The sequence below is a fragment of the Anabrus simplex genome, chromosome 3, assembly GCF_040414725.1.
Source record: "Anabrus simplex isolate iqAnaSimp1 chromosome 3, ASM4041472v1, whole genome shotgun sequence".
Lineage (NCBI taxonomy): Eukaryota > Metazoa > Arthropoda > Insecta > Orthoptera > Tettigoniidae > Anabrus > Anabrus simplex.
Window position 1 is genome coordinate 394,246,921 of NC_090267.1, and position 144,179 is coordinate 394,391,099.

Here is a 144,179-nt window from a genome sequence, read left to right on the forward strand (position 1 = left end):
GAACAAGCCACCATAGGTCTCAACAAACGAAGAGACACAGGAACGGTTTTCCTTGATATCCAGAAAGCATTTGACAAAGTCTGGCACGAAGGCCTACTAGCGAAACTAATAGACCACGAATTCCACCCAGGCTATATAAGACTTATTAAATCTTATCTGGAGGGCCGAGAGTTCAAAGTAGACGTACACAACTCGCTGTCAAGTACACGCAGGATTAGAGTGGGTGTAGCCCAAGGGTCCCTTATCGGCCCAATCCTCTTCGTCCTGTATACAAACGACATGCCTACTACAGAAATCACTACCACACACCTCTACGCTGATGACACCGCTATCACAGTTCAACATCCACAGCTAGCGTGCGCTCGAAAGAGGCTACAAGTGGCACTAAGAACTCTCGAGCCACGGCTAAGGAAATGGCGCATCAAGGTCAATGTTGACAAGTGCCAAGCAGTGCTGTTCACTAAGAAGAACAGACTCACACGCAGACCAGTCAACATAAAAGCGCTAAAGCTTTTCAACGAAGATATAGTGTGGTATGGCAAAGTCAAATACCTAGGAGTAGTCCTAGACCGAAAGCTCACCATGCTACACCACATCAATGATATCCAAAGAAAAGCACACATACGACTTAGCCAGCTATATCCTATACTGAACAAAAAGTCCAGTATTAACACGGAAGTAGCCATAAACATGTATAAGGCCCTAATCCGACCAATAATCATGTACGCAGCCCCAGCGTGGGGGTTCACTGCAATGACGAACCTGGATAAACTGGAATTAATACAAAATAAATGCCTACGAGCAGCGTTCAGACTCCCTTTCGACACGCCAATACGCCAACTACGCAGTATTGCGAAAGTCAGCTCAATAAGGCACCAAATACGTAAACAGACACTAAACATGTACAGAAAGTCAAGGAGTAATAAGATCAACCCGTTAATAAGCGGGATCGGACGCTACGACGTCGATCTGTACAAAAAGTATCCTACACCGAAGAACATTCTGTTCAGCCACAGGGTTGGGTGGGCGAGGGGGCGATAGCCAACCCCTTCCCGCCAAGCTGACACCTATATACCACATTAACCCACACACTGCAGACACCTATGTAAATATGTTTCAGCTGTCCTAGACCCAGGGACCAGGCGAGGAAGATTGACAAAAAGTACAACCTAAGAAAACGACGGCAACGCAGCCAGACGGCCAAGGACGTATCAATCCACCCCCGCCCCCCTACAGAGACATGGGAGCGGAACACCAGCCCGCGCCCTATAAACAGCACTAATATCTATCTGTCTAATAAGTTATCTCACTCCTATCTAGGTTGAACGCTGGACACGAGAGCAGGCAAACAGCCGGCACTCCAATGTGAACTTGTATATACATATGTTATTAATAACCTTAGTTTTAGATCTGCAGTGACAAGTGTGTTCAAACACCGCATAGAGGGACATCGACAGGAGGAAGAAGATAGCCCCCTTGCATGCAAGGCTTGGCTCTAATTCCCCCCTCTCCAAAACGAGACTTGGCACCAGGGACTGCTGGCTGCTGGACAATGGGACGAACCTGTGGCCCAAAGCCCAGACGCTAGCAGACCCGAGCCGACCCGGCAGTGACAAGAAGGACTGATCCCCATAATAACAGAAAACTGTAAGGAAATGGTTATGATTGCATGACACCCATTCCTAACTAACACAACCTCTGGACTTTATCCAGCCCACATCCTTGCATGTGCTATCACAAGATGTCAGGTTTTACATGTAGGCTCTTTCTTCTTTCTGCCTATGTGGTTTTTCCCTGACCCTTCAATACCATACTTCAACACCATATACCTAACACAAACTCTAGCCGTGGTAGCGAGTCTGACTCGGAAACCGGCAGATACTCTTTGTATCACTTCCCACTCCTCCCTGCTCTCTCTTTATTCTTCTTAGAAATAATAGCATGTCGGAGGGCATGTACATTGAGTCGATGGTCACGCGGGGGGAGCGGGCTTCGGCCCCCCCCCCCGAAAAAAAACTGATGCGAAAGAAGATATCTTGGATACTCCCTCATTTTTAAAATCAAGTGTCATATCTGAACATACCGTGTCTCTCAGCCTACATACGTGAATGTACAGACACAATTCAATCACACGAAATAATCAGGAAACCCTCCTCACCAAATATATCATTACCATGGTAAGGACCGTTCTAGACGGGCCCAGTGGCGCAATGGATAACGCGTCTGACTACGGATCAGAAGATTCCAGGTTCGAACCCTGGCAGGGTCGTTACGCTTTTATATCTACAATCCCTTGAGACTTACATCCTGGCTTATACATTTCTCGACCTCAAATTATAGACATGAGTTCAGTTCAGTTCCCCTCGACTCGTTGGCTGAACGGTCAGTGTACTGGCCTCCAGTGCAGAGGGTCCCGGGTTCGATTCCCGGCCGGGTCGGGGATTTTAAACTTAACTGGTTAATTCCAATGGCATGGGTGCTGGGTTTATGTGTTGTCTTCATCATCATTTCATACTCATCACGACGCGCAGGTCGCCTATGGGCGTCAAATAGGAAGACCTGCACCAGGCTAGCCGAACCCATAATGGGATATCCCGGCACTAAAAGCCAGACTACATTTAATTTTCAGTTCACCTCTTCCGGAAGTGGAAATATTTTGTAACGAGACCTTAACTTCTGAATTTCCGGCGTAGTGTTGGCCGGATTTGAAGCTAATCATGTTTTCTTACTATCGAGGCTACAGATAATCTTTATACTCAATTTCTCCTAGTGCATTTCTGATCAGTACGGAGATGGCAAAAGGGTAAAACAGACTGATTAATGATTTGCCACACACTGCAGGAATCGAAGAGAGAAAATGAAATGTTCTAAACCATCGAATAATCAGGGTATGGACTGAAGGGGGAAAATAACATGAGATTTGGTAAAATTAAATACTGTTAAGAGATCGCTTAGTACAATTCTGGTCAGAAGAAAAAAAAAGTTAACGAAGGGAGGTTGAGTACACAGGATAACATATCGATTCTATTACAAATTCGTGAAGAGAACGTCTGAAGTTCCTAGGACTCAGCTATCAAGACATTGGACTCACAGGTTTTGAACAGGTTGGGAAGTTCTTCAGATAGGTGCAGGGTTAGGTGGCTCAGAGAATAGAGGCCTAGTCTTCTAACAATGGACACAGAAGAATGTCTACGCGCGCCCGCGCTCTCACACACTGGTTTTGGTAAAAAATTGTGTCATTAAAAATACTTTGAAAATATCTCGTAATAGTCAACGCTCAGCTGAGAACAAATATTAATTATATAATTTTACCGATCAGTATCACTGAATACAGTGTACACTAATAGATTATTATCCTACAGTCTGTCGGGTATCTTACTTTTTCATTCTTTCTTAGTCCGCTAAGCGCCCAGGGTTAGATTTTTTTCCCGCAGACTCAGAGGTATCCCAACACTAGCACATCAAGGGCAGTGTCCTATAGAGTGAGACTTTTCGGTCGGGAGTACAACTGAGAAGGAGAACCACTACTCCGCCCAGGTGACTTCATCTGCTTTGCTGAACAGGTCTCTTTTGGTGATGGGAAGATGGGAGTGGACAAGTGGTCATCAGGTCAAATCATATTCGCGTCGACGGGCTTAAAAATTCCCGCCCACGTAGGACTCGAACCCACGACCCTGCGGTTAAGAGTCTCATGCTCTACCGACTGAGCTTGCCGGGCGATATTGTCTAAGCTAAATGACGGCGGCATACTTATCTACAACTAAGTTGTCGGGATTATGGGAAAGTACTCTAGGCTGATTAGTCTGAGCAGACCCGGTGCCAACTCATTTCGTCTCTTCCTCTGATAAACAGCAGGTGTGGGTAATCCATCCAAGTGGTGGAGATACAGAGGAATACAAGTGGATGGATAAACAGAAAGTCCGCCCCTGTGGTGTAGTGGTTAGTGTGATTAGCTGCCACCCCCCGGAGGTCCGGATTCGATTCCCGGCTCTGCCACGAAATTTGAAAAGTGGTACGAGGGTTGGAACGGGGCCACTCAGCCTCGGGAGGTCAACTGAGTAGAGCTGGGCTCGATTTCCAATTCAGCCACACTGGAGGTGGTTTACCGTTGTTTCCCACTTCTCCGTCAGGTAAATTCTTGGCGGGTACCAAACTTGGCTACGGCTGTTTTCTACCCTCTTCCTTAACTATCAATTCCAGCCCACCCGTCCCTCACAAGGTCCCTTGTTCAGCATAGCAGGTGAGGCCTCGAGGCGAGATACTGGTCCTCTACGCTAGTTGTATCCCAGAAAAAAACAACTCACGCTCTAGAACACTTCCCTTGAGGCGGTAGAGGTGGAATCAATTGCTGAGTCCGAAAAAAATAGAGTGTATCAGGTAGCGTTTCTGTAATAACAATTATTGCAGGCTTGAACATATGCTGCTCACAATTTGAGAAGGAAATCAATATTTTTCTCCGCCATTGTTACAGCTTTGCAAGAAACCATCCTCATTTTCTCCGTATTGAAATTCTGTTATAAAGAGAACAATAAAATTTTGATTCCACCTATTCAATATGTACCGGGCGGTACACCTCTAGGACGCAAGTTCAAATCTTGCGCCAATTGAAACTCCTCTACAGGAGAAGCTCTGAACTTTACTACTGAACTAATTCTACGGTTTATCAGAAGATGTCACTGAGTGTTTTTGATTTGCGTTTGTTTTTCATTGATCAAGAAGTGTGGACATTCTCTAACAGATGTCTCTACCCAAAAGTATGGTAATACACTCTGGTGTAATGGAATGAACTCTCGTGATGAAATGTTGTATTCATAAGTTTCGTCTTTACTAAATTTTATTCTGTGGTTTGTAGGTTGGCAATATTAATCCTTCCCTCCACCAGGTTTGAACTTAGCCAATCCCGAATTTCTTTAATTAATTCTCAGCCAAGCCGCCTCTGTGGTGTAGTGATTAGCGTGATTAGCTGCCACCCCCGGAGGTCCAGGTTCGATTCCCGGCTCCGCCACGAAATTTGAAAAGTTTTACGAGGGCTGGAACGGGGTCCATTCAGCCTTGGGAGGTCAACTGAGTAGAGGTGGGTTCGAATCCCACCTCAGCCATCCTGGAAGTGGTTTTCCGTGGTTTCCCACTTCTCCTCCAGGCATATGACGGGATGGTACCTAACTTAAGGCCACGGCCGCTTCCTTCCCTCTTCCTTGTCTATCCCTTCCAATCTTCCCTCCAAACTTCCGCATCCCTCACAAGGCCCCTGTTCAGCATAACAGGTGAGGCCGCCTGGGCGAGGTACTGGTCATTCTCCCCAGTTGTATCCCCCGACCAAGAGTCTGAAGCTCCAGGCCACTGCCCTTGAGGCGGTAGAGGCGGTATCCCTCGCTTAGTCCGAGGGAAAAACCGAACCTGGACAAGAGAGACCACGCGTCTCAATGGATATGCAGGCTGGAGCCCGGATCCTTTGAGCCATTTTAGCCCTTCGACCTTCCGGTCTTGAGTGCTGCTTTCGACAGATATTAACTAGACTGCATTGATGTGGATGGTGATGGTACCTTGAACGGAATCGGACTGGTCAGAATATGACCTGCACCCCGAGGGGTGGTTTACATTAGGATGGCCTTGGGTCTCTTATGACGGAGACCCTCGGTTTCGTAGTTTCCAAGAGTGGAGATAAGGGGGTTTGTGTTTGAGCTGAGACCAGAATAAAATTTCTTTGCGGATTTTTGGATCCTGGGATAAATTTCTTGAATATTGAGGTCGGTGTGGATGTCACGATTCCGTGAACCTGGAGGGTAAACAGATGATGATGATGATGATGAATTCTCAGCCAATCATGTATGTCTTCTTCGATATGGATATGTCGCTCTAAGCTATCCAATAAAGTTGAGGGGGTGTGTCTACTCACTCTTGAAAAGTCTCGAATTTTCCACGAGGGTATAAAAACTGCTGATTTTCTTGCCTCGGGGCCACTAGTATAACATCTAGTATATGTAGCAGGGGGCGGGAAGCGCCCCTTTCTTCGAGCAGCACTTCTTCTACAAGGTAATGGCTTTTTAACACCTTTATTTCTTGCTAGCTCAGCAGTCTAACTCTCGGGGAGGGTTCGAAGCCTTTAATATGTAACCCATCCTTTTAAAATGTAAATTCCTTTTCTGTCTATGTGAAAACTACAAATATCTTTTACTGTAAAGCGGGGATAGAGAGTGCTTTACCCTCTCGAGCTCCCCTTCATTTTGAAATTAAGGTGACCACGTTTTCGTAACCGTTTCTTCTCTTCCTTAATGTATTAAAGTTTTCTCATACGGGTCACCTCCTTAGCTTGGGATTAGCCCCTGTATTATCGGCGTAGCGCCACATAGGTTTTAAAACAAAAACTGTAATGTAGGAGTGCAAGTAATCGCCTCCATTCAATTTTGTATTTTGGGCCATTTATTTAACTCGGTTTGTTTTCCTTCCTGAGAAGGCCCTGTAGATTGGATACGAGATACCCCTGTACCATTATATGTGTGCCTTGAGGGCAGTTAGGAGTGAAGTTTGTTGTGGCCGTTGATAGGCTTGTAAAATTGAGAGCGGGTCGGCTCTTTCCTAAATTTGATCCCCGTGTGCCTTGAGGAGGCTTAACATTGTAAATAGGAGCAAGTGCTCCTTGGAGTGATGGGGTTTTCTGCCGCTTTATTCACTTTTGTACCCTGGGTAAAGTTGGGCTAATAGCTCAAGGATTGTGATTGTGGGGCCAGAGGCCCAGATCTTGTAATAATCCCCTAACACTTGTGATTTCTTTGTACCTGATTTTGGCTTGTTGTTGACTTGTTAAGTTTTCAAATTCTGTGTAAACTTTTGTTAACTCTTGTTGTCTGTTGAAAATATAACCTTTGTTGAAATTTTAATTCATCTTTCGAACTTGTAGTTAGACCCATTCCAGCCCGCACTTCTTTCACATCTGCTGATCCACCAAAACTCCGTAAGACAATACATTAAAAGCAATTACAAATTTCGGATCTCATCCTTATTTTATTGCTTAGTTGTTAAAACATATGACAGCCAGGCGCGTAGAGGCGCGCGGCTGTGAGCTTGCATCAGGGAGATAGTAGGTTCGAATGCCACTATCGCCAGCCCTGAATTTTTTTTTGCTAGTTGTTTTACGTTGCACAGACACGGATTGGTCTTACGGCGACGATGGGACAGGAAAGGGCTAGGAGTGGGATGGAAGCGGCCGTGACCTTAATTAAGGTACAGCCCCAACATTTGCCTGGTGGGAAAATGGGAAACCACGGAAAACCATTTTCAGGGCTGGTTCGTACCCCACTGTCGGCAGCCCTGAAAATGGTTTTCCATGGTTTCCCATTTTTCCACCAGGCAAATGCTGGGTCTGTACCTTATTTAAGGCTACTGCCGCTTCCATCCAACTCCTAGGCCTTTCCTATCCCATCGTCGCCATAATACCCATCTGTTTTGGAGCGACATAAAGACCCTACCAAAAAAAAAAGAGATAACATACGACAAGTTTCTATCATATTTTGAACATCTTCAGCTAAAAATATTCTTACAATTTTAAATTGATAATATTGTTCTAGAACTTGGACTTAATGGTTTCCAATTAACAAACTTACCCATAATAAAATTTAAATATAAACTTTAAATATAAAGCGCACCGTATATATATTACGTCGTCTTAATGAAAATACTATTACTATTTATTGAGTTTGAGACTTTCAAAAAAATACCTTATTCTAACATTCTAATAGTTATTGTTACAGCTGTCTCATATTTTGGAAAATGATCCTTCGTTTAAGGACTGTTGGGGGGTTGAAATAAAGGCTGCGAATTTTCTGCCGAATCGGATACATCATCTGCATCGGGATTCACCTGTTCTTGTTTTTCACAATAGTCAGGCTACACACGAGACTAGCACTTAATTCTTTTTACCTCCCTTTCTTTGGCATTCTCTGACTTCTTGCACTGTTATTAAAAATAATATTCCTTACGTTTGGCACATGGCAATGTCATACGTGGAGCAGGGTTAGATTTCAGCTCTCTTCTGCGGACTAACTGATGTAAATCTGACTTCAGTCTTCCGGCTATATCAGTCGGCAGAGCATGAGACTCTTAATGTCAGAGTTGTGGATTCGAGCCGCACGTTGGGCGGGAATTTGTCTGCCTCTGTGGTGTATTGGTTAGTGTGATTAGCTGCCACCCCCGGAGGCCCTGGTTCGATTCCCTGCTCTGTCACGAAATTGAAAAGTGGTGCGAGCGTAGGAACGGGGTCTAGTTAGCCTCGGGAGGTCACGTGTGTAGAGGTGGGTCCGATTCCAACCTCAGCCATCTTTGATTTGTTATACCGTGATTACTCACTCTTTTTTCAGGCAAAAGCCGGGATGGTGCCTAACATGAGGCCACGACTGCTTCCTTCCCTCTTCCTTGTACATCCCTTCCAATCTTCCCATTCCCTCACAAGGCCCCTATTCAGTATAGCAGGTGAGGCTGCCTGGGTGAGGTGCTAGTCATTCTCCGAAGTTGTATCCCCCGACCAAATTCTCACGCTCCAGGACACTGCCCTTGTGGCTGTAGACGTGGGATCCCGCGCTGAGTCCGAGGGAAAAACAAACCCTGGAGGGTAACGGGAATAAGAAAGGAAATAAATAAATGATAGTTGACCTGATGCGAAAGATGATATCCTGGATACTCCCTCACGTTTAAAATCAAGTGTCATATCTGAACATACCGTGTCTCTCAGCCTACATATGTAAATGTACAGACCCAATTCAATCACACGAAATAATCAGGAAACCCTCCTCACCAAATATATCATTACCATGGTAAAAACCGTTGCGACAGGCCCTGTGGCGCAATGGATAACGCGTCTGACTACGGATCAGAAGATTCCAGGTTCGGATCCTGGCAGGGTCGTTACACTTTTATTTCTACAACCCCTTGAGACTTACATCCTGGCTTATACATTTCTGGCACTCAGATTATAGACATGACTTCAGTTCACCTCTTCCGCAAGTGGAAATATTTTGTAACGAGACCTTAACTTCTAAATTTCCGGCGTAGTGTTGGCAGGATTTGAAGCTAATCATGTTCTCTTACTACCGAGGCTACAGATAATCTTTATACTCCATTTCTCCTAGTGCATTTCTGATCAGTACGAAGATGGCAGAAGGGTGAAATCGACTCATTAATGATTTGCCACTCACTGCAGAAATCGAAGAGAGAAAAGGAAATGTTCTAAACCATCGAATATTTAGGGTATGGACGGAGGAGGGGATAATAACATGAGGTACGGTAAAATTAAATACTGCTAAGAAATCGCTTAGTAGCATTCTGGTCAGAAGATAACAAAAGTTAACGAAGGGACGTCGAGTGCTCAAGATAACATGGCGATTCTATTACAAATTCTTGAAGAGAACGTCAGAAGTTCTTAGGACTCAGCTATCAAGACATTGGACTCACAGGTTTTGAACAGGTTGGGAAGTTCTTCAGATAGGGGCAGGGTTAGGTGGCTCAGAGAATAGAGGCCTAGGCTTCTAACAATGGACACAGAAGTCTGTCAGTGCGCCCACGCTCACACACACTGCTTTTGGTAAAAAAATATGTCATTAAAAACACTTTGAAAATATCTCGTAATCGTCAACGCTCAGCTGAGAACAAATATTTTACCGATCAGTATCACTGAACACAGTGTACTCTAATTGATTATTATCATATAGTTTGACGGGTATCTTACTTTTTCATTCTTTCCTAGTCCGCTAACCGCCCAGGCTTAGTTTTTTTTCCGCATGCTCAGAGGTATTCCGACACTAGTACCTCAAAGGCAGTGTCCTGGAGAGTGACAATTTGCTGAACAGGTCTCTTTTGGGGATGGGAAGATGGTAGTGGACAAGTGGTTATCAGGTCAAATCATATTCGCATCGACGGGCTTAAAAATTGCCGCCCAACGTGGGGCTCGAACCCACGACCCTGAGATTAAGAGTCTCATGCTCTACCGACTGAGCTAGCCGGGCGATGTTGTCTGTATTAAATGACGGCGGCATACTTATCTACAACTAAGTTGCGGGGATAAAGGGAAAGTTCTCTCGGCTGGTTGGTCTGAGCTGACCCGGTGCTAACTCATTTCGTCTCTTCCTCTGATAAACAGCAGGTTTGGGTTACCCATCCAAGTGGTGGAGATACAGAGGAATACAAGTGAATGGATAAACAGAATGGCCACCCCTGTGGTGTAGTGGTTAGTGTGATTAGCTGTGGTCCGGATTCGATTCCCGGCTCTGCCACGAGGGTTGGAACGGGGCCACACAGCCTCTGGAGGTCAACTGAGTAGAGGTGGGTTCGATTCCCACTTCAGCTACCCAGGAAGTGGTTTTCCGTTGTTTCCAACTTCTCCTTCATTTAAATTCTGGGAGGGTACCAAACTTGGCTATGGCTGTTTCCTACCCTCTTCCTTAACTATCAATTCCAGCCCACCCGTCCCTCACCAGGTCCCTTGTTCAGCATTGCAGGTGAGGCCTCAGAGGCGAGATACTGATCCTCTATGCTAGTTGTATACCAGAAAAAACAACTCACGATCCAGAACACTTCCCTTGAGGCGGCAGAGGTGGAATCAATTGCTGAGTCCGAAAAAAGAGAGTGTATCAGGTAGCGTTTCTGAAATAAAAATTATTACAGACTCGGAACATATGCTGCTCTCAATTTGAGAAGGAAATCAATATTTTTCTCCGCCAGTGTTGCAGCTATGCAAGAGACTATCCTCATTTTCTCCCTATTGAAATTCTGTTAAAAAGAGAACAATAAAACTTTGATTCCACATATCAATACATTAAAAGCAATTATAAATTTAGGATCTCATCCTTATTTTATTGCATTGTTGTTCAAACATATGACAGCCAGGGGCGTAGAGGCGCGCGGCTGTGAGCTTGCATCAGGGGGATAGTAGGTTCGAATGCCACTATCGCCAGCCCTGATTTTTCTTCTTTGTTGTTTTACGTTGCACAGACACGGATAGGTCTTACGGCGACGATGGGACAGGAAAGGGCTAAGAGTGGGAAGGAATCGGCCGTGGCCTTAGTTAAGGTACAGACTAAGCATTTGCCTGGTGGGAAAATGGGAAACCACGGAAAACCATTTTCAGGGCTGCCGACAGTGGGGTACGAACCAGCCAGGAAATTGGTTTTCCGTTGGTTCCCATTTTTACACCAGGCAAATGCTGGGTCTGTACCTTATTCAAGGCCACTGCCGCTTCCATGCCACTCCTAGGCCTTTCCTATCCCATCGTCGCCATAATACCCATCTGTTTTGGAGCGACATAAAGCCCCTACCAAAAAAAGAGATAATATATGACAAATTTCTATCATATTTTGAACATCTTCAGCTAAAAATATTCTTACAATTTTAAATTGATAAGATTGTTCTAGAACTTGGACTTAATGGTTTCCAATTAACAAACTTATCCATAATAAACTTTAAACATAAACTTTAAATATAAAGCGCACCGTATATGTATTACGTCTTCTTAATGAAAATACTATTACTATTTATTGAGTTTGAGACTTTCAAAAAATACCTTATTCTAACATTCTAATAGTTATTGTTACAGCTGTCTCATATTTTGGAAAATGATCCTTCGTTTAAGGTCTGTTGTGGGGTTGAAATAAGGGTTGCGAATTTTCTGCCGAATCGGATACATCTTCTGCATCGGAACTCACTTGATCTTGTTTTTCACAATAGTCAGGCTACACACGAGACTAGCACTTAATTCTTTTTACCTCCCTTTCTTTGGCATTCTCTGACTTCTTGCACTGTTATTAAAAATAATATTCCTTACGTTTGGCACATGGCATTTCATATGTGGAGCAGGGTTAGATTTCAGCTCTCTTCTGCGGACTAACTGATGTAAATCTGACTTCAGTCTTCCGGCTATATCAGTCGGCAGAGCATGAGACTCTTAATGTCAGAGTTGTGGATTCGAGCCGCACGTTGGGCGGGAATTTGTCTGCCTCTGTGGTGTATTGGATAGTGTGATTAGCTGCCACCCCCGGAGGCCCTGGTTCGATTCCCTGCTCTGTCACGAAATTTGAAAAGTGGTGCGAGCGTAGGAACGGGGTCTAGTTAGCCTCGGGAGGTCACGTGTGTAGAGGTGGGTCCGATTCCAACCTCAGCCATCTTTCATTTGGTATACCGTGATTACTCACTCTTTTTTCAGGCAAAAGCCGGGATGGTGCCTAACTTGAGGCCACGACTGCTTCCTTCCCTCTTCCTTGTACATCCCTTCCAATCTTCCCATTCCCTCACAAGGCCCCTATTCAGTATAGCAGGTGAGGCTGCCTGGGTGAGGTGCTAGTCATTCTCCGAAGTTGTATCCCCCGACCAAATATCTCACGCTCCAGGACACTGCCCTTGTGGCTGTAGACGTGGGATCCCGCGCTGAGTCCGAGGGAAAAACAAACCCTGGAGGGTAACGGGAATAAGAAAGGAAATAAATAAATGATAGTTGACCTGATGCGAAAGATGATATCCTGGACACCCCCTCACGTTTAAAATCAAGTGTCATATCTGAACATACCGTGTCTCTCAGCCTACATATGTAAATGTACAGACCCAATTCAATCACACGAAATAATCAGGAAACCCTCCTCACAAATATATCATTACCATGGTAAAAACCGTTGCGACAGGCCCTGTGGCGCAATGGATAACGCGTCTGACTACGGGTCAGAAGATTCCAGGTTCGAATCCTGGCAGGGTCGTTACAGTTTTATTTCTACAACCCCTTGAGACTTACATCCTGGCTTATACATTTCAGGCACTCAGATTATAGACATGACTTCAGTTCACCTCTTCCGGAAGTGGAAATATTTTGTAACGAGACCTTAACTTCTAAATTTCCGGCGTAGTGGTGGCAGGATTTGAAGCTAATCATGTTCTCTTACTACCGAGGCTACAGATAATCTTTATACTCCATTTCTCCTAGTGCATTTCTGATCAGTACGAAGATGGCAGAAGGGTGAAATCGACTCATTAATGATTTGCCACTCACTGCAGGAATCGAAGAGAGAAAGGGAAATGTTCTAAACGATCGAATATTTAGGGTATGGACGGAGGAGGGGATAATAACATGAGGTACGGTAAAATTAAATACTTAGTAGCATTCTGGTCAGAGGATAACAAAAGTTTACGAAGGGACGTCGAGTGCTCAGGATAACATGGCGATTCTATTACAAATTCTTGAAGAGAACGTCAGAAGTTCCTAGAACTCAGCTATCAACACATTGGACTCACAGGTTTTGAACAGGTTGGAAACTTCTTCAGATAGTTGCAGGGTTAGGTGGCTCAGAGAATAGAGGCCTAGGCTTCTAACAATGGACACAGAAGTCTGTCAGTGCGCCCACGCTCACACACACTGCTTTTGGTAAAAAATTATGTCATTAAAAACACTTTGAAAATATCTCGTAATCGTCAACGCTCAGCTGAGAACAAATATTTTACCGATCACTATCACTGAACACATGGTACTCTAATTGATTATTATCATATAGTTTGACGGGTATCTTAATTTTTCATTCTTTCTTAGTCCGCTAACCGCCCAGGCTTAGTTTTTTTTCCGCATGCTCAGAGGTATTCCGACACTAGTACCTCAAGGGCAGTGTCGTGGAGAGTGACACTTTGCTGAACAGGTCCCTTTTGGGGATGGGAAGATGGTAGTGGACAAGTGGTTATCAGGTCAAATCATATTCGCATCGACGGGCTTAAGAATTCCCGCCCAACGTGGGGCTCGAACCCACGACCCTGAGATTAAGAGTTTCATGCTCTACCGACTGAGCTAGCCGTGCGATGTTGTCGAAATTAAATGACGGCGGCATACTTATCTACAACTACGTTGCGGGGATAAAGGGAAAGTTTTCTCGGCTGGTTGGTCTGAGCTGACCCGGTGCCAACTCATTTCGTCTCTTCCTCTGATAAACAGCAGGTTTGGGTTACCCATCCAAGTGGTGGAGATACAGAGGAATACAAGTGAATGGATAAACAGAATGGCCACCCCTGTGGTGTAGTGGTTAGTGTGATTAGCTGTGGTCCGGATTCGATTCCCGGCTTTGCCACGAGGGTTGGAACGGGGCCACACAGCCTCTGGAGGTCAACTGAGTAGAGGTGGGTTCGATTCCCACTTCAGCTACCCAGGAAGTGGTTTTCCGTTGTTTCCAACTTCTCCTTCATTTAAATTCTGGGAGGGTACCAAACTTGGCTACGGCCGTTTCCTACCCTCTTCCTTAACTATCAATCCAGCCCACCCGTCCCTCACAAGGTCCCTTGTTCAGCATTGCAGGTGAGGCCTCAGAGGCGAGATACTGATCCTCTACGCTAGTTGTATCCCAGAAAAAACAACTCACGATCCAGAACACTTCCCTTGAGGCGGCAGAGGTGGAATCAATTGCTGAGTCCGAAAAAAGAGAGTGTATCAGGTAGCGTTTCTGAAATAAAAATTATTACAGACTCGGAACATATGCTGCTCTCAATTTGAGAAGGAAATCAATATTTTTCTCCGCCATTGTTGCAGCTATGCAAGAGACTATCCTCATTTTCTCCCTATTGAAATTCTGTTAAAAAGAGAACAATGAAACTTTGATTCCACATATCAATACATTAAAAGCAATTATAAATTTAGGATCTCATCCTTATTTTATTGCATAGTTGTTAAAACATATGACAGCCAGGGGCGTACAGGCGCTCGGCTGTGAGCTTGCATCAGGGAGATAGTAGTTTTGAATGCCACTATCGCCAGCCCTGTTTTTCTTTTTTTTTTTTGGTTGTTTTACGTTGCACAGACACGGATAGGTCTTACGGCGACGATGGGACAAGAAAGGGCTAAGAGTGGGAAGGAATCGGCCGTGGCCTTAATTAAGGTACAGACCCAGCATTTTCCTGGTGGGAAAATGGGAAACTACGGAAAACCATTTTCAGGGCTGCCGACAGTGGGGTACGAACCAGCCAGGAAATTGATTTTCCGTTGGTTCCCATTTTCACACCAGGCAAATGCTGGGTCTGTACCTTATTCAAGGCCACTGCCGCTTCCATCCCACTCCTAGGCCTTTCCTATCCCATCGTCGCCATAATACCCATCTGTTTTGGAGCGACATAAAGCCCCTACCAAAAAAAAAGAGATAACATATGACAAATTTCTATCATATTTTGAACATCTTCAGCTAAAAATATTCTTACAATTTTAAATTGATAAGATTGTTCTAGAAATTGGACTTAATGGTTTCCAATTAACAAACTTATCCATAATAAACTTTAAACATAAACTTTAAATATAAAGCGCACCGTATATATATTACGTCTTCATAATGAAAATACTATTACTATTTATTGAGTTTCAGACTTTCAAAAAATACCTTATTCTAACATTCTAATAGTTATTGTTACAGCTGTCTCATATTTTGGAAAATGATCCTTCGTTTAAGGTCTGTTGGGGGGTTGAAATAAGGGTTGCGAATTTTCTGCCGAATCGGATACATCTTCTGCATCGGAACTCACTTGTTCTTGTTTTTCACAATAGTCAGGCTACACACGAGACTAGCACTTAATTCTTTTTACCTCCCTTTCTTTGGCATTCTCTGACTTCTTGCACTGTTATTAAAAATAATATTCCTTACGTTTGGCACATGGCAATTTCATATGTGGAGCAGGGTTAGATTTCAGCTCTCTTCTGCGGACTAACTGATGTAAATCTGACTTCAGTCTTCCGGCTATATCAGTCGGCAGAGCATGAGACTCTTAATGTCAGAGTTGTGGATTCGAGCCGCACGTTGGGCGGGAATTTGTCTGCCTCTGTGGTGTATTGGATAGTGTGATTAGCTGCCCCCCCCCCCGAGGCCCTGGTTCGATTCCCTGCTCTGTCACGAAATTTGAAAAGTGGTGCGAGCGTAGGAACGGGGTCTAGTTAGCCTCGGGAGGTCACGTGTGTAGAGGTGGGTCCGATTCCAACCTCAGCCATCTTTCATTTGGTACACCGTGATTACTCACTCTTTTTTCAGGCAAAAGCCGGGATGGTGCTTAACTTGAGGCCACGACTGCTTCCTTCCCTCTTCCTTGTACATCCCTTCCAATCTTCCCACTCCCTCACAAGGCCCCTATTCAGTATAGCAGGTGAGGCTGCCTGGGTGAGGTACTAGTCATTCTCCGAAGTTGTATCCCCCGACCAAATATCTCACGCTCCAGGACACTGCCCTTGTGGCTGTAGACGTGGGATCCCGCGCTGAGTCCGAGGGAAAAACAAACCCTGGAGGGTAACGGGAATAAGAAAGGAAATAAATAAATGATAGTTGACCTGATTCGAAAGATGATATCCTGGATACCCCCTCACGTTTAAAATCAAGTGTCATATCTGAACATACCGTGTCTCTCAGCCTACATATGTGAATGTACAGACCCAATTCAATCACACGAAATAATCAGGAAACCCTCCTCACCAAATATGTCATTACCATGGTAAAGACCGTTGCGACAGGCCCTGTGGCGCAATGGATAACGCGTCTGACTACGGATCAGAAGATTCCAGGTTCGAATCCTGGCAGGGTCGTTACACTTTTATTTCTACAACCCCTTGGGACTTACATCCTGGCTTATACATTTCTGGCACTCAGATTCTAGACATGACTTCAGTTCACCTCTTTTGGAAGTGGAAATATTTTGTAACGAGACCTTAACTTCTAAATTTCCGGCGTAGTGGTGGCAGGATTTGAAGCTAATCATGTTCTCTTACTACCGAGGCTACAGATAATCTTTATACTCCATTTCTCCTAGTGCATTTCTGATCAGTACGAAGATGGCAGAAGGGTGAAATCGACTCATTAATGATTTGCCACTCACTGCAGGAATCGAAGAGAGAAAAGGAAATGTTCTAAACGATCGAATATTTAGGGTATGGACGGAGGAGGGGATAATAACATGAGGTACGGTAAAATTAAATACTGCTAAGAGATCGCTTAGTAGCATTCTGGTCAGAAGATAACAAAAGTTAACGAAGGGACGTCGAGTGCTCAGGATAACATGGCGATTCTATTACAAATTCTTGAAGAGAACGTCAGAAGTTCCTAGAACTCAGCTATCAACACATTGGACTCACAGGTTTTGAACAGGTTGGGAAGTTCTTCAGATAGGTGCAGGGTTAGGTGGCTCAGAGAATAGAGGCCTAGGCTTCTAACAATGGACACAGAAGTCTGTCAGTGCGCCCACGCTCACACACACTGCTTTTGGTAAAAAATTATGTCATTAAAAACACTTTGAAAATATCTCGTAATCGTCAACGCTCAGCTGAGAACAAATATTTTACCGATCAGTATCACTGAACACAGTGTACTCTAATTGATTATTATCATATAGTTTGACGGGTATCTTACTTTTTCATTCTTTCTTAGTCCGCTAACCGCCCAGGCTTAGTTTTTTTTTTTTCCGCATGCTCAGAGGTATTCCGACACTAGTACCTCAAGGGCAGTGTCCTGGAGAGTGACACTTTGCTGAACAGGTCTCTTTTGGGGATGGGAAGATTTTAGTGGACAAGTGGTTATCAGGTCAAATCATATTCGCATCGACGGGCTTAAAAATTGCCGCCCAACGTGGGGCTCGAACCCACGACCCTGAGATTAAGAGTCTCATGCTCTACCGACTGAGCTAGCCGGGCGATGTTGTCTAAACTAAATGACGGCGGCATACTTATCTACAACTAAGTTGCGGGGATAAAGGGAAAGTTCTCTCGGCTGGTTGGTCTGAGCTGACCCGGTGCCAACTCATTTCGTCTCTTCCTTTGATAAACAGCAGGTTTGGGTTACCCATCCAAGTGGTGGAGATACAGAGGAATACAAGTGAATGGATAAACAGAATGGCCACCCCTGTGGTGTAGTGGTTAGTGTGATTAGCTGTGGTCCGGATTCGATTCCCGGCTCTGCCACGAGGGTTGGAACGGGGCCACACAGCCTCTGGAGGTCAACTGAGTAGAGGTGGGTTCGATTCCCACTTCAGCTACCCAGGAAGTGGTTTTCCGTTGTTTCCAACTTCTCCTTCATTTAAATTCTGGGAGGGTACCAAACTTGGCTATGGCTGTTTTCTACCCTCTTCCTTAACTATCAATTCCAGCCCACCCGTCCCTCACAAGGTCCCTTGTTCAGCATTGCAGGTGAGGCCTCAGAGGCGAGATACTGATCCTCTACGCTAGTTGTATCCCAGAAAAAACAACTCACGATCAAGAACACTTCCCTTGAGGCGGCAGAGGTGGAATCAATTGCTGAGTCCGAAAAAAGAGAGTGTATCAGGTAGCGTTTCTGAAATAAAAATTATTACAGACTCGGAACATATGCTGCTCTCAATTTGAGAAGGAAATCAATATTTTTCTCCGCCATTGTTGCAGCTATGCAAGAGACTACCCTCATTTTCTCCCTATTGAAATTCTGTTAAAAAGAGAACAATAAAACTTTGATTCCACATATCAATACATTAAAAGCAATTATAAATTTAGGATCTCATCCTTATTTTATTGCATAGTTGTTAAAACATATGACAGCCAGGGGCGTACGCGCGCTCGGCTGTGAGCTTGCATCAGGGAGATAGTAGTTTTGAATGCCACTATCGCCAGCCCTGTTTTTCTTTTTTTTTTTTGGTTGTTTTACGTTGCACAGACACGGATAGGTCTTACGGCGACGATGGGACAAGAAAGGGCTAAGAGTGGGAAGGAATCGGCCGTGGCCTTAATTAAGGTACAGACCCAGCATTTGCCTGGTGGGAAAATGGGAAACCACGGAAAACCATTTTCAGGGCTGCCGACAGTGGGGTACGAACCAGCCAGGAAATTGGTTTTCCGTTGGTTCCCATTTTCACACCAGGCAAATGCTGGGTCTGTACCTTATTCAAGGCCACTACCGCTTCCATCCCACTCCTAGGCCTTTCCTATCCCATCGTCGCCATAATACCCATCTGTTTTGGAGCGACATAAAGCCCCTACCAAAAAAAAAAAGAGATAACATATGACAAGTTTCTATCATATTTTGAACATCTTCAGCTAAAAATATTCTTACAATTTTAAATTGATAAGATTGTTCTAGAACTTGGACTTAATGGTTTCCAATTAACAAACTTATCCATAATAAACTTTAAACATAAACTTTAAATATAAAGCGCACCGTATATATATTACGTCTTCTTAATGAAAATACTATTACTATTTATTGAGTTTGAGACATTCAAAAAAATACCTTATTCTAACATTCTAATAGTTATTGTTACAGCTGTCTCATATTTTGGAAAATGAGCCTTCGTTTAAGGACTGTTGGGGGTGAAATAAGGGTTTCGAATTTTCTGCCGAATCGGATACATCTTCTGCATCGGAACTCACTTGTTCTTGTTTTTCACAATAGTCAGGCTACACACGAGACTAGCACTTAATTCTTTTTACCTCCCTTTCTTTGGCATTCTCTGACTTCTTGCACTGTTATTAAAAATAATATTCCTTACGTTTGGCACATGGCAATTTCATATGTGGAGCAGGGTTAGATTTCAGCTCTCTTCTGCGGACTAACTGATGTAAATCTGATTTCAGTCTTCCGGCTATATCAGTCGGCAGAGCATGAGACTCTTAATGTCAGAGTTGTGGATTCGAGCCGCACGTTGGGCGGGAATTTGTCTGCTTCTGTGGTGTATTGGTTAGTGTGATTAGCTGCCACCCCCGGAGGCCCTGGTTCGATTCCCTGCTCTGTCACGAAATTTGAAAAGTGGTGCGAGCGTAGGAACGGGGTCTAGTTAGCCTCGGGAGGTCACGTGTGTAGAGGTGGGTCCGATTCCAACCTCAGCCATCTTTCATTTGGTACACCGTGATTACTCACTCTTTTTTCAGGCAAAAGCCGGGATGGTGCTTAACTTGAGGCCACGACTGCTTCCTTCCCTCTTCCTTGTACATCCCTTCCAATCTTCCCACTCCCTCACAAGGCCCCTATTCAGTATAGCAGGTGAGGCTGCCTGGGTGAGGTACTAGTCATTCTCCGAAGTTGTATCCCCCGACCAATTATCTCACGCTCCAGGACACTGCCCTTGTGGCTGTAGACGTGGGATCCCGCGCTGAGTCCGAGGGAAAAACAAACCCTGGAGGGTAAAGGGAATAAGAAAGGAAATAAATAAATGATAGTTGACCTGATTCGAAAGATGATATCCTGGATACCCCCTCACGTTTAAAATCTAGTGTCATATCTGAACATACCGTGTCTCTCAGCCTACATATGTGAATGTACAGACCCAATTCAATCACACGAAATAATCAGGAAACCCTCCTCACCAAATATGTCATTACCATGGTAAAGACCGTTGCGACAGGCCCTGTGGCGCAATGGATAACGCGTCTGACTACGGATCAGAAGATTCCAGGTTCGAATCCTGGCAGGGTCGTTACACTTTTATTTCTACAACCCCTTGGGACTTACATCCTGGCTTATACATTTCTGGCACTCAGATTCTAGACATGACTTCAGTTCACCTCTTTTGGAAGTGGAAATATTTTGTAACGAGACCTTAACTTCTAAATTTCCGGCGTAGTGGTGGCAGGATTTGAAGCTAATCATGTTCTCTTACTACCGAGGCTACAGATAATCTTTATACTCCATTTCTCCTAGTGCATTTCTGATCAGTACGAAGATGGCAGAAGGGTGAAATCGACTCATTAATGATTTGCCACTCACTGCAGGAATCGAAGAGAGAAAAGGAAATGTTCTAAACGATCGAATATTTAGGGTATGGACGGAGGAGGGGATAATAACATGAGGTACGGTAAAATTAAATACTGCTAAGAGATCGCTTAGTAGCATTCTGGTCAGAAGATAACAAAAGTTAACGAAGGGACGTCGAGTGCTCAGGATAACATGGCGATTCTATTACAAATTCTTGAAGAGAACGTCAGAAGTTCCTAGGACTCAGCTATCAACACATTGGACTCACAGGTTTTGAACAGGTTGGGAAGTTCTTCAGATAGGTGCAGGGTTAGGTGGCTCAGAGAATAGAGGCCTAGGCTTCTAACAATGGACACAGAAGTCTGTCAGTGCGCCCACGCTCACACACACTGCTTTTGGTAAAAAATTATGTCATTAAAAACACTTTGAAAATATCTCGTAATCGTCAACGCTCAGCTGAGAACAAATATTTTACCGATCAGTATCACTGAACACATGGTACTCTAATTGATTATTATCATATAGTTTGACGGGTATCTTACTTTTTCATTCTTTCTTAGTCCGCTAACCGCCCAGGCTTAGCTTTTTTTTCCGCATGCTCAGAGGTATTCCGACACTAGTACCTCAAGGGCAGTGTCCTGGAGAGTGACACTTTGCTGAACAGGTCTCTTTTGGGGATGGGAAGATTTTAGTGGACAAGTGGTTATCAGGTCAAATCATATTCGCATCGACGGGCTTAAAAATTGCCGCCCAACCTGGGGCTCGAAACCACGACCCTGAGATTAAGAGTCTCATGCTATACCGACTGAGCTAGCCGGGCGATGTTGTCTAAATTAAATGACGGCGGCATACTTATCTACAACTAAGTTGCGGGGATAAAGGGAAAGTTCTCTCGGCTGGTTGGTCTGAGCTGACCCGGTGCCAACTCATTTCGTCTCTTCCTTTGATAAACAGCAGGTTTGGGTTACCCATCCAAGTGGTGGAGATACAGAGGAATACAAGTGAATGGATAAACAGAATGGCCACCCCTGTGGTGTAGTGGTTAGTGTGATTAGCTGTGGTCCGGATTCGATTCCCGGCTCTGCCACGAGGGTTGGAACGGGGCCACACAGCCTCTGGAGGTCAACTGAGTAGAGGTGGGTTCGATTCCCACTTCAGCTACCCAGGAAGTGGTTTTCCGTTGTTTCCAACTTCTCCTTCATTTAAATTCTGGGAGGGTACCAAACTTGGCTATGGCTGTTTCCTACCCTCTTCCTTAACTGTCAATTCCAGCCCACCCGTCCCTCACAAGGTCCCTTGTTCAGCATTGCAGGTGAGGCCTCAGAGGCGAGATACTGATCCTCTACGCTAGTTGTATCCCAGAAAAAACAACTCACGATCCAGAACACTTCCCTTGAGGCGGCAGAGGTGGAATCAATTGCTGAGTCCGAAAAAAGAGAGTGTATCAGGTAGCGTTTCTGAAATAAAAATTATTACAGACTCGGAACATATGCTGCTCTCAATTTGAGAAGGAAATCAATATTTTTCTCCGCCATTGTTGCAGCTATGCAAGAGACTACCCTCATTTTCTCCCTATTGAAATTCTGTTAAAAAGAGAACAATAAAACTTTGATTCCACATATCAATACATTAAAAGCAATTATAAATTTAGGATCTCATCCTTATTTTATTGCATAGTTGTTAAAACATATGACAGCCAGGGGCGTACGCGCGCTCGGCTGTGAGCTTGCATCAGGGAGATAGTAGTTTTGAATGCCACTATTGCCAGCCCTGTTTTTTTAGTTGTTTTACGTTGCACAGACACGGATAGTTCTTACGGCGACGATGGGACAAGAAAGGGCTAAGAGTGGGAAGGAATCGGCCGTGGCCTTAATTAAGGTACAGACCCAGCATTTGCCTGGTGGGAAAATGGGAAACCACGGAAAACCATTTTCAGGGCTGCCGACAGTGGGGTACGAACCAGCCAGGAAATTGGTTTTCCGTTGGTTCCCATTTTCACACCAGGCAAATGCTGGGTCTGTACCTTATTCAAGGCCACTACCGCTTCCATCCCACTCCTAGGCCTTTCCTATCCCATCGTCGCCATAATACCCATCTGTTTTGGAGCGACATAAAGCCCCTACCAAAAAAAAAAAGAGATAACATATGACAAGTTTCTATCATATTTTGAACATCTTCAGCTAAAAATATTCTTACAATTTTAAATTGATAAGATTGTTCTAGAACTTGGACTTAATGGTTTCCAATTAACAAACTTATCCATAATAAACTTTAAACATAAACTTTAAATATAAAGCGCACCGTATATATATTACGTCTTCTTAATGAAAATACTATTACTATTTATTGAGTTTGAGACATTCAAAAAAATACCTTATTCTAACATTCTAATAGTTATTGTTACAGCTGTCTCAAATTTTGGAAAATTATCCTTCGTTTAAGGACTGTTGGGGGTGAAATAAGGGTTGCGAATTTTCTGCCGAATCGGATACATCTTCTGCATCGGAACTCACTTGTTCTTGTTTTTCACAATAGTCAGGCTACACACGAGACTAGCACTTAATTCTTTTTACCTCCCTTTCTTTGGCATTCTCTGACTTCTTGCACTGTTATTAAAAATAATATTCCTTACGTTTGGCACATGGCAATTTCATATGTGGAGCAGGGTTAGATTTCAGCTCTTTTCTGCGGACTAACTGATGTAAATCTGACTTCAGTCTTCCGGCTATATCAGTCGGCAGGGCATGAGACTCTTAATGCTGTGGCGCAATGGATAACGCGTCTGACTACGGATCAGAAGATTCCAGGTTCGAATCCTGGCAGGGTCGTTACACTTTTATTTCTACAACCCCTTGGGACTTACATCCTGGCTTATACATTTCTGGCACTCAGATTCTAGACATGACTTCAGTTCACCTCTTTTGGAAGTGGAAATATTTTGTAACGAGACCTTAACTTCTAAATTTCCGGCGTAGTGGTGGCAGGATTTGAAGCTAATCATGTTCTCTTACTACCGAGGCTACAGATAATCTTTATACTCCATTTCTCCTAGTGCATTTCTGATCAGTACGAAGATGGCAGAAGGGTGAAATCGACTCATTAATGATTTGCCACTCACTGCAGGAATCGAAGAGAGAAAAGGAAATGTTCTAAACGATCGAATATTTAGGGTATGGACGGAGGAGGGGATAATAACATGAGGTACGGTAAAATTAAATACTGCTAAGAGATCGCTTAGTAGCATTCTGGTCAGAAGATAACAAAAGTTAATGAAGGGACGTCGAGTGCTCAGGATAACATGGCGATTCTATTACAAATTCTTGAAGAGAACGTCAGAAGTTCCTAGGACTCAGCTATCAAGACATTGGACTCACAGGTTTTGAACAGGTTGGGAAGTTCTTCAGATAGGTGCAGGGTTAGGTGGCTCAGAGAATAGAGGCCTAGGCTTCTAACAATGGACACAGAAGTCTGTCAGTGCGCCCACGCTCACACACACTGCTTTTGGTAAAAAATTATGTCATTAAAAACACTTTGAAAATATCTCGTAATCGTCAACGCTCAGCTGAGAACAAATATTTTACCGATCACTATCACTGAACACAGTGTACTCTAATTGATTATTATCATATAGTTTGACGGGTATCTTACTTTTTCATTCTTTCTTAGTCCGCTAACCGCCCAGGCTTAGTTTTTTTTTCCGCATGCTCAGAGGTATTCCGACACTAGTACCTCAAGGGCAGTGTCCTGGAGAGTGACACTTTGCTGAACAGGTCTCTTTTGGGGATGGGAAGATTTTAGTGGACAAGTGGTTATCAGGTCAAATCATATTCGCATCGACGGGCTTAAAAATTGCCGCCCAACGTGGGGCTCGAACCCACGACCCTGAGATTAAGAGTCTCATGCTCTACCGACTGAGCTAGCCGGGCGATGTTGTCTAAATTAAATGACGGCGGCGTACTTATCTACAACTAAGTTGCGGGGATAAAGGGAAAGTTCTCTCGGCTGGTTGGTCTGAGCTGACCCGGTGCCAACTCATTTCGTCTCTTCCTTTGATAAACAGCAGGTTTGGGTTACCCATCCAAGTGGTGGAGATACAGAGGAATACAAGTGAATGGATAAACAGAATGGCCACCCCTGTGGTGTAGTGGTTAGTGTGATTAGCTGTGGTCCGGATTCGATTCCCGGCTCTGCCACGAGGGTTGGAACGGGGCCACACAGCCTCTGGAGGTCAACTGAGTAGAGGTGGGTTCGATTCCCACTTCAGCTACCCAGGAAGTGGTTTTCCGTTGTTTCCAACTTCTCCTTCATTTAAATTCTGGGAGGGTACCAAACTTGGCTATGGCTGTTTCCTACCCTCTTCCTTAACTATCAATTCCAGCCCACCCGTCGCTCACAAGGTCCCTTGTTCAGCATTGCAGGTGAGGCCTCAGAGGCGAGATACTGATCCTCTACGCTAGTTGTATCCCAGTAAAAACAACTCACGATCCAGAACACTTCCCTTGAGGCGGCAGAGGTGGAATCAATTGCTGAGTCCGAAAAAAGAGTGTATCAGGTAGCGTTTCTGAAATAAAAATTATTACAGACTCGGAACATATGCTGCTCTCAATTAATTTGAGAAGGAAATCAATATTTTTCTCCGCCATTGTTGCAGCTATGCAAGAGACTATCCTCATTTTCTCCCTATTGAAATTCTGTTAAAAAGAGAACAATAAAACTTTGATTCCACCTATCAATACATTAAAAGCAATTATAAATTTAGGATCTCATCCTTATTTTATTGCATAGTTGTTAAAACATATGACAGCCAGGGGCGTAGAGGCGCGCGGCTGTGAGCTTGCATCAGGGAGATAGTAGGTTCGAATGCCACTATCGCCAGCCCTGTTTTATTTTTTAGTTGTTTTACGTTGCACAGACACGGATAGGTCTTACGGCGACGATGGGACAGGAAAGGGCTAAGAGTGGGAAGGAATCGGACGTGGCCTTAATTAAGGTACAGACCCAGCATTTGCCTGGTGGGAAAATGGGAAACCACGGAAAACCATTTTCAGGGCTGCCGACAGTGGGGTACGAACCAGCCAGGAATTTGGTTTTCCGTTGGTTCCCATTTTCACACCAGGCAAATGCTGGGTCTGTACCTTATTCAAGGCCACTGCCGCTTCCATCCCACTCCTAGGCCTTTCCTATCCCATCGTCGCCATAATACCCATCTGTTTTGGAGCGACATAAAGCCCCTACCAAAAAAAAAAAAAGAGATAACATATGCAAGTTTCTATCATATTTTGAACATCTTCAGCTAAAAATATTCTTACAATTTTAAATTGATAAGATTGTTCTAGAAATTGGACTTAATGGTTTCCAATTAACAAACTTATCCATAATAAACTTTAAACATAGGGTAAACTTGGCAAATATGGGCACTAAGGTAATATGGGCAGATTTAAGAAATTCTTCATTTTTCACGCAATGGTAGCGAGTAGAAGCATGCGCTCTGCTAGGTTGGTGATCGTGAAGTGTCATGCCTGCTCAGTATGTTAAAGGTTGTCTTCTACTGTGCTAACGGAAGCTGAATAGAACATGGTTTGAGGTAAGTAGACCAGTCTACTCTTCCAAAATCGAGGCGTTATAATAACTCAGTTAATTTACCTAAGGCACTACACGCAAAATAAGTTTATTTTTCAAGAAATATTACTAGGGGTAGCTTGCAAGGTTAGTGTAGGGTATGTTGTAGCGAGAGGATACGCGCTTGGGAGTTAGTTCTTTCCCATTAATGCCAACTTCTGAAATGTGGCACTAAGGCAAAAATGGGCAGTGACATTGTAGGTAATATGGGCATCATCAAATTACATTGTATTTACGTGACGGGCTCTGAGATAGACTTATTCTTTTTTATTTCTACGGCAATCTGTACGTTTTCATGTTAATCGATTAATATAGCACGTAGCTATTTCGCAAAAAAGAAATATTTTTCCTTTTTTTCCAGATTATGATGCAAAATGGGAATGAACGAGCGGGTATCCGCCAGAAAAGGGATAAAGAGGATATGTCACGTGTTGTAATAACAGTAAGAAATTGCGATTGTAATCAGTTATAAGCATCTAGAACTTATGTGCCTAGACAAACTTAAAATTCTCGAAAAAAGAGATGAAGGATTTGAATCTGCTAAACAAGCCGGCCAGAATATTTAATGCCGACGAGTCAGGACTCCAAATGAACACGAGGGGTGGCCATGTTGTATGTGAAAAAGGAAAAAATTAGTCCAGTCCAAAACTGAAGATGACGACTAGTAACCGGGGAAGACGTAAGTGTTCTGCAAGAGAACTTGCAAGTGAAGAAAATCTGGCTTCAGCGCAGAAAAGGGCTAGGCCTATCGCAGGAGTCAGTAGAGGAGGTTTAGCCGCAAAGCGTAAAGCCATACGGAGCAACAAAGTTTCCTGTATTTGTCCTGTGTGTAAGGGGAATTATTATGATGAGAATGAAGGGCAGAAGTGGGCTAAGTGTTGTGGTTCATGTGCTAAGTGGTTCCATGAGTAGTGCGTAGAGATGGAAGGCGATTCTTTCTATTGTGATGAGGGCAGTTAAAAAAAAAAAATTGTCAGTATTTATGACTCAGGGTGCTCTCATGTGACTGTTTCTGTTAGATTAATCCTCTTACTTTTCATATTACACACAGTTTTGACCAGTTTTATCTTACTTACATTTTCTAATTCAATTCAAGTGATTCCGAGTTAATAACTTAATAATGGTATTAGTTCTACTTCCTTGGTAGCATTTGTTCATGATCAGTGTTTAATTATAATATATATTTACCCTTATTTCATATATGTATGTTCAATACAACCACCTTGTTACAATACAAAATGAATATAACCATATCAGTGGCTCTAATTGTGATTTAATAACTTGTGCCCATATTACCAGAATATGTGCCCATATTACCTTAAGAGTTTGGCAAATATGGGCAGTTGCAGGGTTTGCTGCGAAGCTGCACAGTATGTCAACCACTATGGGATAGAGGCTAGTTCAAGCTTTATTCGAATGGAAATAGTTGTAAGTTTTCAAGGATTTTTTACCAGGAAAATTGAAGTTGTTTTAGTGCTCCTTTTCTTCAGATATACCTTATGGTGCCCATATTTGCCAAGTTTACCCTAAACTTTAAATATAAAGCGCACCGTATATATATTACGTCTTCATAATGAAAATACTATTACTATTTATTGAGTTTCAGACTTTCAAAAAATACCTTATTCTAACATTCTAATAGTTATTGTTACAGCTGTCTCATATTTTGGAAAATGATCCTTCGTTTAAGGTCTGTTGGGGGGTTGAAATAAGGGTTGCGAATTTTCTGCCGAATCGGATACATCTTCTGCATCGGAACTCACTTGTTCTTGTTTTTCACAATAGTCAGGCTACACACGAGACTAGCACTTAATTCTTTTTACCTCCCTTTCTTTGGCATTCTCTGACTTCTTGCACTGTTATTAAAAATAATATTCCTTACGTTTGGCACATGGCAATGTCATATGTGGAGCAGGGTTAGATTTCAGCTCTCTTCTGCGGACTAACTGATGTAAATCTGACTTCAGTCTTCCGGCTATATCAGTCGGCAGAGCATGAGACTCTTAATGTCAGACTTGTGGATTCGAGCCGCTCGTTGGGCGGGAATTTGTCTGCCTCTGTGGTGTATTGGATAGTGTGATTAGCTGCCACCCCCGGAGGCCCTGGTTCGATTCCCTGCTCTGTCACGAAATTTGAAAAGTGGTGCGAGCGTAGGAACGGGGTCTAGTTAGCCTCGGGAGATCACGTGTGTAGAGGTGGGTCCGATTCCAACCTCAGCCATCTTTCATTTGGTATACCGTGATTACTCACTCTTTTTTCAGGCAAAAGCCGGGATGGTGCCTAACATGAGGCCACGACTTCTTCCTTCCCTCTTCCTTGTACATCCCTTCCAATCTTCCCATTCCCTCACAAGGCCCCTATTCAGTATAGCAGGTGAGGCTGCCTGGGTGAGGTACTAGTCATTCTCCGAAGTTGTATCCCCCGGCCAAATATCTCACGCTCCAGGACACTGCCCTTGTGGCTGTAGACGTGGGATCCCGCGCTGAGTCCGAGGGAAAAACAAACCCTGGAGGGTAACGGGAATAAGAAAGGAAATAAATAAATGATAGTTGACCTGATGCGAAAGATGATATCCTGGATACTCCCTCACGTTTAAAATCAAGTGTCATATCTGAACATACCGTGTCTCTCAGCCTACATATGTGAATGTACAGACCCAATTCAATCACACGAAATAATCAGGAAACCCTCCTCACAAATATATCATTACCATGGTAAAAACCGTTGCGACAGGCCCTGTGGCGCAATGGATAACGCGTCTGACTACGGATCAGAAGATTCCAGGTTCGAATCCTGGCAGGGTCGTTACAGTTTTATTTCTACAACCCCTTGAGACTTACATCCTGGCTTATACATTTCAGGCACTCAGATTATAGACATGACTTCAGTTCACCTCTTCCGGAAGTGGAAATATTTTGTAACGAGACCTTAACTTCTAAATTTCCGGCGTAGTGGTGGCAGGATTTGAAGCTAATCATGTTCTCTTACTACCGAGGCTACAGATAATCTTTATACTCCATTTCTCCTAGTGCATTTCTGATCAGTACGAAGATGGCAGAAGGGTGAAATCGACTCATTAATGATTTGCCACTCACTGCAGGAATCGAAGAGAGAAAGGGAAATGTTCTAAACGATCGAATATTTAGGGTATGGACGGAGGAGGGGATAATAACATGAGGTACGGTAAAATTAAATACTGCTAAGAGATCGCTTAGTAGCATTCTGGTCAGAGGATAACAAAAGTTTACGAAGGGACGTCGAGTGCTCAGGATAACATGGCGATTCTATTACAAATTCTTGAAGAGAACGTCAGAAGTTCCTAGAACTCAGCTATCAACACATTGGACTCACAGGTTTTGAACAGGTTGGAAACTTCTTCAGATAGGTGCAGGGTTAGGTGGCTCAGAGAATAGAGGCCTAGGCTTCTAACAATGGACACAGAAGTCTGTCAGTGCGCCCACGCTCACACACACTGCTTTTGGTAAAAAATTATGTCATTAAAAACACTTTGACAATATCTCGTAATCGTCAACGCTCAGCTGAGAACAAATATTTTACCGATCAGTATCACTGAACACATGGTACTCTAATTGATTATTATCATATAGTTTGACGGGTATCTTAATTTTTCATTCTTTCTTAGTCCGCTAACCGCCCAGGCTTAGTTTTTTTTCCGCATGCTCAGAGGTATTCCGACACTAGTACCTCAAGGGCAGTGTCCTGGAGAGTGACACTTTGCTGAACAGGTCCCTTTTGGGGATGGGAAGATGGTAGTGGACAAGTGGTTATCAGGTCAAATCATATTCGCATCGACGGGCTTAAGAATTCCCGCCCAACGTGGGGCTCGAACCCACGACCCTGAGATTAAGAGTTTCATGCTCTACCGACTGAGCTAGCCGTGCGATGTTGTCGAAATTAAATGACGGCGGCATACTTATCTACAACTAAGTTGCGGGGATAAAGTGAAAGTTTTCTCGGCTGGTTGGTCTGAGCTGACCCGGTGCCAACTCATTTCGTCTCTTCCTCTGATAAACAGCAGGTTTGGGTTACCCATCCAAGTGGTGGAGATACAGAGGAATACAAGTGAATGGATAAACAGAATGGCCACCCCTGTGGTGTAGTGGTTAGTGTGATTAGCTGTGGTCCGGATTCGATTCCCGGCTTTGCCACGAGGGTTGGAACGGGGCCACACAGCCTCTGGAGGTCAACTGAGTAGAGGTGGGTTCGATTCCCACTTCAGCTACCCAGGAAGTGGTTTTCCGTTATTTCCAACTTCTCCTTCATTTAAATTCTGGGAGGGTACCAAACTTGGCTACGGCCGTTTCCTACCCTCTTCCTTAACTATCAATCCAGCCCACCCGTCCCTCACAAGGTATCTTGTTCAGCATTGCAGGTGAGGCCTCAGAGGCGAGATACTGATCCTCTACGCTAGTTGTATCCCAGAAAAAACAACTCACGATCCAGAACACTTCCCTTGAGGCGGCAGAGGTGGAATCAATTGCTGAGTCCGAAAAAAGAGAGTGTATCAGGTAGCGTTTCTGAAATAAAAATTATTACAGACTCGGAACATATCCTGCTTTCAATTTGAGAAGGAAATCAATATTTTTCTCCGCCATTGTTGCAGCTATGCAAGAGACTATCCTCATTTTCTCCCTATTGAAATTCTGTTAAAAAGAGAACAATAAAACTTTGATTCCACCTATCAATACATTAAAAGCAATTATAAATTTAGGATCTCATCCTTATTTTATTGCATAGTTGTTAAAACATGACAGCCAGGGGCGTACAGGCGCTCGGCTGTGAGCTTGCATCAGGGAGATAGCAGTTTTGAATGCCACTATCGCCAGCCCTGTTTTTTTTTTTTTAGTTGATTTACGTTGCACAGACACGGATAGGTCTTACGGCGACGATGGGAGAGGAAAGGGCTAAGAGTGGGAAGGAATCGGCCGTGGCCTTAATTAAGGTACAGACCCAGCATTTGCCTGGTGGGAAAATGAGAAACCACGGAAAACCATTTTCAGGGCTGCCGACAGTGGGGTACGAACCAGCCAGGAAATTGATTTTCCGTTGGTTCCCATTTTCACACCAGGCAAATGCTGGGTCTGTACCTTATTCAAGGCCACTGCCGCTTCCATCCCACTCCTAGGCCTTTCCTATCCCATCGTCGCCATAATACCCATCTGTTTTGGAGCGACATAAAGCCCCTACCAAAAAAAAAGAGATAACATATGACAAGTTTCTATCATATTTTGAACATCTTCAGCTAAAAATATTCTTACAATTTTAAATTGATAAGATTGTTCTAGAACTTGGACTTAATGGTTTCCAATTAACAAACTTATCCATAATAAACTTTAAACATAAACTTTAAATATAAAGCGTACCGTATATATATTACGTCTTCATAATGAAAATACTATTACTATTTATTGAGTTTGAGACTTTCAAAAATATACCTTATTCTAACATTCTAATAGTTATTGTTACAGCTGTCTCATATTTTGGAAAATGATCCTTCGTTTAAGGTCTGTTGAGGGGTTGAAATAAGGGTTGCGAATTTTCTGCCGAATCGGATACATCTTCTGCATCGGAACTCACTTGTTCTTGTTTTTCACAATAGTCAGGCTACACACGAGACTAGCACTTAATTCTTTTTACCTCCCTTTCTTTGGCATTCTCTGACTTCTTGCACTGTTATTAAAAATAATATTCCTTACGTTTGGCACATGGCAATTTCATATGTGGAGCAGGGTTAGATTTCAGCTCTCTTCTGCGGACTAACTGATGTAAATCTGACTTCAGTCTTCCGGCTATATCAGTCGGCAGAGCATGAGACTCTTAATGTCAGAGTTGTGGATTCGAGCCGCACGTTGGGCGGGAATTTGTCTGCCTCTGTGGTGAATTGGTTAGTGTGATTAGCTGCCACCCCCGGAGGCCCTGGTTCGATTCCCTGCTCTGTCACGGAATTTGAAAAGTGGTGCGAGCGTAGGAACGGGGTCTAGTTAGCCTCGGGAGGTCACGTGTGTAGAGGTGGGTCCGATTCCAACCTCAGCCATCTTTGATTTGGTACACCGTGATTACTCACTCTTTTTTCAGGCAAAAGCCGGGATGGTGCCTAACTTGAGGCCACGACTGCTTCCTTCCCTCTTCCTTGTACATCCCTTCCAATCTTCCCACTCCCTCACAAGGCCCCTATTCAGTATAGCAGGTGAGGCTGCCTGGGTGAGGTACTAGTCATTCTCAGAAGTTGTATCCCCCGACCAATTATCTCACGCTCCAGGACACTGCCCTTGTGGCTGTAGACGTGGGATCCCGCGCTGAGTCCGAGGGAATAAAAAACCCTGGAGGGTAACGGGAATAAGAAAGGAAATAAATAAATGATTGTTGACCAGATGCGAAAGATGATATACTGGATACCCCCTCACGTTTAAAATCAAGTGTCATATCTGAACATACCGTGTCTCTCAGCCTACATATGTGAATGTACAGACCCAATTCAATGACACGAAATAATCAGGAAACCCTCCTCACCAAATATATCATTACCATGGTAAAGACCGTTGCGACAGGCCCTGTGGCGCAATGGATAACGTGTCTGACTACGGATCAGAAGATTCCAGGTTCGAATCCTGGCAGGGTCGTTACACTTTTGTTTCTACAACCCCTTGAGACTTACATCCTGGCTTATACATTTCTGGCACTCAGATTATAGACATGACTTCAGTTCACCTCTTCCGGAAGTGGAAATATTTTGTAACGAGACCTTAACTTCTAAATTTCCGGCGTAGTGGTGGCAGGATTTGAAGCTAATCATGTTCTCTTACTACCGAGGCTACAGATAATCTTTATACTCCATTTCTCCTAGTGCATTTCTGATCAGTACGTAGATGGCACAAGGGTGAAATCGACTCATTATTGATTTGCCACTCACTGCAGGAATCGAAGAGAGAAAGGAAAATGTTCTAAACGATCGAATATTTAGGGTATGGACGGAGGAGGGGATAATAACATGAGGTACGGTAAAATTAAATACTGCTAAGAGATCGCTTAGTAGCATTCTGGTCAGAAGATAACAAAAGTTAACGAAGGGACGTCGAGTGCTCAGGATAACATGGCGAATCTATTACAAAATCTTGAAGAGAACGTCAGAAGTTCCTAGGACTCAGCTATCAAGACATTGGACTCACAGGTTTTGAACAGGTTGGGAAGTTCTTCAGATAGGTGCAGGGTTAAGTGGCTCAGAGAATAGAGGCCTAGGCTTCTAACAATGGACACAGAAGTCTGTCAGTGCGCCCACGCTCACACACACTGCTTTTGGTAAAAAATTATGTCATTAAAAACACTTTGAAAATATCTCGTAATCGTCAACGCTCAGCTGAGAACAAATATTTTACCGATCAGTATCACTGAACACAGTGTACTCTAATTGATTATTATCATACAGTTTGACGGGTATATTACTTTTTCATTCTTTCTAAGTCCGCTAACCGCCCAGGCTTAGTTTTTTTTTCCGCATGCTCAGAGGTATTCCGGCACTAGTACCTCAAGGGCAGTGTCCTGGAGAGTGATACTTTGCTGAACAGGTCTCTTTTGGGGATGGGAAGATGGTAGTGGACAAGTGTTTATCAGGTCAAATTATATTCGCATCGACGGGCTTAAAAATTCCCGCCCAACGTGGGGCTCGAACCCACGACCCTGAGATTAAGAGTCTCATGCTCTACCGACTGAGCCAGCCGGGCGATGTTGTCTAAATTAAATGACGGTGGCATACTTATCTACAACTAAGTTGCGGGGATAAAGGGAAAGTTCTCTCGGCTGGTTGGTCTGAGCTGACCCGGTGCTAACTCATTTCGTCTCTTCCTCTGATAAACAGCAGGCTTGGGTTACCCATCCAAGTGGTGGAGATACAGAGGAATACAAGTGAATGGATAAACAGAATGGCCACCCCTGTGGTGTAGTAGTTAGTGTGATTAGCTGTGGTCCGGATTCGATTCCCGGCTCTGCCACGAGGGTTGGAACGGGGCCACACAGCCTCGGGAGGTCAACTGAGTAGAGGTGGGTTCGATTCCCACTTCAGCTACCCAGGAAGTGGTTTTCCGTTGTTTCCAACTTCTCCTTCATTTAAATTCTGGGAGGGTACCAAACTTGGCTACGGCTGTTTCCTACCCTCTTCCTAAACTATCAATTCCAGCCCACCCGTCCCTCACAAGGTCCCTTGTTCAGCATTGCAGGTGAGGCCTCAGAGGCGAGATACTGATCCTCTACGCTAGTTGTATCCCAGAAAAAACAACTCACGATCCAGAACACTTCCCTTGAGGCGGCAGAGGTGGAATCAATTGCTGAGTCCGAAAAGAGAGAGTGTATCAGGTAGCGTTTCTGAAATAAAAATTATTACAAACTCGGAACATATGCTGCTCTCAATTTGAGAAGGAAATCAATATTTTTCTCCGCCATTGTTGCAGCTACGCAAGAGACTATCCTCATTTTCTCCCTATTGAAATTCTGTTAAAAAGAGAACAATAAAACTTTGATTCCACCTATCAATACATTAAAAGCAATTATAAATTTAGGATCTCATCCTTATTTTATTGCTTAGTTGTTCAAATATATGACAGGCAGGCGCGTAGAGGCGCGCGGCTGTGATCTTGCATCAGGGAGATAGTAGGTTCGAATGCCACTATCGCCAGCCCTGATTTTTTTAAAAGTTGTTTTACGTTGCACAGACACGGATAGGTCTTACGGCGACGATGGGACAGGAAAGGGCTAAGAGTGGGAAGGAATCGGCCGTGGCCTTAATTAAGGTACAGCCCCAGCATTTGCCTGGTGGGAAAATGGGAAACCACGGAAAACCTTTTTCAGGGCTGCCGACAGTGGGGTACGAACCAGGCAGGAAATTGGTTTTCCGTTGGTTCCCATTTTCACACCAGGCAAATGCTGGGTCTGTACCTTATTCAAGGCCACTGCCGCTTCCATCCCACTCCTAGGCCTTTCCTATCCCATCGTCGCCATAATACCCATCTGTTTTGGAGCGACATAAAGCCCCTACCAAAAAAAAAAAAAAAAGAGGTAACATATGACAAGTTTCTATCATATTTTGAACATCTTCAGCTAAAAATATTCTTACAATTTTAAATTGATAAGATTGTTCTAGAACTTGGACTTAATGGTTTCCAATTAACAAACTTATCCATAATAAACTTTAAACATAAACTTTAAATATAAAGCGCACCGTATATATATTACGTCGTCTTAATGAAAATACTATTACTATTTATTGAGTTTGAGACTTTCAAAAAAATACCTTATTCTAACATTCTAATAGTTATTGTTACATCATCATCATCATCATCATCATCTGTTTACCCTCCAGGTTCGGTTTTTCCCTCGGACTTAGCGAGGGATCCCACCTCTACCGCCTCAAGGGCAGTGTCCTGGAGCTTCAGACTCTTGGTCGGGGGATACAACTGGGGAGTATGACCAGTACCTCGCCCAGGCGGCCTCACCTGCTATGCTGAACAGGGGCCTTGTGGAGGGATGGGAAGATTGGAAGGGATAGGCAAGGAAGAGGGAAGGAAGCGGCCGTGGCCTTAAGTTAGGTACCATCCCGGCATTCGCCTGGAGGAGAAGTGGGAAACCACGGAAAACCACTTCCAGGATGGGTGAGATGGGAATCGAACCCACCTCTACTCAGTTGACCTCCCGAGGCTGAGTGGACCCCGTTCCAGCCCTCGTACCACTTTTCATATTTCGTGGCAGAGCCAGGAATCGAACCCGGGCCTCCGGGGGTGGCAGCTAATCACGCTAACCACTACACCACAGAGGCGGAGTTATTGTTACAGCTGTCTCATATTTTGGAAAATGATCCTTCGTTTAAGGTTTGTTGGGGGGTTGAAATAAGGGTTGCGAATTTTCTGCCGAATCGGATACATCTTCTGCATCGGAACTCACTTGTTCTTGTTTTTCACAATAGTCAGGCTACACACGATACTAGCACTTAATTCTTTTTACCTCCCTTTCTTTGGCATTCTCTGACTTCTTGCACTGTTATTAAAAATAATATTACTTACGTTTGGCACATGGCAATTTCATATGTGGAGCAGGGTTAGATTTCAGCTCTCTTCTGCGGACTAGCTGATGTAAATCTGACTTCAGACTTCCAGCTATATCAGTCGGCAGAGCATGAGACTCTTAATGTCAGAGTTGTGGATTCGAGCCGCACGTTGGGCGGGAATTTGTCTGCCTCTGTGGTGTATTGGTTAGTGTGATTAGCTGCCACCCCCGGAGGCCCTGGTTCGATTCCCTGCTCTGTCACGAAATTTGAAAAGTGGTGCGAGCGTAGGAACGGGGCCTAGTTAGCCTCGGGAGATCACGTGTGTAGAGGTGGGTCCGATTCCAACCTCAGCCATCTTTGATTTGGTACACCGTGATTACTCACTCTTTTTTCAGGCAAAAGCCGGGATGGTGCCTAACTTGAGGCCACGACTGCTTCCTTCCCTCTTCCTTGTACATCCCTTCCAATCTTCCCATTCCCTCACAAGGCCCCTATTCAGTATAGCAGGTGAGGCTGCCTGGGTGAGGTGCTAGTCATTCTCCGAAGTTGTATCCCCCGACCAATTATCTCACGCTCCAGGACACTGCCCTTGTGGCTGTAGACGTGGGATCCCGCGCTGAGTCCGAGGGAAAAACAAACCCTGGAGGGTAACGGGAATAAGAAAGGAAATAAATAAATGATGTGGTGTAGGGGAGAAGGGGGCACATTTGAACATGGGGCACATTTGAACAATTTGAATAATCCGCCAGACAATTGAAAGTTCTAATATCTAATTTCATTATTTGAGAGTGGCACCCCTGCTCTTCAGGTGATATTTGTTTTCCCGCCATTCATTTGTTGTGTTTGGTGTGGGCTAATGAACAAGTATTACGCTGCATTGAAAGTAAATTTGCCAAGTGAACTTTGTAAGGTATTTGTGACTGTGTTGTTCCATAAAAGGTAAGTTTGTTTCTGCAGTACTACATATTAATGGTTTGTGAAGCGTGCCAGTAGAACAAAGCTGTTGCAAGGTCTTGCTGTTCAGCAGAATTTAAGGTTACGGTTAATGGCTGCATGCGGGGTAGATTTGAACACTGCCTTTGGGGGCACATTTGAACACTGTTCAAATGAGCCCCACTGTAAGTACACATGTTTATGAAGCAAAATATAACAAAAAACTCCTACTGATTAGTTTGAATTGATTTTAGAACTGAGGAAAACTATGGTTCGTACGTGCACTAAGAAGAGAAACAAACCGGATGTCCCGGAGGAAGTTATAAGGGAGGCTGTAAGAGCTGTCATGGAGAGAAGTCATTCGTTGAGGGAGGCTGCTTCAAAATATGGAATGACTCACACTGCATTGTACTACAGAGTTAAAAAGGAGAAGAATGGCCTAAACAAATCTCGTGTGTTTTCTTTGCGGTATGCAAGTCGGCAAGTGTTCAGTAAAAATCAAGAGCTAATGCTACAAGATTACATTGTTAAGTGCTCTAAAATTAGTTACGGAATGACTTACATGCAAATTCGTCAGTTGGCGTAAGATTATGCTAAGAAATCAGGCTGTAAATATCCAACTACCTGGGATGAAAACAACATTGCAGGAATTGACTAGGTACAGGGATTTATGAAGCGACATAAGAAACTTGCTCTTCGTAAGCCTGAAAATACAAGTCTCGCCAGAGCCAGTGCGTTCAACAAACCAAATGTAATGGAATTTTATGACAATTATGAGCAAGCACTTAAATTGGTGCCGATCAGTGCGGACAGAATCTTGAATCTCGATGAAACGGGGGTATCTACAGTTGTACAGTCTCCAGATGTTGTTACACAGGTGGGGGTGAATCAGGTTGGGCAAGTAGTTTCTGGAGAGCGTGGAAAAATGATAACAGTTTGTATGATAATCAATGCTGTTGGTAATAGTTTACCACCTGTTTTCGTCTTTCCAAGGGCGAGACTTGCTGACTCACTGATGTTTGGTGCACTACTTGGAAGCCTGGGCCTAGTCAATAGTCCTAGAATTAGCTGGATGACAGGACCTTTGTTTTTAATGGTACTGGAGCATGTCAAGAAAATGACTAAGTGTTCGAAGGAAGACCCTATCATTTTGTTATTGGATAATCATGAGTCCCATTGCACTCTAGATTCTATTCTGTATGCCCGAGAGCATGGTATCGTTTTGGTCACTTTCCCCCCGCACTGCACACACCGGCTGTAGCCACTAGATGTAGGAGTCATGGGGTCATTCAAAGGAAAGCTACGAATCGCACAGCACGACTGGATGACTGCTAATCCTGGTAAAACAATAACAATTCATGACTTAGCAGCATTAACGAATGTTGCTTTTCAAGCTTCCTTCACTGTGAAGAACATAACTGCTGCTTTTTCTAAGACAAGCAAGACCTTGCAACAGCTTTGTTCTACTGGCACGCTTCACAACCCATTAATATGTAGTACTGCAGAACCTTTTTCTAGGTTTGCTTTCTGTGATGACGATTTCGAGCCATCATGCGTTACCAGTGAGGAAGTCACTGTTTCAGAGAACTCTGTCCCTTCTGCTACCAGGCCTGGAACACCTAGGCCTACTGGAAAACCTTGCGAGGAAACTCCAAGATCACAAATGGAGAACCTTTCACCAGAAGATGTTCGATCCTTTCCGAAAGCTGGACCTAGTTGCGAAAAAAGGCAAATAAAGAAAGCCAAATCCCGCATTTTAACAGCTACCCCAGTTAAAGACTGCATTGAGGAGAAAACTGTAGCGAGGGCTGCTCTAAAGAGAAATATGGCAGGGAGGCTAACAATCAAAGCAAATTTCGAGGAAGTCAGAAGAAACCTAAGAAACAACTGACGTTTTCATCGTCCAGTGAAAGTGATGAGGATATTTCAGTTCACGATGAATCAGATTTTGAGACATTTGAAGAAATCGTGGGGTCTCCTGAGATGGCAGGCAATGAAAAAATATTAACAGGTGACTTTCTGTTAATTCGATACGCTACAAAGAAAAACAAGGTGTTGTTTGTAGGTCAAGTAATCGAAATATCCGACAGTCTTACATATAAGATAAAATTCATGCGCAGGTACGGGGAGACATGGAAATTTCTATTTCCGGAAATAGATATCAGTGAAGTTGAAAGAGATGATATTGTTGTCAAACTTCCAACGCCATATACGTCAAGTGGAACTGCACGCAGTGCAGCATTGAAAACTTTCGGTGTGAACTTCAACTTTTGCAAGGACAAAGTTATGTAATCAAGTGAAAAGTGTCCTTCAAACAACATAAATCTTAAATAATTGATGTATTTTGTACCGATTTGTGTATGTTCATAAGTGCCCCATGTGTAGTTCAGAGGTACCCCAGGACTGGGGTAGTTATGAACATGTTGCATCCTTATCGTTTTCTATTAATAGGGTGCATCAGAGCCTTAATTTTGTGGTTCATTCAATTTGAAACTGTGTATAATATGTTACTCTTTCAAGAATGTTGTGATTTCGATGAATAAAATATTTTGGGTAGTAAGAAAAAAAATTTCTCAAAATTTGTTCAAATGTGCCCCCTTCTCCCCTAGTGGTTAGCGTGTTTAGCTGCCACCCCCGGAGGTCCGGGTTCGATTCCCGGCTCTGCCACGAAAATTTGAAAAGTGGTACGAGGGCTGGAACGGGGTCCACTCAGCCTCGGGAGGTCAACTGAGTAGAGGTGGGTTCGATTCCCACCTCAGCCATCCTGGAAGTGGTTTTCCGTGGTTTCATACTTCTCCTCCAGGCGAATGCCGGGATGGTACCTAACTTAAGGCCACGGCCGCTTCCTTCCCTGTTCCTTGCCTATCCCTTCCAATCTTCCCATCCCTCCACAAGGCCCCTGTTCAGCATAGCAGGTGAGGCCGCCTGGACGAGGTACTGGTCATACTCCCCAGTTGTATTCAGACCAAGAGTCTGAAGCTCCAGGACACTGCCCTTGAGGCGGTAGAGGTGGGATCCCTCGCTCAGTCCGAGGGAAAAACCGAACCTGGAGGGTAAACAGATGATGATGATGATAAATAAATGATAGTTGACCTGATGCGAAAGATGATATCCTGGATACTCCCTCACGTTTAAAATCAAGTGTCATATCTGAACATACCGTGTCTCTCAGCCTACATATGTGAATGTACAGACCCAATTCAATCACACGAAATAATCAGGAAACCCTCCTCACCAAATATATCATTACCATGGTAAAGACCGTTGCGACAGGCCCTGTGGCGCAATGGATAACGCGTCTGACTACGGATCAGAAGATTCCAGGTTCGAATCCTGGCAGGGTCGTTACACTTTCATTTCTACAACCCCTTGAGACTTACATCCTGGCTTTTACATTTCTGGCACTCAGATTATAGACATGACTTCGGTTCACCTCTTCCGGAAGTGGAAATATTTTGTAACGAGACCTTAACTTCTAAATTTCCGGCGTAGTGGTGGCAGGATTTGAAGCTAATCATGTTCTCTTACTACCGAGGCTACAGATAATCTTTATACTCCATTTCTCCTAGTGCATTTCTGATCAGTACGAAGATGGCAGAAGGGTGAAATCGACTCATTAATGATTTGCCACTCACTGCAGGAATCGAAGAGAGAAAAGGAAATGTTCTAAACCATCGAATATTTAGGGTATGGACGGAGGAGGGGATAATAACATGAGGTACGGTAAAATTAAATACTGCTAAGAGATCTCTTAGTAGCATTCTGGTCAGAAGATAACAAAAGTTAACGAAGGGACGTCGAGTGCTCAGGATAACATGGCGATTCTATTACAAATTCTTGAAGAGAACGTCAGAAGTTCCTAGGACTCAGCTATCAAGACATTGGACTCACAGGTTTTGAACAGGTTGGGAAGTTCTTCAGATAGGTGCAGGGTTAGGTGGCTCAGAGAATAGAGGCCTAGGCTTCTAACAATGGACACAGAAGTCTGTCAGTGCGCCATCGCTCACACACACTGCTTTTAGTAAAAAATTATGTCATTAAAAACACTTTGGAAATATCTCGTAATCGTCAACGCTCAGCTGAGAACAAATATTAATTATATAATTTTACCGATCAGTATCACTGAACACAGTGTACTCTAATTGATTATTATCATATAGTTTGACGGGTATCTTACTTTTTCATTCTTTCTTAGTCCGCTAACCGCCCAGGCTTAGTTTTTTTTTCCGCATGCTCAGAGGTATTCCGACACTAGTACCTCAAGGGCAGTGTCCTGGAGAGTGACACTTTGCTGAACAGGTCTCTTTTGGGGATGGGAAGATGGTAGTGGACAAGTGGTTATCAGGTCAAATCATATTCGCATCGACGGGCTTAAAAATTCCCGCCCAACGTGGGGCTCGAACCCACGACCCTGAGATTAAGAGTCTCATGCTCTACCGACTGAGCTAGCCGGGCGATGTTGTCTAAATTAAATGACGGCGGCATACTTATCTACAACTAAGTTGCGGGGATAAAGGGAAAGTTCTCTCGGCTGGTTGGTCTGAGCTGACCCGGTGCCAACTCATTTCGTCTCCTCCTCTGATAAACAGCAGGTTTGGGTTACCCATCCAAGTGGTGGAGATACAGAGGAATACAAGTGAATGGATAAACAGAATGGCCACCCCTGTGGTGTAGTGTTTAGTGTGATTAGCTGTGGTCCGGATTCGATTCCCGGCTCTGCCACGAGGGTTGGAACGGGGCCACACAGCTTCTGGAGGTCAACTGAGTAGAGGTGGGTTCGATTCCCACTTCAGCTACCCAGGAAGTGGTTTTCCGTTGTTTCCAACTTCTCCTTCATTTAAATTCTGGGAGGGTACCAAACTTGGCTACGGCTGTTTCCTACCCTCTTCCTTAACTATCAATTCCAGCCCACCCGTCCCTCACAAGGTCCCTTGTTCAGCATTGCAGGTGAGGCCTCAGAGGAGAGATACTGATCCTCTACGCTAGTTGTATCCCAGAAAAAACAACTTACGATCCAGAACACTTCCTTTGAGGCGGCATATGTGGAATCAATTGCTGAGTCCGAAAAAAGAGAGTGTATCAGTAGCGTTTCTGAAATAAAAATTATTACATACTCGGAACATATGCTGCTCTCAATTTGAGAAGGAAATCAATATTTTTCTCCGCCATTGTTGCAGCTATGCAAGAGACTATCCTCATTTTCTCCCTATTGAAATTCTGTTAAAAAGAGAACAATAAAACTTTGATTCCACCTATCAATACATTAAAAGCAATTATAAATTTAGGATCTCATCCTTATTTTATTGCATAGTTGTTAAAACATATGACAGCCAGGGGCGTAGAGGCGCGCGGCTGTGAGCTTGCATCAGGGAGATAGTAGGTTCGAATGCCACTATCGCCAGCCCTGATTTTTTAAAAGTTGTTTTACGTTGCACATATACGGATAGGTCTTACGGCGACGATGGGACAGGAAAGGGCTAAGAGTGGGAAGGAATCGGCCGTGGCCTTAATTAAGGTACAGCCCCAGCATTTGCCTGGTGGGAAAATGGGAAACCACGGAAAACCTTTTTCAGGGCTGCCGACAGTGGGGTACGAACCAGCCAGGAAATTGGTTTTCCGTTGGTTCCCATTTTCACACCAGGCAAATGCTGGGTCTGTACCTTATTCAAGGCCACTGCCGCTTCCGTCCCACTCCTAGGCCTTTCCTATCCCATCGTCGCCATAATACCCATCTGTTTTGGAGCGATATAAAGCCCCTACCAAAAAAAAAAAAGAGGTAACATATGACAGGTTTCTATCATATTTTGAACATCTTCAGCTAAAAATATTCTTACAATTTTAAATTGATAAGATTGTTCTAGAACTTGGACTTAATGGTTTCCAATTAACAAACTTATCCATAATAAACTTTAAACATAAACTTTAAATATAAAGCGCACCGTATATATATTACGTCGTCTTAATGAAAATACTATTACTATTTATTGAGTTTGAGACTTTCAAAAAAATACTTTATTCTAACATTCTAATAGTTATTGTTACAGCTGTCTCATATTTTGGAAAATGATCCTTCGTGTAAGGTTTGTTGGGGGGTTGAAATAAGGGTTGCGAATTTTCTGCCGAATCGGATACATCTTCTGCATCGGAACTCACTTGTTCTTGTTTTTCACAATAGTCAGGCTACACACGATACTAGCACTTAATTCTTTTTACCTCCCTTTCTTTGGCATTCTCTGACTTCTTGCACTGTTATTAAAAATAATATTCCTTACGTTTGGCACATGGCAATTTCATATGTGGAGCAGGGTTAGATTTCAGCTCTCTTCTGCGGACTAGCTGATGTAAATCTGACTTCAGTCTTCCGGCTATATCAGTCGCCAGAGCATGAGACTCTTAATGTCAGAGTTGTGGATTCGAGCCGCACGTTGGGCGGGAATTTGTCTGCCTCTGTGGTGTATTGGTTAGTGTGATTAGCTGCCACCCCCGGAGGCCCTGGTTCGATTCCCTGCTCTGTCACGAAATTTGAAAAGTGGTGCGAGCGTAGGAACGGGGTCTAGTTAGCCTCGGGAGGTCACGTGTGTAGAGGTGGGTCCGATTCCAACCTCAGCCATCTTTGATTTGGTACACCGTGATTACTCACTCTTTTTTCAGGCAAAAGCCGGGATGGTGCTTAACTTGAGGCCACGACTGCTTCCTTCCCTCTTCGTTGTACATCCCTTCCAATCTTCCCATTCCCTCACAAGGCCCCTATTCAGTATAGCAGGTGAGGCTGCCTGGGTGAGGTACTAGTCATTCTCCGAAGTTGTATCCCCCGACCAATTATCTCACGCTCCAGGACACTGCCCTTGTGGCTGTAGACGTGGGATCCCGCGCTAAGTCCGAGGGAAAAACAAACCCTGGAGGGTAACGGGAATAAGAAAGGAAATAAATAAATGATAGTTGACCTGATGCGAAAGATGATATCCTGGATACCCCCTCACGTTTAAAATCAAGTGTCATATCTGAACATACCGTGTCTCTCAGCCTACATATGTGAATGTACAGACCCAATTCAATCACACGAAATAATCAGGAAACCCTCCTCACCAAATATATCATTACCATGGTAAAGACCGTTGCGACAGGCCCTGTGGCGCAATGGATAACGCGTCTGACTACGGATCAGAAGATTCCAGGTTCGAATCCTGGCAGGGTCGTTACACTTTTATTTCTACAACCCCTTGAGACTTACATCCTGGCTTATACATTTCTGGCACTCAGATTATAGACATGACTTCAGTTCACCTCTTCCGGAAGTGGAAATATTTTGTAACGAGACCTTAACTTCTAAATTTCCGGCGTAGTGGTGGCAGGATTTGAAGCTAATCATGTTCTCTTACTACCGAGGCTACAGATAATCTTTATACTCCATTTCTCCTAGTGCATTTCTGATCAGTACGAAGATGGCACAAGGGTGAAATCGACTCATTAATGATTTGCCACTCACTGCAGGAATCGAAGAGAGAAAGGGAAATGTTCTAAACGATCGAATATTTAGGGTATGGACGGAGGAGGGGATAGTAACATGAGGTACGGTAAAATTAAATACTGCTAAGAGATCGCTTAGTAGCATTCCGGTCAGAAGATAACAAAAGTTTACGAAGGGACGTCGAGTGCTCAGGATAACTTAGCGATTCTATTACAAATTCTTGAAGAGAACGTCAGAAGTTCCTAGGACTCAGCTATCAAGACATTGGACTCACAGGTTTTGAACAGGTTGGGAAGTTCTGCAGATAGGTGCAGGGTTAGGTGGCTCAGAGAATAGAGGCCTAGGCTTCTAAGAATGGACACAGAAGTCTGTCAGTGCGCCCACGCTCACACACACTGCTTTTGGTAAAAAATTATGTCATTAAAAACACTTTGAAAATATCTCGTAATCGTCAACGCTCAGCTGAGAACAAATATTTTACCGATCAGTATCACTGAACACAGAGTACTCTAATTGATTATTATCATATAGTTTGACGGGTATATTACTTTTTCATTCTTTCTAAGTCCGCTAACCGCCCAGGCTTAGTTTTTTTTTCCGCATGCTCAGAGGTATTCCGGCACTAGTACCTCAAGGGCAGTGTCCTGGAGAGTGATACTTTGCTGAACAGGTCTCTTTTGGGGATGGGAAGATGGTAGTGGACAAGTGGTTATCAGGTCAAATTATATTCGCATCGACGGGCTTAAAAATTCCCGCCCAACGTGGGGCTCGAACCCACGACCCTGAGATTAAGAGTCTCATGCTCTACCGACTGAGCTAGCCGGGCGATGTTGTCTAAATTAAATGACGATGGCATACTTATCTACAACTAAGTTGCGGGGATAAAGGGAAAGTTCTCTCGGCTGGTTGGTCTGAGCTGACCCGGTGCTAACTCATTTCGTCTCTTCCTCTGATAAACAGCAGGCTTGGGTTACCCATCCAAGTGGTGGAGATACAGAGGAATACAAGTGAATGGATAAACAGAATGGCCACCCCTGTGGTGTAGTAGTTAGTGTGATTTGCTGTGGTCCGGATTCGATTCCCGGCTCTGCCACGAGGGTTGGAACGGGGCCACACAGCCTCGGGAGGTCAACTGAGTAGAGGTGGGTTCGATTCCCACTTCAGCTACCCAGGAAGTGGTTTTCCGTTGTTTCCAACTTCTCCTTCATTTAAATTCTGGGAGGGTACCAAACTTGGCTACGGCTGTTTCCTACCCTCTTCCTAAACTATCAATTCCAGCCCACCCGTCCCTCACAAGGTCCCTTGTTCAGCATTGCAGGTGAGGCCTCAGAGGCGAGATACTGATCCTCTACGCTAGTTGTATCCCAGAAAAAACAACTCACGATCCAGAACACTTCCCTTGAGGCGGCAGAGGTGGAATCAATTGCTGAGTCCGAAAAGAGAGAGTGTATCAGGTAGCGTTTCTGAAATAAAAATTATTACAAACTCGGAACATATGCTGCTCTCAATTTGAGAAGGAAATCAATATTTTTCTCCGCCATTGTTGCAGCTACGCAAGAGACTATCCTCATTTTCTCCCTATTGAAATTCTGTTAAAAAGAGAACAATAAAACTTTGATTCCACCTATCAATACATTAAAAGCAATTATAAATTTAGGATCTCATCCTTATTTTATTGCTTAGTTGTTCAAACATATGACAGCCAGGCGCGTAGAGGCGCGCGGCTGTGAGCTTGCATCAGGGAGATAGTAGGTTCGAATGCCACTATCGCCAGCCCTGATTTTTTTTAAAGTTGTTTTACGTTGCACAGACACGGATAGGTCTTACGGCGACGACGGGAGAGGAAAGGGCTAAGAGTGGGAAGGAATCGGCCGTGGCCTTAATTAAGGTACAGCCCCAGCATTTGCCTGGTGGGAAAATGGGAAACCACGGAAAACCATTTTCAGGGCTGCCGACAGTGGGGTACGAACCAGGCAGGAAATTGGTTTTCCGTTGGTTCCCATTTTCACACCAGGCAAATGCTGGGTCTGTACCTTATTCAAGGCCACTGCCGCTTCCATCCCACTCCTAGGCCTTTCCTATCCCATCGTCGCCATAATACCCATCTGTTTTGGAGCGACATAAAGCCCCTACCAAAAAAAAAAAAAAGAGGTAACATATGACAAGTTTCTATCATATTTTGAACATCTTCAGCTAAAAATATTCTTGCAATTTTAAATTGATAAGATTGTTCTAGAACTTGGACTTAATGGTTTCCAATTAACAAACTTATCCATAATAAACTTTAAACATAAACTTTAAATATAAAACGCACCGTATATATATTACGTCGTCTTAATGAAAATACTATTACTATTTATTGAGTTTGAGACTTTCAAAAAAATACCTTATTCTAACATTCTAATAGTTATTGTTACATCATCATCATCATCATCATCATCTGTTTACCCTCCAGGTTCGGTTTTTCCCTCGGACTTAGCGAGGGATCCCACCTCTACCGCCTCAAGGGCAGTGTCCTGGAGCTTCAGACTCTTGGTCGGGGGATACAACTGGGGAGTATGACCAGTACCTCGCCCAGGCGGCCTCACCTGCTATGCTGAACAGGGGCCTTGTGGAGGGATGGGAAGATTGGAAGGGATAGGCAAGGAAGAGGGAAGGAAGCGGCCGTGGCCTTAAGTTAGGTACCATCCCGGCATTCGCCTGGAGGAGAAGTGGGAAACCACGGAATACCACTTCCAGGATGGGTGAGATGGGAATCGAACCCACCTCTACTCAGTTGACCTCCCGAGGCTGAGTGGACCCCGTTCCAGCCCTCGTACCACTTTTCATATTTCGTGGCAGAGCCAGGAATCGAACCCGGGCCTCCGGGGGTGGCAGCTAATCACGCTAACCACTACACCACAGAGGCGGAGTTATTGTTACAGCTGTCTCATATTTTGGAAAATGATCCTTCGTGTAAGGTTTGTTGGGGGGGTTGAAATAAGGGTTGCGAATTTTCTGCCGAATCGGATACATCTTCTGCATCGGAACTCACTTGTTCTTGTTTTTCACAATAGTCAGGCTACACACGAGACTAGCACTTAATTCTTTTTACCTCCCTTTCTTTGGCATTCTCTGACTTCTTGCACTGTTATTAAAAATAATATTCCTTACGTTTGGCACATGGCAATTTCATATGTGGAGCAGGGTTAGATTTCAGCTCTCTTCTGCGGACTAGCTGATGTAAATCTGACTTCAGACTTCCAGCTATATCAGTCGGCAGAGCATGAGACTCTTAATGTCAGAGTTGTGGATTCGAGCCGCACGTTGGGCGGGAATTTGTCTGCCTCTGTGGTGTGTTGGTTAGTGTGATTAGCTGCCACCCCCGGAGGCCCTGGTTCGATTCCCTGCTCTGTCACGAAATTTGAAAAGTGGTGCGAGCGTAGGAACGGGGCCTAGTTAGCCTCGGGAGATCACGTGTGTAGAGGTGGGTCCGATTCCAACCTCAGCCATCTTTGATTTGGTACACCGTGATTACTCACTCTTTTTTCAGGCAAAAGCCGGGATGGTGCCTAACTTGAGGCCACGACTGCTTCCTTCCCTCTTCGTTGTACATCCCTTCCAATCTTCCCATTCCCTCACAAGGTCCCTATTCAGTATAGCAGGTGAGGCTGCCTGGGTGAGGTACTAGTCATTCTCCGAAGTTGTATCCCCCGACCAATTATCTCACGCTCCAGGACACTGCCCTTGAGCTGTAGACGTGGGATCCCGCGCTGAGTCCGAGGGAAAAACAAACCCTGGAGGGTAACGGGAATAAGAAAGGAAATAAATAAATGATGTGGTGTAGTGGTTAGCGTGATTAGCTGCCACCCCCGGAGGTCCGGGTTCGATTCCCGGCTCTGCCACGAAAATTTGAAAAGTGGTACGAGGGCTGGAACGGGGTCCACTCAGCCTCGGGAGGTCAACTGAGTAGAGGTGGGTTCGATTCCCACCTCAGCCATCCTGGAAGTGGTTTTCCGTGGTTTCTCACTTCTCCTCCAGGCGAATGCCGGGATGGTACCTAACTTAAGGCCACGGCCGCTTCCTTCCCTGTTCCTTGCCTATCCCTTCCAATCTTCCCATCCCTCCACAAGGCCCCTGTTCAGCATAGCAGGTGAGGCCGCCTGGACGAGGTACTGGTCATACTCTCCAGTTGTATCCCCGACCAATAGTCTGAAGCTCCAGGACACTGCCCTTGAGGCGGTAGAGGTGGGATCCCTCGCTCAGTCCGAGGGAAAAACCGAACCTGGAGGGTAAACAGATGATGATGATGATGATAAATAAATGATAGTTGACCTGATGCGAAAGATGATATCCTGGATACTCCCTCACGTTTAAAATCAAGTGTCATATCTGAACATACCGTGTCTCTCAGCCTACATATGTGAATGTACAGACCCAATTCAATCACACGAAATAATCAGGAAACCCTCCTCACCAAATATATCATTACCATGGTAAAGACCGTTGCGACAGGCCCTGTGGCGCAATGGATAACGCGTCTGACTACGGATCAGAAGATTCCAGGTTCGAATCCTGGTAGGGTCGTTACACTTTTATTTCTACAACCCCTTGAGACTTACATCCTGGCTTATACATTTCTGGCACTCAGATTATAGACATGACTTCAGTTCACCTCTTCCGGAAGTGGAAATATTTTGTAACGAGACCTTAACTTCTAAATTTCCGGCGTAGTGGTGGCAGGATTTGAAGCTAATCATGTTCTCTTACTACCGAGGCTACAGATAATCTTTATACTCCATTTCTCCTAGTGCATTTCTGATCAGTACGAAGATGGCAGAAGGGTGAAATCGACTCATTAATGATTTGCCACTCACTGCAGGAATCGAAGAGAGAAAAGGAAATGTTCTAAACCATCGAATATTTAGGGTATGGACGGAGGAGGGGATAATAACATGAGGTACGGTAAAATTAAATACTGCTAAGAGATCGCTTAGTAGCATTCTGGTCAGAAGATAACAAAAGTTAACGAAGGGACGTCGAGTGCTCAGGATAACATGGCGATTCTATTACAAATTCTTGAAGAGAACGTCAGAAGTTCCTAGGACTCAGCTATCAAGACATTGGACTCACAGGTTTTGAACAGGTTGGGAAGTTCTTCAGATAGGTGCAGGGTTATTTCGCTCAGAGAATAGAGGCCTAGGCTTCTAACAATGGACACAGAAGTCTGTCAGTGCGCCCACGCTCACACACACTGCTTTTAGTAAAAAATTATGTCATTAAAAACACTTTGGAAATATCTCGTAATCGTCAACGCTCAGCTGAGAACAAATATTAATTATATAATTTTACCGATCAGTATCACTGAACACAGTGTACTCTAATTGATTATTATCATATAGTTTGACGGGTATCTTACTTTTTCATTCTTTCTTAGTCCGCTAACCGCCCAGGCTAATTTTTTTTTTTCCGCATGCTCAGAGGTATTCCGACACTAGTACCTCAAGGGCAGTGTCCTGGAGAGTGACACTTTGCTGAACAGGTCTCTTTTGGGGATGGGAAGATGGTAGTGGACAAGTGGTTATCAGGTCAAATCATATTCGCATCGACGGGCTTAAAAATTCCCGCCCAACGTAGGGCTCGAACCCACGACCCTGAGATTAAGAGTCTCATGCTCTACCGACTGAGCTAGCCGGGCGATGTTGTCTAAATTAAATGACGGCGGCATACTTATCTACAACTAAGTTGCGGGGATAAAGGGAAAGTTCTCTCGGCTGGTTGGTCTGAGCTGACCCGGTGCCAACTCATTTCGTCTCCTCCTCTGATAAACAGCAGGTTTGGGTTACCCATCCAAGTGGTGGAGATACAGAGGAATACAAGTGAATGGATAAACAGAATGGCCACCCCTGTGGTGTAGTGTTTAGTGTGATTAGCTGTGGTCCGGATTCGATTCCCGGCTCTGCCACGAGGGTTGGAACGGGGCCACACAGCTTCTGGAGGTCAACTGAGTAGAGGTGGGTTCGATTCCCACTTCAGCTACCCAGGAAGTGGTTTTCCGTTGTTTCCAACTTCTCCTTCATTTAAATTCTGGGAGGGTACCAAACTTGGCTACGGCTGTTTCCTACCCTCTTCCTTAACTATCAATTCCAGCCCACCCGTCCCTCACAAGGTCCCTTGTTCAGCATTGCAGGTGAGGCCTCAGAGGCGAGATAAAGATCCTCTACGCTAGTTGTATCCCAGAAAAAACAACTTACGATCCAGAACACTTCCTTTGAGGCGGCATATGTGGAATCAATTGCTGAGTCCGAAAAAAGAGAGTGTATCAGTAGCGTTTCTGAAATAAAAATTATTACAGACTCGGAACATATGCTGCTCTCAATTTGAGAAGGAAATCAATATTTTCTCCGCCATTGTTGCAGCTATGCAAGAGACTATCCTCATTTTCTCCCTATTGAAATTCTGTTAAAAAGAGAACAATAAAACTTTGATTCCACCTATCAATACATTAAAAGCAATTATAAATTTAGGATCTCATCCTTATTTTATTGCATAGTTGTTAAAACATATGACAGCCAGGGGCGTAGAGGCGCGCGGCTGTGAGCTTGCATCAGGGAGATAGTAGGTTCGAATGCCACAATCGCCAGCCCTGATTTTTTTAAAAGTTGTTTTACGTTGCACAGATACGGATAGGTCTTACGGCGACGATGGGACAGGAAAGGGCTAAGAGTGGGAAGGAATCGGCCGTTTCCTTAATTAAGGTACAGCCCCAGCATTTGCCTGGTGGGAAAATGGGAAACCAGGGAAAACCTTTTTCGGGGCTGCCGACAGTGGGGTACGAACCAGCCCTGAAATTTGTTTTCCGTTGGTTCCCATTTTCACACCAGGCAAATGCTGGGTCTGTACCTTATTCAAGGCCACTGCCGCTTCCATCCCACTCCTAGGCCTTTCCTACCCCATCGTCGCCATAATACCCATCTGTTTTGGAGCGACATAAAGCCCCTACCAAAAAAAAAAAGAGGTAACGTATGACAAGTTTCTATCATATTTTGAACATCTTCAGCTAAAAATATTCTTACAATTTTAAATTGATAAGATTGTTCTAGAACTTGGACTTAATGGTTTCCAATTAACAAACTTATCCATAATAAACTTTATACATAAACTTTAAATATAAAGCGCACCGTATATATATTACGTCGTCTTAATGAAAATACTATTACTATTTATTGAGTTTGCGACTTTCAAAAAAATACCTTATTCTAACATTCTAATAGTTATTGTTACAGCTGTCTCATATTTTGGAAAATGATCCTTCGTTTAAGGTCTGTTGGGGGGTTGAAATAAGGGTTGCGAATTTTCTGCCGAATCGGATACATCTTCTGCATCGGAACTCACTTGTTCTTGTTTTTCACAATAGTCAGGCTACACACGAGACTAGCACTTAATTCTTTTTACCTCTCTTTCTTTGGCATTCTCTGACTTCTTGCACTGTTATTAAAAATAATATTCCTTACGTTTGGCACATGGCAATTTCATATGTGGAGCAGGGTTAGATTTCAGCTCTCTTCTGCGGACTAGCTGATGTAAATCTGACTTCAGACTTCCAGCTATATCAGTCGGCAGAGCATGAGACTCTTAATGTCAGAGTTGTGGATTCGAGCCGCACGTTGGGCGGGAATTTGTCTGCCTCTGTGGTGTATTGGTTAGTGTGATTAGCTGCCACCCCCGGAGGCCCTGGTTCGATTCCCTGCTCTGTCACGAAATTTGAAAAGTGGTGCGAGCGTAGGAACGGGGTCTAGTTAGCCTCGGGAGGTCACGTGTGTAGAGGTGGGTCCGATTCCAACCTCAGCCATCTTTGATTTGGTACACCGTGATTACTCACTCTTTTTTCAGGCAAAAGCCGGGATGGTGCCTAACTTGAGGCCACGACTGCTTCCTTCCCTCTTCGTTGTACATCCCTTCCAATCTTCCCATTCCCCCACAAGGCCCCTATTCAGTATAGCAGGTGAGGCTGCCTGGGTGAGGTACTAGTCATTCTCCGAAGTTGTATCCCCCGACCAAATATCTCACGCTCCAGGACACTGCCCTTGTGGCTGATGACGTGGGATGCCACGCTGTGTCCGAGGGAAAAACAAACCCTGGAGGGTAACGGGAATAAGAAAGGAAATAAATAAATGATAGTTGACCTGATGCGAAAGATGATATCCTGGATACTCCCTCACGTTTAAAATCAAGTGTCATATCTGAACATACCGTGTCTCTCAGCCTACATATGTGAATGTACAGACCCAATTCAATCACACGAAATAATCAGGAAACCCTCCTCAGCAAATATATCATTACCATGGTAAAGACCGTTGCGACAGGCCCTGTGGCGCAATGGATAACGCGTCTGACTACGGATCAGAAGATTCCAGGTTCGAATCCTGGCAGGGTCGTTACACTTTTATTTCTACAACCCCTTGAGTCTTACATCCTGGCTTATACATTTCTGGCACTCAGATTATAGACAAGACTTCAGTTCACCTCTTCCGGAAGTGGAAATATTTTGTAACGAGACCTTAACTTCTAATTTTCCGGCGTAGTGGTGGCAGGATTTGAAGCTAATCATGTTCTCTTACTACCGAGGCTACAGATAATCTTTATACTCCATTTCTCCTAGTGCATTTCTGATCAGTACGAAGATGGCAGAAGGGTGAAATCGACTCATTAATGATTTGCCACTCACTGCAGGAATCGAAGAGAGAAAAGGAAATGTTTTAAACCATCGAATATTTAGGGTATGGACGGAGGAGGGGATAATAACATGAGGTACGGTAAAATTAAATACTGCTAAGAGATCGCTTAGTAGCATTCTGGTCAGAAGATAACAAAAGTTAACGAAGGGACGTCGAGTGCTCAGGATAACATGGCGATTCTATTACAAATTCGTGAAGAGAACGTCAGAAGTTCCTAGGACTCAGCTATCAAGACATTGGACTCACAGGTTTTGAACAGGTTGGGAAGTTCTTCAGATAGGTGCAGGGTTAGGTGGCTCAGAGAATAGAGGCCTAGTCTTCTAACAATGATCACAGAAGTCTGTCAGTGCGCCCACGCTCACACACACTGGTTTTGGTAAACAATTATGTCATTAAGAACACTTTGGATATATCTCGTAATCGTCAACGCTCAGCTGAGAACAAATATTAATTATATAATTTTACCGATGAGTATCACTGAACACAGTGTACTCTAATTGATTATTATCATATAGTTTGACGGGTATCTTACTTTTTCATTCTTTCTTAGTGCGCTAACCGCCCAGGCTAAGATTTTTCCCGCAAGCTCAGAGTGACACTTTGCTGAACAGGTCTCTTTTGAGGGTGGGAAGATGGTAGTGGACAACTGGTTATCAGGTCAAATCGTATTCGCATCGACGGGCTTAAAAATTCCCGCCCAACGTGGGGCTCCAACCCACGGCCCTGAGATTAAGAGTCTCATGCTCTACCGACTGAGCTAGCCGGGCGGTATATTTATCTACAACTAAGTTGTGGGGATAAAGGGAAAGTTCTCTCGGCTGGTTGGTCTGAGCTGACTCGGTGCCAACTCATTTCGTCTCTTCCTCTGATAAACAGCAGGTTTGGGTTACCCATCCAAGTGGTGGAGATACAGAGGAATACAAGAGAATGGATAAACAGAATGGCCACCCCTGTGGTGTAGTGGTTAGTGTGATTAGCTGTGGTCCGGATTCCACTCCCGGCTCTGCCACGAGGGTTGGAACGGGGCCACACAGCCTCGGGAGGTCAACTGAGTAGAGGTGGGTTCGATTCCCACTTCAACTACCCAGGAAGTGGTTTTCCGTTGTTTCCAACTTCTCCTTCATTTAAATTCTGGGAGGGTACCATACTTGGCTACGGCTGTTTCCTACCCTCTTCCTTATCTATCAATTCCAGCCCACCCGTCCCTCACAAGGTCCCTTGTTCAGCATTGCAGGTGAGGCCTCAGAGGCGAGATACTGATCCTCTACGCTAGTTGTATCCCAGAAAAAACAACTCACGATCCAGAACACTTCCCTTGAGGCGGCAGAGGTGGAATCAATTGCTGAGTCCGAAAAAAGAGAGTGTATCAGGTAGCGTTTCTGAAATAAAAATTATTACAGACTCGGAACATATGCTGCTCTCAATTTGAGAAGGAAATCAATATTTTTCTCTGCCATTGTTGCAGCTATGCTAGAGACTATCCTCATTTTCTCCCTATTGAAATTCTGTTAAAAAGGGAATTATAAAACTTTGATTCCACCTATTCAATACATTAAAAGCAATTATAAATTTAGGATCTCATCCTTATTTTATTGCTTATTTGTTCAAACATATGACAGCCAGGCGCGTAGAGGCGCGCGGCTGTGAGCTTGCATCAGGGAGATAGTAGGTTCGAATTTCACTATCGCCAGCCCTGAATTTTTTTTTTTTTTTGCTAGTTGTTTTACGTTGCACAGACACGGATAGGTCTTACAGCGACGATGGGACAGGAAAGGGCTTGGAGTGGGAACGAAGCGGCCGTGGCCTTAATTAAGGTACAGCCCCAGCATTTGCCTGGTGTGAAAATGGGAACCAACGGAAAACCAATTTCAGGGCTGCCGACAGTGGGGTACGAACCAATTTCAGGGCTGCCGACAGTGGGGTACGAACCAGCCCTGAAATTGGTTTTCCGTTGTTTGCCATTTTCACACCAGGCAAATGCTGGGGCTGTACCTTAATTAAGGCCACTGCCGCTTCCTTCCAACTCCTAGGCCTTTCCTATCCCATCGTCGTCATAATACCCATCTGTTTTGGTGCGACGTAAAGCCCTACTAAAAAAAAACATGTGACGAGCTTCTATCATATTTTGAACATTTACGCTAAAAATATTCTTACAAGTTTGAACTGATAAGATTGTTCTAGAACTTGGACTTAATGGTTTCCAATTAACAAACTTATCCATAATAAAATTTAAACACCTTTTAAATATAAAGCGTACCGTATATATATTACGTCGTCTTAATGAAAATACTATTACTATTTATTGATTTTGAGACTTTCAAAAAAACACCTTATTCGTACATTCTAATAGTTATTGTTACAGCTGTCTCATATTTTGGAAAATGATCCTTCGTTTAAGGTCTGTTGGGAGGTTGAAATAAGGGGGCGAATTTTCTGCCGAATCGGATACATCTTCTGCATCGGAACTCACTTGTTCTTGTTTTTCACACTAGTCAGGCTACACACGAGACTGAGCACTTCTTTCTTTTTACCTCTCTTTCTTTGACTTTCTCTGACTTCTTGCACTGTTATTAAAAATATTATTCCTTACGTTTGGCACATGGCAATTTCATATGTGGAGCAGGGTTAAATTTCAGCTTTCTTCTGCGGACTAACTGAAGTAAATCTGACTTCAGTCGTTCGGCTATATCAGTCGGCAGAGCATGAGACTCTTAATGTCAGAGTTGTGGATTCGAGCCGCACGTTGGGCGGGAATTTGTCTGCCTCTGTGGTGTGTTGGTTAGTGTGATTAGCTGCCACCTCCGGAGGCCCTGGTTCGATTCCCTGCTCTGTCACGAAATTTGAAAAGTGGTGCGAGCGCTGGAACTGGGTCCTGTTAGCCTCAGGAGGTCACGTGAGTAGAGGTGGGTTCGATTCCAACCTCAGCCATCTTTGATTTGGTATACCGTGGTTACGCACTCTTTTTTCAGGCAAAAGCCGGGATGGTGCCTAACTTGAGGCCACGACTGCTTCCTTCCCTCTTCCTTGTACATCCCTTCCAATCTTCCCATTCCCCCACAAGGCCCCTGTTCAGCATAGCAGGTGAGGCCGCCTGGGTGGGGTACTAGTCATTCTCTCAAGTTGTATCCCCCGACCAAATATCTCACGCTCCAGGACACTGCCCTTGTGGCTGTATACGTGGGATCCCGCGCTGAGTCCGAGGGAGAAACAAACCCTGGAGGTTAACGGGATTAAGAAAGGAAATAAATAAATGATAGTTTACCTGATGCGAAAGATGATATCCTGGATACTCCCTCACATTTAAAATCAAGTGTCATATCTGAACATACCGTGTCTCTCAGCCTACATACGTGAATGTACAGACCCAATTCAATCACACGAAATAATCAGGAAACCCTCCTCACCAAATATATCATTACCATGGAAAAGGCCGTATGGGACTGGCCCTGTGGCGCAATGGATAACGCGTCTGACTACGGATCAGAAGATTCCAGGTTCGAATCCTGGCAGGGTCGTTACGCTTTTATTCCTACAACCCCTTGGGACTTGCATCCTGGCTTATACATTTCTGGACCTCAGATTATATTTGTTATGTGCTTTACGTCACACCGACACAGATAGGTCTTATGGCGACGATGGGAATGGGAAGGGCTAGGAGTGGGAAGGAAGCGGCCTTGGCCTTAATTAAGGCACAGCCCCAGCATTGGCTGGTGTGATAATGGGAAACCGCTGAAAGGACCTCAGATTATAGACATGACTTCAGTTCACCTCTTCCGGAAGTGGAAGTATTTTGTAACGAGACCTTAACTTCTGAATTTGCGGCGTAGTGGTGGCCGGATTTGAAGCTAATCATGTTCTCTTACTATCGAGGCTGCAGATAATCTTTATACTCCATTCCTCCTAGTGCATTTCTGATCAGTACGGAGATGGCAGAAGGGTAAAACTGACTCATTAATGATTTGCCACTCACTGCAGGAATCGATGAGAGAAAAGGAAATGTTCTAAACCATCGAATATTTAGGGTATAGACGGAGGAGGGGATAATAACATGAGGTACGGTAAAATTAAATACTGCTAAGAGATCGCTTAGTAACATTCCGGTCAGAAGATAAATGTTAACGAAGGGAGGTCGAGTGTTCAGGATAACATGGCGATTCTATTACAAATTCGTGAAGACAATGTCAGAAGCTCCTAGGACTCAGCTATCAAGACATTGGACTCACAGGTTTTGTCAGGTTGGGAAGTTCTTCAGATAGGTGCAGGGTTAGGTGGCTCAGAGAATAGAGGCCTAGTCTCCTCACAATGGACACAGAAGAATGTGACGCGCGCCCGCGCTCACGCACACACACCGGTTTTGGTAAAAAATTGTGTCATTAAAAATACTTTGAAAAGATCTCGTAATCGTCAACGCTCAGCTGAGAACAGATATTAATTATATAATTTTACCGATCAGTATCACTGAATACACTGTACTCTAATTGATTTCTATCATACATTTTGACGGGTATCTTACTTTTTCATTCTTTCTTAGTCCGCTAACCGCCCAGGCTTATTTTTTTTTTCCCGCAAGCTCAGAGGTATTCCGACACTAGCACCTCAAGGGCAGTGTCCTGGAGAGTGAGACTTTGCTGAACAGGTCTCTTTTGGGGATGGGAAGATGGTAGTGGACAAGTGGTTATCAGGTCAAATCATATTCGCGTCGACGGGCTTAAAAACTCCACCTCAACTTGGGGCTCGAACCCACGACCCTGAGATTAAGAGTCTCATGCTCTACCGACTGAGCTAGCCGGGCGATGTTGTCCAAAGTAAATGACGGCGCCTTATTTATCTACAACTAATTTGCGGGAATAAAGGTATAGTACTCTCGGCTGGTTAGTCTGAGCTGACCCGGTGCCAACTCATTTTGTCTCTTCCTCCGATAAACAGCAGGTTTGGGTTACCCATCCAAGTGGTGGAGATACAGAGGAATACAAGTGAATGGATAAACAGAATGTCCGCCCCTGTGGTGTAGTGGTTAGTGTGATTAGCTGCGGTTCGGATTCGATTCCCGGCTCTGCCACGAGGGTTGGAACTGGGCCACTCAGCCTCGGGAGGTCAACTGAGTAGAGGTGGGTTCGATTCCCACTTCAGCCACCCTGGAAGTGGTTTTCCGTTGTTTCCCACTTCTCCTTCAGTAAATTCTGGGAGGGTACCAAACTTGGCTACGGCTGTTTTCTACCCTCTTCCTTAACTATCAATTCCTTCCCCCCCCGTCCCTCACAAGGTCCCTTGTTCAGCATAGCCTCCGAGGTGAGATACTGGTCCTCTAGGCTAGTTGTATCCCAGAAAAAACAACTCCCGCTCCAGATCACTTCCCTTGAGGCGGTAGATGTGGAATTAATTGCTGAGTCCGAAAAAAGACAATGTATTAGGTAGCGTTTTTGAAATAACAATTATTACACACTCGGAACATATGCTGCTCTGAATTTGAAAAGGAAATCAATATTTTTCTCCGCCATTGTTACAGCTTTCCAAGAGACTATCCTCATTTTCTCCCTATTGAAATTCTGTTAAAAAGAGAACAGTAAAACTTTGATTCCACCTATTCAATACATTAAAAGCAATTAAAAATTTAGGATCTCATCCTTATTTTATTGCTTAGTTGTTAAAACATAAGACAGCCAGGCGCCTAGAGGCGCGCGGCTGTGAGCTTGCATCCGGGAGATAGTAGGTTCGAATGCCACTATCGGCAGCCCTGAAGATGGTTTTCCGTGGTTTCCCATTTTCACACCAGGCAAATGCTGGGCTGTACCTTATTTAAGGCCACTGCCGCTTCCTTCCAATTCCTAGGCCTTTCCTATCCCATCTTCGCCATAAGACCTATCTGTTTTGGTGCGCCGTACAGTCCCTAGCAAAAAAAACATGAACATATTTTGAACATCTTCAGCTAAAAATTTTGTTACAAGTTTAAATTGATAAGATTGTTCTAGAACTTGGACTTAATGGTTTGCCATTAACAAACTTATCCATCATCATCATCATCTGTTTACCCTCCAGGTTCGGTTTTTCCCTCGGACACAGCGAGGGATCCCACCTCTACCGCCTCAAGGGCAGTGTCCTGGAGCTTCAGACTCTTGGTCGGGGGATACAACTGGGGAGCATGACCAGTACTTTGCCCAGGCGGCCTCACCTGCTATGCTGAACAGGGGCCTTGTGGAGGGATGGGAAGATTGGAATGGATAGGCAAGGAAGAGGGAAGGAAGCGGCCTTGGCCTTAAGTTAGGTACCATCCCGGCATTCGCCTGGAGGAGAAGTGGGAAACCACGGAAAACCACTTCCAGGATGGCTGAGGTGGGAATCGAACCCACCTCTACTCAGTTGACCTCCCGAGGCTGAGTGGACCCCGTTCCAGCCCTCGTACCACTTTTCAAATTTCGTGGCAGAGCCGGGAATCGAACCCGGGCCTCCGGGGGTGGCAGCTAATCACGCTAACCACTACACCACAGAGGCGGACTAAACTTATCCATAATAAACTTTAAAAACCTCTTAAATATTGTGTCATTAAGAATACTTTTAAAATATTTCGTAATCGTCAACGCTCAGCTGAGTACAAATATTAATTATATAATTTTACCGAGCATTATCACTGAATATAGTGTACTCTAATTGATTATTATCATACAGTTTGACGGGTATCTTACTTTTTCATTCTTTCTTAGTCCGCTAGCCGCCCAGGGTTAGTTTTTGTTTTTCCGCAAGCTCAGAGGTATTCCGACGCTAGCACCTCAAGGGCAGTGTCCTGGAGAGTGAGACTTTTCGGTCAGGAGTGCAACTGGGAAGGAGAAAAATTACTCCACCCAGATGACTTCATCTGTTTTGCTGAACAGGTCTCTTTTTGGGAGGAGAAGGTGGTAGTGGACAAGTGGTTATCAGGTCAAATCATATTCGCGTCGACGGGCTTAAAAATTCCCGCCCAACGTGGGGCTCTAACCCACGACCCTGAGATTAATAGTCTCATGCTCTACCGACTGAGCTAGCCGGGCGATGTCGTCTAAACGAAATGACGGCGGCATACTTACCTACAACTAAGTCGCGGGGATAATGGGATAGTACTTTCCGCTGGTTAGTCTGGGCTGATCCGGTGCCAACTCATTTCGTCTCTTCCTCCGATAAACAGCAGGTGTGGGTTACACATCCAAGTGGTGGCGATGTAGAGGAACATAAATGAATGGATAAACAGAATACTCTCCTCTCCCAATCACGGATGGAGTACGTAAACGAAGCGTATCGATCAAAGTATGACTTTTGTCCTAAATGGAAGACAATAATTGCTTTTACTTAAATTAAGAGTAAAATTAGCGCTAAATGAATAATTACCACTATTACTAGATAAATATATACGCACATACCTTGCTACATTACGACTCTGAATTCCACTACGTCACACACTTCAATATGTCTTTTGTTCATGTAACGCTTTTGTGATTGAGGGGACTCTATAGTGAAATTTCATGAATTTCGAGGAAAACATCAAAATTGGGTTTAAAACTCTAAAAAATAGACTGATGTGTGTTCTTTCGAAAAATGCTTTTATTTTCTAAATGCCGCCATTTTTAAGCCCACAGCGCCTTCTTTAAAAGGCGCTGCGCTAGCATGTAACTGTCCCATGCTCTACTGGACACGCCGCAGCAGTTGCTGCTTTCTCTTTCTTACGTCTCTCTCATTTTGATATCAAATGTAATCTAAGAATTGAGTAGCAGATGTTTTATTCTGTATGATGTAGTTTTAGAAATAATGCCAACATATCAGAGACTTGCATCAGATGCACTTATACAAAGGTGCACAAAAGGGAAGATACAAAATCCACAATGTTCTTTGGAATAAATGTCCAAAAGAACTATTTGTTACTAGGAATATACTTCAGCTTGGTATTGTGAGTGCTGTAAGTGAGTTCAATATGCGGTGTGTTAGAACACTTGAAGTCCTTCAGTCCATCAGAGGGAAGCCAGTACCAACTTCTGCTGTGGATATCAGTCACCAGCGAGACCAAAGGCAGTTACAGCAAAGCAGGAAACAGAGCTCAGGTGAAAGCAAAAAGGTAAGGAAAAAAGAATAATGTGATGAAAATATCACTGGAGGAGAGAAGAAAGAAGTCTGAAGGGCTTACTTATTGTGCAGGACAGCTCTAAAGTGAGTGAAGTTGCATAGATTTTTATTTTGTAATTTGTACCTTAGCAAAATCTTCATGATTTCTTTTAGATAAATAATCCCTTATCATGAAATTTTTATCTGATGTAGGTAAAATTTTGCACAGTAGTAGTTAGATAGTTGGTGCATAAATGGCAGTGTGCATTTTGATGTTTAACGTGATTCAATTGTTTTTTTTGACCAACCAAATATGTGTATACACACATTAAAAAAGTTTAAACATTATATTTAAAAACATTCTACAGGCCAATATATTTACAGTATTGAAAGTTGGTTGCATTACTATATCTGAGGAGTTACACCTCAGAAAAGAATTGGGTAACAATTCATTGAACAATGTAGAAGTTAGAAATTTCACTATAGTGTCCCTTAAAGTCTTTGCTGACTAACTTTTTTGAACTTCTTTCCTTGCCTTTGCTTTGCTTTGGTTGATGTTACTTGGTGGTGCGAGTTGTTGTCGTGTTCCCATAACTCGTTAATTAATATAATTATTGGTACAATTGTCTTTCAATAAAAATTAATTTTTGTGTTACAATATATTTTTACCTCCATTTTCCCGTTTTGACTGCCCGCGCTAGTCATGATGGACCAAGATGTTGAGGATTCACGGATATAGCACTTCCATGTGTCGGTGCTAGCCCTGGACCTCAGGAAGGAAACAAAAGAGCGGAATGGTCTACAGCGAAATAATCGGCGGAATTACCTATCTAGTCCACGTCTATGGTGTAGTGGTTAGTGTCATTAGCTGTCACCCCCGGAGGCCCGGGTTCGATTCCCGACTCGGCCACGAAATTTGAAAAGTGGTACGAAGGCTGGAACAAGGTCCACTCAGCCTCGTCAGCCATCCTCGAAGTGGTTTTCTGGGGTTTCCTACCTCTCCTCCATTCAAATGCTGGGATGGTACTAATTTTTGGCCAAGGCTCTTCCCTTCCAATATTTCCCTGTTCAGCATAGCAGGTGAGGCCGCTTTGGCGAGGTACTGATCATTATCCCCAGCTGTATCCTTCGACCCAAAGTCTCGTGTTCCAGGACACTGCCCTTCTGGCGGTAGAGGTGGGATCCCTCGCTGAGTCCGAGGGAAACGGATTAAAATAAATCAATTAATTAATAGGTGAACTCATTTGTACACTTGCATATGCAACTTGTTCAAGTAGTGTACGCCATGAAGTAAACCCCAAAAATAGATTCCCTCTTTCCTGAATAACAACTGATTTTTTTGGTTACATCCATTTTTACGGGGAGGTCTTTGATTAAAGCCACGTATCTACTCCACTCTTTCCTCTCCGATCGTCGCCATAAGACCTATCTTTGTCGGTGCGAAGTAAAGCAAAGCTGTAATAAAAAAAAAAAAAGAACAATGCTTGTGCTGGTCATTTTGAAGATGTAACATGCATTTTACTCTTTCCTAGATTTTGTGTAACTGGCCTACATGTCTGTGTGTTTTAAAATGATCTGTATCTTAATTATCGGACCGTCCTCGTTTAGTTCGATAGGACTGCCATCATCATCATCATCATCATCATCATCATCATCTGTTTACCCTCCAGGTTCGGTCTTTCCCTCGGACTTAGCGAGGGATCCCACCTCTACCGCCTCAAGGGCAGTGTCCTGGAGCTTCAGACTCTTGGTCGGGGGATACAACTGGGGAGTATGACCTGTACCTCGCCCAGGCGACCTCACCTGCTATGCTGAACAGGGGCCTTGTGGAGGGATGGGAAGATTGGAAGGGATAGGCAAGGAAGAGGGAAGGAAGCGGCCGTGGCCTTAAGAAAGGTACCATCCCGGCATTCGCCTGGAGGAGAAGTGGGAAACCACGGAAAACCACTTCCAAGATGGCTGAGGTGGGAATCGAACCCACCTCTACTCAGTTGACGTCCCGAGGCTGAGTGGACCCCGTTCCAGCCCTCGTACCACTTTTCAAATTTCGTGGCAGAGCCGGGAATCGAACCCGGGCCTCCGGGGGTGGCAGCTAATCACGCTAACCACTGCACCACAGAGGCGGACTAGGACTGCCAGCTTACCATTATTCTTTTCTGATAGTAAGGTTTCCTCTGTCTCTACAACAAAGATTTGGGTACTTATCGTTAGGCACTTCTGATTTAAGAGCTTTGGTCACCCTCTTAAGGTGACAAATAGCCTCTTACAACAGACACTCGCAGAGACACGGAGAACGGTATAGGAGTGACATGTAACTAGGCTGTTACAAATTGCAGGTGAAGAACTTGTCCAGACATGTATTTGAATAACACAGGCAGTGTCTATGTGCAGTACATTTAGTCAGATATTTGAATAAGTTGGCGTTACGTAGACATCCATTTGAGATCTGTGCCTATTCTCCCGCAACAACCCCAGTGCCCATTGTTTATAATAATGAGCAGCATTTCCATATAAATAAAAGCATAATTTTGTCTGCCCATTTCAACTTTGCCTCATTTTCCATTTTTATCTCAGATTAGATAAGTGAAGTACGTTAAGTTCAATTTTTGTGTATATTTGTCTGTTTCTTTGTTTGTTTTTCACTGGTGATTTTTTGGTGACTAGTTGTTTGTCTCTCTGATTGTTTGTTTTTTGTTTGCTTGTTTTTTCCTAGTAGTTTAACGTATTACTAACACATCGAAGGTGTGGGAAAAGGCTAGGATTGGTAAGTTATCGCAGCCGTGGCCTTAATTAAGGTACAGTCCCAGCTTTTGCCTGGTGTGAAAATGGGAAACCACGGAAACCTTCATGGCTGTTGACAGTAACTTTTCGAACCTACTATCTCCCAAATGCAAGTTCACAACTACTCGACCCTAACATTACGGCCTTTGTTTGTTTTTGTTAGTTAGTTAGTTATCTAGCTTGTTTGTTTGTTTGTTTGTTTGTTTGTTTGTTTGTTTGTTTGTTTGTTTGTTTGTTTGTTTGTTTGTTTGTTTGTTTGTTTGTTTGTTTGTTACGACGTCAGTCACGACAGAACGGCTAAACATAATTTCTCAAAACGCGGTATTTAGGTTCAGAGATTGCCGATACGCTATATATTATTTCAGTTGCGTAGAAATAGTAAGGGTCCGCCTCTGTGGTGTAGTGGTTAGTGTGAATAGCTACCACTCCCGGAGGCACGGGTTCGATTCCCGGCTTTGCCAAAAAATTTGAAAGGTGTTACGAGGACTGGAACGGGATCCACTTAGCCTCGGGAGGTTAACTTAGTAGAGGGGGATCGATTCCCATCTCAGCCGTCCTCGAAGTAGTCTTCCGTGGTTTCCCACTTCTCCTCCAGGCAAATGTCTGGCCGCTTCCTTCCCTCTTTCTTGACTATCCCTTCCTCCCATCACCTCACAACGTGCCTGTTCAGCGTAACAGGTGAGGACGCCTTGGCGAGGTACTGGTCCCCTACACCAGTTGTATCCTCCCATCCAATGTCTCACGCTCCAGCACACTGACCTTGAGGCGGTAGAGGTGGAATCCCTCGCTGATTCCGAGGGCAAAGCCAACCCTGTACGGTAAACGGATTAAGAAATAAAGGCATCGTAAGGGAGAGAAAACATGAAATGTTAAATATTTTTGTTAATACACTAATTAGCTGTATCAACAAGCTACACTTAATAAAAGTTGTTCAAAGAATTATTTATGATATTTTAAATATAATACGTTTTTCTCGTAAGAGGAATAACTAACTGATATTCGTGATTATTCACAAATTCGAAACATCTTCGTAAAATAATTATTCTATTTAAAAACTGTAGAAACTTCATTTTTTCAATCCTTTATGACTCGTACAGTTTAAAGAAAACATTAATGTAACCGAAATATTGACTAATTTAGATTTATATTGCTAAGTCCATCTCTCGCTGTGGGTGGGGGTAGTAAAATAACACCCACGGTACCCCTCCCTCTTGTAAGACTAAAACTGAAGAGCTAACAGGCCCGGAAAGGTTTCAAATCGTGAGGTTTGGATAGCTCTATCAAACTAAAAAAAAAAAAAAAAATTTTTTAAAATCGAAAGTCACTTTCGGCCTAAATGCAGTACCTGAAAAACAAGCCTAAAACCGCTTGTTTCTTTACTCGTTTCCTTTTTGATTCAGATCCTAACTAAATTAACTTATTTACACAATTATTTCTGTAATGTGTTCCTTGCTTCTATACCCTCAGGCGTTTTTTTTTTTTTGTTGAAAAAATGTCCATACCGAATGTACTTATAAAGGCTCAAGTGAAACTATGCATTGACTCACGTTAGCGCTCGTAGTGGTGCTTAATTGAAACTATGCATTGACTCACGTTAGCGCTCGTAGTGGTGCTTAATTGAAACTCTGCATTGACTCACGTTAGCGCTCGTAGTGGTAGAAAAAGGCAAACTACTAATTTAACCGACCGGATAACAATGAATAAGAAACGGATTGTAATTTTAGGAATAAATAAAGAACATAATCTTATACTTCATTATATTTTATTTACCTAAAATTCGTAGCTCATAACCCTAGGATTTTTACAACATTGAGTTGCTTGCCAGAAGGGCTAGAAGTGTGGATTTTGTTTTTTCCTTTATCTCAGTTGGGGAACTACTTTGGTCGGTGTCTGCGCTGCTTAGAGACATTCTGGTTGTATTGACGTGCGATAGTGTCTTAGTTTTGCCTGGAAAGAAACGAATCTGGGTTTTTTCCCATATGTCTGTTTTGGACACCCCCTGGGGGGTGCCTGGTGCGGTGCCAGTACCGGTGCGCTATGCAGCGCTCCTCACCTGGCCTGTAGTAGAAAATAAGGTATAAAAATAATAAGTATATGAGTATTGATAATAATAATATTACTAATAAGAGGAAGAAGAAGAAGAAGAAAAATGGTGAAGTTTTATACTGTAATTGATTGCGGTTATGTGGGAATGTGGTAAAACTCAACATTATCCGCAGAGTGCCATGGCTTTGTGGGAATATATCTAAATAGGTAAGGTCCAGCGGTAGGGGCCGAGTCCGGATGGTGACCCATCCAAGCTCTAGTACCATGACACAGTTTAAAGACTATATCCTGCTTGCTCTTTCCCGAGAGCTTCCATTTCATTATTATTATTATTATTATTATTATTATTATTATTATTATTATTATTATTATTATTATTATTATTATTATTATTATTATTATTATTGTACCGGGAGGTACATCTCAACCCCACACATTTAAAAGAAGAGCCTTAAAGAACGCTATCTCTCATACAAATCTTGAAACAGCTACGGCATGAAGTTGGGACATTGACTAGAATATGTCACTATTGAATTATTGAGCAATTGTTATTTTGAAGTTGCCTAAACTTTCTGTATTTATTTGTTTTGTTTTGGTTTACGTCAAGAAGTTTGAACTTTTTTCTATAGATGTCCTTACACAAAACTGAGGTTATGTACTCTGGTGTAAGACGGAAGAATTAGTGATTTAAAGTTTTGTGTTCTTATGTTGTCTCAACTAAATTGATGGTCATTTATTTTGTTATTTCAGGTTTGCAACACTTCTTTCTCATTCCGCCAGTTTTTGAATCTGTCCAATCATGAATTTTCTGTAATTATTTTCCAGACAATAATAGGTCTCTTGTACCTTTTGAATTCGGCCAATAAAAATGAGAGGGTGTGTCCGGATTTAGTCCAGAACCCTCTCGAACCGTCCCCTCGGTTATATAAGCTGCGGCTTTTTCAGGCCTCCGGTGTTATATCTCTGTAGCTACCTCCGCAGACTTACACGAGGGGAAGGTTCGAATTTCTAACTATGTAATCACTTGTTTTCTAAAATGTAAACCTTCTTTCGGCTAATGTAAAATTTCAGAAAGGCTTTAATTGTAAATCGGGGATAGAGAGTGCGTTAGCCTCTTGAGTTCCCCTTCAATTTATTTTGAGGTGACTATGGTTTTGTAACTGTTTCTCTTTTCTGTAAAGCGTTAAATTAACCTTCATTCTAGTCACCTCAGTAGCTTGGGATTAGCCTATGCATCATCGGGCCGCGAGCCCAATTAGGGATTTTTTTTTTTCTAGGAGCGCAAGTGTACGCATCCATACATTTTGTGTTTTGGGGCAGTAATTTAATCTTTTCTTCTTTCCACGAAGGCCCAGTAGTTTGGGTAATAGATACCCCTGTATACAAATATTGTAAATTGTAAGTTGGGCCTAGAGAGGCTGGAAATTATATAAGATTTTATGTAATGTTGCCTTGAGTAGGCTGTAAGAAATTGGGAGCCAGTCTCCTTTTGTTGGATTCGGAGAGTTTGTAAAATCTTTATGGTTTTGTGGGATACTATTAGTGCCTGTTGGAAGGCCGTAAGATTGTGACGGTTGGAGCAAAGTGCTCTGGAAATTGGTGGTTAATTAAACGCTACATAGGCGTCAATGTAAACTTGTGAATTTGGTGCTTCAAGCCTGAACTGTTAATGTTCCTATTCTTGGGTTTTCCAATTCTTGTATCAAGATTGTTATTGTGCCTGACCTTTCTTTTCTTCATCTAGTGAAGAAGCTTGTTAAGTTTGAAATTTGAAAAGAAATATAACCTTATTTTAAAGTTTTAAGTTAATCTTTGATATAGTAGATAGACCCATTCCCACGAGCACCTTCTTTCACCTCTTTCTGCTCCACGAAAACAAGGTAACAGTTATTATTATTGTTACGGGGTTACCCGTGGATCAGGAGAGGTGAAAGAAGGTGCCGGGATGAATGGGTCTAACTGCAAAGTGAAAGTTAATTTAAAATTTTAACAAAGGTTATATTTTCTTGAAACAACAAAATTTAAACAACTTAGTGAAATAACACTGATCCAGCAAATTAGACACAAGACTTCGAAAGATCCAAGATTTCAGAATTTTAACACACTTGGGCTATAAGCCCCTAGTTTTACAATTTTGAGCTCCTAGCTCAACTTAAAATCTTACAATTTTACACAAAGGGCAGAAATCCCCTAATACATGGAGCATTTGCTCCCTAATTTACAATATCAAGCCTCCTAGAGGCATTCCAACACTTGAAAAGAGCTGACACGCTCTCAGGTTTTTCAAGCCTATTCCAGATAATACCAGAACTTACATTTCCTTGCCCACAAGGCACAACTCACGGAAAATGAAACAGGGGTATGTCGTACCCAACCTACAGGGCCTTCGTGTAAAAGAAATAATCATCATCATCATCATCATCTGTTTACCCTCCAGGTTCGGTTTTTCCCTCGGACTGAGCGAGGGATCCCACCTCTACCGCCTCAAGGGCAGTGTCCTGGAGCTTCAGACTCTTGGTCGGGGATACAACTGGGGAGAATGACCAGTACCTCGCCCAGGCGGCCTCACCTGCTATGCTGAACAGGGGCCTTGTGGAGGGAGGGGAAGATTGGAAGGGATAGGCAAGGAAGAGGGAAGGAAGCGGCCGTGGCCTTATGTTAGGTACCATCCCGGCATTCGCCTGGAGGAGAAGTGGGGAAACCACGGAAAACCACTTCCAGGATGGCTGAGGTGGGAATCGAACCCACCTCTACTCAGTTGACCTCCCGAGGCTGAGTGGACCCCGTTCCAGCCCTTATACCACTTTTCAAATTTTCGTGGCAGAGCCGGGAATCGAACCCGGGCCTCCGGGGGTGGCAGCTAATCACGCTAACCACTACACCACAGAGGCGGACGTAAAAGAAATAACAGTTAAATAAATGGCCCGAATACAAAATGAAAGGAGGCGAACACTTGCACTCCTCTATGCAGCTTCTTAAAACCTGAAAGGCACTAGGCCGATGAAACAGGGGCTATTCCCAAACTATGGAGGTGACTCGTATAAGAATTATTTAAGACATTAAGGAAGAGAAGAAAATCAGTTACCAAAACGTAGTCACCTCAAACCAAAATGAAGGGGAGCTCGAGAGGGTAAATCACTCTCTATCCCCGAATTACAGTTACAGATTTAATTAAGCTTTTACATAAGCCGGCAGAAAATTGCATGTTTAGAAAGATAAGTTACACGGTAAAGCTTTCGGACCTTTCCCGCGGGTTAAACTGCTGAGCTAGCAAGAAAAGATGTTAAACGGCCATTACCTTGCTGAAGACCTGCTGCCTAATGAAAGAGGCACCACCCGCCTCCTGCTTCACATCCACACACTTAGATAGATGTTGATCAAATGGCCAAGAGACGTGAAAATCCGCAGTTTATAAACCCTTGGGGAAGGTTCGAGACCTTTCATGAATAACTTAGCCACACCCTCTTAATTTTATTGGATAGCTTACAGTTACACACTGGTTAGATATTGGTCAGGAAAGAGCTTGAGTTTTGCTTCAGAACCTCTGGGTCGATTCGAAGGTTTCGCCGTGATCTACATTTGGGCCTGTTGGGTTGAAATTTTACTTTGATTAGAGATAAGTGATCATAGTCGACGATACACTTCTTGACTGTTACATCCATGATCTCCTTCTGGTTTCCCTTTGTAATAGCCAAATGTTCTATCTAATATTCTCCTAATGGATGTTCGGGGACTTCCAGGTTGTTTCCTTCTGCGGGTGTGCTAGAAAATTAGTTGACATTACTTTCAGATCGAAGGTCTCACAGAAGTTGATTGATCTTTCTCCATTTTTATTGGTTCTTTTAAGGGCAGGGTAGAGTTTTACGGTGGTTTTGTACTTCTTTTCTTTGCCTATTTGTGCATTGAAATCTCCCATCAGAATTTTGACATGATGTTTAGGAATTTGAGTTACTGTTTCTTCTAGAAGTTTCCGGAATTCTTCCACCTTTTCTGGGTTGTAATTTTTGGTTGTAATTATTTGTAGGTGCTTGAGCATTGATTTGTGAATAGGCTTTGTTTCCTGATTTCATTGCTAGCACTGATTCTTTTTCAGAGGGAGATGTGAAACTCATAACTGAATTTATGGTATTCTTTCTTACTGCAAACCCGGTGCCAAATTGCATTGGTGTGGTAAGGACTGGAATTGCTGATTTACCTTTGTATATTCTGTAGTTGCCTGATTCGAAGTGATTTTCATCCGTATACCTGGTTTCTTGAAGAGCTAAAATTTGGATATTTAGTCTGCCCAACATGTCGGTTAATTGCTTCAATTTGCCAGATTTTAGAAGTGTATTCATGTTGATGGTGCCAAGAAAATGCTTGCGTTTGGGAGCAGGAGATTTGGGAAGCTCCGATACATCCCCGCATGCCTTTCTCAGTCTCCCAGAATCCGATGATCGAGAAAACCTAGTGCAATCACTAGGGCCTGGGATAGTTTGTTTTTCCCATCATGCTAAAAGATTGAAAGTAATGGAGAGACCGCCAATTGTCGATCTCGATGTTACAACTAAGGTAATGAGCCTTAAAGGTTGCCTGAAGATGGTTTCTGGCTGTTCTGCGGCTTCCTGCTTGACAGCCACCTGTAATATGTGTTTGGTCCTCGAGAGCTATTTTATTTCGCTCAAGTCCGCCGGCAAGCCTGTTAGGACCCCCCTATCCGCCACCTGGGACGCGCCACGTGGGAGTATTACCTCTCCCTCTGCTACGACAGCGTAGTAGATTTGTAGATTATTATTGTGATGTTTGGGACATCACTGAATGTTTTTTAATTATTGAACTATATATTTAATTGATAAGATGTATATATTTAATCACTGATAGGTCATTTTTAAATTAATATGTATATATATATATAGGGTTTTTATCATCCATTTCAATCATCATTTCATTTCTTTGTATCGCGGCTATAACGTATTCTGAACGAACAAATTATTGGGTAAAGTACTTCAACATCATGCATATTTATAACTTGCAGTAAAGTTTCCAATAGCTGACCAGAGTCAGCAGGCTAATTTCAGCCCAATTCCAGGAAAAGTACGTCATCTAGGTTACGAGAGACCTTACCCTCTCTACCTCATGAAGAGACAGTTGATACATTATTAACACCCACTTTTCAAACTCCGCTTCGGGACGCTTTATTTCAGCGGGAAAGTTCAGCCTATGTGAATGAACGTAATGAAGCAACGTGATGGATTCACGGCAATACATCGGAGAAGGGATGAGACCTCGAATCTTACTGGACCATGTGATATGGCTGATGGAAGGAGACTTTTGAACCGATATATACCACCGACAAGAGCTGGAGAAGACATTCAGATTCAGATTCAGATTCTTATTAGCATTAGCAGTCGTTTTCACATTCATACTCGTATTCTTACTCGTGAGCAGATTGTCATTGTATTCGGACATTCTGATTCTGATTCTCACGCTTGGAAGATACTCTTACTACGATTCTACGTCTACACATCGGAGAAGATTTCAACTTAGTTCACTTCGCATCTGAGTATATTCTAGTCAAAAGTTACTCTCATTGGGACTTGTTATCTCAATGACGAGAGGTAGTCAACGGGAGACCGGCTTTGACTAGTATAGGGCAGGAGAGCTTTTATTATGAATTTAGCTACGCTACTGTTCCGTAATACGGAAGAATACGAATGTATTCTCTCCATGAAAATAACCCATGGTGGTTTTGCACTTCAAATTAGGACTCATTACGACTTTATTTAAAGAGTACAGTAGGAAGTGTTAAGGACAGGAAATGTTGAAGTAGGACTGGAATCCAACAACAGAGAAGGCAGCCGGTACGAGATCCGCATACCATTAGCTTCAAGACAACAGAGTCTACATATGGTGAGCTTATGGCATAAGTTACTGCAAGTCTTCGCTCAACAGTTCATTTTTAAAATTAATTTCATTCAATTTTCTTTTGCTTCCGTAAGTTCAGATTTCGTTAAAACGCCGTTACGTCACGTTTTTCATCTTAATAAATAGCTGTTTTAATTTGTATTTTATGAAATGATTATTAATGATCCTTAAATTCCAAGTTAGTGTACTTAATGATTTGTGTTCCGTTCACCTCACCCCTGGGAGTTTTTTGAGTCTCATAACGCATTATTATTATTATTATTAATTATCTACTTTTGTTTTCAAGCCATAAGCTTGAAGACTGGCGCCCTTGGGATACTCTTTCTGGAGAAACAATGACATATCATTTATTTATTTTAATATGAAAGTGACCCGCCACGTTATAAATATGTCATACATCTGTGGGCAAAGTGGGTACGTCACATTATTATTATTATTATTATTATTATTATTATTATTATTATTATTATTATTATTATTATTATTATTATTATTATTATTATTATTCTGTTTTTTCCACAACTGGCATATAGGTTACACCATCATTTTAATTATACTGGGCCATACTTCAAATATGCAGGTTGAATGCACGTGAAGAAAAGGTTGGTATTGTTCGCTCTCTTACGATAGAAGAGCAGTATGCTTTGTCGTGCAGCTGACTCCCTGCTAACAGGATCCTATCCTACTCTGTGTTCAGTTGTACGGTAACATTAACAAATCTTTCTACGACCAATTCGTTTTTTCTTCAGCAGAACAGGTCTGAATTTTTTGAATGCCACGCGGTGTAAGCTAACATTTTATACACTAATTTAGTATGCACATATCCGTATATAATGAGTTTTCTGTTTCTTTTTTATTTTTTGTCGATGAAATACCACACGAAGGCGGGATTTCGACAAGTGTAACGGAGTAGAAAATTATTTTAAAAGGATACATAATTCAGTACATTTTTCTGGAAGAAATGTTACTCCCAAAATGTTGGTAGTGGTAATGGTTTTAAAACGAGTGGGTGAGGGAGAGAGATGAATGAAAGCATACATCCATGATTCACAAACTTGCAAAATTCAATTGGTATATTTCTTTGCAGAAATTGCCTTCCTTTTAATCTGGTGGGATTTTAATGTTCAAAGTACTTCCTAGCAGATAAAGTCGAGGTCCCCATACTACGAAAAACATAATATTAAGCGATTTCCTCAACTGTACCGAAAGTTGAAGGTCTAAAGAGCCCGGAAAGGTTTGAAATTGTGAGTCTTGGATAGCTCTTATCAAATTAAAAAACAAATTTCGAAAATCACTTCCGGCCTAAATGCAGTTCCGGAAAAACAGTCTAAATCGCTTGTTTCTTTACCCCTTATTTGTATTAAAATTCAAGCCAAATTAACTGATTTACATAATTATTTCTGTAGTGCGTTCCTTGGTTCAAAACCCTCAGAACTTTCTTTTCAATTTTTGAGAAATGTCCACACCGAATGTGGTTATAAGGGCTAGTGAAACTCTTCATTGACCGTTGCTTACGCTATTATACAAGGCTGGGAAATACAAGGCCTCGCTGTTCGTGAAACCGTTTCCCGCTCGGGATCGTAAAACGCATCGTTTTGCCGCTGGGTGCGCTCTTCTTAGTCATAAAATTGCGCAGTTGAAGTATTCACTCAAACATTCACGAGCATGTCAAGACCTATTTTTGTACTTTATGAGCTTTCTTGTACTAGTGCGGGCGATTATAATTTAGTGACTGATATTAATGACCGTGTTTGCGTAATGCGATCATGGGATATTTCTTAATTTCCTTACTCTAAATCAAAGACCTCAAAAGGATGTGGTATTTCATTTCACAGATTTTCGAAAGACGAGGAACTTAAAACTAAATGGTGTTTGGCAATTTCTCTTCAAGGAAATAGACTGGGAACTCTGTGGAAACCTAGTGTGCATTCCACTGTTTGCAGTAGACATTTTAAGGACTCAGATTAGTGTAAATACAAAACAATAAATCCTACTTTCGAATGTCACTCAATCTGTATTTCAAGTTTTTCCCGGACACAAACAAACACAATCATATACAGGAAGACCACATAAGAGGAAGGCTACAGGGGTGGGAAATGAAACTAAACTCTACAAAAAAAAAAATTGAACTTCGTGTAGAACAAACCATATCTACAGAAGCGAAGAGGAGGGCCCTCCATGTAATCATCAGTGAACCTTTATATAAAACCACGGCACAGAGTGTTCTATTAAACTTAAACTATACTGCACTACAGTAGGTTTGAAACTGAACAGAACAGTTAGAAAATGTTCTAAATAAGCAGCACTTATAGTGAAGCAAATATTATTACCACTTTAAAATAAAGGATGGCTCAACTCAAAGATGAAAAAATCAACATGGACTTGAGAATCAACCAAATTAAATTACAGAACTAGCTGAACAAGGTGATTTGAAAGCAAATTTCCTTAACGAGCAGATTCAAGCTTTTTGTAAACAAAAGTGTAAAATCAGAGAGAATACTATAAAGGTCTTAATATCACTGTCCAACAGGTCATTCACGGGCTACAGGTTGTTAAGATCTCTTAATATTTTGCACCTAAAACACCAAAAATCTTCAAAACTTACAAGGGCCATTCCAGAGGAGGGATAGGAAGTACTTCTTTGGTACGAGCTCGTCTGATTGCAGAAAGTAAATCTTTACTGTGCGATAATTAAAAGGTTGCTACTCTCATCATAAATGAGATGGCAATAAAATCAAGGCTAATCTATGACAGGTATTTGGATAAGTTTCTTGGAATGACTGATGTACTGTAGAGAGATGCTGTCGATATTGAAGACAAGCTTTCTAATAAATTGTTCTACATTCTGTTCAAAGGTCTTTTCACACATTAAAGGATTCCTGTGTCATATTATTTTACACACAGAAAACCTTTGAACAGAAAAGTGTTAAAGCTAATTCAGACTGGGGAATCTGAATTGGAAACCAATTACAATAATTTTTGAGTATTATATTTTACGTGTGTAAAATTGACTATAGATTCTCACAAACACTTTACAGCACCTTTGCAAATATGTATAAACGTTGACTGTGGGTCCATACTACGACGATTCATAACCTCAAGATACTGATGTAAACAAGTTTACAATAAGACATGTTAACAATATATTGACGGATTATTTGCACTACAACAAAAATGGATCTTAAGCACCATTAAGAACAGGTGGTTTCTCCGTAAGTGTCATAACTAGCTACAAATTAGTGAATTTTCAGAAGCACTTGTCACAAGATCCATGCTGAACATTAGAAGACTATCAAAACTTGTGTCTTATAAAGGTGATTCTAGCGGGAGAACTGAAAACTAAATTCGATAACCTCACTTCTCAATGCTTTCTTACAAAACCAGGGAGTAAGAGAAACTAATAACTGATATACACGAATATGTTGAGCAAAAATATCATGTAACTATTCAATGAGCCCGCCTCTGTGGTATAGTGGTTAGCGTGATTAGCAGCCACCTCCACCCCCAGAGGCCCGGGTTCAATTCCAGGCTCTGCCAGGAAATTTAAAAATATTGGTCCACTCAGCCTCGGTAGGTCGACTGAGTAGAGGAGGGTTCGATTCCCACCTGAGCCATCCTCGAAGTGGTTTTCCATGGTTTCCCACTTCTCCTCCAGGCAAATGCCAGGATGGTACCAATCTTAAGGCCACGGCCGCTTCCTTCCCTCTTCCTTGTCTATCCATTCCAGTCTTCCCATCCCCCACACCAGGCCCCTGTCCAGCATGGGTGAAGTACGGGCCCGCCTCCCCAGTTGTATCCCCGACCCAGAATCCAGTGTTCGAGGACACTTCCCTTAAGGCTGTAGAGGAGGGATTCCGCGTCGAGTCCGAGGTAAAAACCAACTCTGGAGGGTAAATGGATTAAGAAAGAAAGAAAGAAAGAAAGAAAGAAAGAAAGAAAGAAAGACTATTCAATGAGCTGATTTTTTTATAGTGAAACCCCGTTTAGCTACAAACAAATTAGTGTAGTGTATGTGACGTCATGCTCGACTGAGGTCGTGTCGGTCCGTGTTCCGTATCAGTTGTGTTATTTCCTGGTGTATATTGAGTTATTGAAGTTAGACATGTTTCTACTGCTGCAGTAAGTTGCATAGGAGTATTCAATCCATAAATTAAGTCGGTAGATATTCATATAATTGCTTAATCGTGCAGTTTTACAGTATAGTCGTAATGTGTATCTAACACCGCCTGCTCGATCTGCATCCAATAGCTGGAGTCTGAACAACAGCACAGTGGTGTTGCGAGTGTAGCCTGGCTGGAAGGTTTACTGAAGCACATGCAGCGCTATACGGAGTATTCGAGTTGAATCGGTGCTCCGCTGTGACGTCACGTAAAGCTGAGGAACCGAGTTACTCTACAGCCCCACCACTAGTATATAAACATTAAAACACCAGTGTTGCAAACCTAATTACCTTCAAGTGTTCTACAAGGAGATCCGATCAGCCCATTACTGTTCAATGCCATGACAGCAGATATTACAAATATCATTAAGGACAGTTCAGCAATATTTCTGCTCTATGCAGATGACTTGGTAATAGGTTCTTTGCTAGTTGCTTTAAGTCGCACCGACACGGGTAACAGGTTCAGAAGACAAAGAGGAGCTCCGGAAGGTACTAAACAGAGTCACGCCATAGTCTCTAAAAAATGACCTACAAATAGATCATGACAAAACTAAACAAATTACTTTTAGATGAGGTGGTAAACTGTCCGCAAAACATACATTGACCCTTCAAAATAAACCTCCAGAAGTAGTACCAAAATTCAAATTTCCCGGACCTCCGGGGGGTGGCAGCTAATCACGCTTCTTCTTCTTCTTCTTCTTCTTCTTCTTCTTCTTCTTCTTACTCTGTTTACCCTCCCGGTTCGGTTTTTCCCTCGGACTCAGCGAGAGATCCCACCTCTACCGCCTCAAGGGCAGTGTCCTGGAGCTTCAGATTTTGGGTCGGGGGATACAACTGGGGAGAATGACCAGTACCTCTTCCAGGCGGCCTCGCCTGCTATGCTCAACAGGGGCCTTGCGGGGGGGATGGGAAGATTGGAGGGGATAGACAAGGAAGAGGGAAGGAAGCGGCCGTGGCCTGATGATAGGTACTATCCCGGCATTTGCCTGGAGGAGAAGTGGGAAACCACGGAAAACCACTTCCAGGATGGCTGAGGTGGGAATCGAACCCACCTCTACTCAGTTGACCTCCCGAGGCTGAGTGGACCCCGTTCCAGCCCTCGTACCACTTTTCAAATTTCGTGGCAGAGCCGGGAATCGAACCCGGACCTCCGGGGGTGGCAGCTAATCACGCTAACCACTACACCACAGAGGCGGACCCGGAGTTACTCTTCAAACAATATTGGCAACTTTTAACAATCATATCAAAGGAAGAATAATATCAGCAATAAAAGCAATTTACTACATTCAACAAACACAAAAACTTTCAATAAATCAGCAAAGGTACTATTTAAAACAGCTATAGCACCTAAAGCAACTTATGGGATCCAAATAATCTGGGATAAACTTAAAATGAACGACCTGATTACGCTAGAGAAACTTATTGTTCGTTATGTGAAACGAATTCTGGGTATAGGGAAGACAGCACCATCAAGACTGACCTATGTTTGACTAAAAGAAACTTTATTCATAGAAGACATCAGAATGCAGTTACCCCTGCCAACACTAAGGTCTACGAGAACACATTCCAAATTCTCATAGAAAATACGCAGCTATATTTGGAACGACTTTTATTCAACAGACGCCGTAACGAAGTACGACTGGAAACAAGCAAACTCTGAGCTTCGACACGTAATAACGCGACATGCAACACATGGTTTTCATCACAAGTTCTGCCAAAATAAGAGATTTCATCACCGGAATGAAAATTGTGTGTGTGAATTCTGCAATGAACACTGTGAAAGATTTCATGCAAATATCTGCAGTAAAAGACAAATGTCAATAACGAAACTAGAACTGGAATAATGTAATATAGATTTTGTATTTTGCACATTGTGCGCATTTTCGTTAGTAATAATATTATATGTCGAAATAATGTGTTGAGCATTATACTTGTGCTAACTACTAACGACGAGGAGGTTTTCCTCACATTCAATAAACTGTATTCATGACTTAATTGTTTATTACTATTCTGTAGTCCGACTCGTTGGCTGAATGGTCAGCGTTCTGGCCTTCGGTTCAGAGGGTCCTTAATTGGTTAATTCCAATGGCCCGGGAGCTGGGTGTTTGTGTTGTCCCCAACATCCCTGCAACTCACAACCACACATAACACTATCCTCCACTACAATAACACGCAGTTACCTACAAATAGCCGATGCTGCCCACCCTCATCAGAGGGTCTGCCTTACAAGGGCTGCACTCGGCTAGAAATAGCCACACGAAATTATATTTATACTATTCTGTAAAGTATTTTATTTCTGGAAATGTTCATGGGAATATATCCGCTAAATCCACTCCCTCCTAGGTACGCCTCTAATGGCTACTGATTGTTTTTGAGTCTGGACCACTGAGAGTAATCTACTGTTAGTTAACAGTGATCCTAGAGTTACTTTTATTTTAAAACCACCTGTCCCACATTTTGGTGAGAACGCAGCTCGTGAGAGATACCTACCAGTCCGAGCTAAAGCACCGCCTGCATGCATTCAGATAAGGCGCTAAAATGCAGGTTTGTCATCTTGACAGTGGCGATTATTTTTGATCCCAGACCTCACCGACCTGAGTATTTTAGTTGATACATCCCATCCCCTAATACGAACATTTTACAATATCTGTCCGCTAGCCATCATTCAAGTGGCTAGTTGAATCCTCAAATAACACTACAAAAGTGCATGTGTTCATAGGGAAACGGCACAAAAACGATACAATGAGGCGTACTTGAGGTAGTTTGACATTACCAGGTGTAGGCATAAGTCTTTTCCGATTTCACTAAGAGATGGCGCCAGCGAACAGTACGCAGCGTATGAATTTGACACATACGTCACTTTGTTCGTCTGACATTAACCAACCAACACACACAAGTTGAGTGCGCCAAACACTAGCGTCTGTGTTGTATCGTTCAGTGATCATGCCGACGTTTGTTCATGAAAAAGAAAAATTTGCGGTACGCGTTGCTTTTATTTAACCAAAAGAAAAAGGCTGCGGAAATTCATCGTTTGCTGGTAGAAACATACGGTGAACACGCTCCATCGATTAGAACATATGAGACATGGTTTCGGCAGTTAAAACGTGCTGATTTCAATGTTAAAGTGCGCGCTCTGGTAGATCACAACAGTGCGAAGACGAGCAATGAACTCTTGAAGCCCGGCGAAACCGTTAATGCATAAGTCTATCGCCAACAAATGATTAATTTAAAGCACGCATTGATCGAAAGACGACCGGAATAGGGCAGAAGACATGGCAAAGTGATTTTGTTACACGACAAGGCACCGTCTCACACAGCAAAACCAGTGAAAGACATCTTGAAATCGCCTGGATGGGACATCCTTCCGCACCCGCCGTACTGCACCGACGCTTCGGCGGTACATACTGTATACTAAAATTGGAACGATACAAAGAAGATTAGCATGGCCCCTGCGCAAGGATGACACGCAAAATCGTGAAGCATTCCACATTTTTTTGCCCTAAATGCAGATCAGTATTGATTGATTGATTGATTGATTGATTGATTGATTGATTTATTGATTGATTGATTGATTGATTGATTGATTGATTGATTGATTGATTGATTGATTGATTGATTGATTGATTGATTGATTGATTGATTGATTGATTGATTGATTGATTGATTGATTGATTGATTGATTGTGAGCAGCTGCAGGGTGACCTCGATAATGTTGTGAGATGGATAGTAGGCAATGGTATGTTGATAAACGGGATTAAAAGTCAGGTTGTGAGTTTCACAAATAGGAAAAATCCTCTGAGTTTTAATTACTGCGTTGATGGGGTGAAAGTTCCTTTTGGGAATCATTGTAAGTATCTTCACTGGGGTAATCACATAAATGGGATTGTGAATAAAGGATACACATCTCTGCACATGGTTCTGAGGGTGTTTATGGATTGTAGTAAGGATGTAAAGGAGAGGGCTTATAAGTCTCTGGTAAGACCCCAGTGTACGGGAACCTCGCCAGGATTACTTGATTCAAGAACTAGAAAAATCCAAAGAAAAGCAGCTCGATTTGTTCTGGGTGATTTCCGGCAAAAGAGTAGCGTTACAGAATGTTGCAATGTTTGGGCTGGGGAGAACTGGGATAAAGGAGACGAGCTGCTCGACTGAGTGGTATGTTCCGAGCTGTCAGCGGAGAAATGGCGTGGAATGACATTAGTAGACGAATAAATTTGAGTGGCGTCTTTAAAAGTAGGAAAGTTCACAATATGAAGGTAAAGTTGGAATACAAGAGGACAAATTGGGGCAAATATTCATTTAGGCCTATAGGAAGGGGAGTTAGGGATTGGGAAAACTTACCAAGGGAGATGTTCAATAGATATCCAATGTCATTGAAATTATTTAGGAAAAGGCTAGGAAAACAGCAGATAGGGAATCTGCCACCTGGGCGACTGCCCTAAATGCAGATCAGTATTGATTGATTGATTGATTGATTGATTGATTGATTGGTTGATTGATTGATTGATTGATTGCTTGATTGATTGATTGATTGATTGATTGATTGATTGATTGATTGATTGATTGATTGATTGATTGATTGATTGATTGATTGATTGATTGATTGATTGATTGATTGATTGATTGATTGATTGAAGACATCTATCACCTCTTCGCATTAAAGGGGCACGCGCTCGCAGAGCAGCACTTTTCGAGGAAGTTGGAAAATGGCTCGACGAATGGTTTGCCGCAAAACACAAGCAGTTTTTCTGGCATGGTGTTCATATCTTACCTGAAAAATGGGCGAAGTGTGTAAAAGCCGACGACCAACATTTTGAATAAACAAAAAATTAATTTACCTTGAAAATTACGTGTTTTCTTTGCCACAGAAAACGGCAAAAACTTATCAAAATACCTGCCACTTTCCTACCGAGTCAGAAATGTTACTCCAGCACGTCTGATCCCATGAATTTCGTAGCACCTAGAAGCACTAGCCGTGCTTTGTATGTCATCACTAGGACTCGAAAGTTGAGGAGACCGAGCTCGATAGCTGCAGTCGCTTAAGTGCGGCCAGTATCCAGTATTCGGGAGATAGTGGGTTCGAACCCCACTGTCGGCAGCCCTGAAGATGGTTTTCCGTGGTTTCCCATTTTCACGCCAGACAAATGCTGGGGCTGTACCTTAATTAAGGCCACGGCCGCTTCCTTCCCAGTCCCAGCCCGTTCATGTCCCATCGCCGCCATAAGACCTATCTGTGTCGGTGCGACGTAAATCCAATAGCAAAAAAAAAAAAAAAAAAAAAATAGGAGAATTTTTTTTCTCGAGTGTCTGAAGACGAGGACCAACACAATATATGTTTTTCGGGGTCATAGTAGGTCAGAAAATGGTAGGAATTATTTGTCCCTTTTTGCCTTCTTCGGCTTATCGGTCTTTGTTTTTAGCATTTTTAGACCTTAACGGCTTTTTTCGCAACTTGATCTTCTTTATTTTTACTGCCCATTCTTAATTCGAATCAGCATTAGTTCATCCTTTACCTCGTAAACATCTTTTCTCTAGTAAAGACATATTTTTGAACGACATCTGACAAGAGAGAAAATGAAATGAAATGAAATGAAATGAAAAAATGAATGGCTGCTTCTGCGGTGTAGTGGTTAGTGTGATTTGCTGCCACCCCCGGAGACCCGGGTTCGATTCCCGGCTCTACCACGAAATTTTAAAAGTGGTACGAGGGCTGGAACGGGGTCTACTCAACCTCGGGAGGTCAAGAGACTAGAGGTGGGTTCGATTCCCACCTCAGCCATCCTGGAAGTGGTGTTCTGTGGTTTCCCACTTCTCCAGGCAAATACCGGGAGGAACCCATCTTAAGGCCACGGCCGCTTCCTTCCCTCTTTTTTGTCTATCCCTTCCAATCTTCCCATTCCCCGCAAGGTCCCTGTTCAGCACAGCAGGTGAATCCGCCTGGGCGAGGTACTGGTCATCTCCTCCAGTTGTATCCCTCGACCCAAAGTCTGAAGCTCCAGGACACTGCCCTTCAGTCGGTAGAGGTGGGATCCCTCGCTCAGTCCGAGGGAAAAACCGACCCTGGAGGTTAAACACATAAAGAATGAGAGAATATTCCATCATTACATTTTTCATTAAATCTAAAATTATAAATGAAATGGATCGTGTTTTTAAGTCCTTTTTGCAAGTTTTTAGGCCCGCTTTTTATATCTTTTTTATAGCTCTTGCTTAGGCAATTTATAGGGCTTCAACTACCGAGCTCTAGTCATCGCTCAACACCATCCATACTCAGCGTCTTCCACACTGTCTCAGTCATAAATGAGATTAGGACTTCACTACAATTTACTCTGCCATGTGCTAAGAGATCAGTGCAGTAACATATAGCATTCATCTCTCAAGAAGTGGTCATAGGCAGAATTTTACAATATCTGTATGATATCAAATACAATTTCACACTAAGTAGGCTCCTGAAATTTACCATTTATGGGTGGTGTAGTGGTTAGTGAGATTAGCTGCCACCCCCGGAGGCCCGGGTTCAATTCCCGGCTCTGCCATGCAATTTGAAAAGTGGTACGAGGGCTGAAAGGGGGTCCACTCAGCCTCGGGAGGTCAACTCCACATCAACCTCCTGGAAGTGGTTTTCCGTGGTTTCCCACTTCTCCTCCAGGGATGGTATCTAACTTATGGCCACAGCCGATTCTTTTCCTCTTCCTTGTCTACCCTTTCCAATCTTTCCATCCCCATGCAAGGCCCCTGTTCAGCATAACAGGTGAGGCCGTCTTGGCGAGGTACTGGTCCTCCTCCCCAGCTGTATCCCCTCGAACCAAAGTCTCAAGCTCCAGGCGGTAGAGGTCCGAGGACAAAACCAACCCTGGAGGATACACAGACTAAGAAAGAGAGATGGGTGGTTAACCAATTTAGCTTATGTTTTTCCCTTTATATAATATGCGAAGAATTACAATAGAATATTAAATTATTGAAGGAGAATTAAACACCGGATCCCGTGAGATCTCCGAAATTAAGCAACATTGGGCGTGGTCAGGAGTTGGATGGGTTGCCACGCGCTGTTGGTGGGGGTAAGGGAATGAAGGAGCGGAAAGGAACTGGCCACCCTACCGCACGTAAACTCCGGCTCAGGAACACCTCTGTGGAGGTTCGGACCTGCCTTCGGGCAGAATAACCCTTACCTTAAAGGAGAATTCGAGCTGTAATATTTTAACCACCCATTTCCAGAGAACCTCATATCCTCGATTTTTTCCATAATAATAATTTTATATTTCGTAAGAGTGCGCTTTGAGATTCTCAGTTTAGATTTTAATTCAAGCTGCAGTTACTGTTATATCGGCTCCAAATATAACGTTGCAAGTTGCACAGCACTTTCAGTTTAAACATTCGAAACGAACAGTCATTACAAAAAGAGTCCGGGTCCATGGCTACAGTAAATGGTTAGCGTGCTCGCCTTTGATCACAGAGGTCCCGGGTTCGTTTTCCGGCAGGGTAGGGAATTTTAACCATAATTGGTTAATTCCTCTGGGAAGGGGTCTGGGTTTATATGTCGTCTTCTTCATCAATTCATCCTCATCACTGCGCGCAGGTCGCCTATGAGAGTCAAATCAAAAGACCTGCATCTGGCGAGCCGAACTTGTCCTCGGACACTCCCGGCACTAAAAGTCATACGCCACTTCATTATTTAAAAAAAAAAACAGGCAACATCACTATTACGGTTCAAGGTAAACAAGCCTACAACTGTAACACAGGACGTGCCAAGTGTACTTGCAAGAAGAGTGACCACATGGATGGGAATAAAATCATCAGAAGTAGAGCTTCGAAATGTCTTCAGGCGTTAATGGACGGGAATATCCACTGCCATTTGAAATTCCGTTTATCAGCATGTTTAGGTCGTGCTTCACTTGTATAGTATGAAGCCGCTCAATAGTTCATCTGGATTTCGAAACTATAGAGGTCACGTTACGTGCGATTCAGTTTCTCACTGCCCCCTGAGCCAGATCTCTGTCTCACTGTATGTTTTTACTGTTCTGGCCTCGAGTTCGTACGGCATCATTGTTAATGTCCAATTTAGGTTATCCCCATGATGCATTCACGTCCTTTTCGGTGTATTTCACATCTCATCCACCAGAAGACAGCCTCCAATCTCGCGAATAATTTTATTTCCTTCGTTCTCAACACTGCGTTTGTATTCCAAGGAGATTCTATTCTGACCTGCTTGGGGGACAAAATGGAGGTTCCAATCTCTAGGATCGTATTCTTGTGCTACTACTTCATTTGTTACCGTTTCAAACGTTAAGATATGGAGCGACTCACTAGCTATCGCCTGTTCGATGACATTATATCTTCTTAGTTTCGTCTACTTTGTTATTACAAACAAACCTTAGCCAAGAGGCAAAGCCTCCCTCCATCTCCTTCATTTTTCACATCCTTTACCCATCTCCCTTTTCCAGCACATTTCTTAAACCCACCCGCATCTCCTGGTCAGAGAAAGGGTGTTGCCTGGAGGATTCATTCCTGACTCCTGCACTTTCCTTTTCGCATAACATTGCCTCATGATGACGTCACGTGGAGGGCTCCTGTCGGCAGCTGAAGCTCTTGCGGTGAACGATAAGGAACTCTCGGTATAAGTCTATACGCAGAGTCTTATAATATTTTCTCTATTTTGTCTATTGTTGTGTTAAACATAAATAAGAATTCTACATATGAGTTGTGAGAATGGCTGCGCAATTATTTTTCAAGCGCACAAGAACGTTGAAAGCAACTAGATCGACCTAGTCAATGAAACCATCGACGTGTTGAACTCCATAGCACCTAAATATGAAAAGACTCCCGTTAGAAGTGAATATGGCTTAAACTTAAGGATCCAGGAAAATACTCTGAAATGCTTTCTGGAGGCGATTTCACAAGTAAGAGTTGGTAAACGGAAAACTTTACTTCGTTTCAGAAGGGGTTCGTAATTTCCATAAACTCTCTCTTGGGACATTTTGAAGACATGAACAAAGTAAGTATGTTTAATATTTTAACTGCCAGATTAAACCAAGTATGCTTGGAGATTTTATTCACATTCCTGTGGCCTAGGAGCCTTTAATAGCAATCCGTCCCCTTTCGAAGGTCGTAACATAATTCGACTTCTATTACTTACAGACAGTAATGAAATCCCTCTCTCCAGTACTGTGTCAGTGGAAGCTGAAAATAATCCACCGCCGAGTGATAGGGTACAGTAGTTCTCATCCTCAAGCTGATAATGAAGATGATTTCTTGAACTTCGTAAGCAATGATGTTGTTGAGGGACTTCGAAATTGAAGACATAAACCAGGACACAAATATCTTGCACGCTACCGGACATTAAAATATCGCTCCGTAGATGACAGCTTGGGTAATTAATGGCGTGATGTCTCCGGATAGGCCTGGTGCAGGTATTTCGAGTTGACGCCATACAGGCGACCTGCGCGTCTGTGAGGATGCGTCCCTACCCAAGATGAATTCTAATGATGAAGAGGGCACAAAGACACAGCCCCCGAACTATAGGAATTAAAGTTAAAATCCACCACCCGGCCGGGAATTGAACCCGGGACCTCATGGGCCAAAGGCCAGCACGCTAACCATTTAGCCATGGAGCCGGACACAGCTTGGGTGATAAAGGTGAAATTAATGTTCGCATTGCCAGAGGAAGTGTCACACGACTGGTTATCAATTCTTTCAAACGGAGGCCTTATTCGTCCAACTGAATAATGGTGTCAAAAATTTACGCAGCTTAAGGTACTTTTTGGCAGTTTTCACGGGCAAAATGTGAAAGAGTGATGCAGATTTTGACTTCTGTACTTAAATCAAAATTTCCCTAACTTGACGAAAATATTATCTCTCTGTACGTCAGAACTAGGACTCTCATTAGAATACGTCACCTCAAACAAAAAAATCGCCGGGCTGAGTGGCTCAGACGGTTGAGGCGCTGGCCTTCTGACTCCAACTTGGCAGGTTCGATCCTGGCTCAGTCCGGTGATATTTGAAGGTGCTCAAATATGTCAGCCTCGTGTCGGTAGATTAATAATAATAATAATAATCGTATGGCCTCAGCTACCGTTTGCAGACATTTCGATTTGACGCCATCTGGCTGTCTGCTCGTCAATTTCGACGTTCCGTTTTACTCTAGGTCCGCTAGGTGGCAAACAGAGTAAACCGGATCTCTCTTGGGCGTCTATGTCGGTAGATTTACTGGCACGTAAAAGAACTCCTGCGGGACAAAATTCCAAAATTTCTATGCATGTATTGAACTTAAAGTCGGGTTTCAGGGTGTAATTACTCAGAGTTTCTTCTATTATTTATCTACAGTATCATATGATTGATATCTGGCGAGTTGGCCGTGCGGTTAGAGGCGCGCGGCTGTGAGCTTGCATCGGGGAGATAGTGGGTTCGAATCCCACTGTCGGCAACCCTGAAGAAGGTTTTCCGTGGTTTCCCATTTTCACACCAGGCAAATGCTGGGGCTGTACCTAATATGAATTATATCAGAGCAAACTCTTACGACTGATAACCATTGTGTTTATAATTATACATCTAAGCATCACTTTCTAGTCAAGTTTCTATAACACAATACACTCTTGCTCCCCACGCAGAATAGTGTACTAGTCTGGAAAGTCTTGAACAACTCAATAACTTATCAGTAGCGATATTCATGTTGTAACGTGAGAATGCTCTTACAGAAAACACGTTTAATACCAAGTCAGCTTGAGTTACGACTTTATAAATCGTTACATGGCGTGACAGAAATATCAAGCTGATATTCACAACAATAGAATTGTTATTACTTCCTGTTCCTTCACTGATAAGGCACGAAGCTGGTCTTGTTATGTATAGTATATACTTTAGAGCAGATGTGAATGTTATGCCCATTGCAGATGATCAAGGAGTGTGAATAAAGAAGTGTAAGTTGTGTTGTTCTACACTCCACGTGTTGGTAAGTAACTCTAATAGATATTCATTCGCAATGGCCTTGATGTTCGCCATAGATGGTCTTGGTAATTTCATTGAATTATCCATTTAATTTACAGGGTTGGATTTTTCTCCGGATTCAGCGTGGAATTCCACCCCCATCGCCTCAAGGGCAGTGTCCTGGAGCGTGAGACTTTGGGTTGGGGATACAACTAGGGTGGAGGGCCAGTACATCGCCCAGGCGGCCTCATCTGCCATGCTGAGCACAGGCATTTTGGGGAATGGGAAGATTGCAAAGTATAGGCAAAGAAGAGGGAAGGAAGCGACCGTGGTTAAGTGTAAGAGAGGGCCGTGAGCCCTAACTTCGTCACAAATGTAAGTCAGGAATAAATTAGGTACCATCCCGACATTTGCTCGGAGTTAGAAATGGGAAACCACGGAAAATCACTTCGAGGATACCCTTGAGGCGATGGAGGAGGGATCCCACGCCGAGTCCGAAGGTAAACCCAACCCTGGAGGTTAAACTGATAATGAAATGAAATTACGAAGACTCACCTCTACTCAGTTGATCTCCCGAGGCTGAGTGGACGTCATACATCAATTTCGATATCCGACGTCATGAATAGGCAGATACAGGTAAGCTGAAAATAATATTTAAAATTACTGCTTTAAGGGAAAAACAGTGTTTTGTAATGTAATGCGGAAACTTGTCTAATTCGGATTTTTTTTTGGTCCCTTAGGAAAGTGCTTTAGCAAATTTTACTGTATTAACACTAAACCTACACATATAATTAACATATACAGTATGTAAATACGGAGTATTAATATAGTACGATGATGATGATGAAAATGAAGCATAATAAAATGTGAATTATGAACCCACCAAATATGAAGCCTAAACCTACACAATTTTAAAAATATACAAACACGGAAAACATGATGATGAAAACGGTTGAATAAATAAACTACAGCCCACAGCAGTTCTCAAATAACGACACGCACGCTTAGCACCTTCAACAGTGCAACTGCAGCCTCCAAACGCTTTCCGCAGAATGGCGCGCTCTTTTGTTCAGTTGGATTGTTAGCAAACGAACAATGATTTTATACGAACGATGACGAACTTGGCTTCACGTGACCACTGTTTAGCACGAAGTGAGTAGCCTACTCACAAGTCAAGGATACCACAGCCAAAAACAGAAGAAAGCTGTATTTTCTCGAAAACCGTTTGAGTTAGGGAGGAAGAAAATACGTATGGTGTTTCTTCTAAACACCACCTGGTTGGGAAGTAGTCGTCTTGACAGACCAAGGACTTCAATGGTCTATATGTGCTACGGGTTTGTTTTTTAAACACCAGATACGTCACGAACGTTTATTTACATTCGTATGACATGGATTGCTGAAAGAAAATTAATTATTTTAAACAGGTGGTATTTTCGACGTTTTTCAGAGACAGAAACGTCATTAAATGTGTTTCTCTTATATTATAGAAGCTAAAACAGGGAGCTCGCAGTTGTGATGAACTGTGTTCTGTAAGAAATAAGTAAGTTCCCGAAAGATACTATATTTACACCGGTCTGTTTCCAACTCAACCTTGCCGTACGGGTGTGAATGCTGGGTGGACTCAGGATGTCTTATCCATAAGTTAGAAATAGTGGTGGAATAGTTAGTGTGAGTAGATGCCACCCCCGGAAGCTCGGATTCGATTCCCGGCTCTGCCACGAAATTTGAAAGGTGGTACGAGAGCTGGAATGGGGTCCACTCAGCCTCGGGAGGTCAGCCATCCTTGAAGTGATTTTCCGTGGTTTCCCACTTCTCCTCCAGGCAAATGTCGGGTTAGTACCTAACTTAAGGCCACGGCCGCTTCCTTCCCTCTTCCTTGTCTATCCCTTCCAATCTCCCCTCCCCCCCACAAGGCCCGCTTCAGCATAGTAGGTGAGGCCACCTGAACGAGTTACTGGTCCTCAACCCCAGTTGTATCCTCATGATCTAAAATCTGGCGCTCCAGGACACTGCCATTGAGGCTATAGAGGCGGGATCCCTCGCTGAGTCCAAGGGAAGAACCAACCTTGGAGGGTTAAGGAAAGAAAGAAAAAAAGAAAGAAAGAAAGAAAGAAAGAAAGAACAGATATAGAAGTAGCCAAAATGATCACTTGTACAAACAGGTGGAAACAATCGTAAGAAGGTATTCCGAATGAGGAGACAAAGTGTAAGTTAGGAATGAACTCGATCGACGAAGCGGTATGCATAAACTCGCATCGGTGGTGGAATAATGTGAGGTGGAGGAGGATATGTTACCTAGGAGAATAATGGACTCGGTCATGGAGGTTAACTGAAGTAGAGGGAGACCAAATCAACGATGGTTAGACCCAGTTCCTAATGATTTAAATATAAGAGGTTTTGAAGTAAGCAAGCCTTAGAGCTAGAAAGAGGTAGAGGATTGTAGGGCCGTTTAGTACTTTTACAGAGGCTTGCAGACTGAAAGCTGAAAGGCATCCCAGTCTATCCCATTATTTACCGACTTATTGCTTTTCAATTTTCTTTGAACAAAAAATGTTAATGCGGTTTATTGATATGTAATTTTAGATTTACAAAAATCTGTAAGTATATTGAGTGCTCAGCCCGGAGGCTGGTTTCGACCTCAACAGCTCCGCCATAAGCCGTCACATGTGGCTCAGGCATCACTGAAGAGGTGTACTAGGAAAATGATGAGTGAGGTAGTTTCCTGTTGCTTTCCTCACCGAGGCAGAAGTTGCTATTACAAATCAGTCTGTTAAGCTCACTGAAATGCCCGCACGAACCGACCCTCATTTTCACACCATTCATAACCGGGGCTGGCTGCATACGGAATGACATTACTAACATCACTCATACCTCGGTCACTTTCATGTTGTCAAAGCCAAGGGTCCAAGGTTAAGACAGAGACAGGTGAATGAAAGTAACAAATTTGTTCTAGCCCACACCAGAAGATTGTCCCACTAACTACTTCTACGGTTTTGGGAGAGGCTGAGGTGTCGGAATTTAATCCAGCAGGACTTCTTTTGCGTGCCAGTAAATCCACCGAACGAGGTTGACGTATTTGAGTACCTTCAAATACCACCGGACTGAGCCAGGATCGAACCTGCCAAGTTAGGGTCAGATGGCTCATCTGTCTGAGTCACTGAGCCCAGCAGACCAGAAGACATAGTGCAGTGTAAACACTAGATCTTGCCAGGAAAGGCATATACAAAAATCTATGAAATCATAAATGTGCGAAATAAGAGTAGCTTGGGAGTTAAAAGTCCTGCCAGGTTTGAGGGGAATAGCCTTATCTTCAAGGTGCATATACAAATAAACTACTTCACTGCTATGGTAGTTGAAAAGGAATAATTGTAACCCTAAAAATGAGTAAATTTCATCTGGCCGTGTCGACCGGCTCCATGGCTAAATGGTTAGTATGCTTACCGTTGGTTCAAGAGGTCTCACTTTCAATTTCTGGCCAGGTTGTCGATTTTAACTTCCACTTACTCTGGGTTGGGGGCTGGGTGTTTGTAGTCTTCATCATTAGATATCACCTTAGACAGTAGGTAGGGCCCTATCCTCCCGGACGCCCAGGTCGCCTATGAGGCGTCAATTTGAAAGACCTACATCAGACCTTTGCTGAGGCCATAAGCCATTATTATTATTGTTATTATTATCTGACTAGTAATAACAGTAGTATTTTTTTAATTTCGTGTGACTATTTCTAGCCGAGTGCAGCCCTTGTAAGGCAGACCCTCCGATGAGGGTGGGCGGCATCTGCTATGTGTAGGTAACTGCTTGTGTTATTGTGGTGGAGGATAGTGTTATGTGTTATGTGTGGTGTGTGAGTTGCAGGGATGTTGGGGATAGCACAAACACCCAGCCCCCGGGCCACTGGAATTAACCAATGAAGGTTAAAATCACCGACCTGGAATCGAACCCGGGAGCCTCTGAACCGAAGGGTAGTACGCTGACCATTCAGCCAACGAGTAATAACAGTAGTGGTAAACGTAGACATAACAGTACTAGTACCATTACTAGTAACCGTAGTAGCAATTATTTAGCCTTATTTCAGGGTCTGGGTGTTTAGATATAAATTACCATTCTTATGAAGCCTGGAATAAGAATCCTTTCTTACGTTTCAGCATTATGTATCTCCTTATAGAATGCCTCTTCACTATCATTACTTATTTCACTAGGAGTATAATGTCCTCAGGTATATTTTCCAGCTCATATTCTGTATCAGTTACTTTGCTGAAATAAAGCTAAATAATAATTTACTGTTGGCACTGATGCTATTTACGATGAATGGGATGTCCAATAACCCATGGATAATAACGCAGTTAGCAACTTCAAAACATAATCTCAACCACTCTCTGTTATCTCTGGAACTTGAGGGGTTGCGTGTTCGAATCACGTCCGGTTCACCAATATTATAGCGTATTCATTCTCATTATTGCAATCTATTTCCACTACTATTTAAATAATGAAAGTATCTCGACTTCATCCAAGACTCACTAACTCTTCTCTTATTATTTTATTACCTTCTTTTTTTTTTCTCTCTAGGAGAAACCACATCATATATTGTTTTACTGTCAACCAAGACATTGTTCTGCAAGGCAATACTGTCAACTCTTACCTCTACAAAGTCCCCAGTACTTTTATAACACCAGAATTCCACGATGCTACATAATGAATATGTCCATACAGAAGAATTTGTCAGTTTAGACATTCGTTTAGGGAATAAAAATATTACCTTACCATTTAAGGAGTAGAAATGCTATTATTACTTTTTCTTGCTCCAACATTCACCATAATGGCTTCACCACAGCTGCATAGTGCCATGCATGTCAGCCAGATAGCTGCTGTTTATCGCGCGTTCTTGATACTGCCATCTCTAGAGATTATGAAACTTATTTTTACAAGTTGCTTTACGTTGCACCGGCACAGATAGGTCTCACGGCGACGATGGGACAGGAAAGGGCTATGATTGGGAAGGAAGCGGCCGTGGCCTGAATTAGGGTACATACCTAACATTTGCCTGGTGTGAAAATGGGAAACCACGGAAAACCATCTTCAGAACTCGCACAACATCTCAAAACTTACATTCAGACTCGCCCACCATATCCCTCATTTACAATACTCTGCTATAATTGCCTTAAACTTAACCGTCACACCACCAGATGTGAAAATAAGACCCGCTGCAATAGGTGTGGTGGTCCTCACCTCCACTCCGAATGCAAGGTACCACGGGACCAGGCGACCTGCGCGAATTGCCACTTCAATCATACAGCATCGTTTCCTGGCTGCCCATATTTTAAGAAGCCAATCAAACAAAAGATTCGCAAGAACTCACATCTAAAATCATCCACAGAAACAAACAATCAAACTCACCCCAGCCTCCTCCCAACCCCCTTCATCAACATGCTCAATAACAATCTCCTACTACTCGTCCTCAGTCTACTTCAACACCAAATTCAACCCAATTCAGGCCTCCCTCGGTGGATCGAGTAGCCGAGACCCCGAAAAACCAAATCAGAACACCCCCCCTCCCCCAGTTAATCCCAGCCAAAATCCTAAGAACAACCAAGAAGTTGTCACTTCCTCAAACCACAAATACGGCCTTCTTAAATCACATTTAAACACCTACATGATGAAGCTCTGGTTTTCGGAGACGATGCGGTGCACACACTAAATGCTGCTCATAAACGATGCTTTCTTTCTAAATTTTCTAACATCCGCAGACATGTATCTATTCCAAAGAATAAGTTGTGACAATAATATACGATGCAAGCGTTGCGAACTTCCAAACGCAACGTTAAGATCGGATGAAACCTACATGGGTAACCTTACAGGCTAGTGCACATCGTATAAACACATATGCTCTGCTGGTCATTCTAAATTACGCCTTGAGCCTCCCGGACATCTACACACATAAAAACACACTTTCTCAAATATACTGTTTACTTTTCAAAACAAAATTCTTGTTCTCCTCAGAACTTATCTCGGTCGTAAAAGCAGACCATAGACTTTTAACATACCGAGTGAGTTGCCCGTGCGGTTAGGGGCGCGCAGCTGTGAGCTTGCATCCGGGAGATAGCGGGTTCGAATCCCACTGTCGGCGGCCCTGAAGATGGTTTTCCGTGGTTTCCCATTTTCACACCAGGCATATGCCGGAGCTTTACCTAAATTAAATCCACGGCCGCTTCCTTCCCAGTCCTAGGCCTTTCCTATCCCATCGTCGCCATACGACATATCTGTGTCGAAGCGACCTAAAGCCACTAGCAAAAAAAAAAAGTTATAACGAGAACCCATATGAAGGATTCAGTCTAACGAGACAAAGCTACGGTGACCAGATGTCCCCTTTTATCCGGATATGTGCTCCTTTTTAGGCTATTGTCCTTGGTCCGGGTGCATTTTTTTAAAACCCGAAATGTCTCTTTTCCACTGAAAGAGCTTATTTTGAGATAATCTGTTTTACTATTTCGTTTTTTAAATATTCTTCATTACGCGACGGCATCATCGATTCGTATCGATATAAAGAAATGAGATTACGGACATGCAGTACATGCTATTATTCTGTGCATGCCTTGTGTTACCCGTGGAGCAGAAATAGATTAAAGAAGGTGCGGGCTGGAATCGGTCTAACTACAAAATCAAAATTAATTTAAAACTTAAACTGAAGGTTATATTTTCAGAATTTCAAATTTTTTTTGTGGCAATATTGCAGGTACAAGTAACAAACATTAAACAAGATTGGGGAAAACCCAAGATTCAGAACCTTAACACTTTGGGCTTTAAGACCCTAATTTTACAATTTTACGAAAGGATGAGGTTATTATTTAATGAAAGGCAGAAATCCCCTAATTCAAAGAGCACTTGCTCCTAAAATTACAATATCTAGCCTTCCAGAGGCACTCTTTACAATTACCAAAACCTGAAAAGAGCTAACAGGCTCTCAGTTTCTCAAGCCTACTCAAGGCAACATCGCATGAAAATCTGATAATCTCTGGCCTGACAATGCACTATTTACAAAGAGAAATCTTATTATACAGAGGTATCTAGTACCCAACTTACAGGGCCTTAGTGAAAAAGAACAGGTTAAATAAACGACCCGAGTATAATTTGAATGAGGCGAAGACTGAGCTCCAAAAACTTAAAACCAATAGGGCGCTTGACCGACGAAACAGGGGCTATTCCCAAACTACTGAGGTAGCACGCATGGAAATCACTTTAATACATTGCAGAAACGAAAGGTTACAAAAACGTGGCACCTCAAACCAAAATGAAGGGGAGCTCGAGAGGGAAGATCACTCTCTATCCCCGATTTGCAGTTAAAGATTTTATGAAGTTTTTACATTAGCCGGCAGAAAGTTACTTTTTTTATAAAAGTAGGTTACATCGTGAACAATTCGGACCTTTCCCTCCGGTTAAACTGCGGAGATAGCAAGAAAGAATGCAGTTATGTGGCCATTACCTTGCAGATGTACTGCTGACCGATGAAAGAGGCCGCCCACCTCCTGCATTGACACACGCACTCAGTAAGATGACGATCAATTGGCCAAGAAACGTGCAAAGCCGCAGTTTATAAACCCTCAGGGAAGGTTCGAGATCATTCAGGAATAAATCAGCCACGCCCTCTTAATTTAATTGGTTACATCCAAAGTGAAGAAGAAATACGGGATTGGTTGGAAATTAATTACAAAAATTAGGGATTGGCTAGATTCAAAACTGGCGGAAGAAAAGGAATAATTGCCAACCCAAAAATAAATAAACATCAATCAGTTACAAAGACTTAGAAATACAAAACTTCTTTAAATAATAAGTTCTTTCACTTCGCACCAGGGTGCGTGATCATAGTTTTTAGTGGTGACATCTGTGGAAGAATGTCCAAACTTCTTGATGAATGTCAAACAAAACACGTAGAAATTCAATCAGGTTAGGAAACAGCACAATAAAAAAATTACTCAATATTTAGGTGGTGACATCTTCTGATTAAAGTTCCAAGTTGGTGTAGTTTCAGTTTCGCTGTTTCACCAATAGAGGAGTTCATTTACGCGCTAGTTTTGAATGCGCGGTGTTGAGGTGTACCTCCCGTTACACCTTGTATTGTGATAATAGACGCTATTTACCATTCTGTATATTCCATGCTTCTCTCTCAGCGATACCCCGTCAGAACACTGCTATGTTAATGTGCAACAAGCGACAGGAGATGACCGGGATTTGAAGGAAGCCTGTTTTAAATGGATGGCGTTGAAAAGTGATATTATGTTGACGTTGAAACACGTATTCTGTATTTAAAAGCTAAGTCTAAATTCTTTCAAATGGATGATGTGAAATATTTTGATCAGTTTTGCGATTTGAAACAATTCCTGATTGAGAGCAGTAACGACCCTGAATTTAACGAGTTAACTTGTAGTTAGAAATGGGCGAAGTAGTTCAATTCACGTAAGTCAGTTGAATGTATTTCAGAATACCTTTCTTTTTCCTGTATAAATATAATAATTTCGTGTGGCTATTTCTAGCCGAGTGCAGCCCTTGCAAGGCAGACCCTCCGATGAGGGCGGGCGGCATCTGCCGTGTATAGGTAACTGCGTATTATTGTAGTGGAGGATAGTGTTATGTGTGGTGTGTGAGTTGCAGGGATGTTGGGGAGAGCACAAACACCCAGCCCCCGGGCCATTGGAAGCAACCAATGAAGGTTAAAATCCCCGACCCTGCTGGGAATCGAGCCCGGTACCCTCTGAACCGAAGGCCAGTACGCTGACCATTCAGCCAACGAGTCGGACTCTTTTTCCTGTACCAGGGTGCAATGCAAATGTAGAAATTGACCTTAGCACAACGGACTGATAATAGGAACCATTTCAAAGTAGATTCTGTGAAAATCCTCTTAATGTTTCAATATAATCGAAAGCAAAGCCAAAACACCTGAAGGCAACTGAATCCTCAGAAATGTGCCAGCTAAACGTGTAAATAAGTTTCATTTTTTAAATTTTGTATAATATGGAAATTTGGTTTACGCATGTGAACATTAGAAAATATGTCTAAATTCAGACTCTCTATGGAGGACTTGTGTCCTCTTTTTCCCGGTATTGTTCTCTTTTTTAAATAGTTTTGTCCTCATTTTCATCTGTTTGCATCTGGTCACCTTAAACTAAGCTCACCTGCGTAAATGGAGTTACAATCAACAAACATAACAGTTCAACAACTCATTCAAGATATCGCATAATTGGCAACAGGTAACAGCACGTGACAAGTAGCACTGTCGTTCACTTGCAGTTGACAATAGACAAATGTTAGTGGACAGCTACGTGCGTGTACACAGCATCCAACTTCCCAGGGCGTGTTACTACTGGCTGTTCCGGGGTTACCCGTGGAGCAGAAAGAGGTTAAAGAAGTGCCGGTCTGAATGGGTCTATCTACAATATCAAAATCAATTTAAAACTTGAACTGAAGGCTATATTTTTTTCAGAAAACAACAACTTAACAATTTTCACTTGGTGAACATAAAACATATCAGGTACAAGGTACTCGTGGAATAAGATTAGGAAAATTTGAGATTAGTGACTTTTACAGGTCCTGGGCTTCAAGCCCGTTATTTCACAATTTCCAGAGCTCCCAGCTCAAATTTACAACTCAAAATAAGAACGAATTTAATCAAGGGCAGAAATCCCCTTGTTCAAAGTGCACTTGCTCCTAAAATCATTATATCTAGCCTTCCAGAGGCACTCTTTACAATTACAAAATTTGAAAAAGAGCTAACAGGCTCTCTCTTTCTCAAGTCCCCTCAAGGCAATATTGCATGAAAATCAGACTATCTCTGGCCTTACAAGGCACTATTTACTGATCTAAATATTATTACACAGATGTATCTAGTACCCAACCAACAGGGCATTAGTGAAATAGAACTGGTTAAATAAATGGCCCGAGTACAATTTGAATAGAGGCGAAGACTGTGCTCCACAAATAATAATTAAAACCTATAGTGCTCTCGGCCGATGAAACAGGGGCTATTCCCAAACTACTGAGGTAGTACGCATGGAAAGTACTTTAATACAGTGCAGAAATGAAAGGTTACACAAACGTAGGTACCTCAAACCAAGATGAAGGGGAGCTCGAGAGGTTACTTCACTCTCTATCCCCGATTTACAGTTAAAGATTTTCGAAGTTTTTACATTAGCCGAAAGAAGATTTACATTTTGGAAAAGTTGGTTACATAGTTAAAGATTCAGACCTTTCCCTCGGGTTAAGCTGTGGAGGCAGTTATTTGGCCATTACATTGTAGATGTTCTAGCTGCCGACGAAAGAGGCCGCCCGCCTCCTGCTTAACACACATACACTCAGATAGACGTCGATCAATTGGCCAAAAAACGTGAAAATCCGCATTTTACAAACCCTCAGTGAAGGTTCGAGATCATTAAAGACTAAAAAAGCCACACCATCACAATTTTATTTGTAGATTCAAAAGTAACACTCAAATCGAAGAAGAAGGCTGTGATAGGTTGAAAACTAATTACAGAAATTTGTGATTGGTTAGATTCAAAACTGGCGGAAAGAAAAGGGAACCATTGCCAACCCAAAAATAAATGAACATTAATTAGTTACAAAAACCTAGAAATACAAAACTTCTTTAAATTATAAGTTCTTTCACCTTGCACCAGGGTGCATGGCCATAGATTTTAATAGTGTCATCTGTGGAAGAATGTCCAAACTTCTTGATGTATAGCAAACAGAACTAGTAGAAATTCATTCAGTTTAGCAAACTTCACAATAACAAAATTACATCATATTTCTGTGGTGACATCTTCTGAGTAAAGTTCTAAGTCGGTGTAATTTCAGTTTCACTATTTTACCAATAGAGGGTTCATTTAGGCGCTGAATTTGAATGCGCGGCGTTGGGGTGTACCTCCCGGTACACTGGTGATTCATTGAACTTCCCCGGTGTTTTGTTTACTGTCGGCAACTACTTCAGAATTCTCAGTTAGCCTACTCCTAGATTGTAGATTCAGGATAGTGAAATACATTTATACAAAATAGACGGGGATGTCATATCTCTCTTATCAGAATACACAGCAGAAAAGGAAGTAGAATTTTGCAGTAGAATAACAACTAGAAATATTCAGTGATATATGGCAATAATGTCCGCCTCTCTGGTGTAGTGGTTAGTGTGATTAGCTGCCACCCCCGGAGGATCTGCCACGAAATTTGAAAAGTGGTACGAGGGCTGGAACGGGGTCGACTCAGCCTCGGGAGGTGAGCTGAGTAGAGGCGGGTTCGATTCGCACCTCAACCATCCTGAAAGTGGTTTTCCGTAGTTTCCCACTTCTCCTCCAGGCAAATGCCGGAATGGTACCTAACTTAAGGCCACGGCCACTTCCTTCCCTCTTCCTTGTCTATCCCTTCCCATCTCCCCATCCCCCGCAAGGCCCCTGTTCAGCATAGCAGGTGAGGCCGCCTGGGCGAGGTACTGGTCATCCTCCCAAGTTGTATCCCCGACCCAGAGTCTGAAGCTCCAGGGCACTGCCTTTGAGGCAGGAGAGGTGGGATCCCGCGCTGAGTCCGAGGGAAAAGCCGACACTGGAGGATAACCAGATTAAGGAGAAGAAGAAGAAGAAGATGATATGGCAATAATAGGATTTCATACAGGAAATAGCGACAAAATTTGCCAATTTATAATATCCAGTTTTACAGATGTGATAAATTACACTGATATTAATGAACTATGTGGCCATTTTAGCACATATTTCAACAAATTCGTCCTCCTTTCATTTATTGCGTGTTATATGTTAAAGGCTTCCATTTAAAACAATGGATGCTCAAAATATTTGTAAAATATAGTATTTGCCAATTTGCTAATACTGTTTGCGCGAAAGTGATAACGAATTATATTTTCAAATATAGCTCATCAGTGTTACGTTGAATCACTGCTTGGTTTAGGTGATATCCATGAAGTCGTAATTCGCAGCCTGGCAGCGAAGATAGACAAATCTTTTTCGGTCTGAACAATAAAAGGGAATCGTTATGTGCGCATAGTATGTACTTAGGAATTTCATCATTATACCAAACTCTATAATAATAATAATTAATTCTCCTTATATCACTTACATTTATTTTCACTGACGCCCACTCTCAATTTAACCTTCAACATTATCAAACAGACATGATTTTTTCGCATTATTTTACGTTCGATATCGCGAAAAGGAAAGAAACTTTCGCTTAATTTCGCGAAATAGGGCTGACACCATCGCTTCAATTCCGCTTTAATACTTTTCTAAAGTTATTCATAAAAAGTGTAATTCGTGAGCTTTGTGAATTATATGTGAAAGATAGCTAAATAAAGAGAAATAATGTTGATAATAATTCATGTATCTACCCTCTGTACTGCAGAGAAGATGGTCTTATTCTCCCTGAGCAACAAAATGGGAGTAGGTATAGGAGGTAAGGAGAAATTTACGTGGTCAAAGCCAAGAAAAAAGGGTTTTGGATTTGACTCTTCTTAACCTACTTCCAGATCAAACCACTCTTCTTTATTGATATCTACTAAACGACATCCCAAATATTATTTCAATGTAATTTGAAGATTTCATTCCATAACGACGAGCAATTCATATGAGAATATCATTATTAACTGGCGTTTGAAAATTGCTGCGCCCCCAGGTGGGCTCGAACCACAAACCTTCCGGTTAACAGCCGAACGCGCTAGCCGATTGCGCCACGGAGGCATCATGCTGGTGGTGATCGTTACCATATTACGTTACCGAGACTTCAACGTGAATGGTGTTTCAACAAGATTTTCCTGTGAACGATACATAGAATGTAAGTAGATCTGATGGTAGGGTATCAACTTATGAGTCCTTGGAAAGACCCAGAGATAAGTTTCTCCACTATCTACTACTCGGCACCAAGCTCGTTATGTACTGTTCCTAATAGCATCTGCCGTCAGACGTATTAGAGCGTCCTCGGTAGTATAGTGGTCAGTATCCCCGCCTGTCACGCGGGAGACCGGGGTTCGATTCCCCGCCGGGGAGGATATTTTTGAAGCGTAAATATGTGACATTGCCGGAATGAAAGTCTAGAGCCAAGAAGCACTTGCTGTGTTAGCGCCAATCCCGTTATAATTGTTTCAATGTAATTTGCGTATTATACTGTATAAATTATTCTTACGTATACTTTTCTCAGAAACAAACGAACTTTGTTTGGATTTCTCATGTTCTGAAACTATACAATAATCGACGATCGTTTTTGCAAAACCTTGCAACTACAAAAAGTAAAATTTTCAGGAAACACATTTTATTGATTATCTTCCAAAAGAGTCCGCCTCTGTGGTGTAGTGGTTAGTGTTCGGGTTCGATTCCCGGCTCTGCCACGAAATTTGAAATGTGGTACGAGGTCTGGAACGGGGTCCACTCAGCCTCGGGAGGTCAACTGAGTAGAGAAGGGTTCGATTCCCTCCTCAGCTATCTTCGAAGAGGTTTTCTGTGGTTTCCCAATTCTCCCCCAGGCAAATGCCAGGATGGTATCTACAGTAACTTAAGGCCTCGGCCGCTTCCTTCCCTCTTCCTTGTCTATCCCTTCCAATCTTCCCATCCTCCTACAAATCTCCTGTTCAGCATAGGTGAGGCCGCATGGGCGAGGTACTGGTCCTCTTTACCAGTTGTATTACCCTGAACCAAAGTCTCACGCTCCAGGGTCGGTTTTTCCCTCGGTCTCAGCGAGGGATCCCACCTCTACCGCCTCAAGGGCAGTGTCCTGTAGCTTCAGACTCTGGGTCTGGGAATACAACTGGGCAGGATGACCAGTACCTCGCCCAGGTGTCCTCACCTGCTATGCTGAACAGGTGCCTTGTGGGGGGATGGGAAGTGTGAAAGGGATAGACAAGGAAGAGCAATTTTTACTTTTCTGTAATTTCTGTCTGTCTGTCTGTCTGTCTGTCTGTCTGTCTGTCTGTCTGTCTGTCTGTCTGTCTGTCTGTCTGTCTGTCTGTCTGTCTGTCTGTCTGTCTGTCTGTCTGTCTGTACACGCATAATTGGAAAACGGCTAAAGAGAATTTAATGAAAATCGGAATACAAAGTCGAGGAATAAGTCGCTACAATCTAGGCTATAAATAATTTTATTCACGCTGATTGAAATGGTACTTTAGGGGAAGGCCAAAACTTTAATTTTCAAGTATTTATGTTATTAGTGGTCCTATCTTAATAAAAATTGATATGCGAAGTCTGGGAATAAATCGCTGCAATCTAGGCTATAAATAATTTTATTCACGCTGAGTGCAATGGTCCTATCTCAATGAAAATTGGTATGCAAAGTCGGAGAATGAGCCACTACAATCTAGGCTGTCAATCATTTAATTCACGCTGAGTGAAATGGTAGTTCAGTGGAAGATCTAAAATGTAATTCTCAAATATTTATATTATCATTGGTCGTATCGTAAAATACTACATCACTAAAGGTATATGGAATTAAATTTCCGACCATTTATCTGTTATACATTTTTACCGTACCGGCTATGATAACACAGATATTCATGAAGTTGTATTTTTGTTGCTAAGTCAATATCAACGCCGAGCCACAAGAAAATGGGTTAACAGAATTTAATGAAAATCGGTATATAGAGTCGGGGAATAATAAACTACAGTCTAAGCTATAAACAATTTTATTCACCCTGGATGAAATTGTAGTTTAGGGCAAGGCGCCTAAAATGTAAATTTTAAATACCTATGTTATTGGTCCTATCGAAAAGTACTACATAACAAAAGTTATAGAGAATAAAATTTCCGGTCATTTATGTTTTGTTCAGTTTTAAGGTACCGACTATGATAAGAGTGGTATTTCAGAGTCGGAAGAAAACTAAATGTAAAGCCCTGCAATATCGAAAGCGTATAACATTGATCAACATAAACATTACATTGACCTTTGTTTGTTGTGATGTTCTTTGTCTTTTATGCTGCCTCTCAACTCCGATATAGAGCGTTCCAACCTTAAATTGCAGTACAGCAGTAATGGGATAATTCCGTCTCTTTCCTTCTCCCGTGTTTTGCGGGTAGCGCTGTCCTACTCTAATGCAGCGGGTTTGCCAAATATCCGTAAATCAGAATGTTATCGTTTAAAATGGGTGAATATCATGTTGTGTACAGAATTTCAAGACGCATTTGATGCCGTTAACAAAAAAAATGTAAAAAAATAATTTAGTGTGAAAATGCCAATATAATGGAAAGTTTCGCCAAATGCAAAATCTTCATTGCATAGAACTTATCATGTCATAACTCCTATTTTATATTCATAATTTTCCTAATTTTTTCACTGCTGGTAAAGAAACATTTCAGCTCGATGTAGATAAGTTTATTTTTACATTTAAAAAATAACAAAATGCAGTTATATGCGTTTATTTTCAGTCATGTTCCGGGAATTTTATGTGCAGGCACGAAAAAGTCAGTCGCTGGCCAGCGCCTTTCCTATTGAATTTACATGGGGGGGTCAAAGCGAGGCAAATGGTCTTCAGATATGGAAGTTATTTTTAAAACAATCCCGAAGTTCTTATCTTGCTTAGTTCTTAATTTGTGATAGGAAGAATATATCCTTGAATTTTGGTTTCGCGCGTGACTCGGCTGGCTGGCTGGCTGTCTGGCTGGCTGGCTGGCTGAAGTACGGTAATGATCTCCCAAATATGAGCTTTTAACATTTCCAGACAGTCGCATGCAGTGCAGTGCTCATTTCGTCAGTAGTATGTATAATAGTGATTAAATACATATCAGTGACATATATACAATTCTTGAGGGCAAGTGTATTTCGTTTGTGTGGTTCGTGAGTTCGTGCTCGTGCGTGGGGATCTAATTTCTAAGAAAAAGTGCAGAAGGATCATGGCGTGGTTAAAGCAAAGCAAACGGTCTTCGGATATGGAAATTATTTTTAAATCATACCTCAAGTCTTTATCTCGTTATCTCTTAATTTATGACAGGGAGAACGTCTCGTTTGTTTACGTTTCACGAGTGACTCGGCTGGCTGAGCTGTTAAATATACTGACAGCCGTGTGCAGTGGTGTTCATTTAATCAGTATTATAAGATTGATTATATAAAGATCAGTGATATATATATATAATATTTAATGGCATGTGGCCTCCGAGGAGGCCGAGTGCAGGTCTTTCGAGTTGACGCCACATAGGCGACCTGCGCGTCTATAAGAATGTGGCCCTACCTGTGATGAATTCTAATGCTGAAGACGGCACACACACCCAGCCCCCGAGCCATTGGAATTAACCAATGAAGGTTAAAATCCCCGACCCGGGCGAAAATCGAACCCAGGGCCTTCTGGACCAAAGCCCAGCACGTTAATCATTTAAGCCATGGGGCCGGACAAGATCAGTAATAAATGTATAGTTCTTGAGGACAAGTGGATTGTGTTTGTTGTGTTTGTGTAGTCTGTGTTGTTGTCAGTTTGTGCTCTTGCGGGGGGTTATTAGTTCGAAGAAAAAGTGCAGAAGGATGTACAATGGATCGTCAACTTAAAAAGAAACGTTCCGTAGGTAAACTCAGGGGAAAAGAAAGCAATATTATAATGAGTGTCCTGGATTATTTTTTAAAGACTATGACTATGAGCAGCGCAGTCAGTGAAACAGCTAAAGCTACAGGTTGTTCCGAAAGAACAATCTATGCTATAAGGAAGGAACACACACACATGGTCCTTTGCGAACTCCCGCAAAAAAAGCAAAAAAAGAGAAGGACGGCAGAAAAATGCAAGGAAAATGCGGGTAATGAACATGGTTTTGTTCATAATGCTGAACTAACATTTTTATGCCTTAAAAACATAAGACAATTGGGCAAATTACGTGAACGAAGTAAAGAAAAATGAAAGAGATTTGTGGAAAGCAGACGAATTACAGGACGATGTCGACGATGAAAATTTTTTAATACGACTTTCTTCATCGTCCGTATCATCCTCAAGTTCATCTCCCGAAGCCGGTTCATCCAACGCGGGAACATCAGGCCTTGCAGAAAGGATAGAAGGTGTACGCCCAATGTCTGAGAGCAACGCCAGTGATTAAGGTACGTTGTATTTATTTTACCACCCTACAAATATTAATTTATGAATGAATGAAGTTAAAATTACAAAATTACAAACGAAAAATGTGGAACTGTGACGCTCTGTTTGAGTCACACTCGAGCGTGATCTTCACGAGTCGATTTCGCAACAGCGCGCTCCCTCTACGCTGTACTGCAATTTAAGGTTGGAACGCTCTTGTTCTGCGTTCCGAGTATAACAGCCTGACTGAATACTGGCGGGAAATAGACGGGGAGTTAGAAAGCTTTCTTCTTTAGCATGTCATTCCTCTGATACAGCAGGTACATAACACACTGGTTCATCATAGTATTCCAGATATTCGATCCCTACTCTGACGCGCTGTTTTGAATGAGCAGTCGGCTTACTTAAGCCAGAGGCTCACTTAGTAGAATAGTAGTAGTAGTAGTAGTAGTAGTAGTAGTAGTAGTAGTATGGCCTGGTCCAGAACAACAATTAGGGCTATTCCAAATTATAGCAACACAATTCACTAAATAACTAACAATTAAACCCTGAAAAGAGCTGTTTCTTAAGAAAAGCTTCTTCCTCTTCACTTTTATTAAATTCTACATTCATTTTATTCAAAATTAACAGTGAAGAGGTTTCTCCTCTGGCTTGGAGGAAAAATTTGCCTCAAAGTCAGATAGATTTTTCCGCCGCCAGTGTAGTGAATTGATACTTTCCGACTCATCGCGTACTCCTAGGAAACAGATCAGTAAAAGGGCATGGGTTTTGCTCTGGGGGTCGCCACTATTCGAACCCCTCCCCGCAGAAAACGACGAGGAGTGTTCACGGCTCACGGCAGTCTGCGGTTTGGTCATACCAGCTCTGAAATTGTGGATTGTTAGATCGGCAGCTTAATCCTGTTCATTAAAAGTGAGAAGATGTGTGGTTTTTCATTTGTTCGAATATTTCACATGGAAGTATTCCTTTTTAATCGCGCCATTCCTACTGACGTCATTGATATGTTCATTTCAGTTGGGAAAACCACTAAGAAAGTCTTTCTGAGGATGTAAAAAGGCAGGTAGAGAGTGTCTACAATTATATAATGAAATCTCCCCAACCTGATTGTGACTGATGATATGCAAGCGCCAGTATTCGGGAGATAGTAGGTTCAAAACCCACTGTCGGCAGCCGTAAGATGGTTTTCCGTGGTTTCCCATTTTCACACCAGGGGGGCTGTACCTTAATTAAGGCCACGGCCGCTTCCTTCCCAGTCCTAGCCCTTTCCTGTTCCATCGTCGCCATACGACGTACCTGTGTCGGTGCGACGTAAAGCCAATAGCAAAAGAAAAAAAATGCAAGCGGGTCTACAATTCCCTTGAAATTTTCGCTTAATTTCGCGAAATAGGGCTGACACCATCGCTTCAATTTCGCTTTAATCATTTCCTAAAGTTATTCATAAAAAGTGTAATTCGTGAGATTTGTGAATTGTATGTGAAAGATAGCTAAATAAAGCGAAATAATATTGATAATAATTGATTATTCCTTACGCAATCGTGATTAGAAATATAAAATAGCCTTAATCAAGATTACTCCATGAATTTCGCTGCATTTTCGCACTTATAGCAAAATAAGTAAATTTCGCTTTAAACTAGCGTTGTCGGTTTTATTCGCGAAAAGAAAATCACTCATTTCTTAACCAGAATCAAATGATTCGTCAAGATATTTCAAAATCACTACAAAATACCTTTTGTCGCCTTTATCGTTAATGCGAAAAAGTCATGCCTCTACGCATGGTGACTGAATTGTATTAACCCTCATGGAATGATACTCTGTTTTCTCTACTGCAGAGAAGATGGTATTATTCTCCCTGAGCAACAAAATGGGAGTAGGTATAGGAGGTAAGGTAAATTTTACGTGACCAAATCCAAGAAAAATTTGTTTTGGTTTTGACTCTTCTTATCATGCTTCCAGACCAGACCAGACCACTCTTCTTTATTGATATCTACTAAACAAAATGTCAAACATTATTTCAATGTAATTTGAAGATTTCATTCATAACGACGAGCAATTCATTTGAGAATATCATTATTAACTGGCGTTTAAAAATTGCATCGCCCCCGGGTGGGCTCGAACCACCAACCTTTCGGTTAACAGCCGAACGCGCTAGCCGATTGCGCCACGGAGGCTATGCTCTGCAATAGGTCATTAAGATATTACGTTACCGAGATGTTAACGTGAATGGTGTTTCATCAAGATTTTCCTGTGAACAATACGTTAAATGTAAGTAGATCAGGTGGTAGGGTATAACAACGTATGAGTCCTTGATAAGACCCAGAGATGAGTTTCTCCACTATCTACTACTCAGCACCAAACACGTAATGTACTGGTGCTAAGAGCATCTGCCGTCAGACGAGCTAGAACGTCCTCGGTAGTATAGTGGTCAGTATCCCCGCCTGTCACGCGGGAGACCGGGGTTCGATTCCCCGCCGGGGAGGACATTTTTGAAGCATAAATATGTGACATTGCTGGAATGTAAGTCTAGAGCCAAGAAGCACTTGCCGTGTTAGCGCCAATCCCATTACAATTGTTTCAATGTAATTTGCGTATGATACTGTATAAATTATTCTCAAGTATACTTTTCTCAGAAACAAACGAACTTTGTTTGGATTTCTCATGTTGTTTACATGGATAAAGTTTTGAAAATATACAATAATTGACGATCGTTTTTGCAAAACTCTGCAACTACAAAAAGTAAAATTTTCAGGAAACACATTTTATGGATTATCTTCCAAAAGAGTCCGCGTCTGTGGCGTAGTGGTTAGTGTGATTAGCTGTCACGCCCGGGTTCGATTCCCGACTCTGCCACGAAATATGAAAGGTGGTACACGGTCTGGAACGGGGTCCACTCAGCCTCGGGAGGTCAACTGAGTAGAGAAGGCTTCGATTCCCTCCTCAGCCATCCTCGAAGTGGCTCCGTGGTTTGCTAATTCTCCCCCAGGCAAATGCCGGGATGGTACCTACAGTAACTTAAGGCCACGGCCGCTTCCTTCCCTCTTCCTTGTCTATCCCTTCCAATCTTCCCATCCCCCTACAAGGTTCCTGTACAACATAGAAGGTGAGGCCTCATAGGCGGGGTACTGGTCCTCTTTTCCAGTTGTATTACCCTGACCCGAAGTCTCACACGCCAGGGTCGGTTTTTCCCTCGGACTCAGCGATGGACCTCCCCTCTACTGGCTCAAGGGCAGTGTTCTGTAGCTTGAGACTCTGGATATGGGGATACAACTGGGCAGCATGACCAGTACCTCGCCGAGGCGGCCTCACCTGCTATGCTGAACAGGGGCCTTGTGGGGGGATGGGAAGTGTGGAAGGGATATACAAGGAAGAGGGAAGGAAGCGGCCGTGGCCTTAAGTTAGGTACCATCCCGGCATTTGCCTGGAGGAGAAGTGGGAAAACACAGAAAACCACTTCCAGGATGGCTGCGGAAGGAATCGAACCCCCCTCTTCTCAGTTGACCTCCCGAGGCTGAGTGGACCCCGTTCCATCTCTCGTACCACTTTTCAAATTTCCTGGCAGAGCCGGGAATCAAACCCGGGCCTCTGGTGGTGGCAGCTAATCACACTAACCACTACAGCACAGAGGCGGACTCTGTTATAATGTTACAATAACTAACTCGTGAGATCGTGATTAAACTCTCAATAGGGATTAATTAAACAGTTATCTGGATGACCGAATGCGATTTTAGACTAACAAACTTCACTTCATTTCTTCCATAATTTGATGCAAAGATTAGCTTTTAGAACTAAACATTTGTATCGGTTTTTGATATACCTCCTACATATACATGCATACATTATCATTATAGACTGTTATGCCTTTCAGCGTTCAGTCTGCATGCCTCTGTGAATTTACTAAACGTCGCCACAATCCTCGATTTGCAACTAGTGTTGTGGCCTCATTTAGTTCTGTACCTCTTATCTTTAAATCGTTAGAAACCGAGTCTAACCATCGTCGTCTTGGTCCACCTCTACTTCTCTTACCCTCCATAGCAGAGTCCATTATTCTCCTAGGTAACCTATCCTCTTCCATTCGCCTCACATGACCCCACCACCGAAGCCGATTTATGCGTACAGCTTCATCCATCAAGTTCATTCCTACAAGTTCATGCGGATAATTGTTTATACTTCAGAGTCTGAAAAAAGGAAAGCAGAGGAATTTTCCATTGTCTATAGTAAAAAATTCAAACAGCGTACCGTATTTGCTTTTTAAACAAATAGTACAGTTTGTAGTCTCCAGTTTTTCAGTGTCCTACGAGAATATCCCCGAATAGCTGTTGCGCTCACGTTTACTTTTTAATAGTTCGTGGTGGTCACTAAAACAAATTATTTCATCATTTTGAATTTTCCTTTGAGTAACTGCATTTGCAAAACTCTGACCCAGAAGCACAAGAATAAGGCTCGCAAAGAGAACCTCAAACGCGATGAAAACTCAAGAGTGCATATTTCTCACCAATATAAAAACAATGAAAAAAACGTGTACCTGTTTCATTAAAAATGATCTACTTTCATAGAGAAATATTTAAAGACGGCATAGTTTTATAGATTAAATTCAACTGTTTCATTTTCCAAGGGCTTGATTTCCTAATAGTACTGACTAAATGGCTTGAATTTTGAAACCATATGTAGGCTACTGTTTAAGATAGTCAAGTTCCATGTTATTCCCGCGAGAAGGGGGTTAAACTCGACTACCACCTTCGCCCCGGGTACGGCCTTGTCAACGGCACAGAGTTGCTCTCTTTAGGAATCTTGCTTTGACCTATTCTATTCTGTCAATCGATCTATCAATGATCTGCATTTAGGGTTGCCAACCAGGTGCCAGATTCCCTATTAGTTATTTACCAACAATATTCATAAATGACTTCAAAGCACAAAAAAAAAATATGGAACATCCCTAAAAATCCCTAATTCCTCTTCCTATAAAAGAATATTTGTTCCGTTTTTCCTTTTAAATTCCAATTTTATCTTCATCTACTGGCCTTTCTTACCTTTAAATTTTCCACTCAAGCGTATTAGTCTACTACTGTCATTCCATGTCATCTCTCCACCGACAGTTCGAAACATACCGCTTAGACGAGCAACTCGTCTCCTTACTCCCAAGTCTTCCCAGCCCAAAGTTTGCAACATTTTCGTAACACTACTCCTTTGTCGGAACAAATCGTGCTGCTTTTCCTTGGATCTGTTTCAGTTATGTTTTATTCTGTTCATATCATTGACTGCATGTTTGTCCCACACGATGACGGTATCGCAGGCAACAACCGGCGTTATGACTGTTTCTAACAGTTTCATTGCAGTGGGGAGGGAAAGCATGATTAGATTCTTTATGCCATATATAACCCTGACTGCTGCAGCTGTTCTGTCTTGTACAGTGAGGGACATAAGTATTCATACAGGTGGGTTTATATGGAAAAAGATTGTATTAGAATTAATCATACAAGAGAACGTAATTAATTAATGAACACTTGTTTATTAACATCTCGATTTAAACAAATACATACAAAAAATCATCACAAAATCTGTCCATAATTCGAGATTTTTCCGACACCTGCAGCTATCATGGAGCCCCATATTATGCGACGCCCCTTCCATGCTTCACGGTAGCCTGGATATTTTTTAATGTCGAGCTCAGCATTAGGCTTTCTCCAGACCAATACTCGCCCATAATTGTGAAATATATTAAATTACTTCAGTCACTAATAAAATTCAGTCCCAAAATCCATTAGCTATTCCAACATTGGTAAACTGCAATTGAATTTTCTTTCTAATGTAGGTTTTCTTTCTGGGGACACTAGCTTTATACTCCACGCGATGAAGGATTCTTCTGATGGTCCTACTTATGACTGGTTTACTATAATGTTCTTCTACATGGGATTTTATTTCCGTCGCACTTATCTTCGGATTCTTTATGACTGCTTTCACTACCATCCTACTATTTCGAGTCCTCAGGCTGTATGGTCGGCTTGATCTTTCGCTGTTTCCAAGGGTTCTGTTCGTTTTAAATCGCCGTTGGACACTTGAGACTGTAGCACGGCTTGTATTACTACATCTGCTATTTCAGAATATGATTTATTTTGATTATGATGCCGTACCATAACCTCTCTCTCGGCAACCGTAGTTCCCTTTAAGTCTTGCGCACCATTCAGATAACAATACCAGCTTGTACCTGTACCGGTGCTGTGCACTACTTATCGACGTCTTGTTAACAACTGCTGGGCACTGGTACAAACCAGATATATGAATACTTTTGTCACTGGGTTAATCCAGACTAATTACGTATTTCGTTATTACTTAAAAACTTTTTCCGTGTATTCATATTGTGTCGTGTACGATGTCTTGTGATGAATCGTCTCCGTTTATGTGTTAGTGATCTGAACTGTGTACATATGACAATTAGCAAGTTCGTGTTGATATTAGGCTGCATGAATGCTCATATCCCCCACTGTACGTGGTGACTGAAGGACGTTATGGTGGGTTGGAGTGTGACGCTTAGGTATTTCAATTTTTTCATGATTTCTAACCCTAGCATTACCAAGGTAAAATCTGTCACTTGGATACCTAAGGGGGGAGGGGGGGGGCAAAATTGACCCGCTATTATTTTCATCTCTAATGAAGTTTTTAATATACAATTCCTGTAATATTACAGTATTGAGATAAGTTAACAATGACTGCACTCACAAACAACAACAAAAACAACAACAAAGAGAATAATGAAATTTGCATGGTGTATAGCAACAGTTAAGTCATAAATCATAGGAACATTATGAATGTTCTTTCATTCACTTTCACTTTCACAGTTGGTACAGATAATAGTTTTCGTAGAATGAGTCTTGCAGAGGTATTTGGAACATCTGCAACAAACCATTGTCACTTTGGTCATCTTGTCTTTGTCCTTCTTTGGATTTCAAACACTGATGACATCTTCCTCTTGTGTATGATGGAGCAGAAGCAGTTGTTGAAGTAGCACTGGGTAATGACCTTCCAAGGACACTTTCCATAGCTGAAATGATAGGTTTCTTCAAACCAAGCATGTTCTTTGCCCTGTCTTCTGCAAGCGGTCTTTAAAGCTGTTGCCCCAACTCTAACATATACAGCCTCCTGAGATTCAGTTTCTTCTTATTCCAGTCAGGGTTATTTTTTATGAATATGGTGCAGGCAAACGTCAACAATAGTCAACAATAGTCCTCATAAGTGCCAACATTCAAAGTGCAAATGTGTGAATCCGACCATTTGACATTATTGAGATATTTCGTCAGATGGGAAATCTGTTACATGCATGTTTAAGGGGGAGGGGGGGGGGCAAAAATTGCCCCCTCAACAAAAGTATATTATAGGAACTTAAAAAAAAAACACACATTGGAATAATGACTATGTGACATCTTAGTAGACATCTTATGTGACAACTATTTAAAATATTGCTTTTCTGGCTTACAAATTGAGCATTTTATTCATTAAATGAGATAACGCGGGCAATTTTTGCCCCCCGTTGGTAGTTCTAGGGCTAAGTATCTGTACTTTAGTGTGAGGGTAATGACCACTAGCTACTTGAAGCGGTAGGAGCTGCTAGCAACAGTGCATGACGTCCTTGGCACTACAATAATTACAATCATTCTAAATGGTGGAGGGGGTTCCTCCCTTCTCCGGGTCATTCGTAGTAACTTTCCTTATATCCTACCACCAGATCTACTAACATTCAAAGTAAAGTTCAATGGGAGACCTTTACCAAACGTCAAGCTATAGTTTCTAAAGGAAAAAAAGGAAAACTATACTTATATTAATTGAAGGCAATGTAATTTTAACACAATTCATGTGGCACCTATCGACTGAAATATTTATTGATCTTTCTTTATTTATTTCTTCTTTTTTTACCCGTTTACCCTCCAGGGTTGAATTTTCCCTCGGACTCAGCGAGGGATCCCATCTCTACCACCTCAAGGGCAGTGTCCTGGAGCGTGATACCTCAAGAGGCCTCACCTGCTATGCTGAACAGGGGTCTTGTGGGAGACGGGAAGATAGGAAAGGTTAGACAAAGAAGAGGGAAGGAAATGGCCGTGGCCTTAAGTTAGGTACCATCCCGGCATTTTGCTTGGAAAAGTAGTGGGAAACCACGGTAAACCACTTCCAGGATGGCTGAGGTGGGAATTGAACCCCCTCTACTCGGTTGACCTCCCGAGGCTGAGTGGACCCCGTTCCAGCCCTCGTACCACTTTTCAAATATCCTGGCAGAACGGGGAATCGAACGCCGGCCTCCGGGGGTGGCAGCTAATCACGCTAACCTCTACACCACACAGACGGGGAATATTTATTCATTTTGTGTTAAAACTACTGTTCAAATTAAAGAATACAGAAGTGGTGTCTGATCGTCGACAGAAAAGGGTTAGAATAGCAGAGGATGTACTGTATGCTTCGAGGTTAATTCATAGATTTTAAATTTCTCCGGAATTCCATAGTTTGAATATATTTACTGATGTTATATCTGTATTTATGACCTAAATGTTGGCAGCATTGTTTATAAAATACGTTTCTTCTCCCTATCAACCTCTTGTGGTTATTGTTTATTGATCTTAAAACGAATTGTGGGGTCTATCTATCTATCTAGGTGTTCTGCCTTATGGCAGGTCTTGTCATGGGATGAACCTCTTCCACTGTTGCCTGTCCTGCGCCAGATTTTTCTTTTACATTTAAGGACCGCAATATCGATAGGGCCTAATAAAGCCATTTATTGGGAGGTAGTTGGCTACCGCATTGACTGTTGCTCATGATATGACGAAGGCTAGCTGCAATTATTGAGCTAACTGTGTTAAATAAAATTTTATAGGAAACACTAAAATCTGAGAGGTAACTGCAGATCCTAATTTTAAAGAAATAAATGAAAGCAAAGCGTCATCTCCATACAGGACATGAAGGCCCTTCGAGGGGTGGAAGGTAAAGGCTTCCCCTATACGTAACCTCGGCACTTGGTGGGGTACAGTGGTTAGCTCTACGCCCGACCGCCTTTGCTCCCAGGAAATAACCTGGTACTCTTTTTTGAAGTAGGCTGAGTGAAACTTAGGACCATTTGCACCTCCGGAAGCGGAAATCTCGTTTCTTAAATTTCACGACTTCCTGACAGGGATTCGAACCCACGTCCGTCCGAGCGAACCGAGCACGCCTTTACCGCCTCGGCAGGGCAGCCCCTTACACAAATAAATACTTCATAGTAAAGTAACTAGAGCTCTGCATTTTATGAAGAGAGGACCTGGAGTTCGAATTATACTGTACTTATTTTACTATTTATTGAATAAATTCTTTCTTTCTTCCTTTCTTTCTTAATCCGTTTACCGTCCAGGATTGGTTTTCTCTCGGACTCAACAAGGGATCTCTACCGCCTCAAGGACAGTATCCTGGAGCGTGAGTATTTGGGTCGTAGATACAACTGGGCAGGAGGACAAGTACCTCTCCCAGGTGGCCGCTCCTGTAATGCTGAACAGGGGCCTTGTATGGGACAGGAAGATTGGATGGGATATGCAAATAATAGGGAAGGAAACGGCCGTGGCCTTAAGTTAGGTGCCATCCCGTTATTTGCCTGGAGAGGAAGTGGGAAACCACTTCTAGGATAACACAGTTACTTAAATGTATTACTGAAGAACACTGAAACACGATATTAGAGCAAAATAGCTATCAAGATTTTTCTAATGCAGCTAGGCCTAGGTGCGGTATTCTTACACCATTCTTAGCCATGAGCTGATTCCAATTTTACATTCCGACGTACCTAGCGTTTTTTAAACTGATTTGTATTTCAATTCACTTCAAAATTTGATATGAAAATATATTTTTTCACATGTTATTCCAGGTGATTTTTTTCTGCGTAGGCTATCATTACTTCGTTGTAAATTCCTTTTCATTTCTTTACTTGAAATATGCTCTATTTCAACGGGAATGTGATTTTTCCAGTCCGTCGAACACAATTTTTAATAAAACAAGAAAGTCGTGTGAACGGAAACAAAAGACATTGTTAAACACAAAATGAATTGTTTCATCCAATCAAGTGCCACAGAAAATGTTTCAATCGTTCATAATATGACTTGTGTTCGATCGACTGGATTTTTTCTTTTCACATTCTCTCCTTTAATAAAATGACAATGCTTTTCATCAGATATATTTACGAGTTTCGACAAAAATAACACGGTAATGATTGGTGACAAAACCTTATTAAGCAAGCACGTTCAGATTTAGCAAAGCCCATTTGAATTCGCCCACGAAGCGATCTTGATAGTCTTAACTTCAGTAGTGTATCGAATTTATTTTCGAATGATTTATCAGTATGACCAACCCTGTAACGCTCAGCTCATGTACCAGACTCTCGTTGTATCCATCGCCCCAAAACAATATATGTCTGCCCACCATCCCATTCGTCCCGTCACCGTAAAAATATACAGGACGGGCGCGATCGGGACGGGAAATACGCGGTGTAGCGGTGGGCAGAACGGAAATCGCAGCTTAAGCTTCACGACAGAACGGAAAGCCCATAACAGCCTTTGAAGCAGGTAGGATGAAAAGTGAAAATGGGACGGATTTGTAGTCATCTACTTCTTCTCCAAAATAAGGGATTTGTCTATATTTGTCTTGTAGAAGCATTTAATGTCCGCCTCTGTGGTGTAGTGGTTAGCGTGATTAGCTGCCACCCCTGGAGGCCCGGGTTCGAGGGCTGGAACGGGGAGGTCAACTGAGTAGAGGTGGGTTCGATTCCCACCTCAGCCATCCTGGAAGTGGTTTTACGTGGTTTCCCACTTCTCCTCCAGGCGAATGCCGGGATGGTACCTAACTTAAGGCCGCTTCCTTCCCTCTTCCTTCCAATCTTCCCATCCCTCCACAAGGCCCCTGTTCAGCATAGCACCTGGGCGAGATACTGGTCTTTCTCCCCAGTTGTATCCCCCGACCAAGAGTCTGAAGCTCCAGGTAGAGGTGGGATCCCTCGCTGAGTCCGAGGGAAAAACCGAACCTGGAGGGTAAACAGATGATGATGATGAGAAGCATTTAATTTTACCTTTTTTACCTTTCATGTTTTTTATGCGACATTCCAAAATTCTACCGCCTTCGGGTGGGCTCGATCCACCAACAGCCGAACGCGGTAGCCGATTGCGCCACGGAGGCTGCGCGCTGTTTTTCCTACCTCCCTCGGGTGGGCTCGATCCACCAACCCTTCGGTTGACAGCCGAACGCGGTAGCCGATTGCGCCACGGAGGCTGCGCGCTTGGCTCCACAGTATGATTCATTACGTATTAGAATGATGTTAAATACTGCTTTCCGTCGAATACACTAGAAGACTAGATGTAAGCACATAGGATGGTTGAGTATAAGGAGTATTCCTCCGCTTATCAGCAAGTTCGTTGCCAAAGATGTCGTGCGGTAATCTGAAGAGCTCTGCAGCTTTCTTCAATGTACGTATCCTCGGTAGTATAGTGGTCAGTATCCCCGCCTGTCACGCGGGAGACCGGGGTTCGATTCCCCGCCGGGGAGGATACTTTTGAAGCTTTGATCTTGCAATAAGTGAACTGGACATGCAATGACTGCTTGAGAACTGATGGAAATACATCTTCTTCAATTAACCTTTGTTCGGCTTTCTCAGTTTCGTCAACATCAGTATAGCCTAGTCATAAAATACTCCCGAGTTCAGAGTCTGCTCGTGTGATTACAGTGCGGCCAGCAAGTCAATGCCGCTCGGTGTAGCGGAGTTCGTACTGGTAAAGTGGTACCGGTAAAGATTCAGAGATGTATTTAGCGTACTTAATTATTCCTGTATGAAGAGGAAGACGCCAGATATAATTTTTTAGGCTTCTGAATGATCTGGAAATAATAATAATGTTATCAGTTTTACATTCCACTAATTACTTCCACAGTTTTCGAAGACGCCGAAATACCGGAATTGTGTCCCACAGGAGGTCACGTAACAGTCAGGTTGTACTCGGGAGACAATGGGTTCGAACCCTACTATCGGCAGCCTTGAAGGTGGTCTTCCGTGATTTACCATTTTCACACCAGTGCTAATCCTTTCGCATCCCATCGTCTTCATAAGACCTAAGGCAAAATACAAATTGTAAAAAAAGAAAAATCATTGCAGTCTGACTCTATTTTATTAGCGTAGAAATAACTTGGCCCGCCTCTGTGGGGTAGTGCTTAGTTTGATTAGCTGAGTAGGGGGGGTTCAATTCCCACCTCAGTCATCCTCGACGTGGTTTTCCGTAGTTTCCCACTTATCAATCAATCAATCAATCAATCAATCAATCAATCAATCAATCAATCAATACAGATCTGCATTTAGGACACTCGCCCAGGTGGCAGATTCCCTATCTGTTGTTTTCCTAGCCTTTTCTTAAATGATTTCAAAGAAATTGGAAATTTCTTGAACATCTCCCTTGGTAAGTTATTCCAATCCCTAACTCCCCTTCCTATAAATTAATATTTGCCTCAATTTGTCCTCTTGAATTACAACTTTATCTTTCATACTTTTAAAGACGCCACTCAATCTTATTCGACTACTAATGTCATTCCACGCCATTTCTCCGCTGACAGCTCGGAAAATACCAGCTAATCGAGCAGCTCGTCTTCTTTCTCCCAATTCTTTCTAACCCAAACTTCGCAACATTTCTGTAACGTAATTTTTTTCGGAAATCACCCAGAACAAATCGAGCTGCTTTTCTTTGGATTTTTTCAAGTTCTTGAATCAGGTAATCCTGGTGAGGGTCCCATACACTGGAACCATACTCTAGTTGGGGTCTTACCAGAGACTTATACGCCCTCTCCTTTACATCCGTACTACAACCCCTAAACACCCTCATAACCATGTGCAGAGATCTGTACCCTTTATTTACAATCCCATTTATGTCATTACCCCAATGAAGATATTTCCTTATATTAACACCTAGATACTCACAATGATCCCCAAAAGGAACTTTCACACCATCAACGCAGTAATTAAAACTGAGAGGACTTTTCCTGTTTGTGAAACTCACAACCTGACTTTTAACCCCCTTCAAGCAAATACCGTGATGGTACTTCCCTCTTCCTTGCCTACCCCTTCCAATCTTCCCATCCTCCACAAGGCCCTTGTTCAGCATAGCAGGTGAGGCCGCCTGGGCGAGGTACTGGTCCGCCTTCCCAGTTACATCCCCCACCCAAAGTGACACTTCCAGGACACTGCCCTTGAGGCGGTAGAAGTGGAATCCCTCGCTGAGTCCGAGGGAATAACCCTGGAGGATTAAGAAAGAAATACCTTAGAAATATGAGATGTCGATTATTAGTGCAACAACATTTCGGTATTACCGATCGGACTTTCTGCACGGTACGGAGCGTCTTGCTGTAAGCTTATATTCGGTAGATGGTGGTTTAGAACCCCACCGTCGGCAGCCCTGAAGATGGTTTTCCATGGTTTCTCATTCTCACACCAGGCAAACTACAGGACTGTACCTTAATTAATTAAGGCCACGCCCACTTTCTTTTCAGCAAACTGCTAGCAAATATGGAATATATTTTAAATGACGCAAGTACTTCACAACACACTTCTGAGTGAACGAAATGTTCTTTAAGGCATCTTTAACGACAGCTGCTTGAGATGATCAGTGCGTAGGAGTCGCGTCTACGATGTTTTTAACGATGGGTACATGACACACAATGGGGGAGGAGGACATTGACCTAACGAATATCAACAAGGAAGAAGGATTTACCGTCTCTCAATTTGTGGGGCGCGACATCACGGGAAGGGGCTGAAAGATCATTTTAATATTAGTGTTTATAATCTCCAATATTACAGCCTTAGACAGTTAATAGGGAATTGTATGTAAAGTGACACCACTCATAGCCTAGGTATCACTGAAGAGGCATACTAGGGAAATGAGGAGTGAGGTAGTTTCCCGTTGGTTTCCTCACCGGGCCAGAAGTTGCTATTATATATCAATTTGCCAAGCCCACTGTAATGCATCCACCAACTGACCCTAATGAGCGATATTTTCACACCGTTCATAGCAGTGAGTGTCTGCATAAGGAATGGTATTTCTATAATCGCTCATATCTCGGTCACTTTCATATTGTCAAAGCCCAGGATGAGACTGAGACAGGTCAATGAAAGTGACAAATTTATTCCAGTCCACACCACAAGACATTAGTGCACTGTAAACACTACATCTCGCCAGCAAAGGCATAGTGACATTATTCAGTAATAATTAAGGCCACGGCCGATTCCTTCCAACTCCTAGGCCATTCCTATCCCATCGTCGCCGTAAGACCTATCTGTGTCGGTGCGACGTAAAGCCACTAGCATATTATGATTGATTGCAGGAGATGTGTAAAGTACCATTTTATTTTAACAAAGCCAACCTTTTAATTATGTATAAAAAATTTATTTTTAGTTATCAACGTTTATGCTCCATGCAGGCGCGCACTCCTAGCCCTCCATTCTACGTCTCGCTCGGTCGACCAATTAGAGCGCTGTGAGTGGTAATGGCTTACCTAATATACTCTACCTGCCTAAGGTGTTGCCCTTTAGGTGGCCCGTCCCACCTCATCAGGATGGGGAATGAAAACTTATTAATTACGAAAATAAGTAGAGACATATCATACCGGACGAGCTCGCCGTGCGGTTAGGGGCTCAACGCTCTGAACTTTTATCCGGGAGATAGTGGATTCGAACCCCACTGTCGGCAGTCCTCAAGATGGTTTTCTGTGGTTTCCCATTTTCACACGAGGCAAATGCTGGGGTTTATCTTAATTAAGGCCACGACCGCTTCCTTCCCACTCCTAGTCCTTTCCTATCCTATCCCATCGTCGCCATAAAACCTACCTATGTCGATGCAACGTAAAGCAAATTGTAAAAAAAAGAAAAAAAGACATCAATATTACTGTTGTTAAAACATCAGAAAAAAATCTTCAGGAGACTTCAATACTGAATATTGAATCTCAGAAATGTTACTCAGAGGAACAGGCAATTTACAATTGCCAGAAGGTGCCTCAAAGGGGTCATTTCGCTGGGATCGAAAATGGAAGGCAAAGGTACGGGAAATAAAATCCGACGATAGTCCAGTGGAACACATCAAATCAGAACTTAGAATCATGGGGACAGATATTTGGCACCATATTGAAAATCCAATCCCAGGACATACTATGAATTTCGACGTGACAATTAACACGACCCACAGGAGAAAAACGACGACCATCAACTGGAACATAATCTGTTAAACTGTCATTTTCTGGAAGACATTTAACATTCAAGTCCTTTAAAAGAGAGTGATTCAGAAAGGAAGCCGTAGCGCCTGTGTCCAACAATGTATAAGGAGGAAGGCAATCCCAAAACCTTTTTACTTCTAATTTCGGAAGGCACCATCGCCGGCTACCATGCGGTGCAGATTTTAGTTTCCCGGGTGTGATTTCAAGGCGGAATCATGCCGCAATTCACCCCGTGTAATCCACGTTGCGTACACACAACAGAAGATCTCGATTTACACTATCTGGAGACATGTCCTAGGGGCTGCCTGGCCGAGGCGGTAAAGGCGTCCTCGGTTCGCCCGGAAGGACGTCGTATAATTTAAGAAACGAGATTTCCACTTCCGGAGGTGCATATGGCCCTGAGGTTCACTCAGCCTACACCAAAAATGAGTACCAGGTTAATTCCTGGGGGCAAAGGTGGCCGGGCGTAGAGCTAACCACTCTACCCCATCACGTGCCGAGGTTAACAATGGTGGAAGCCTTTACCTTCCACTTCTCCAAGGGTCTTCATGGCCTGTACGGAGGTGACTTTGCTTTTTGCTTTTGGAGACATGTCCTATTTCTCCACAATTCCAACACGTAACAACACTTTTGTCTATTCTGTGAGACGCATCCCGTGCTCGAACCACATTAACAACAGGATCGGAACGGGTGGTCGAAACAAATTGAGAGTGAGAACGGTTAATATTGCGACTGTCGAGTTGACGGAGAAAAAGAGACAGTCTTAGGAGGCGCTAGACGGGCGTTGTCTGGGAACGAGCAATCCGAGGGATATGGAGGAGGTTGATACAGATTATTTTGAAAGAGAAGTGATTGCAGTTTTCTTCCTAAACAATGACTTAGGCCGCGTGCACACCGAGCGCGCTTCGCATAGTGTGTCGCGTGTAGCGTGAAATGCTATGCATATAGTAATAGCCACGTAACGAAATACCCCAGAAAGTAAATATCGCCGCCCGATGCTCTTCTTTTCTCTATTTTGTAATGGCTGATCACTGCTGCCAACCTGCCTGGTTACATATTAAAATCACCAGACATAACCAAACAAACTAACCTCAATGTAAACACCGATAATAAATGTTTCCCTACCCTAGTAAATGATAAAAGTTAAGATGAAATAAATCAAGATATTCATAATTAAGTCGGTTTCCACGCTCAATGAGAAATTTAGGAAATAAACACCCTTTCTCACTCAAATTAATGTTACATATATCTGTCTTTATTTTGATATGCAGTAGGCGTACTATAACCATATTCTTGAAAATAGGGGCGTGTTAAACGATGCAATTTGTTTAATAAGTCTTTGCAGTGTGATTTTCGAAAGTCCAATGACTTCCCTTTCTTTTGCGCGAACATTTCCTTCTCTCTTCAATACCGGTAACCCGTAGCCTAAGGAGAGAGATTGGGCATATTTTCAGCCTGCAGGCTGGTTATATCTTCACGGTTATCAGGAAACATATAGGAATACTAATGTGCCAAGCTACGTGAACGGAAATTAGGTCAGCTTCAAGCTCACTGCAGAATTGAATATTAGTTCTACTATCTACTTCTATCGTTTTCACATACACCGAGGTGCCAGTATTTCGTCCCGCAAGAGTTCTTTATGTACCAGTAGATCTAGACATGAGGCTGGAGTATTTGAGCACTTTCAAATACCGCCGAACTCGAATCCGCCAACATGAGCTAGTCATACATTCTCTCCTTCACTTGCTTAAAATAATGTTAAACATTTCCTGCCTTTATTCTGATTCTGATGTATGCATTACTATAACTGCATTCTTAAAGAAAGGGGGGAGGGAATATAGATTGAATAATTCATTGCGGTTTCTGCAAGTTCAAGGACTTACCACATAAGACATATGTCCTTCCTTTTAATAATAATGCTAACAGCTTTACATCCCACTAAGAACTTTTACGGTTTTCGGCATTTGGCATTTTAAACATATTTTCAGCTTACAAGTTGGTGTATCTCAAGCTTACAACATTACCAGATTTTTACATATATATTGGCTTAAATCACATGAAGACAGGTTGTGATGCAAGAATTGGATAGGAAAGAGGGCTAGGATTTAAGATGTAAATAAGCGTACAGACACAGCACTAGCCTGAAATGAAAATGACGGGCAAAAAAAAACTTCAGACCTGCCAACTGTGGGGTTCGAATACATCACCATCTCCTGAAACCAAGCTAACAGCAATGTGATCAAACTGCACAGCCAGTTCACTCAGTTTCCTATGACGCGTAATAGGCCTACCACATGGGCGACCCACTTACCTGTATATGGATCTTCAATTCTTCAATTATACATGTATGCAAAAACATTATGCACCTTAGTAAGAGGTACTTCCCTAGTTGGTTCTCTGATTGGTGCACGTATAACAAATATGTTTGGGAAGAAATACTTTTATTTTATATTTATTTATATCATAAAGAAGTCATGTTGTCATAGCAAAACGAATACGCAACGAAGAAATGAATCCGAAGAGATAAGCATTATTTACTGCATTAAATATTAGTTTATTTACATGTTAAGCGATATGTAGTAGTAATAACAATAACAACAACAAACGTGTGCAATAAGGAAAAAGGAAATAAATACAAGTAAATATAAATATAATTTACAACATTTAGAGCCATTCCATGGTCACTGAATTACAAAGCAGGGGTATGAATAAACAAACATAATAAACATGAATACTAATATTTAAAAAGCAAAAAGCAAAGTCATCTCCGTACAAACCATGAAAGCCATTGGAAAGGGGGAAGGTGAAGGCTTCCACTATCCATGACGTTGGCACTTGGTGGGGTGGGGTGGAGTGGTTAGCTCAACGCATGACCGCCTTTGCCCCCAATAGTTAACTGGTACTCATTTATCATACGCAAAACATTCCTTCCAAATTACGTTAAACCTCTGTCACTCATTATTATTATTATTATTATTAATAAATTGCAAATGGGAAATACCCCGGTGGCAACGGTCACTTACAGTAATGTGATAATAAAGTTAACATAATTACCCAACTACAACAAAGAAACAAACAAACAAACAAACAACAAGAGTACAAGAAGCAGATATATGGAAGGAAAATATAACAAGAATTACTGCTAGTTTAATATTCTAAATCGAGCAACATCATATACAAATTCACACACAACTTAAGTATTTACAGTGCTTAACAATTTGGCTTACAATATTATAGGTTGACCTTACTACTAGCTTAACATTATAAGTGATAATAAAGTGAAGTTAAACCGTAATTACCCTACAACAACAACAACAACAACATTACAACAAGCAAGAAATACTACTAATTAAACTTTCTAAATCCAGTGTCATTATATACATATTCACACACAACTTAAGTATTTCCAGTACTTAACACTACAAATTACAATACTATAGATTGAACTTACTACTAGCTTAACACTACAAGTGATAATAAAGTTAAATCATACTACCCAACAACTACAACAACTCAAGTACAAAAAGGAATTCCATGGAAAAAAATATTACAAGAAATACTACTAGTCATTCTAAATCCAGCATCATGTACAGTTTCATACACAATTTAATTATTTCCAATACATCCGTATGCTGGTTTCTGGCCCTAATTTTATGCTTATGATAATTTCTCGATAAGTATGAGGGAGGTTAGATAGATAGATAGATAAAGAATGGGTGAACCCTGCCTTCGCAGGGCTCCACACGTAGGTCTGTGAAGACCCTTTGTGTCCCTTAAACGGGTTTGCCTAGTCCAGACCTAGTGCTCCTATAAAGGATACCAGTGCCCGGATGTTGGCATTCCTGATGTCTTCCAGGCTCACGAAATGTGAGCCAAGGTATCGATGTCTAGTGCTTGCAAGAGCCTCACACTGACATAACACATGCGCGGAGGTCTCCTCCTCCCTACCGCATCTTCTACACATCGGATCCTGACTGATTTTCATGATGTGTAGGTGTCTCTTTAAGGTATTGTGGCCTGTCAACAGTCCAACTACCATTCGCATTCTGGTCCTATTCAAATTTATCAGGACCTTTTTATAACTTTGGCTAGGCCCTTTGATAAGTTCACGTGCCTGCCTTGCTATAGTTAACCTCTTCCAAATGTCTTAAGTGAGACTGGTTTGTCCACTGGGATATTACCAGTTTCACGCTTCGGAGTGACACTCCCAGGAAGGGCTCTGGTCCTATAAAAGGACCTTTTGAGCCTTGTTTCGCTAGTTTGTCAGCTTCTTCATTTCCACTGATACCTGTGTGCCCAGGGACCCGTAATAGGGTAACTGAGCTAAATTCACACAGCTGATCTAACATCCTTTGGCATTCCCATACCATTTTTGATGTTGTTTTAACTGCACATAGTGCTTTTAACGCTTCCTGGCTATCGCTGCAAATAGTGATACAATGAGGGAGGTTATAACCTATTCCTAATACAACTCCAAGCAGCCCTTCCCGTATAGCTCTTATAAAGACCACACAGGCGAGCTCTAGTTCTTCTAGATTCAAGACTTTCCCAATTAATGGTATTCCTTCTATTCCCAGTTACGAAACGCATCGCTCTTCTTTGAACTTTCTCTAGGGAATTTATTAAACCAACATGCAGATCCATATTCGAGAATGGGTCTTACAACGTATTTATAAGGTTTATTTAAACCTACTAGGGTGGTGAGCACATAAATAAGAATTCAATGAAAGTATTTTCCTTCTGGACCTTCATGCCAGACAGATTTTTTTTTAAACAAATTTTTTTTCACTATAATATGATTTATCTATAGAGCAAAACCGCTATGCAGTGTGCGTATCATAGCAATCGAGATGGAATTGGTAATGTACTATGTATCTGTAGAGCCTATATACGACTTTTTACAATTACTTCTAAAGTGAATTTCAGCTGTGTGACAACGCTGAAAAGACTATGGACTTAGAGATTGGCATTCCTGAAGAGGGTTTTCTACACTTTCCCATTTTCACACATTGATTCAAGAGTCTGTATTGACTTGTGACAAAACCACTGTATTCTTCCGAAAACCACTGATAGGGACAGGTTTGGTTGTGATCCACCGAAAACAAATTATAATGACCGGTTAGGTAGTGATCCATCGAAAACCACTGATTGTCGCAGGGTTAGGTTAGGTTTGACAGGATTTGTAATTGAGCGACTGTTGTCATTGAAAAAACTGTCGTGACGACTGAAGGCAATAAACATAAAACTGAATCCATTGGTCTACAAAGTTTTCATTCAGTAGATACGCTAGGAACTGGCGAACCAAAACCGTACATACAAAGTTTACAGGAATCAACAAAACAGGATATTAATTCGTGGTACTCATTGTTCTTTAAAGAGAAGAAATATCCTGTCAACAATAGCTGCAGTGAACATGCTTTTTCACTATTATTGTCTGGCCCCATGGCTAAATGGTTAGCGTGCTGGCCTTTGGTCACAGGGTGTGGGTTTGATTCTCGACAGGGTGGGGAATTTGAACCACCGTTGGTTAATTTCTCTGGCACGGGGGCTGGGTGTATGTCGTCTTCATCAACATTTCACTATTATTGTGTAAAATAGAAACTTACTAGTTTTGACAAGTACAGTATGTTCAACAGCGACTCCTGAATGATGACGCGCAGGATGTCCAACCTCACTAATCTATGTTCCAGACTATTTCTACTTAAAAAATTGTATTTGTCCTTTAATGTGATTTTGCAATTTTTGCTGAATATTTATGTGGCTGAAATGAAGGTGGATAAGCTACATGGTCTCCTTTATATAGGAAGAATGTATCGTGGAAATTAACTCAATTTCGGTTTCATGTACATTACAGTTTCTCTAAGATATATTGATAGTAATTCAGTCATGTACGACGACGATGTATTTCATGGTAAAGACAGCTGCCTCTGTGGATCAGTGGTAGAGTGACGGCCTCCGAATCCCAATATAGCGGGTTCAAACCCGGCAGAGGTAGTCGGATTTTTGAAGGGCAGAAAAAAGTCCATTCGACACTTCATGTCGTACGATGTCGGCATGTAAAAGATCTCTGGTGACGCATTTGGTGTTTACCCGACAAAATTCATTAAATCTCAGCCACAGACGCCCAAGAGAGTTTCGGTTTACTCGGTCTGCCATCTAGTGGGCCTAGAGTATAACGGAACGTCAAAATTGACGAGCAGACAGCCAGATGGCGTCAACTTGAAATGTCTGCACATGGTAGCTGAGGCCATACGATTATTATTATTATTATTATTATTATTATTATTATTGTTATTATGGTAAAGACAAATTACTTTGCAATGCTATCTATCTTAATGGTAATGTACTATGTACCTCTACTATTGTAGGCTACTGAGTGCTTGATTCGAAGCAGTGTATCGATTCATTCAGTGTCCGAGTGAATCGATTCACAGGAACGGCAAGCTCATGGCACACAAATCATGCACAATCACGGCTCAGTGAGCCACACGACACACACGGCTCCTTATAGGCACACTGGACACTGGCGGGGAGTCGAGCTTTCGCTGCAGTGAGCCACAGTGAATCATGGCACACTGAAAGAATCGTACGCAGTCATGGATCAGTGAGACACAACACACACATGGTTCATTATCGGTACACTGGACATTGGCGGGGAGCCGAACTTCCTCTGAAGCAATACATACAGAGTCATGGTACACTGAAAAAATCGTATGCTATAATGGACTCTCGAGCTCAGCTCATTTGAAAATAATACCTATTCGCATCCACTGTCCTCTTCTTACAGGGAGTTTTAAACAATACATGGATTTATTTGCAGTGTTAAAAAGATAGAACACAATTCCAAAGTACCTAGGTTGTAAGTAGGTAGTCAATTAGGTTATTCTAATTACTGTATTAGTTTAATCAATCAGTATCTTTATAACTAGTTGATGTTCGACAATTACTTAAACTCAGCTCTCTAGCCTCCACACCTGGCTGAGTGGCTCAAACGGTCGAGGCGCTGGCCTTCTGAACCCAACTTGGCAGGGCCGAGCTCAGTGCGGTGGTATTTGAAGGTGCTCAGCCTCATGTCAGTAGATTTACTGACACATAAAAGAGCTCCTGCAGGACTAAATTCCAGCACCTCGACGTCTCAAAAAAAACCTAAAAGTTGATAGTGGGACATAAAGCCAATAACATTATTATTTAGCCTACCCTATGACTATGAGTCATGCTCATGACCACTCGAAATTGTCTGTTTTATATTTGCAAGAACCACTCGGTATTCTCTTAGTTTGTATGTCGCATCATTGCACAATACTTCAATAATCGAATCACGAGGTTACCGATGTACGTGGACAGTGAGTATGTAAGTAGACTGATGCAATAGATTAAATAAATGATGTTTAATCAGAAAACCAGTGGGCTACTGTACATCTCCTGTAGCCTATACAAAATATGACGATTTTAAAAAAGCCTCTGCTGATAGAAAAAGACATTTTCAAAGATGACCGAGTTAGCTGGCCGTGCGTTTAGGGTCGCGTAGCTATGAGCTTGCATTCGGGGAATGGTGGGTTCAAATCCTACCGTCGGCAGCCGTTAAAATGGTTTTCGGTGGTTTCCCATTTTCACACCAGACACATGCTTGTGCTGTACCTTAATTAAGACCACGGCCGCTTCCTTCCCACTTCTAGCCCTTTCCTATCTCTTCTATCCTCTTTGTCGCCATAAGACCTATCTGTGTTGGTGCGACGTAAAGCAAATTGATTTATATTTAATATGTGGGCTACTTATTGTGTACACAGGTATTTTTATATGTAATTCTCTCTATATATATACAGTATACGTGAGTTGTGACTTTCAGAGAACTGTGGAAAACCATTAGATAGTGTATAAAATTTAAGTTATGTCAGTATTTTAACAGGCGTACAATGTTTACATCGTGTATTGGTGACAGAGTGCTGTCTCCCTCTCTCTCTCCCCCCCTTGCCCGCTCCTCATCACATTGCGCCACAGCAGTTCTAGATAATTCCACTCCGATTGGACACTGATCCCCACCTGCACATCTATACCGCCCTGTAACTTGTAGATACACAATTCCCACAATTTTGAAATGTAACTTCGTTATATCAGAAAGGACGGGGCAATCAGAAATGTATTATTTCCCAGCAAAGTTATAACATTCTTAATCTCATGGAATGGCTCTTACAATGGTACAGCTAACTCCTCGGCTTCTCTTCTTTCTTCTTCTTCTTCTTCTTCATCTTCTTCATCTTCCTCCTCCGATTCACTGCTTCCATGATGAATGACTAGTTCCTCCACTTCAGGAAGACCTCTCACCTCATTATTGTAGAACTCGACAATCTTCTTCTCAGTGTGTTTTACTTCATTTCTCCACATCTCTGCTGTCACCTATAAGATATATTGAAGTATCACAACCTGACAAATATATTATAAACTCCACTTGCATATATCCAATAAATAACATTTCCACTTGGCCTACCTGATCAAGAGATTCTTTCCACACAGCTGTAGCTCTGTCCAATCCGTGACCAGGTCTTGAAGCCACTGTTTTGTTATAATACTGTTTTGCCACAGACCATACAAATTCGATGGCATTGAAAAATGAGTGGTATGGAGGAAGTCGTAAGACAGTATGGCCTTCACTGTGCAGCATCTCGTCAACAATGTACCTGGTTTTAAAGAAACAGAGAAATATTGTTATGCATACATGAAAGTCAAATACACGAGTGTAAACAACATTATCTAAACTTATGTTTACGTGCTTCTGTACCTCTTTAAGTGACTTCGATTCATATTACACAACATTTGCAGCTCATCTTTTGTGGCATTTTCTGGTGGAGAAACTCCATTCTGCCTTAACCATGACTGTAAATTAAAGGAAAAATAAAAATTAATTTCTGTAACATCATTAAACATCATTCAGTAGAAGGAAATATTCAATTAAGTATAATTACCACTAATTGATCCTTCCTCCATTTCGTTGTTGGTTGATGCTCAACAAGCTTACAGTGATATGGTGCATTATCCATTACAATAACACAGGGTCCTATATTTCTTAATCCTACGATTAATTGCGTCTTCACCCACATCTGAAATTTCTCGCTGTTCATAGCACCATGGTAATCCTGATTTCTCTTCAAGTTTGTAGCAAATATCAAATCAGCACCTGTAAGAATTTTAAGTTTTAGTATGAAGTTATTTGTTCTAAAAAAAGTATAGGCCTATTAATAAAAAATGTGATTTCTGTTGAATGATACAAAAAGCTGTCTGATTTTAAGTAAAACCAACTACTGTGTAGCAAAGTCACCGGATGATGAAGTCAATTAATTACTACTTACACTACTTTATCGTAACATCTCTCATGAATGTATCTCCATTAGTAGGCCTATATCTGGATTAGAAGTCCACGATCACTTGCATAAAAGATATAAGTATAAACACCCATTTCAATACCTTAGAACAAATGTAATTGCTGCGAACACTGAACCTATATCAGGCAGTAAGAAATAAGAAGCTTGGAAGGTGTTCAACAGTCAGGTATCAAGCACTGATTCAGGTGGAGATTGTCGAATGCAGAATAAACATAATAAATAGGCCTACAATACAAGTAATTTACTGATACAAATATCCAGTAATATTATATGAAAATACACTGAGTAAGTTTTGATTGAAATACCTCTCTAAGGTTAATCATTGGCCTAAAGTGAATACCTGCAAGTCTTTTTAATAACAGTGGAGAAGTCAAAATCAAAAACCACGTACAGAGCTCAATGAGCGGTAAGTTATAATGCCACTTCCGACCTAGTGCCAGTCAATTTCAATCAATCAGTCACCACTGATCTGCACTTAGGACAGAAGATGTAGTTTCAGGGATAGGCCTAGTATTTTCTTCAATAATTGCAAAGAATTTGGAAATTTATTGAACATCTCCCTTGGTAAATTATTCCAATCCCTAACTCCCTTCTTAAAAAAAAAACAAATATTTGCCCCACTTTTCATCAACTTTAGCACTGTACTGTGATCTTACCTACTTTTAAAATACCACTGAAACGTATTCGTCTACCAATGTCATTCCACACCACCTATCCACCGACAGCTCGGAATATACCACTTAGTCCAGCAACTTGTCTCCTTTCACCCAAGTCTTCCCAGCCCAAACCCGACAAAATTTTTGTAACGCTACTCTTTTGTCAGAAATCACCCACAACAAATCGTGCTTCTGTCTTTTGAACTTTTCCAATTCTCAAACCAAGTAATCCCAGTGAGGGTCTCATACACAGGAACTGTACTTAAGTTGGGGTCTTATCAGAGACTTATGTGCCCCCCCCTGCATCCGTACTACAAACCCTAAATACCCTCATAACTATGTAAAGAGAGATCACCTCACTACAATAAAATGAAGTAAAATAAATTAAGAACATACCAGGTACAAAGCCATCCTTCGTTCCAGCATGAACAATAACCAGTCTTCCTCCCTCAGACACAGGTCGACGAATTACTCCTTGAACATCATGTCCAGATTTGTGTGGTTTATTCCAGGAGTATGTGGGTGACCCTGAAAGACAAATGCACAATTGAAACCAAAGACACCTGATGAAGATAAATTATTCCAAGATTTTTTAAATATAAAATGTAATATATAACATATATATTCACCATTCATAAAAATCCAAGTCTCATCCAAGAAAACAACAGGTTTTGGTTTCTCACTGTCCTTATTACGCATGTATTCCCTCAGAAAACAAGATCTCTTAAAACAAATGTCTTCATTTTCTCTAACATACGCATAGGGATCACCTTTACTCCACACAAACCCAATGGCCTTCAAAATTCTTCTTAATGATGTTTCGGAGCCCTTGTACAAATAAGTGTCATAATTTGCTTTCATGTGGTCGAAAACCTTTCTTACAGTTACGACTTCTCCTGTGGGAAGAAAAAAGAGAGTTACAAGGGACTCAAAAGAGCTGTATGACAATACATGCACAAAACATTTCTGGGAGCTTATCTCACCTGCGTGCCAATTTCTATAAATAATGTTGCAATAGATTCCTTATGAAGTCACCTTACCTTTATGTAATTTATCATAAATAAACCTTGCTATCGCTTCCTTAGAAAAACTGTCTATGCCGGTCACTGGATGTTCACGCTTTCGGCGTTTACCTGGTGTAGAAAATTCAACTCCCTTCTTGAAATTTCCTATTACTTTTCGGACTAAACCGAAACTACACTGTAAGAATACACACACAGAAATATATTACATACACATATACCATAAGTCAACATGAATACACAAAGGTTAAGTCTACGAACCGTATCGAAGTCGACACAAGACATGGTACCGGTATAGGCCTAGGCCTACATGATCAGGTTAGGTTAGGTTAGGTTCAGAATGAAATACTGCTCCTTTTCAACTGATTGTCATTATGCCAGAAACTTATCATAGAAACAAGATAAAAACGAACACTTACCCCAGTTAATAATGAAACTCTTGCCATTAGCTTCGTATCACTACGACTGATACCTTCTTCGTCGTCTTCCTGTTTCAATTGCTCGTAGCAATGTACAAGCATTTCTTGACCTGAAGCTTGTAAAGGACGTAACCTTGGTTTCCTTTTCGGAGGAGTTTTTGCAGATTTTTCTTCCTTCTTAGACATCCCAATCGAATTCTGTTCGTATAAGTATGGGACGAAATAGGAACGTAATTAATAAAATGATGTGCTCATCATTTCACACAAACTATGTTATTAAATGCATTATCCGAACATGCCACAATTCTACTTACCTGGTATTAGCCAAATAGATTTACAATCCCACAGAAAAAGAAAATATGCTTTAAATATTCTCGCAAATGTATCGCTAGTGACTTTAGAGGCAATGCGGTGGCAACACACAATTCACGCTAGAACAGTGACTGAACGTTGCCAACGTGCCAGATTAACGGTAACAGTAAGACGTCGTATCGGCAAGTAGGGTCCCTAAACTGTATGGTTACCGACACTGAAAAAGACCCAACAGCAAGAAAAGTCACTATAAACCAATACCTTAATATTACAGGGGAGAAAGGGTAAGGTTGCACCCTTAGTGTAAACTCGACGCCGTGCTCTCAGCTTAGTTTGGTGCGAGGCGTTTTAGGGTGGTCACAAACTAATGTCGTTATCCAAGTACACTAGAAACAGTTTACTGATGGATAACAGTTACCGAAAATTGAAAATTAGGAAAAAGAATCGAAAGTGGGTTCATGAATTTAATGAAGAACGAATTACGGTACTTTCAGAGAATTCCATCGTTTGCACAGAGATGCAAGACTTTATCGCGATAAATTTTATGATTACTTAATGACAAAAAAATACCTTTGACCTTCCAAACCCTGCAACTGAAATGTGGCGTCAAGTAGCAGAGAGGTATTGGGAGAAATTCAATTTTCCGAATTATCTAGGAGCACCGTGCAGCAAACCGTGGAAATTAAATTTCCGGCTAAATCACGCTCTTTATATAATAATTATTTTGTATTTTGCAATATTGTTACAATTAGCATACACAATCATCGTAACAAAAGTGAAGTAAATGTGTGACAAATATAATTAATAAACAGTAATATTTACTTCCAAGCCCACTACTAGCCTGCACAGTGATATTCTTCATGTTACCACCCTCCATTGGCAAAATTATAAACCGATATGACAGAGTCTGGGAGATTCTATGCACTTTATCACAAAGTGTCTGGCTACATGGCTAAATGGTTACCGTACTGGCCTTTGGTCACAGAGTCCCGGGTTCGATTCCCGGCAGAGTCAGGAATTGTAATCATAATTAGTAAATTGCATTGGCACGGGGGTTGGGTGTAAGTGTGTATTTATAATAATTTCATCCTCATGATGATGCAGGTCATCTACGGGCGTCAGTTCAAAAGACCTGTACCTGGCAAGCTAAACTTCTCCTCGGACACTTCCGACACTAAAATCCATACCCAATTTCATCCTGTCACAATGTTAAGCCCAGTAAAGTGTGACAGTAGAAGTAATATTACTGTATATGTTTACTGTAGGAATGCGATACAACTGTTGTAGATACTTAAGTCCACTTATTTTGCAAAACAATTACATTTTTATAGTTTCTGTGTCTTGGGTTCCATATTTCTTCTCTTTGAAACACTGGACGAATAATTTCTCCTTCCATAGATTCAGAACTAGCTAGGTAACGCTAAGCAATTAACCAACACTACGCGTTGTCTGGCGCTTCGCTTAACTGTAAGATAGGCGTTCAGCGCAGCAGAGCGCGGACGGTGTGAACACCTGGATTACGAACAAAGCACTGGTTATGCTTAGCGTGACGCTTAGCGTTGAGCAACACGCGACACACTATGTGAAGCGCGCTCGGTGTGCACGCGGCCTAAATCTGGACACTTTACCTCACATCGTTTTATGTAAAGTTTGTACTTAGTGGCCAAATTCCTGTAAAAGGTATCGAATATCTCCGCCTCAGCAGCACGGACGCTCAACTGGTTGAAGAGGGTTAACATCCCTGTTGTATAATCAACCACGGACTCCTCTAACCCTTGGATACGCCTAGATATGTCCTGCTTAAGATGGTGATCTAGATCAGAAAGACAAAATCCGAGTTAAATTTCTCTGGCGAATTCGGTCCAGGACGGGGACCGTCCCTTTGGTTAGAAGAAACCAATTCAAGGCACATCTCTCAAACATAGTAGGAATTACAGGTACTATAAGGTCCAGAGAAATTGGGCCGACGACGGAGCAATACTTGTCTTCGCCAGAGAATTTCAATCCCCATTTGCCTACAATGTTGAGAACAAGGCTCGCAGAGGAAAACCTACTCTAGGTTCACGGGGAGGGGTAAACACAGGACAAGTCTGTAGGATGTGAGCTACCTACCCTCACATAGCTCATTTTCAAAAATTGCATTCAATTCTAATGATGAAATGCCGATCATGTAACTTTACTTGTGGTTTTTCACGCTGTAGTCCTGCCGAAAGTAGTACATATTAAGAGGCTGGTAATATTTCGTTGTTTTCGATGTCATATCTTAAGTAAGACATCTTTGTTGGAAACCTTGCATCTATAGGTAAATCTTGAATCCGTATAATCCGACTAGTAATCACACAGCAACAGGTTCTTCTCACCAAGGAGTGAAGTTAGAGAGAGTTTCATAAACTCTTTCGTCATTTTTCCACTTTTGTTTGCCTCCACATGAATGTTTCGTTGACGTGTTGCCTGAAGCTTCATTGAAATATTTATGCCGAAAGTATCTTGTGTCTCTCGAAAACAGATATACAACTTCTTATCTAATCTACTACTCATTGATAAAGTTGTATAGCTGTGTGTAGAACTATGTACAGACTGCAACACACAAGTTATAGATATTGTTGACAATGACGTCATTTCATAACGAAATTAACTTTGGCCACTGTTTCAAACATGCCCTTTGTCCACGCTCTTCTCTGTTATAAATCTGTTCACTTCCTACGCAAACTTTTGTGCCTTCCGACGTATACTATTATCTTCCTCTGTGTCCTGACTCGTGACGAATGTAGCAATATGCCTGGATGAATTGCCATATTCAGCCTCAAGGTTGTCGATGAAAGTAATCGAAGCTTTGAAATTGTCCACGCCAACCAGTTCAGACGCTTCTGGTGTCCACGCTTGCATATGCCAACCGTTGAGCTATACGCCCTTGATCTATCAAATTGCGACATTAACATCATCATCATCATCATCATCATCTGTTTACCCTCCAAGTTCGGTTTTTCCCTCGGACTTAGCGAGGGATCCCACCTCTACCGCCTCAAGGGCAGTGTCCTGGAGCTTCAGACTCTTGGTCGGGGGATACAACTGGGGAGTATGACCAGTACCTCGCCCAGGCGGCCTCACCTGCTATGCTGAACAGGGGCCTTGTGGAGGGATGGGAAGATTGGATGGGATAGGCAAGGAAGAGGGAAGGAAGCGGCCGTGGCCTTAAGTTAAGTACCATCCCGGCATTCGCCTGGAGGAGAAGTGGGAAACCACGGAAAACCACTTCCAGGATGGCTGAGGTGGGAATCGAACCCGAACCCACCTCTACTCAGTTGACCTCCCGAGGCTGAGTGGACCCCGTTCCAACCCTCGTACCACTTTTCAAATTTCGTGGCAGAGCCGGGAATCGAACCCGGGCCTTCGGGGGTGGCAGCTAATCACGCTAACCACTACACCACAGAGGCGGACTGCGACATTATTAATACTCTTTTAAAGTTTGTTGTTATGACAGCCTGTTTCCTTTGAAGTAAGCTCCCTCTCATCGTTTTCAAATCACATAATTTGAAATTAACTTGCAATTTGATTTACTTCGATTTCACTTACAGCGCCGTATTAGTTAAATATTTGAGTTGAAACGATAAATGTTCTCAAGTACGCTGCCATCACTATCTTCTAAGGCACCGTATCTCGACGTTTTTGGGTGGAGATAGTTTGAACTCACTTTGACATGACGGTTTCTTTTAATCTGGAGATGAAAGTCTTGTATTGCCTGGACAGCTACCTTCAGGTGCAGGGTCCTTCTCTCCGTAAAAAAAAAAAAAAAAAGAACCAATGTATCTCTCTAGCGTACCGTCATGCATTTATATGTATCAGTGTCATCACCATTATTTTTCTGCATTATTATGCTGTATAACATATTCCCGAACTCCAGATCAACTCCGATTGCGTTTCTATATTCAGCACGTCGGCATTCGTACTGAAGCTATATACTCTTGTCAGAGCAGATATAACATACCACCGTCCAATGGTGTTGGTAGGTAACTAAAGTAAAGCTTGCTCAAAGCGGAATCGCAAGGTACCGAAATATATTTTTGAATTAGACGGTTTTCCACAATACACAAAACATCGTGTTTTTTGCCTTAAAACAGTAAACAGTAATTTTAAATATTACTTAGAACTTACCTGTGTCTGTCTACGCATTACGCTCGGGTATCCAGATTGATGTACGTACAGTGGTACTGTAGAACACTGATTTGTTAATTATTATTACTGTGCTTTATTATTACTTGCAGAATGATACACAGTATATCATTTTGGCACTCTAACAACGATATATTATACTGTTTCAGAACACTGGATATATTTCCATCACAAAACTATACAGTACTTCACAACACGAAGCTTTTTTTCCACAGAACAAACAAAGAAACTTTCTTTCCTCTTCTTTCTAATATTACGTCTTTCTGAATGCATTCCTGAGCTCAGTACATTAGTTCAAGGAGATTGGAAGAGTTAGATGTAATTAGAAATTGCTTTACGTCACAAAAGCACTGTGGGACTGTTCGTGGGTTCAGATCTTGTTTTGATCTTCAGCTTCTTGCTCGTCTCCTTCTTCTTCCGTCGCTTACTCTTTCTCAGCCTTCTCCACTGCTAGAAGGGCTGTAACTTATTCGAAAATTTGATGTGTCGTAAGTTGTTTATCATTTCGAATGAAGTTCTCTGGCTCGCAGGTAACTTTTCTTGCTTGACAGAAGTTGGATATTGCCAATGCATTTTTAATCACTTCATTCGTTCCATCATCCGTATTATCACTCCCTCCAAACACGCGCGTCAGTTTGTCCAAACAATGACATTAATCATACCAGTATCAGAAATGCACAAATACTTTACGTAGGACTTCATCAGTTCCTAATATTTTTCCGCATTGTACAAGAATATTTTAAAGAAGTTCTTTCATATTTCGTTTCCATTTCCGCGTTGAGGAGATTTTTAATTACCTGCTCAAGAAGAACTCAAATCATTCAGTATATGTTTTAATCGTTGCTGCTCCTAATCCTCAATTCTCTATCGAGTTGCCAACGCATCGCAGTAAAATTACCATGTAATATCGCAAAAAAATTACCCAAAATCTTCTTTCAAATAAATTACTTATCAATTCTAAAATGAAAATCAATTCTACCATGAATAGACAAAATTTAAAACAATGTTACGCCATAAAACAGGTGTATAAATTAAAATAGTATTATAGTCATTCACCAAACTAATTCTATTTCTTCCACACACTGCTTCTCATCATGGTTGTTGTCGTCTCAGAATCAATGCACCCATTATTTTCTTCAATTCTCTCTCTTGCAGCTATCAGTGTCACAATAGTGTTTGTTTTTAACTTGTTTATGTATTTTTGCACATTTTTAAAGCACTGAAAACCTATTCATCAGAGGCACTACAGAATGGAGGACAAAAGGAGATGGATGATCGCTTCTAAATTAGAAACTGTTGTATTTGCTGTAGTTCTATCATTAAACATTTTCTTCATGTATCCTTCTGCAGATTTGGAAACATCTAACCATGGTTTATGATGTTCAAGTAAAGCATGGGCTTTTCACTTGGAATCTACAGTTGTTCTTGGATGTTAATCAATTTCTCTGACATTGGAAGGAAAATGCTTTTCCAGTCGAATTATTGCATACTAAAGTGCATGCACGGCTTCTAAACGTTGCGAATTATATTTCTCCGATTGCCCGAAAATTATCTTCTCAAATTACCCTCCGACTCGTTGGCTGAACGGTCAGCGTACTGGCCTTCGGTTCAGAGGGTTCCGGGTTCGATTCCCGGCTGGGTCGGGGATTTTAACCTTAATTGGTTAATACCAATGGCACGGGGGCTGGGTGCATGTGTTGTCTTCATCATCATTTCATCCTCATCACGACGCGCAGGTCGCCTACGGGCATCAAATAGAAAGACCTGCACCTGGCGAGCCGAACCCGTCCTGGGGTATCCCGGCACTAAAAGCCATACGACCCTCCTAAACACCCAGAACTCATAAGATTACACGAAAATTGCCATTTGGCAACCATGATCCTCTATGACATAAGTAGCATCTTTTGACAAATTTTGAAACCAATACGTTATAATCATTATATTGATATCATGCTCTTCAAGGATGTTGTATTACTGTTCACATTTTGAATTTGCGCGGAGACTGAAGAAGATATCACGATTATTACTAATTCAACATCCACTGGAAGGTAGAAAAAAATATTGCTTATTATGAGTGTCACAGTCTGTTACTGCCTTGCAAATAGCTGGTCCCTCGTTACATATACCTTTGAGGACAATTGCCATCCTTAGAAAGAAGACTAAACTCGGTACAAAGTGAAATATAATTAGACGTTGCTGACTGTGACATCTGGTGGCTGTAACCTTCAACTGTAATTGTAAGTTACACCTTCCACTACTTCACTCTTATTTGTAGAAAAATTGTACATCTTACTTAGTGGGAATTCGAAATATTGGTACACACACGTCGTACAGAAAACTGACTAGTAAATTACGCTGCAGAACCAGGAAACAAATTGGGGTTAACGGCGAGAAGCAAAGTATGTTAGACCCTAGACTGCGGAAGCGGACTCGTAATGTATCATTACAGTTCCAGCAGTTGCATATAGCTCAACTAACTCCATCTGTACATCAGTGGAGAATCCTAAACTACCGGGCGAGTTGGCCGTGCGGTTAGGGGCACGCAGCTGTGAGCTTCCATCCGGGAGTTAGCGGGTTCGAACCCCACTGACGTCAGCACTGTAGATGGTTTTCCATTTTCACACCAGGCAAATGCTGTGGCTGTACCTTCATTAAGGCCACGGCCAACTCCTTCCCACTCCTAGGCCTTTCCTATCCCATCTTCGCCATAAGACCAGCCTGTGTCGGTGCGACGTAAAGCAAGTTCTAAAAAAAATTATCCTAAATTCATGTATTTAAACATTAGTACACAGGTTATAGATTTTTGGAAGGTCGGTAAGTAGTTCATTCGGCTCCATGTCGAACGATGTCGGTGACACCTTGGATGTTTACAAAAAAAATTATAAAACTAACAATCATCGGGCCACCCCAGTAGATTTTCAGTTGTTCTTCCATCTTGTAGAATAAAATGGAACGTCAAAAATCACATGCTGACAGTCTATATAGCATCAAACTAAAATGTTTGCACACAGTAGCTGAGGTCGTGTTATTATTATTATTATTATTATTATTATTATTATTAACATTGATATAGGAATTAAACAAATTTTTTCAAGAGTTTCCTATGGAGAGTGGCGTTGTATGGAAGTCAAACATGGACGATAAATAGCTCAGAAAGAAAGAGAATAGAAACTTTTGAAATGTGGTGTTACAAAAGAATGCTGAAGGTGAGATGGTTAGATCGAATCACGAATGAATAGATACCGAATCGAATAGGTCGGAGGAGATCGATTTGGCTAAATTTGATTAGAAGACGAGATAGAATGGTTTATTCGTAACACTGTCGACGATTCGAACCCTGAGCTCTGCAGATACATTTCAAGGTGCAGAGATTCAATTCTTACAAAAGAATTGTAAAATTAGGTCCACCTATTCAATACTTATCGTCTTGATTATAATAAAAGCTCTTTAAAACATTAGGGCATGTTTCAGCCTATCATATTTGACCATCTTCAACTGTAATCAAAATTGATCTAAACACTTTAAAAAGTGAAATGTCATTACAAGGATATAAAAAAATTAAAGCTACACATTGATTTTGCAATAAAATGTGTGTCCACTTCTTTTTACGGGTGTTGCTTTATTGATTTGTGTGATAGAGAATGTTCTAGTAAATTTTTCTTGCAAATCGAATGGCACAATATAAAGATGTCACTCTAATAAATTTCTGGCACCGAGCTCGATAGCTGCAGTCGCTTAAGTGCGGCCAGTATCCAGTAATCGGGAGATCGTGGGTTCGAGCCCCACTTTCGGCAGCCCTGAAGATGGTTTTCCGTGGTTTCCCATTTTCACACCAGGCAAATGCCGGGGCTGTACCTTAATTAAGGCCACGGCCGCTTCCTTCCACTTCCTAGGCCTTTCCCGTCCCATCGTCGCCATAAGACATAATATCTGTGTCGGTGCGACGTAAAGCAAAAAAAAGAAAAAATTCTGGCATGTTGTTGTGATGAATGCCGGACGTGATATGACTGGAAGCATTGACCTTGACAAGTTTCTTCTGGCAATGTATTAGATTATGTTGCCAATTCGAAACTTGATGCCGTGTTGATAACCGCGTAACTTCTAATAATCTTGATAATTGTCGAATCTAAAAATGAAAAGAGAAATAATAAATTAGTAAAGCAACGTCAGTAAAAAGGCGGACATTAATTTTATTGCAAAAATAAATGTGTAGTTTTAATAGGCTATGTTTGTATTTTATATGTATCTTTGTAATGACATTTCACTTTTTTAAAGTGTTTAAATTAATTTTTATTACAGCTGAAGATGATAAATGCCGCCTCTGTGGTGTAGTGGTTAGCGTGATTAGCTGCCACCCCCGGAGGTCCGGGTTCGATTCCCGGCTCTGCCACGAAATTTGAAAAGTGGTACGAGGGCTGGAGCGGGGTCCACTCAGCCTCGGGAGGTCAACTGAGTAGAGGTGGGTTCGATTCCCACCTCAGCCATCCTGGAAGTGGTTTTCCGTGGTTTCCCACTTCTCCTCCAGGCGAATGCCGGGATGGTACCTAACTTAAGGCCACGGTCGCTTCCTTCCCTCTTCCTTGCCTATCCCTTCCAATCTTCCCATCCCTCCACAAGGCCCCTGTTCAGCATAGCAGGTGAGGCCGCCTGGGCGAGGTACTCGTCATACTCCCCAGTTGTATCCCCGACCAAGAGTCTGAAGCTCCAGGACACTGCCCTTGAGGCGGTAGAGGTGGGATCCCTCGCGAAGTCCGAGGGAAAAACCGAACCTGGAGGGTAAACAGATGATGATGATGATGATGAAGATGATAAGCCGATACATGTCCTAATGTTTTAAAGAACTTTTATTATAATGAACACGATAAGTATTGAACAGGTGGACATATTAACACAATTATTTTATTAGAAAAGAATTTCTGTGTTTTATATCATCAATTCGGAACCAACATGAAATTCTAGACATGATATGGGCTTTTGGGCTTGTCTTCCTCCTAAACAGTCGAGATTTTCAGCTGAAAACGCGGAGGAAAGTTCGCTGCAAAACGTAGAGTTTCGTCTTGTTTTCTTGATAGGGCATAAGTCCAAAAAGCCCACTTCATGTCTACAAGTACGGGCCGTGAAAGCATCAATGTTAACATGAAATTCAAAAGTTGCAATCTTTCAAGGTATTCAGAGCTTCATTGTACCAATGTATGGCACGTACTTATGTTATGCATGCATGCTGTCTGAGCTCCACAGCTATTACAACAGGTAACAAAACACAAAATGTGTTTGTTCACTCGTGTGGTGGAAGCAAACATAATTGTTATGCTAATCTGCACTCGGGACGTGTGCCATTTGATATGTTACTCATCTAATGGAGATACATGCCATGCATTACAAGCGATTTTTTAAAAGAAGGAAACCGACAACCAGTACATCACTAGCCTTCAACGAAAATGAAAGAAGTCCAACACTTCGGACAATGAAGGTATCGTCAAAGGAAAGGGAATGAGCATGAAGGGCGTGAAAATGTTTTTTTTTAAATCTGCTTTACGCCGCACCGACACAGATAGGTCTTATGGCGACGATGGGATAGGAAAGGCCTAGGAGTGGAAAGGAAGCGGCCTTAATTAAAGTACAGCCCCAGCATTTGGCTGGCATGAACACGTGAAACCACGGAAAACCATCTTCAGGGCTACCGACAGTGGCGAACGAACCCACTATCTCCCGGATGCAAGCTCACAGCTGCGCGCCCCTAACCGCATGGCCAACTCACCCGGTGGCGTGAAAATGAAACAATGTTAGGTCTCGCAAACCTACTACCGTCGGGGTCGGAAAAGAACGGGAGTTGACTAAGCGTAGTGAATAGGAAATTTGAAAGTGAGGAGCTGACACAAGTAGAAACAATGCCAGACTCAGCTACGGGAACCGTGGTCTTCAACCTACGCTCCAGAGTTGACAGCTCCTTTCAGTCCCCTCTTATGACAGGTAGGGGGTGGTGGTGGTGGTGGTGGTGGTGGTGGTGGTGGTGTGATTACTGTTCTTAGAGGAAGTACGGGGTCGGATATGAAGTGGGATGAATGTTCATGGGAAGTTTTTACGACCGGATGCCCTTCCCGACGTCAACCTCATCAGAGGAGTTAATGAGATGAAATGAATGACGTGATATATAATAAAAGGAGGGTGAAACCCGGTGCCGGCACATAGCCCACTCCTGTCGAATAGCACCTAGGGGTCTGCTCAAGGCTTGAGGTCTATATCCGAGAGACGAACAGCGTCATACGTCCTCACTGCATATGGGCAATAAGGAAAGTTTTGGGACTGAATACAGGCATTTGGTACGCAATCTAGTGATTACAAATTGTGTGCCACTACCTCTCCTACCCTGCCTGATGGTGAAAACTTTCTTCGACCAACAGGACTCGATCCAAATAACCACGGTGCCAGATCATGTAGACTTGACGCCTTAACTATCATGGCCACCTATATTAACAACGAGAAGGAAGAGGTCCGACATTTCGAAAAATGAAGGTACAAGGCTACGGAAGCCGTGAAAATAAAAGGCTCCGTAGGCTTCGGAATCTGAATACCTTTGGCGTCGATAAAGAACAAGAATTGACCGAGGAAGATCGGATTTGATATATGAAAGTGAGAAGCCTATCATAAGTGGAAGTAATGTCGAGACTCAGCTAAGGGCCACGTGGTCACCAGGCAGAGGATACCGAGGGTGTTCATATTTTGTGAGTATACTCTACCACCTGCATTTAAGGAGGTGGGAGGTGAAGATCTCCTTAAGCTTTGTATACCCTAACATCGTCGATCCACAAGAAAATAGTGTGCATGGCCTACATTGTTCTGCCCCTCTCACACTGGTCAACAATACGATAATTATAATTACAGTGTGCTTTGTCCCTATTACTGCCATTCGTCTATGCCAGATGACAGCTCTGCAGCGAAGATGGAACATCTAACACGTCAACGACAAGTTCAACATCTACTTTTATAATAACTCCCAGTAACTTGTTACCTCCAACAGGTTAGCCTATCAGCGGCAGAGTGTCGGCCTCAGAATCTCAAGAAATGCAGTTGGAAAAACGTCCAGTCGGCACTCCGTGTCGTACGATGTCGGCCTGAATAATAATAATAATAATAATAATAATAATAATAATAATAATAATAATAATAATAATAATAATAATAATAATAATAATGATAATAATAATAATAATAATAATAATAATAATAATAATAATAATAATGTCCGACTCGTTGGCTGAATGGTCAGCGTACTGGCCTTCGGTTCAGAGTGTCCCGGGTTCGATTCCCGGCCGGGTCGGGGATTTTAACATTGGTTAATTCCAATGGCCCGGGGGCTGGGTGTTTGTGCTGTCCCCAACATCCCTGCAACTCACACACCACACATAACACTATCCTCCACCACAATAACACGCAGTAACCTACACATGGCAGATGCCGCCCACCCTCATCGGAGGGTCTGCCTTACAAGGGCTGCACTCGGCTAGAAATAGCCACAAGAAATTAATTTTAATAATAATAATAATAATAATAATAATAATAATAATAATAATAATAATATTGGTTTTACGTTCCACTAACTGCTGTTACGGATTTCGGAGACGCCGAAATGCCGGAAAATTGTCCCACAGGAGGTTTCTAACGTACCAGTAAATCCACTGACATGAGGCATGGGCGGCGGCAGTAGAATTACGCACAAGGTCTGTCGTAAGAGGCGACTGAAAGGGGCCCCAGGGGCTCTGAACTCAATGGCTTGGATTGGTGACCGCGGGGTTTTGAGCTGCGTCTTGGCATTGCTTCCACTTACTCGTGCCAGGCTCCTCACTTTCGCCTATCCTATCAGACCACCCTTGATCAAGTCTTGTTCTGTTCCGACCCCGACGATAGTAGAGCACTCGAGGCCTAGGAAGTCTTTCATTATGACGCCCCTCGTCGCCCTTGTCTTTCTTTGGCCGATACCTTCATTTTTCTACGTGTCGGATCCCTTCCAATTTTCTCTCTGATTAGTGTCATATAGAGGATGGTTGCCTAGTTGTACTTCCTCTTAAAACAATAATCACCACCACCACCACCACCACCACCACCACCACCACCACTACTGTGGCTGGCGTATTTTAGCATTTGAAATATCACCGGACTGAGCTGATATCGAACCCGCCAACTTTAACTCGCAAGGCCAGTACTATACCACATGAGCTACCCATGTAAAAAAATCTCTAGTGACACATTTGGTGTTTACGCAAGCCAGAAACAAATCCCATGGCTCAACATCCCCGAAGGGCCTCGGTCTACCACGCGCTGCTCAGCACCGAGGTCTGCAGATTACGATTTGTCATCTGGTCGGTACCACGAAGCCTCTCGTTTTCTAGACCGACGCCACTATCTCACTGTCAGATAGCTCCTTACTTGTGATTAAGTATGTTGAGTCGACCTCGAGTCAGCATTCAGATACGGGTGAAAATCTTTGTCTTGGCTGGGAATCGAATCCGGAGCCTCCGTGTATAAAGCAGTTACGCTAACCTTGTACTTTAGTGTTTACCCGAAGATATTAATGCTCACCCTAAGGCTCTTTCAACAGAGATATTTCTCTGTCATCTAGCGGATTAAAACGGAT

At 42.4% G+C, this 144,179-nt stretch overlaps 1 protein-coding gene, 27 non-coding genes and 1 pseudogene across 28 annotated transcripts; 17 read left to right on the plus strand and 12 right to left on the minus strand.

Moving 5' to 3' along the window:
• Positions 1–2,196: 2,196 nt before the first annotated feature.
• On the plus strand, positions 2,197–2,269 carry TRNAR-ACG (transfer RNA arginine (anticodon ACG)). The gene has a single exon. It is a non-coding gene; the product is annotated as a tRNA-Arg (tRNA).
• A 6,556-nt stretch (positions 2,270–8,825) lies between these two features.
• TRNAR-ACG (transfer RNA arginine (anticodon ACG)) lies at positions 8,826–8,898 on the plus strand. Its single transcript has one exon. It is a non-coding gene; the product is annotated as a tRNA-Arg (tRNA).
• Positions 8,899–9,922: 1,024 nt separating this feature from the next.
• TRNAK-CUU (transfer RNA lysine (anticodon CUU)) lies at positions 9,923–9,995 on the minus strand. Its single transcript has one exon. It is a non-coding gene; the product is annotated as a tRNA-Lys (tRNA).
• A 2,663-nt stretch (positions 9,996–12,658) lies between these two features.
• Positions 12,659–12,731, plus strand: TRNAR-ACG (transfer RNA arginine (anticodon ACG)). Its single transcript has one exon. It is a non-coding gene; the product is annotated as a tRNA-Arg (tRNA).
• Positions 12,732–16,488: 3,757 nt separating this feature from the next.
• Positions 16,489–16,561, plus strand: TRNAR-ACG (transfer RNA arginine (anticodon ACG)). Its single transcript has one exon. It is a non-coding gene; the product is annotated as a tRNA-Arg (tRNA).
• A 1,028-nt stretch (positions 16,562–17,589) lies between these two features.
• Positions 17,590–17,662, minus strand: TRNAK-CUU (transfer RNA lysine (anticodon CUU)). The gene has a single exon. It is a non-coding gene; the product is annotated as a tRNA-Lys (tRNA).
• Positions 17,663–20,336: 2,674 nt separating this feature from the next.
• On the plus strand, positions 20,337–20,409 carry TRNAR-ACG (transfer RNA arginine (anticodon ACG)). Its single transcript has one exon. It is a non-coding gene; the product is annotated as a tRNA-Arg (tRNA).
• A 3,026-nt stretch (positions 20,410–23,435) lies between these two features.
• Positions 23,436–23,515, plus strand: TRNAR-ACG (transfer RNA arginine (anticodon ACG)). The gene has a single exon. It is a non-coding gene; the product is annotated as a tRNA-Arg (tRNA).
• Positions 23,516–24,540: 1,025 nt separating this feature from the next.
• Positions 24,541–24,613, minus strand: TRNAK-CUU (transfer RNA lysine (anticodon CUU)). The gene has a single exon. It is a non-coding gene; the product is annotated as a tRNA-Lys (tRNA).
• Positions 24,614–29,038: 4,425 nt separating this feature from the next.
• TRNAR-ACG (transfer RNA arginine (anticodon ACG)) lies at positions 29,039–29,111 on the plus strand. The gene has a single exon. It is a non-coding gene; the product is annotated as a tRNA-Arg (tRNA).
• A 3,763-nt stretch (positions 29,112–32,874) lies between these two features.
• TRNAR-ACG (transfer RNA arginine (anticodon ACG)) lies at positions 32,875–32,947 on the plus strand. Its single transcript has one exon. It is a non-coding gene; the product is annotated as a tRNA-Arg (tRNA).
• Positions 32,948–33,972: 1,025 nt separating this feature from the next.
• TRNAK-CUU (transfer RNA lysine (anticodon CUU)) lies at positions 33,973–34,045 on the minus strand. The gene has a single exon. It is a non-coding gene; the product is annotated as a tRNA-Lys (tRNA).
• A 6,517-nt stretch (positions 34,046–40,562) lies between these two features.
• Positions 40,563–40,635, plus strand: TRNAR-ACG (transfer RNA arginine (anticodon ACG)). Its single transcript has one exon. It is a non-coding gene; the product is annotated as a tRNA-Arg (tRNA).
• Positions 40,636–41,672: 1,037 nt separating this feature from the next.
• TRNAK-CUU (transfer RNA lysine (anticodon CUU)) lies at positions 41,673–41,745 on the minus strand. Its single transcript has one exon. It is a non-coding gene; the product is annotated as a tRNA-Lys (tRNA).
• A 2,668-nt stretch (positions 41,746–44,413) lies between these two features.
• TRNAR-ACG (transfer RNA arginine (anticodon ACG)) lies at positions 44,414–44,486 on the plus strand. Its single transcript has one exon. It is a non-coding gene; the product is annotated as a tRNA-Arg (tRNA).
• Positions 44,487–45,511: 1,025 nt separating this feature from the next.
• Positions 45,512–45,584, minus strand: TRNAK-CUU (transfer RNA lysine (anticodon CUU)). The gene has a single exon. It is a non-coding gene; the product is annotated as a tRNA-Lys (tRNA).
• Positions 45,585–49,251: 3,667 nt separating this feature from the next.
• Positions 49,252–49,324, plus strand: TRNAR-ACG (transfer RNA arginine (anticodon ACG)). The gene has a single exon. It is a non-coding gene; the product is annotated as a tRNA-Arg (tRNA).
• A 1,038-nt stretch (positions 49,325–50,362) lies between these two features.
• On the minus strand, positions 50,363–50,435 carry TRNAK-CUU (transfer RNA lysine (anticodon CUU)). Its single transcript has one exon. It is a non-coding gene; the product is annotated as a tRNA-Lys (tRNA).
• A 2,667-nt stretch (positions 50,436–53,102) lies between these two features.
• On the plus strand, positions 53,103–53,175 carry TRNAR-ACG (transfer RNA arginine (anticodon ACG)). The gene has a single exon. It is a non-coding gene; the product is annotated as a tRNA-Arg (tRNA).
• A 994-nt stretch (positions 53,176–54,169) lies between these two features.
• On the minus strand, positions 54,170–54,242 carry TRNAK-CUU (transfer RNA lysine (anticodon CUU)). Its single transcript has one exon. It is a non-coding gene; the product is annotated as a tRNA-Lys (tRNA).
• A 2,675-nt stretch (positions 54,243–56,917) lies between these two features.
• On the plus strand, positions 56,918–56,990 carry TRNAR-ACG (transfer RNA arginine (anticodon ACG)). The gene has a single exon. It is a non-coding gene; the product is annotated as a tRNA-Arg (tRNA).
• Positions 56,991–60,424: 3,434 nt separating this feature from the next.
• TRNAN-AUU (transfer RNA lysine (anticodon CUU)) lies at positions 60,425–60,497 on the minus strand. Its single transcript has one exon. It is a non-coding gene; the product is annotated as a tRNA-Asn (tRNA).
• Positions 60,498–79,825: 19,328 nt separating this feature from the next.
• Positions 79,826–79,923, plus strand: LOC136867542 (U6 spliceosomal RNA; annotated as a pseudogene).
• A 20,068-nt stretch (positions 79,924–99,991) lies between these two features.
• Positions 99,992–100,065, minus strand: TRNAN-GUU (transfer RNA asparagine (anticodon GUU)). Its single transcript has one exon. It is a non-coding gene; the product is annotated as a tRNA-Asn (tRNA).
• Positions 100,066–100,299: 234 nt separating this feature from the next.
• On the plus strand, positions 100,300–100,371 carry TRNAD-GUC (transfer RNA aspartic acid (anticodon GUC)). Its single transcript has one exon. It is a non-coding gene; the product is annotated as a tRNA-Asp (tRNA).
• Positions 100,372–106,454: 6,083 nt separating this feature from the next.
• On the minus strand, positions 106,455–106,528 carry TRNAN-GUU (transfer RNA asparagine (anticodon GUU)). Its single transcript has one exon. It is a non-coding gene; the product is annotated as a tRNA-Asn (tRNA).
• A 236-nt stretch (positions 106,529–106,764) lies between these two features.
• On the plus strand, positions 106,765–106,836 carry TRNAD-GUC (transfer RNA aspartic acid (anticodon GUC)). The gene has a single exon. It is a non-coding gene; the product is annotated as a tRNA-Asp (tRNA).
• Positions 106,837–115,820: 8,984 nt separating this feature from the next.
• On the plus strand, positions 115,821–115,892 carry TRNAD-GUC (transfer RNA aspartic acid (anticodon GUC)). Its single transcript has one exon. It is a non-coding gene; the product is annotated as a tRNA-Asp (tRNA).
• Positions 115,893–127,622: 11,730 nt separating this feature from the next.
• Positions 127,623–128,424, minus strand: LOC137499037 (uncharacterized). Its single transcript, XM_068227080.1, has 2 exons — positions 128,077–128,424; positions 127,623–127,985 (listed from the first exon to the last, which is right to left on the minus strand). The coding sequence occupies exons 1-2, from the start codon at positions 128,248–128,250 to the stop codon at positions 127,779–127,781; spliced, it is 381 nt and encodes a 126-aa protein (XP_068083181.1). The 5' UTR covers positions 128,251–128,424; the 3' UTR covers positions 127,623–127,778.
• Between the last annotated feature and the right edge of the window lie 15,755 nt (positions 128,425–144,179).

Excerpts from the sequence above, each read along its gene's own strand:
- LOC137499037 (XM_068227080.1), bottom strand. The coding sequence starts at position 128,250 with ATGCTGCACAGTGAAGGCCATACTGTCTTACGACTTCCTCCATACCAC. Across the intron at positions 127,986-128,076 it reads GGAAAGAATCTCTTGATCAG|GTGACAGCAGAGATGTGGAG; the intron begins GTAGGCCAAGTG and ends TATATCTTATAG.